Genomic DNA, 111,325 nt, shown 5'->3' with positions numbered 1-111,325 from the left:
TCCAGGCGTCCAGCAGGTGGCACTGCCAGCAGTGCTAGGAGCAACCAGCGGGTCCTTTGTGCAGCCCAGCTGACCTGGCTAAGGACCAGCTGGGCCCAGGCAGTCAAGACGGGCTGGGCAGGCTCCTTCCTGTTAGCTCCTGCTTTCAGAGTGCTGTGCCCTGTGGCTCCAATAGGCCAGAGGTTGTGGGGGGCAACTGTCCTTGCCTCCTCCTGCTCCCTGGGGCTGCCCAGGGTGAAGGTGACAGGTGGGGGGAGGCAGGTGGAGAATTGAGCCAGTGAGCTCATGGCAAAGGCGCCCAGCAGGGCGGGGGTGGGTGCCCTGGTCTATAAAGCCCCTGTGGCTCTTTGGCCAGCAGAATCGGGCTATGGACGGCACCATGGCGGGCCCCGAGGCAGTGCAGAGGGCCACGGCACTTATTGAGCAGCGGCTGGCGCAGGAGGAGGAGAATGAGGTACGGGCAAGGGTGTGGGTGCCTGAGGTAGTTCTGAGGGGATCCAGCTCTGCTTGACAAGGGAAGGAAGAGACTGGCTGCCACACCTGTGGTGCGAAGAACAAGTGTCCCTGGGGCTCCATTCCAGCCATAGGGTGCTCCTGGTGGAGAAGAGGGTTGCTGGCAGTGGGAAACTGAGGCATCAGCCCCAAGTATGGAGGGACAGCAGGGTGGGTGAGCTACTCCTGGCTCCTCGGAGACCCTGCTCACCCACCTGGGGCTTGAGACATGCCGGGATACACAGTAAGACAGCTAGGGAGCTGCCTGGGAATGTGGGAAAGTGGGTCCCTGAGATCCCCCAGTTTCTGTGTGGGAGCACAGCACAGGAGAAACTCAGTGTGGGGTCACTGAAGAAGAATAAAGACGGAGCAGAGGGAGGAAGGAAGGGATGCTGGGAAAGGAAGCATGGTTTCCTTGGGACTGCAGCCGCACTTGGGGAGGCCTTTGGAGCATGGGGCTCTGGGCAAGTGCATTTTCTCTGGAATAAAGAAATGGGAGAGGAGCATGCGAGCTTGTCCCACTCTTCATTTTATTTTAACTCATACTTGACCTAGAGTCTGCTCTGCCAAGGGCCCAGTGCCGTGAGGAATGACAGGATCAGTAAGCCAGCCCCTGCCTCCTTTTTACCAGCCTGCATTCAGTTTAGCCAGCACCTGCCAGGTGCACTGTCATCTGAGAAACGAAGCAGAGTGAGGGAATGGTGAAATGGAGGTGTTAATCAGAAGTGAGGAAGCACCCCGGGTGGGCGAGTCCTTCCAACAGTGGCCCTCGAGCACTTCTCTGTGGACAGGGTGACATCGGAGCTGGGCCTTTGAGAATGGTGAGTGGAGATCAGGATGGGGGAAGGTATTCCCGGCTGGGGAAAAGACAGGTGTTAAAAGTTTGGGTGCAGGGAAGCGTGGCTGTCAGGAGAAAGTCTGGTAGTAGGGGCCACGGCTGGGAAGGGAGGCAAGACGAAAACCAGAGAGGGCCATGTGAAAGATGCTTATTCTGTGGGCTGTGGGAGCCACTAAATGTTGTTGAGGGAGGGAAGGTGGTGCCATCTGACCTATTTTAGGAAGGCAGCTTTGATAGCCCTGAGAAGGAAGGACTTGTTGGAGGGGGAAAGACTGGCCCTAACAGGAATGGGAGGGGGAAGATAAGTCAGCTTTGAGGTAGACTCCATGCAAAAAAGAGAAGAGGACTGAATGGGTGAGAAGAGGGAAGCAGCCGGACTGCAGTGGGGGAAGAGACGACTCGGGGAGGGACGGCAGGCCTGTGGGGCAAGAGCTTGGACCGAGCCTGCTGAACCCTGGCCCGGGCATCCTATGTGTCCAGGAATGCCACTTCCCACTCCCCAGGGCATGTGCATCAGTGCTGGCCAGGTGAATCATGCCACTGTGACATTTTTGGAGTGCTGGACACAGAGACCTTCAGCAAGGGGACAAAGCAGTCCTCATCCATTCATGCATACAACAAATATAGCAGCAGGGCTCTCAGGACTCCGGGTGCCACAGAGCCAGCATTCCTGTTGAGTATATCCCGGGGCCAGGCACCATGCTAGGTATTGTACAGGCATTCTTCCACTCAATCTGCACACCATCTATCAAGTAAAGTGGAAGTTCTGTGGTGTTTCACCCTCTAGCGGCCAACGCAGTAAGCATGTACTGAGCACCTACTATATGCCAGTCCACAAAGACAAATATGAAGCTGGGAGCCATAGAGTCTGGGTAAGACGTGATGGGTATTAGAGTCCCCAGTTGTTCCCACCAGCCCCGAGCCCAGCACGGTCCTCAGCAGAAAGCCTCTGTCCAGCCTGTGCCTTCTTCTTGGGGTGGGAGGGGAAGGATGATCCTGGAGACTGGCCCAGGGAATGAGACTGTTGAGGAGCATTTATCAGGTCAGGTCATCCCTGAGGACTTTGGGGTGGGCAGAGCTGCTGGGCCCACCTGCAACCATCCATTCACCCATTCGTTTGTTCTCCAAACCTTGACTGAGCGCCTACCATGTGTTAGGCCCTGTCACAGGTGCCAGGGATCCCAAGATGATTCAAGTCCAAGCCCACCCTTTCCCTGCTCCATGAGGAGCCCAGCCAGGGTCCCACGTGCAGTAGTGGCTGCAGCCCTAGGTCATCTCTTGTCCCTGGAGAAGATGCAGTGTTTCGGGAGAGGCCAGCACTGGGGAGACTTTAAACCATATAAGCTCAACGTGGAGGGGAGAAGCCAGTGGACAACAGGACCGCCCAAATAAAGACCTGGGAAGTCATCCCTCAAAACAGCCCTTGAAGAGTACAACCCCGGAGCTCAGTGGGAAATGCCGAAAAGACAGCTGAGAGCTCTGTAAGGGCAGCCAGGCCTCCCCAGCTGCCCTCTTGATAAGCGCCCTCCAACCCGGCGAATGTTCTGGGCACACTGGGACCTCAGAGATGGGGCACCAGCTCTTCACAAAGGGTGGTTTCCTTTAGAAGACAGAGGAGGAAGTAGTCCAGGCAAGTCGGAGCTGCCCTTGGAGAGGAGGGTTGAAGGAGTTCCACCTGTAGTTGTACAGTGAGAAGAAGGTAGAAGAGTCCACCTCAGACTGGAAGCCAGGCACTTGGGGTGCCCATCTCTTAGGTTCCCCAAGAGCAACGGTTTTTTACACATTAGGATTTCACAGATTAGCGAAATATGAGGGGAAAAATTGGCACCTGACATTGACTTGCAAATTTTTATATTGCCAAGTAAGCCGTTTTAAAAAGTATCATCTCTTGTCACAGTTATTTCAGCAAGGTAAGTTTTTAAGGCCAAAAAAGTTTTTAAAATAATCTTGGTGCTTCAAAAAGTGAATATATGTAATTTCATGCAAACTCATTCCAGTAGCATTTAATTTTGTTTGGTTGGGGAGGCAGGGACATCAGTGGGCAGGTGTTTGAGCTGGAGTTGGGCTTGGGGTTGAGGTGGGGAACTGAAACTTGCCCCCTTTGGGGGGTGTCTCCAGGAGCCCTGGTCTGGCCAGGGGCCCTCCAGGACCAGTGAGGAGTAGGGTGGAGGAAGGGCTCTGAGGCTGCACAGGAGGAGGTCCTTGGAGTGGTTAGGGAGAGGCATCTGCCTCCCCAGGCTCTGCAGACAGACCCTGGAGCACACTCTCCTTGGCTTATCAGAAACTCCGGCAAGCCGCCCAGCAGAAGTTGCCCATGGACTTGCTGGTGCTGGAGGACGAGAAGCACCACGGGGCGGCTCCCAGCCTGGCCCTACAAAAGGTTAAGGTAAGTGGGAGAATCCAACGCCGGTGCTCAGGGGACAGGCCAGGCAGCTGTGGCCTTGCTCCACCGAGTTGGTCCTCGAAGCAGCAGCAGCTCAGCACCCGGAAGCACATTAGCAGTGCAGCATGTACGCTAACCCCCACCCTGGCCTGAGCCACCTGGATCTGGGTCTCATCTGCATCTCCTAGTCATGTGAGGAAGAGCTAGACTTAGATTCTTTCTCTCTAGAAAGTTCTCCCATCCACCCCCTCCAAGCTTAGCTCAGTGGGCCCCATGTCCCCACCGTGGGGGTTGATGGGCCATGCCCACGCAGGGCCAAGAGCGTGTGCGCAAGACGTCCCTAGACCTGCGGCGGGAAATCATCGACGTGGGTGGGATCCAGAACCTCATCGAGCTGCGGAAGAAACGGAAGCAGAAGAAGCGGGCTGCCCTGGCCGCCCAGGAGCCGCCTCCAGAGCCTGAGGAGATAGTAAGCGTCCTGGGAGGACACCTATGTGGGCAGGGGAGCCCTGGAGGGCCTGGATCCCCATGCAGCGGTCCTCCGTGATGGCACTTATGCCCTCCAGACTGGCCCTGTGGAGGAGGAGACATTCCTGAAAGCAGCGGTGGAAGGGAAAATGAAGGTCATTGAGATGTTCCTGGCCGAGGGGGGTTCCCCGGACACCTGCGATCAGGTGATGTCCTCGCTGACCCCTTCATGCATGCCGGCCTCCCCTTCAGAGTTGCCCCCACCCCGCCCACCGGTGCGCCTGTGTAAGAACAGGCGTGGAGTGTCCTTTGGGAGGGGTGTCCTCAGATTTGGAATGCCTCTTTCCTGCGCAGGAATTTGTCTGAACCCTTAAACCCTTTCAACATGAACCCCATCCAGAATTCCAAGGGTCACGTGATTTTTTTTAGGAAAGAGAGAGGAATGGAATCAAATAAAAGAGCCCAAGACCGGGAGTTTGGGGCTTGCATTCCATCTCTTGCACTTCCGAGCCACATGAGCTCTTAGGCCCATCACCTCCCTTGGCCTCAGTTTCCTCCTTTGTAAAACGGCCTGCCTCCCTCAGGGCGTATTTTGGAGATCAAATGACATAATAGTGCTTTGATAAGTGTTGAATGAGTGAAAAAACTATAAAGCACATGCTAGGACATGACAGTTTTGTGTTGTATGTATATCATAGTCCTTTAACATTTTTTAAATTTTGTTATGATAAAAATATATATAACATGGAGTATGCCATTTTGGCCATTTTAAGTGTACGATTCAGCAGTCTTGATTAGACTACATTTAGAATATTGTGCAACCATCAGCACTATTTTCAAAATGTTTCCATCACCCATCCTACTTTTTGTTGTTGTCGTTTCCTTGAACAGCCTCTTTCTCACTGTGCAGGGTGCTCTCCCGCACTCGTGAACTGGGGTTGAGCCAATTAACCGGCACCCCCTGCAGCCTGCATTACTATAGATTTAGACCACGTGTCCCTTCTATTTTTCAGACTCCAGAGTCTTAATATTCTTGTTCTATCTAAGTATCTCCGCCCTCTGGGCACTGTGTGAGGTACTGAGAGTACAAGAAAGGAAAAAACAAGGGTTAAAAGTAGCTGGGAGCCTGATGTTTCAAGAGACCAAAGCAGAAAGCTGTTGGGAAGGGAGGAAGTTCACTCTTTTCTTGAACCAGTAATCTGGGTGTACCTGCCCATCGGGGCCCTGGCTAGGCACTCGGGAAAGAGAGTCAAGTAAGATGCAGCCTGCCCTCAGACACTCTCTCACACTGAAGGGTTGTCTGGGCTCCTGGGTTGGCTCTTTCCTAGAGGTTTCAAGAAGTTGATAGCACTTGAGCTGCATCTTGAAGGAACAGCAAGAATTCATCAAGCACTCAAGGGAATGAGGGCCAGATGGGCATTCTGGGACACAGGGAGCAGCCTGTGCAAAGGCCTGGCTTGATGTACTTGAAGGCAGTGAGAAGGTTGGAGTCTCCAGGGCATAGAAGGAATCCAAGGGTGGCCTGGTTAGAGCATGAGGAGCTGGTAGAACACAGGAAAGGTGGAGACTCAGTGCAGGGTCCAGAATCAAGCTGGGGTAAAGCCTCAGCCTCAGTTTATGTGGGAGATGGGCTCAGGCCTGGGGCCAAAGGTCAGGCCTTGACAATTGCTATGGCAACAGTTCCGAAGGACTGCACTGCACAGAGCTTCCCTGGAGGGCCACATGGAAATCCTGGAGAAGCTTCTGGAGAGTGGAGCCACTGTGGACTTTCAGGATCGGGTGAGCAAGAGGGCAGGTATTGTATGGCAGGCTGGAGGTGGGCCTAAACTCCCTCTCTGTGTGACAGCCTGAGACACAGACAGGCTGCCTCAGGGGCCAGGCCCCACCTCTAGTGCATTGGATGGCCTTGGGCAGGCTCCGTCTCCTCCTCTGCCAATCCTGCTTGGACTAGATGGGCCCCAAGGGTTCTTATGTTCCACTTGATCCATTGGCCAGGCACTGAAGTGCCCCATCCCTTCCATGTACCCTTCTCCTAGATACTTCCCTCCCCTTTTGGATGGGGTCCTTTCTCCCAGGGCAGTTTCTTCCCCGAAGCTCTGCAACTAGGCTCTGTCCTTCCCTTCTAGCTGGACTGCACAGCCTTGCACTGGGCCTGCCGTGGGGGCCACTTGGAGGTGGTGAAACTCCTGCAAAGCCGAGGGGCAGACACCAATATGAGGGACAAGGTGGGGCAATATGCTTACAGATATTGGGGTAGCTGCAGGCGGGGAGTGGGAGGTAGAGGGCAGAAAAGCCAGGAAAGGCAGGAAGGCAGTGGATGAGCCTGGTTGCTGGACCATTTCCATCAACTATAGGCCCTTGGAAACCATTTGGGGATGGGAGCAGGAAGAGCAGCCAAGCGGGGAGAAGAAGAGATTCACTGTCCTCGGGGCTTTGGGGCCACCCAAAAGATGCAGGATTTGTTCGTCCATGCAATCCTTTATCATCCTTTTATCTGTCTATCCATTCATCCATCCATTCACTTACTTATTCATTCATCCATCTTTTATTTATTTGTTCCTTTGTATGTGACCTTGAGAGGTGACAGCCTCTGAGCCTCTGTTGCTCATCTGTAAAATGTCTTGCAGAGTTCTTGTGTAGATTAGGTGAAAAAAGGGAGGCAAATTAATTATTTGCCTGTTAAATTATTATTTAACATAAGGCTAATGTTTTATAAGCTTTGCCATGCCCATTGCATAGTCATCTTTTAATAAATGATATCTATTATAATTATTAAAAGCAGGGCAGATAGTGAGCAGTTGCTCATAGCTGGGTGAGAGGGGAATCATGGAAGGCTTCCCAGAGGAGGCAGCATGTAATGCTTCAGAGCTAGGCCATTGGATAGGATGGTGAAAATGGTAGTATTCCTTGCCCCTTCAGGAATCAGGACTTAGAAGTAGGATATGGGGAAGGGATAACTCTAGAATCAAGACAGCCTGCCTCCTGAAGGCACACAGTCCAGGCCCCTTCAGCCAGCATTTCCTGCTTCCTCCCTACCCAGCTACTGAGCACTCCCCTGCATGTGGCCGTTCGAACGGGGCATGTGGAGATCGTGGAGTACTTTCTGTCCCTGGGCCTGGACATCAATGCCAAAGACAGAGTGAGTGTCTGAGTGGTCCCTTGCCCATCCCCACCATAGGGGTTCAGGCAGCCTGAGGGCTCCCATGGGCACATGTGGGCCCCCATGTGCCCATGTGGGCCATGCTGAGTGTCACACTGGCTCCAGGAAGGGGACAGTGCTCTGCATGATGCTGTGAGGCTCAACCGCTACAAAATCATCAAACTGCTGCTCCTGCATGGGGCTGACATGATGGCCAAGAACCTGGTAAGTGCGTTCCTTTCCTGACTCAGACATCGGTGTGCACGGCACTCCCAGGCCCTGTGCCGGGCACTCAGAGGAAACAGAGAGCTGAGCAGGGCCCAGCCTGCCTGCCCTTGGAGCACTTTCACGGTGGAGAGTCTCTCTGGGACCCTGGGGTTTTCAGGCCCATCCAGCTTTTCAATCCTCTCTGTGATCGTCTATGTCCAGAGAGCAAGTGCAGAGAAACTGCCTGGAGGGAAGTTAGGGAACTTGCCAGAGGCCTCCAAATAGACCGAAGGGGTCCTGATGTCCAGCCCCAGGGAGGCCAAAATCATGGAGGGACAGAGCTGGAAGGAACCCAAGCGCCTAGTGGGCGTGTCCCCTAGTTCAAGCTCTTCTTTGGGATGCAGAGTAATCATGAAAAGAGAGGAGAATGGTGGGAGAGGGGTGGGCGGGGTCCCTCTAAATCAAGAAAGACTGAGGGAATACGGGCAAGTCAGGAAGCTGTGGGGAGGGTGTAAATGAGGACTTCTCCACCTTGACATTATTGGCATTTGGGGCAATTAATTCTTTGTTGTGGGGTCTGTCCTGTGCATTGAGGGATGTTTAAGCAGTGTCCCTGGCCTCTACTCAAGATGCCAGTAGTACCCATCCACCACCTACCCCCACTTCGACTCCCCACTTGTGATACCAAAAGGTCCTCAGACGTTGCCAATTGCTCCCTGTTGGGACCCGCTGGTATGGACGAGGGCACCTTCTGGTACAGCCTCTGAGCAGTGACCTGATCTCCTCTTGGTTCCCCCAGGCAGGAAAGACTCCCACGGACCTGGTGCAGCTGTGGCAAGCTGACACCCGGAATGCTCTGGTGCACCCTGAGCTGGGGTCAGAGCAGAACGGGCTGGAGGGTGCTGCTGAGAGTGGGCGGGAGACCCCCCAGCCTGTGCCAGACCAGTAAACAGTCCACAGTCCCTTGGCAGTAAACACTTGGCCCCAGACCTGAGCCATTCTTCTGGGGAAGACCCAGGAGCACCACAACCTACTGAAATAAAAAAAGTCATTTTGCAAGCCCAGGCTGGTGTAGCTCAGTGGTTTGAGCATGGGCCTGCCAACCACATGATTGCAGTTCCATTCCCAGTCAGGGCACATGCCTAGGTTGCAGGCCAGTTCCCAGCAGGGGACTCACGAGAGGCAACCATACATTGATATTTCTCTCCTTCTCTCCTTCCCTTCCCCTCTAAAGATAAATAAATAAAATCTTTTAAGAAAAGTCATTTTGCTGTGTGATATTTATTTCTTTTTGTGTCTGAAATAGTGAGGAATGCAAGAATGAGCTGGGGAGGAGGGGACTGGGAGCTCTTTGGCCGCTTGAGCCAGCCCTGCTGCATCTCTCCTCTTCCTTGCTTTGCCCTGTCACCCCTCTTCCCAAGTCCCAGCATGGATCAGCTTCGCTGTGCACTCATCCTGGTCCGCCCCCCACCTTGTGACTGCTGTCCTGTGGGGCTGCGTGTAGCCAGCACAGGCCTGTCACGTGGCAGCCTTGACAGGAGGAGCCTGGTTGGCAAGTGGGGAGGCCAAGGGACTGTGGATCACCCAGGCCTGCCACGCCTCCCACAGGCTCAACCAATTGGCTCCTCCAACCAACCACGGAACTGCCAAGAGGAACCTGGCAGGGCTCCTGGCTCTGGGGCTGGGAATTGTGGAAGGAGGGCCTAGGCCTCACTAGAGACACCCTTTAGTGTCAAGACCCCGGGAGCCAGCCCTCCGGCTGGTAGAGGAACGTGGGGTCGTGGCATTTCTCTAGCTGCTCTCCAGAGACAGGAAGACCCCCCTGGGACCTACAGGCCTAGCCTTTGACCCCGGGAACACCCAGCCCAGCCTGCCCCAGGGCTGATAAGTCAGGGGGCAGCAAATTTTTAACTAAACACATTGATCAGTAACAGAGGTGACAAGGAGTCCAAACAGCCTCCCACAAGGGCAGAGCCTAGCTGGACCCCAGGCCTCCTGTGGAGATGCTGGGCCCCCGAGTCTTGTCCTCTGTGAGGCAAGGGCTGAGCAGGGGCTTATCTAGGAATGTGAGGGGTCGAACTTCAGGGGAGGGGAGGAAAGTGGACATCGCAGGCATCTACCCCCCTGTGACCACTCCCTTCACTGCCACCTCGGAGGTGGACTATGGGAAACTGGAAGAGAATCTGCGCAAACTGGGCACCTTCCCCTTCAGAGGTAAGTGGGCCTGTCCACTGTGGGGCTAGGGGGAGATGTGAGGCCAGAGGAAGGCACACGGGCTCTGTGAAGCTGCTCAGGAATAGTGGACTACCCTGAGGTCATTTTACTGTGGAACAGGGACAGAGGGCACTCGTCTGAAGTCAGGCGATAGGTGGGAAGCTGGCCTGTGACCTTGACTAAACCTCTCCTGCCTCAGTTCTGTAGCCGTAAACTGCTAAAGCACCGTCTTAGCTCCCACCATTAGCATGGGGATCAGACCAGATAATGGGCATGAACGTCCTTGTCCAGCAGGCACCCCGTGCAGGTTCAGGGGCAGCCAGGGAGCCAGGTGGCAGCCCAGCCAGCAGGCTCATTTCCCTCAAAGCCTTGTGTACACTCTTCCGGGCAAAGCCTCCTTAGCTGAATTAATTCCTGTTCTGGTCCTCTGACTCACTTCCCCCTGCACGCTGGTCTTCCCTCGCTGAGGCCCCGGCCCAGGTCCCATCTGTGGCACTCAACACATAACACAGCCACAAGCACAATGAGTGAGAGCAGAAGAAGTGGGAAAGCCCTCCCACTTCTGCCCTGCCCACCCTCCCGTCCTGCCCTGCCCACCCTCATCTGTCACTCGGGAGAACTCCCTGAGGCAGTACTCTCAAGAGCTCCACTTCCCAGATGGGAAGATGAGGCTCAGAGTGACACAGTCACTCGACCGAAGTTACTTACTTCGGGCTGGGCTGGGCTTCGAATCCCAGTCTCACTGCACATCCATGTTGGTACTCCATGGCACTGGCTGCCAGAGTTCAGGTGATGTCTGCAGTGCCTGGGAAGCACCAGCTTTGGGAATGGAGGGGCTCCAACCGAGGCAGTGAGTAGAGCAGCTAAGAGTGTGGACTCTAGCCCAGCCGGGTGGCTCAGTTGGTTGGAATGTCATCCTGAACGCCAAATGGTTACAGATTCGATTCCTGGTCAGGACACATACCTATGTTGCGGGTTCAATTCCCCATTGGGGCTTGCACGGGAGGAAACCGATCAATGTTTCTCTCTTTCCCTTCCTTCCTTCCTTTCTCTCTAAAATCAATAAACATCCTCAGGTGAGGATTTTTTAAAAAGGGGACATGATGGGTTCTAGATTCAAATCACAGCTCTGCCACTGACTTAGCTGTGAGCTAGCCCCTCTAAACGTCAGCCCCCATGTCTGACACCTGGGAGTAGTGATGTCCATCTCATACGATAGTTGGGAGAAAAACCTGGGAGAATGCAAGTAAAAGCACACTGTGAATTGTAGAGTGATACATTGGAAGGTACTGATTCCAATAATAACAATTATTAGGATGACAGTACTATTGGGACTGTGGGCAAAGCTGTTTTGGGACAGCGGCTGCTGGCCTGACCGAGACCCCATTCACATCTCAGTGCTGAAGTGATACGATCCTTCCCTAAGGGACAATGAATGTCCTGTGGCCACCCCCACACTGAGCCGTGGCACCAACTGTTAAGTAAATTTCTGCTGGGGCTCAGGGCTTTGGGGCCTGAAGGTCCCAGCTGAGGCCTTGTTCTCTTGAAGTAAAGTGAGGAGCTCCTTGAATCTCTAAGAGGAGAAGAGATTCTGATTCACCTTCCAGGTTCGAGGACACCTTAGTGCAGGGGGGGAGGGTAGACTTTGCATCTGATCTATGCCTGATGCCCAGAGAATCCACAGAGACCCCCGGGTTCTCTGGACTCCCCCACCCCCCGCTCCCGCAACTCCTGCAGGGGGTACGGTGGTGCCCAGGGAACACAGGCAGCGGTAGACTTGGCAGGATGCTGGACTGTCTCCCATGCAACCCACGCAGGCGCCTGCTCCCACCTCATCTCTGAGTTGGGGTGCGGGGAGAGGCAGTGGGCTGGGTAGAAAGAGCCCAGTGTCTGGAGTTAGACAACTGGGAAAGAATTCTGGTTTCGCCAATTACAGCAACTTTGGAGAAATCACTAAACCCCTAATGAAGTTTCTTCATTTTAGGATGGGAATTGAGCCATAGGGTTCAATGCATTTCTCCCAAGGAGCTCAAGCCTGAGGCCCTGGCACAAAACACATGAAACCTCGGGTCCTATCACTGCTCCCAGGACACAGCCAGATGCCCGGGAAGGAAGCAGTGAGCCACCTTAGCTGCAAGATCTGTACGTCACTTCCCTGATCCTTGCCCCATGTTGCAGTTCAGCGCTCCTGGACCTAGGAGAGACCCATTTCCTTTCACATTGCCAAGGCCTCCAAAGTCGAAAGTCCTCCAAAGAGGGGAACCTGCCCTTGATGAATCAGTGAGCAGCTAGAGACTGTTAGGGAAGGCATTGCCCCTTTTTAAAAAAATTGTTAATTACAGTTGATTACAATATTATGCAGTGATTAGACATTTATATAACTTACAAAATGACCACCCCAATAAATCTAGTACCCATATAACACCCTATGTAGTTATTCAATATTATTGACTATTGTAGCTCTTTTTATCTTTTCATTGTTAATTCGAACTCATTATTTGAATAAAGAGTATTCTTTTAGATAACAGTTATAACCACAGACTAGCGGTGGAGCTGCTGTGAGGGGACATTTGGCCCTGAACTCACTCCCGCAAACAACCCCAGAGATGAACTCTGAGTTGTTATTTCCAGAGGAGGTCGCCGGACAAGCAAGCACAGCGCCACTCCGGCCGCCTGGGGAATAGATGTTCCCACAGAACCTTATGCTGGTGTCTTATTCCCTTAGTATGTGGACTAGACCATGGTTTCTTGTGATGGGATAGAATATTTTCATGTGTATTAAAGCCATTACTCTGTTAAGTAAAATGTTTTGTTTAAAATGTTACACTTTTTTACAAACCCCTTTTGGCATTATTTTCATTTTTAAAAATGTGTGAGATGTTTCTGGGTGGAAAATAGCATGGCCCAGGCCTGTTCCTCCCGCAGAGGCCCCAGGCACAACGTGGGATTATAGACCAGGCTGTCGGTTGTCTGTACGTATGGAGAGCCTGGCCAACAGGCCAACCCGCTCACAGCATCCCTGAGCCCATTTCCAGGGGTGGGCTGGGTGGTGGTGGTAAGTTCTGGGTTGCAGGTTCATCACTAGGGCAAGAGGTAGCAGCCCCATCCTGGAATGGCCCCAGAGATCTGGGGCCCGGTGACCTCTTTTTTCCTATCTGTTCTTCCTTCTCAGTCCCGCTGACCCCCGCCCACCCATTTGTGACCTCATGTTATTCCAGAATGAGCTCCTTTCTGGGCCCCTTTTTCTTCTGGATCTTGCTCCATAATGGGGTTGGGAGTTGACAGTGGGGATGGAATGCTGAGGTGGCAGATGTGGGTGCTGAGGGAAGGAAGAGAGAACTCAAAGACTGGAAGATAAGGAAGACTGAGTTGCAGAACCGGTCACGAGCAGAAGGTAGAAGGGACTCAGAGTTGGGGACAGCCGTCAGGGTGGGGGACAGACCCTGGACCCTCAGGCAATGCCTGCCAAACTGGACAAGAGGGATGCTGTGGCCTCACCCCACCCGGCCCCCCCACCAATGAACCTCATAATGGGTTTCATTGCTGAGGCGGGAGGGGCATCCTAGGAAGGGTGCAGCGGGGGGCCTGCCTTCCAGACACCCACAGGGAGCTTGCCCTTTCAAGCATGAAACATACCATCTGGGCTCCCCCACTCCCAGTGTGCTCTTAACTCTGCCTGCCTGGCGTAGGGTCCTGGAGAACTTCTTGGAGCTCATCCAGCAGCCATCATGCAAGGTGGTGCTGGGGACTGTCCTCTTACTCGGAGGGGGAGGCCTCATACTGTGGCTTCAGAGGAAGAAGAGAAGGAAGATAACTTCTGAGTCTGTACAAGACGAGCACCAGCCACAAAGCACACAAGGCCATAAAGCACAGAATGACAGCTGGATCAAGTCTCACTTTAGCCGCCTTTCCGAAGAGAAGCTGGCCACCGGCAGCAGTACCGCCCCTCCACAGCCTAACAGTGGCCACAGAGAGGCCAGCACCACGATGCTCGTGGAGACCGCCACCTTGAGGCAAGAAGCAGGCGCTGCTCGCCACCAGGGGCCCTTCCCTAACAAACAGAAGGTATTTGGATCCTCAGTGGTCAAAGAGACCCACAAGGAGTCCTCGTCCACAGATGAGGCTACATGGGCTGCCGTGGCTACTAGCACTAAGGAGATTGACGCCAAGGGACGGCAACTGGCCAACTCCATGATGCAGCGTGCCATGGTTTACCAGAATTCAGGCCACGTGGAACCCAAGGACATCAACCAGGAGGAACTGAAGGCCCTTGGGGAGGTGGAGATAAAACTGAAAAGCAATTTCCTCACCCAGCGGGAAACCACTGTAGCTGGTATGAACCACACACACACCTTCCATGGCCACAGTCACCATGGCCACCAGGATCATCCAAGCCACCCGAGCCACCAGAGCCACAGCCTCCCCAACCGCAGCCATCAGCCCTATCACCCCTTCGAAGCCACCTAACCATGGATGGAGCGGCCCCTTCCCCCAACAGGGTTGGTACACAACCACAGGCCTGTTTTCTCTCCCGTGGGACAACCTCTGTGGCCCAGAGTAAGATGATGCACCCTGATCCCTTCCCTCTTAGGCCCCTGCGGGGGTCCTGGGCCCCTCTGATTTCATGAGCGGGGTCTGCCACAGAGGACAGGCCCTCATAGAAGGAGAGCTGGGAAGAAGCGCAGCAACTGAAATAGACTCACAGGCCCCTGTACCCACCCACAGTGCTCACCCACTGAGAGAAGACAGATGAGGCAGATCCCAGGAGCAGCTGAGAGCCCTGCGCTGATGCCACAAGCCTGGAACTGAACCAATAAAGCCTGTACACCCTCACTCTGAGTCTGGGAGCTCTGTGGCCAGCCTCAGTGCTGGGCAAGGATATGGGGAGAGGGTTCCTTCTCCCTCAGACCTCTTGACATGGGCCTTGACCTGGGGCTTTTTCACTGGGCTGATTTGAGACACCATAAAGTGGCTTCTGCACTATCTCTAGAGGGCTTCACATTCACCAACCTGCTATTGTCAGGGAAAGAGGGAGCAGCTGGAAATGGGGGGAGGAAGTGAGATAGACTTCTAGAAGCAAGGGAGTAAGCGGGGTGGGCTCTAGGCCCTTGTCCTATGGGTGCCATCCTCTCTGGGTCTACGGCTTCTCCAGTCATGTGGCATCCCACCCTGCAGTGCCCTCTCTGCCCACCTGCTCCCTTGGGCCCCGGGGGTCCCTGTGGTGCGCCCCCCCCATTGCCCTTAGAGCTACAGTGCTCTATATTCTTTCCTTGTTAGCATGGCCAGGGCTGGGACTGTCGCTTCTGTTAGTACAACTAGCAGCCCTTCTTTTCGAGAGTCTGTGTGTGTGTCCTTGGTGGGTGCTACGTTCTCTGTTAACTGCTACAGCACAGATCCGTGAGAGAGACCCATTCATTCTCTCCCTATCGCAGACGAGGCTCCTGAGGCTCAGAGATGTAATCTGCCTGAGTTGGCTCAGACTGTCCATGGCGTCACTGGGGTCAGAGCCCTGCTTCGGCTGACCTGGAAGCTCAAACCCAGGCCCCTGCCCTGTTCTGACCCCAGTCCCTTGCTCACCGTCCCCAGATGGGTCCACCTCTCTCACGCTTCTTCCTGTCCTCTTCCCACATGTTCTGACACTTTCTGTGCTCCCTGACAAGCCTCCCGATTCCTATTCCAGGATCCCAAGAAGCCATTTCTGAGGCAATGGGTGACCCCCAGTGAGGCAGTTAAAGGGAGTCTCCCCCCCACCCTGAGAACTGAGAAAAGTCGGCGGCACAGCTTTGCCTAACCCCTAGTAAGCCCTTCACATAGAAATTTCTTCCCATTTCCATCGATTCCATAATAGATTTACCAGTGATTTCCAACCTGTGGGCCTCTAACTCCAGGGAGAAGGTGTGTAGAATCATTGCAAAGAATGGATAGATCTATCAACATCCTAAACATTGTCTGAGAGTTTTGGGACATATTAAATATTTGGGAATATTTAAATATATTTGACATTACTAATAAGTGACTTTATGTAAATGCTGATATATATTTGCATATTTAAAATACTTTATAATAAAAACTTAAATTGGAAAAAGTGGGATCAGTCACATGGGCAAATGTTGGAGGCTGCTTAATTAGACAAAAGGCAAGAGTGGGGAGTTTGGCTTCAAAGCTTACAACATATCTCTGGCCAGTGTGGCTCAGTTGGTTGGAGTGTTGTCCTATAACTAAAAGGTTGTGGGTTCGATTCCCAGTCCAGGCACATACCTGGGTTGTGGGGTTTTATCCCTGGTCCGAGCAAGGGCATGTGCTACCCCTCATCTCAGCACAGATTCCAGTCTGGGTGCATACAGGAGGCAAGCAGATCCCCTCTCTCCCATCAATGTTTCTCTCTCTCTCTCTCTCTCTCTCTCATTCTTTGCCTTTTTGTAGAAGGAGTGACAATGACGTCCTCAGGTGAGGATTAGAAAAAAACACTTATCACATAAAATTTAAGATTAGCTAATTGTGACTTTCAGAATCTTTACTTTTAAGCTCTGGCTGGTGTAGCTCAGTGCATTGAGCGTGGGCCTGTGATCCAGAGGATCAAGGTTCGATTCCCAGTCAGAGCACATGCCTGGGTTGTGGGCCAGGTCCCAGCAGGGGTGGATGGGGGGCAGCCATATGTTGATATTCTCTCCCTCTCTCCTTCCCTTTCCCTCTAAAGATAAATAAATAAAATCTTTAAAAAAATTTTTAGACAGCTTAACTATGAATGCATATTAAAATTTCATTTTAAGGAAAATGGCTACTAAGCAGCCAACTCAAAAATAGACTCCGATCAGGATATTTCTGTAAGAAAAGAGAATGGTTAAATCATTGTTGGACTAGCTACAAGGACAGTCAACAGCCACTAGACTCTTGCCTAAAAGTCAGCTGGGGAGGGGAGTGGCCGATTTCCCAGACCAAAGCTCAATTCTATTAAAGCTCCTCCAGAAATTGCTTCAGCATCTTGTCAGGAACGTTCATTTCTTCCCTGTGGGAGGTGGTTGTGAATCACATCACAAAGGAGCTCTGCCCCAGGCCAAGTGTGGGATGGCTCTTCTTTGACACAGCGTGTTGTCAGCACGCCCCTCAACTGACAGCGTAGGAAAATGTCATGGAGGAAGCCAAAGTGAGGGGGACACCATCCCTGACCTTGATGATTCCCGGTAAAGTAGGGCAGGTGCCACGTGAGGAGAGCAAGGTGCCGTGGGGAACACAGCAGGGGTGGGGGGCATGGAGGAAAGGCTCTGTGGCCCTCTCTTCCAGGCAGAAGAGAACAAACAGCAGGAGCAAAGGCGTAGAGGCAGGAAGGAGGCAGTATGTCTAGATGATCTTGCAGTCAATTTGGCTGCAGGGCAACATTTAGAGATAAACAAAAGGTAGGAGAAATAGCCATAAAGGGGACTACAGGGCCTAGAGTCCAGAAGGACTTAGGAGGCCATCCATTACATTTCCACTCTTGAGAAATTTTGCCTAACCCCATAGGTGGGGTGGAGGAGATTGAGGGGTTCCGGCACCTTTGTGAATTTTTGATTAGGCAACAGGGAAAGGTAAGGAACATGTAGTAGAAAAAGTTCAGAGGGGAGATGTCCAGGGGAGAGATCCCAGGAAGACTTCTCAGAGGAGGTGGCAATGATGATGGGCCAAGGGGACACAACAGTGAGAGAGCCTGTGACTCCTTTTGGCCACAGTAAATCTCTAGGTTGCTTGTGCATCCCCAGCCCCAGACACCTGCTCCTCTTCCCAGGCCACTCTGGCTGCCCAGAACAGTCAGCATAACCAAGGGAGAGAGGCTTTTTGTGTTATAGCTGGAGGGGCCTGAGAGGTCCAAGGGCGGCCTCCCCTCCCACACCCACCGTCCTCAGATCGCATGCTGCCGCCCTCCTGACTGAAGCTGGAGCGCTTTCTCCTGACTCTGGAATAATCACAGCTAACACCGAGTGCCAGGTTCTGTTCTAGGCGCTTTACAAACTCTCTGAGTTAAGCTTCACAACAACTCTTCGAACAGGGTGCTCACATTATCCCCATTTTTTGTTCAATGAAGCTGAGCTTTGGTCAAGCCAGTGGCCCAAGATCTCACAGCTGGTAAAGGGTCGCTCTACTGCCCTGGTCCACTCCTCACTTCCCTTGCTCCCACTGGGACTCCGGCCTGTTCCTCTTCTCTGGTCCCCTCTCTACAACAGCAGAGACACATGGGGCCTGAAACTGGACAGCCAAGTAGGAGAAAGCTCTTGGGGCAGCAGTTCCTAGATTTCAAAGGGCTTTCTTGTACATTTCCTTCTTTGTGCGTTTAGGGACAGCCCTCTAAGGTAGGATTGAAATGGTTTTTATTGTCGCCCTGTAGAAAAGGAAGTGGATGCCTTAGGTGGTGTGGCTCAGTAGAATGAGCGTCAGGCTGTGAACCAGTATGTTGCCGGGTTAATTCCAGTCAGAGCACAAGCCTGGGTTGCAGGCCCAGTCCCTAAATAAATAAAATTTTAAGAAAAGGAAATAGAGACTCAGAGGCGTGATTTCACTGGCTCAATAGCCAGGTGACTTGCGCCCAGTGCTTCCCTGCCACTCTCTCTCCCACTCTCTCTCCCCAGCCTGGCATTTCATCCCTCTTAGGAGACAGGCCTGGGCCAGACGCTCCCTTAAATGACACAAGGAAGAGGCCACTGGGAGTCTGGAGCGCAGGGCCTTCCTTCACCCCCAGTGTTAGACCCAGCTGTCCTGCTGTTGAAGTCCCACTGGTGGAGGGGCCTGGGGGCCTCTGGAGCTGACTGCCCAAAATGAAGGGATACTTGGGAGTGAGTGGCTGTAGCTGAAGAAGTGGCTGAAGCAAGGACTCACCTCAGACCCCTTCGAGGAGGGACAGCAGATACAGTTGCGGACGTGGGGGTGGGGGAAGATGTTCTTCCATTTGGATAAAGAGAGTAGCAAAAGCTTGATCTCTGTCTTTGAACTCTAAATTCGAGGGTGCTGGGCTGCCCTGGGGCCTTCTCCAGGGCTGGCAGCTCTACCAGTGGGGATGACCCACTGGGAAAGCCCTGGGGCCTTATGTAACAGGAGGAGGCTCCTGTCCTCGGCTGCCAGCCCAACACAGAGGAATTGGCCTGACACGGAGGAATTGCTCCTAGGGAGGCAGTCCAACAGAGGCCAAAAGCTATTTGCCTCAAGATGTTTCCTGCAATGTTAGCGAGACAAGAAAAGACAAAACAAAACCATGGAAAAAATGCAAAGTGTCCAGAGCTATCCTGGCAATCTACTCAGTGAATTCTAATGGCCTGTGAGCAGCACGGAAAAGCTTTGTGGAGTTACAGGGGCCCTACATCACACTGTGTCCCCTGGAGATGACTCAGGGGAATAGTCTCTTTCGGTCCCAGGGCCAGGAAACTCTGTGTTGCTCCAGGGCAGCTGCTTGCCTTTGTCTCGAGTCCTGCGTATCTGTCAGCTGACCACGTTTCCCTTTTAGCTTTGCTTGTTGGGAAGCTCCAAGTCCAATTCATGGCCATCGCTCACAACTGTGTGAGCGGGGCGTTTGAAATCAATATCGCTCCCAAATTTTTATTTTTTCCTCTAACACGCTTCTATTTGTTAATAATCTTGTTGTATTTAAGGCTGTATTTGCCAACTACTGAAGAAAAATATATTTGGGGGTAGAGAGGAGAAAGAAGAGGAAAGAGAAAAAAATTTTTAAAAGGAGGCAAATGGTTTTGCTAACAGTCCTTTCAGATTTAGCTGAACAGTGGCAATTCTGCTGGTCTCTTGTGGATATAAAAGCATCGACACCTTTAACTGGTAATGTTAGAAACCATTTCAGTGACAGATAGAAGATGAAAAAATAGAAGAATGAAATGTCACTTTTCACCCAGAAAATAGGCAAAAATTAGCGCGGACCATCCCCAATGTTGGCGAGCTGGGCACTGACAGACTCTTCTCTGTGCTGAGGGGATGTGAGCCGGCCGATCAGAGAGACGCGTGGCATGGGCAGGTGCGCACACACGTTCCACTTGGCAACTACGCACTTCAGTAAACTGTAGGGAAACTCTTGGGCCTGGGCACAGAAGACTTCACAGAAAATGTTTGTTTCAGCATTGCTAGGAAAAATAAGGAAACATTCTGCCCTGGCCACTGTAGCTCGGTTGGTTGGGTGTCGTCCCACAAACCAAAGAGTCACAGGTTTGATTCCCGATTGGGGTACATGCCTGGGTCGCAGGTTCGATCTCTACTCGGGCCACGTGTGGAAAGCAGCTGATTGATATTTCTCTCTCACATCAATGTTTCTCTCCTTCTCTTTTTTAACTTCCTTTCCCTTTCTCTAAAAATATTTTTTGAAGTATTTTAACTAACTAAATAAAACAAGCCCTGTCTGGGATGACTCAGTGGCTTGAATGTCAGCCTATGGATCGAGATGTCGCTGGTTCCATTCCCAGTCAGGGCACATGCCTGGGCTGTGGGCCAGGTCCCCAGTTGGGGGCATGTGAGAGGCAACCAATAAATATATCTCTTACATATCAATGTTTCTCTCCCTCTTTCTTCCTCCATCCCCCTCTCTCTAAAAATAAATAAATAAATAAAAACAAAAAACATTCTAAATGTTCTCAAGAGGAGAGTGAAAAGTAAATTGTGTTCTGAGCTCACAATAGAATATTATATAACAATGAAAAATGAATGACTCACAGTTGCCTGTCCTGCTGTGGACAAAGCTCGAAACCTAATGTCGGGAAAAATGGCATACTGCGGGAGATATATATGTTTGCTTTCATTTCTATAAAGTTTAAAGTGGCAAAACCCATTATGTCTTCTTTATGGGTTCAAATGTGTGTCTTAAGGGTATAAGGACATGAATGGGATTAATAACCCCCGAGTCAGGACAGCAAGAGGAAGAAGGAGAAGGGGACCAGGGGAGGGTTGCAATGGGTGCTGAATACAAACACGTGAATTCTGTTATTACCTCTTGGGGCCTGGCTAAAACTGATCATTAAAGCAAAGAAAAAAATGGTGTGAACACTGCTACTGCAGCACATTCTGGCTGCATCAGGACAAAGATGGGAAGGAAATGTGTGAAAAACTATGGTTTTCAGGAGGTAGGAACCCTGGTGAAGGTAACAGGAATGTCCCTGTTGTTCACAAGAGGATGGGAAGGTGACTCTTGGTGTGATGCAATCTCTCCTGCAGGCTTTGTGGTCCAGGGCTCCAATGGCGAATTCCCCTTCCTAACCAGCAATGAGCGCCTGGAGGTGGTTAGCCGTGTGCGCCAGGCCATGCCCAAGGACAAGCTTCTGCTAGCTGGCTCTGGCTGCGAGTGTGAGGCCATAATGCCCTGGGCCCTGGGGTGGCTGGGGATGGCTGGGGGTGGGAGGCCAGGCTGCTTGGCCCAGGGGCTGGGTCCAGTCTACTTATCTATCCCTTTTGCACCCCTTGCTTGCCCCAGGGTCCTAGCCCAGCCCTTTTTTCCTCCTCCTGTTCTCACCCTCCATGGCCTGAAAGGAAGACTCCCTCTTTCCTCCTACAGCTACTCAAGCCACAGTGGAGATGACCGTGAGCATGGCCCAGGTAGGGGCTGACGCCGCCATGGTGGTGACCCCTTGCTACTATCGTGGCCGCATGAACAGCGCTGCCCTCATTCACCACTACACCAAGGTGGGTGTGAGGGGTGGGCCGAGGGTTGAGGTCTGGGACCAAGTGGAGGCTGAGTGAGGGGGAGACTCCTCCTGAGAAGAGGAGGCCAAGAAGCTGGAAATGGAGTGGTGGGCCTGAGAAGGGGAGAAACGCCGCCAGGTACCAGCTGAGTGATGTTGGCTGACTCCCCTAACCATGCTGTTGCTGTTTCCTCCCTTCTCAAATGGGAGGAATAAAGGTACCTTTTTCATAGGGTTGTTGTTCGGACTAAATTCTACCAAATCATAAAGAACTTGGGACTATGTGCTTGGCACATAGAAAGCACTCGCTAGTTACTATCCATTATCACTTCGTACAGGCAAGGCACGGAGCACTTGACTTCTAGTCCAGCAGGTGGGCCTGGCCAGGGCTCCCTGGCCAGGGAGGGAGCCTGGGTGGCTGCCCTCTCCCCTCTTCTTTTTGTCCCCAAGGTCGCTGACCTCTCTCCAATTCCTGTGGTGCTATACACTGTCCCAGCCAACACAGGGCTGGACCTGCCTGTGGACACGGTGGTCACACTTTCCCAGCACCCAAATATCATCGGCATCAAGGACAGTGGCGGTGATGTGAGTGGCAATACTTCCTGGCTGAGGGACCACCCACTTCTCTTTTCTCTTTTCTTGCCAGCTTCAGGGCAGCTCTGGGACCTGCTTCAGTTTGGGTTCTCTCAGTCGGTGGTCTGGGCTTTCCTCCTCGGGACTTGGGAGAACCTCACGGGGGCCTGGGCTCTCATCCGCCCACACTGGCCCAGGCCCCACTTCACCAGGTTTGCTGTTACAGGTGTCCAGAATCGGGCTGATGGTTCACAAGACCAGGAGGCAGGATTTCCAAGTGTTGGCTGGATCTGCTGGCTTCCTGCTGGCCAGCTATGCCATGGGTAGGCCTCCCGCTGCTCCCACACTGTGAAGGGTGACCCAGATGCACCCAGACAGCTGGAAAAGACCATGAGGTCAAGGGCTGGGTCTGCAGAGGGCCTCTGTCAGCTTGCCTGCTCTGAAACCCCAGAAGTCCAGTGCACTGCTTGTCTGGACACTGGGAGCTTGTGAGTGACCTTGTTTTTGACCGAGAAGGGTAGCCATGTATAAACCCTGGCCTGTCATAGAGTTGCCTGCAATTTGCTCTAAGTTCCCAAGCTCCCTGCTTTGGTGACAAATTTAGTTCTTCTAATCTCACAGAGGCCTTGAAGTCCTCCTCTGTATTCCAGAGTCAATTTTCCTCTCTCTCTCTCTGGTTCCAGGCTAGAACGAATGCTCAGACCTGCAGGGCTGGGCCAGGGATCTTCAGCTGCCTGACCAGACTCTGTCCCAGTCCAAGGCACTAGGGATGTCAGCATTAGGCCAACTGCTCTTGTCCATTTGGGGTGAAGGTCCTTGGGTTCCGGTTGGGGGAAAGAGCATCTGCTCCTTTGGCCGACACAGATTTAGGTTACTTTTCCAAAGCTGCAGGGCCCCACCCTCTCTGGTCTGTGCATATCCCCCTCTGCCTATCACCGTTGCTAAAGTTACAGGGGAAGAAGGGGGCAATCAGTTATGCCTCATTCCTGAGAGTGGGGTAGATGGAAAAAGCACAGGTTCTGGGGGCTGGAGGAATCTGACTGGAACCTCAGCCCTGTCGTTTATTCATTGTGTATTGGTGGGCAAGGTACTCAACCTCTCCAGGCCTGAGTTCCTCCTACTCTGTAAAGCAGGAAATGTGTTGTGAGAGAGAGCGCTGGCCCTCTGTCTGCCACCGTGCTTGGCACGCAATAGGGATTTGATAAATGGCAGCTATATTAGCCCAATTCTAACCGCCTACTCTCTCCGGTTTTGAAGGCTCTCTGCTTAGGGTCACCCTAATTAGCCTTAGCATCACATTCACAGGCTGGCAGAAGTGGCAGGGCCCTCTGCCATCATAGCCAGCCCATATTCACTGCCAAGTGAGAACAAAGAGGATCAGGGGGTCTGTGACTTGTCCAAGTTCGTGCAGCCAATGGGAGGAAATTCCCGGTGTCCTGTGTCCAGTGCTTTCCATTCCCCTACTCCTGTTCCAGGCTGAATTCACATGGGGGGTGGGTAAGATTTCAGAACAAAGGCTTCCCATTCATTTCACCCCCTTCCAGGACTGGTGAGTCAGGGGCCTGGTGGAGGAGTGTGGAGGTATCAACTGCCAGGTGGAATTTGACTTTTGGGGGAGGAGGGGAATGCAGAGAAGCAACCCTCCTTGAGTTAGCCTTCAAGCTCTGCTCTCTGACCCTCATCCTGTGGGGTTCTGCTTCAAACACGCTGGCAGCGTTCCTCTCCATACCCTGTGGACTTGCAGAGTGGGCCGTACACATGGCCACCCAGTGGTACAGAAATCCACGTCCTAGCTCCCCAGAACAAAGAGGTCCCCGGGGCCAGAGCTTGTAATTCTCTGAGAGAAGAGGCTCTGGCTGATGTTCTGTATCTCACTCTGGGGCAGGAGGCATGGGGGGCGTGTGTGCCCTGGCCAATGTCCTGGGGGCTCAGGTGTGTCAGCTGGAGCGACTCTGCCTCACAGGACAATGGGAAGATGCCCAGAAGCTACAGCACCGCCTCCTCGAGCCAAACACTGCGGTGAGCTCCCTGCCAATGGCAGCAGAGGGCTGGGGGTGGGGATGTCCTCACTGGGGTGGGAGCCGGGGTGGGAGCCAGAGTGGCCCCAAGCGCCCCCACTCAGCCCCTTTCCTTCCAGGAAGTCTTTTCAGAGAACATCCCAGTGTGGGAACTCCTTGTGCCTCCCCAGAAAAATCTTGACTTCAGGTGAAGTTGAGCCCCAATTTAAGTGTGCGTTAGAATTCATCTGGGGAATCTGGTTAAAACTGTGATCCTTTAGGCCCAGGCATAGGCACTGAGACAAAGATGACGAGTGATTGTGACATAAGTCATCCTGAGCAATTGTGGCGTAAGTCATCCTGGGACCTTATATAGGGATGCACGACCTAGAGAAAGGGGCCTCTGCCTTTATGCCAGCTTTATAAGGGGCCAGATCCTTAAAAGCAAATGACAAAACAAACAAACAAACAAACAAACAAATCCAGCCAGAGTGATGGTGAGAATGATTGGAACGCTGGAGGTGTTTAGAGCCCAGCTTTCCCAGGAGAGTTCTGTCGTCAGATAATCCATTCTGTAGTCAGATCATATACCCCAAGCCTGTGCTGGGCAAGTCAGGAAGAGCTGAGGTAGAAAGCTGTCAAGTGCCAGGCAATGCTGTGCGGAGCCACACTGGAGTCTGAGCCCCCCCCCCCAAAAAGCGTGCCCCTAGAGACATGTTTTTCTGTATGTTTTAGATGAACACAGTACAGGCACAGCACGTGCACCCACTTCCCAGTCTCCCCCAGCAGCAACTACACCCTAGTCAGGATCCCAACACTGAGATGGTTGAGACACAGAGCACTTCCATCCGCACGGAGACCCTTCACGTCCCTCTTTACAGCCACACATGCTCACTTCCTGCTCCGCCCCCTTTTTAGCCTGTGGCAACCACAAATATGTTTACCAGTTTTAATTTTGTCAGTTCAAGGTTGTTATATAAATGAAATAATATAGTCTATAACCTTTTGAGATTGGCTTTTTTTCCCCACTCGGTATAATTTTCTGGAGATTCATCCACATGGTGCATGGGTCAGTAGGTGGTTCCTTTTTTTTTTTTTTTCGGTTCACATATATTTGTCTCCATTTTCCTCCACTGCTCTCCCCCCAGCCCCACCAACCCCACCTCCTACCTAGGTGGTTCCTTTTTATTGATGAGTAGTTATTTCATGGCGTGGCCGCACCACCACTTTTTTGGCCATTCCCCTGTTGAAGGACAGCCGGGTGTTTCCAGATTTGGCTATTCAGAGCTGCTAGGAACATGCACTTCCATGTTTCTCATTTTTCGGGAAAGGCATACAATTGCTGGGTCACGTGATGGTTGCATGTTTAGTGTTTTAAGAAACTGCTAAACTGTTTTCCAGAGTAGCTGGAAAATGTTTACATTTTCATTGGTGTAAATGTGTGAGTGATCCAATCTGCATCCAGCATTTGATCTTGTGACTGTCTTTTATTTCAGTCCTTCTGATAGGTGTGTGGTGATGTTTCATTGTGGTTTTCATTTGCATGTATCTTATAGCTAATGCTATTGAACTTGTTTTCATGTATATATTTGCCATCTGTATATGCTCTTAGATGAAATGTCATTTTATGCCACTTGCCCATTTTCTAATTGGATTATTTTTTTTTTCTGTTGAGCTTTGGAAGTTCATTGTATCTCTTAAATACTTAGGCCTGTGTTAAATATGCGGTTTGCAAATATTTTCTCCCAATCAGTAGCTTGTCGTTCTCTTAAATGTCTTTCGAAGAGCAAAAGTTTTCGATTTTGATGTCCAGTTTATCAATATTTTTTTATGTTTATGCTTTCAATGTTAAGTCTAAGAACTGTTTGCCTACCAGCAAATTGTGAAGATTGTCTTCATTTTTTCCTAAAAGCTTTATAATTTTATATTTTACAAATTTTTGAACTACCAGTATTTTGAGTTAATTTTTGTGTAAAATGGGAGACTTAGATCGAGGCTCTATTTTATTTTATTTTTTATTTATTTATTTTTGCCTACAGCACCCACTTGCCCCAGCAGCAGTTGTTGAAAGGGGGTCTTTCCTCTATGGAGTTACTTTCGTGCTTCTGTGGGAATCAGTTGGGTGCATTTGTGTGGGTCTATTTACAGGTCTGAGACTCTCTCCATTGATCTCCCCTCTGCCATACCCTGCAGTCTGATTACTGTAGAATATCATAAATCTTAAAATCAGGCAGACTGATTCTTCCGACTTCGTTTTTTCGACATTGTTTTAGGCAGTCGAATTCCCTTGTCTTTCCATATAAATTTTAGAATCATCTGGTCCACATCTACAAATATTCTTACTGGGATTCTAGTAGGAATTGGGTTAAACCTGTACCAATTTTGAGGCAATTGATTTGTTACCTGTGTTGTCTTTGAACTTGAATGTGATATGTCTCTCCATCTGTGTAGACTTCCTTTGATTTATTTCATCAGCATTTTGTAGTTTTGGGCCAACAAATCCTGTACAAGCTTTGAGAGATTTGCACCTAAGTGGCTGCATTTTTTAAATAATTATAAATGGTACTGTATTTTTAGTTCCACTGTTCATGAGGTCATGGTTGGTGTATAGAAACACCATTGATTTTTGCATGTTTATCTCATATCTTAGGACTCTGCTGAACTCACTTATTAGTCCGAGGAGTTTTTTGGTAGATTCCTTGGGGTTTTCTACAATCATCCTCTATAAATGGGGGTGGTGTATCTTCCAGTTCCTTTCTCACCTTACTGCACCGGCAAGGACTTCCTGCACAAGGTGGAGTGAGCGTGGTGACAGTGGACACCCTCACCTTGTTCCTGATCTTAAAGGAAAACTTCCCCCGCTATTCTAGTTTTCAGAGAGTTTTTTTAAAGTTGTTCATGGGAGTTGAATTTGGTTAAATGTTTTTCTGCATTGACTGATATATGATCATGTGATTTCCCCCCTTTTTAGCCTGTTAATATAGTGGGTGACATTAATAATTTTCAAATATTGAGCCAGAACCGCACCCCTGGAATAGACCCCCCCTTAGCCATGGTGTGTAACCTTTTTTATATATCGCTGAATTCCATTTGCTAATATTTTACTAAGGATTTTTCTGTCTCTATTCATGAGGGATACTGGTATGTAGTTTTCTTCTCTCTCTCTAGTACTACCTTTGTCTGATTTTGCTATCAGGATAAAAGTAGCTTCATTAATCAACTGGAAAGTATTCCCTCCTCTTCTGTTTTCTGGAAGAGGCTCTGTAGAATTGATATCAAATCTTTTTGTACACAGTTTTGGTAATTCTCCAGTGAAACCATCTAGGCCAGGAGATTGTTTTGGGGGGAGTTTTAACATTTTTTTCAGCTCTGCACTGAGCCTCCACTGATGCAAGCTGGGCTGGGGGTGGTGGTGGGAGTGCTTCCTCACTGCTCCCAAGTGGCCTCTACGGATGCCATGAGTGGGCCTGCGGGGTCTGGCCTCCCCAAGTGTGGGCTGTGGGCAAAGCTAGGACTCCTCCTCTAGGCCTTCCTCTGAGACTGTCCTTCAGGGACAGGGAGGAACACTCCCTTCAGCTGAGCTGTGAGACAGAAGATCTGGCTCCCCGTTCAGAGCCAGGCCTGGGTGATGGTGGGGACACAGAGATTTTGAGGGGTGGAGTGTGGCTGGGGTAGAGTGGTTGTTGTCTAAACGTTTTCCATCTTGCTAGGCTGCTCCTTTCCTTGGCTGGAGAGAATGGCCTTTTGTTGGGGCTTTTATTGTCTGTGCTCAGTGGCATTTCAGGGCTGCTGGCTCCTGCAGCTCCACGGCTGGGCCAGCTGTGCCCGCACTGCGCTGTTTCTTGCTCCTGAGGTCCCCACTCGGTCTTCTTTCTCCCTACTCTCCAATTCTTGTGATGCTTGTTTTTATATAATGTGCAAGGATTTTTAGTTGCATGTATTAAGAAGAACAGGGAAAAGTACATCTATTCCATCTTCTTGGAAGTAGAAGCTCTAGCTAGTTTCCTAAATGGTGATTTTTTTTCAACCCCTAGAACATTAAAAATATTGAAAAATTTAAAAGCGGGGTATATTAAAGCTCACACAAAACATTCTTTTAGTTTTAAATATTTTATCTACACCCAAAACATAATTTGTTATAATTTTACTTCCCTGGCTTGAGTGGAAACAAAGTTATAAAAACAATTGTTCCCCAAATCTACTTCTAGAAAAAAAAATAACCATGAAAAAATACACAGGTTGTGGGTTTGATCTCCAGGCAGAACACGCAAAAAAGAAGCAACCAATGAATGAGTAAGTAAGTGGAACAACAAATAGATGTTTCTCTCTCACTTTCCCCCCTTCTTCTGTCCCTCTAAAATCAATTTTAAAAAGTGCACAAGCCCTGGCTGGTGTGACTCAGTGGAGTGAGCACTGGCTTGTGAACTGAAAGGTCGCCAGTCCCATTCCTGGTCAGGGCACATTCCAGGTTGCAAAGCAGCTCCCGGGTTGGGGACATGCAAGAGGCAACCAATCCATGCTTCTCTCTCACGTCGATGTTCCTCTCCCTCTCTTTCTCCCTCCCTTCCCCTCTCTCTAAATAAATAAATAAATAAATAAATGAACGAAATCTTGTAAGTAAATGAAATCTTTTTTAAAAATGAAAGGTATACAGGAACATTACTGCCTTATTTTGTTTGCTTCAGGCTACAACATGGCAGGGCATGTTTCTGTTGGATCCTGTCTTTGTTCAAAACTTCGATACTTTGTTCATTACGGATATTTTTGCATTGATTTTGATTTTTTTAAAATTGCATTAACTGTTTACCTTGATGACTGTGTTTTCTGGCATCCCTACCCCTTAGATTTTGCATCTGAGACGAGAGTCCCAGACCGAGCGAGGCCCTGTTTTTCATTTGGGTAAACTGATGGGAAGGCTCCAGATCTCCTCACAGTTTATATTTCTACCTCAAAGGGGCAGACTAACTCAGATTTAGAGACAGGACAGCGGAGGAGGCAAGCATGAGCCCCCTGGACGTGAAGGTTCTTCTGGGACAGGGTGCTCTGCAAATAGGAAGTAAGAACTGCAGAAATGAGGACCTTACAGCTGGGTCCCACGGGGCACTGGCTGTACCACACCTACTGGCCAGTCCACGGAGGTGGGACCTCTGCTCTCCCACTCCCATCCACCTGCAAGAGAGAAGGTCCCAGAACCTGTATACCACTTTGACAGGAAAAGAAGCTTCCAGGACTTTTGGGGTCTGGTCTAGGAGTGGCATTTTTCTCATTCAATTCTTGTGACATGGGACAGGTGTTGCCATCACGTCATTTTATAGATGAAGCAGCTTGGGCTGCCCCTTGGGAAGAGAGGATGCTTGCTGCCACCCGACGCTCTGCATGCCATCCTGCCCCACCCTGTGCTCTGCCCCTCCTCTGCCAGCTCCGGGCACACACTCAGGAATCCCTGGGACGCCTTCCTGCTGCCTGGGCTGTAGGCTCAGCCACCCCAAGAGGGGCTTGATGTCACCTTATTTCCCAGCCCTGCTTGAACACAATGTCCTTCCTCGCCTTCCCACCCAGCCAGGCTCCTGCCCTGGCTATATTTAGGACTTTGCATATTCTTTACCACCAAAGCATCCAACCCTTTCTCAGTGTCTAAACAGGGGCGAATCAGAGATCTTCAGGCTGCTGTGGTGGAAGAAAGCTTTTCTCTAGGTCTTTCTTGTGTCCACGCTGTCCCCTAGGTCTTTTCCACCTTACTCAGGTTTTGGGTGAAATGCCTGGGTTATGAGAACATCATGGCTGGGTACGGCCAGGCCTGGGAAGACAAGGGGCTTGCTAAGGCCTACTGGCCTCCAGTGCTGAAGTTATTAGCCACTCTCTCATCAGGCTGCCAACATTTTTACCCCAAACAACCTTTCGTTTGTTTGTTTGTTTACCCTTCAGAAGCCCATACTTCTAAGGCTTTCCCTTTCCTCCGAATAAAACTATTATTAAGTAATGAGTACTTCCCTAGTTTTTAGGGACTCAAAGATTCATCTACTGCTTCTGATCAGCATGAAATAACCAGTTGCTGTGCTAAAAGAACAGACACTTGATGCATCATTTTCTGTAAAACTCTGAGTGTGATTTTAAGTCAACAGTAGCCTTAGGTCCTTCATGACAATGGAAAAGACTAGAGATTATGTTCAGCCCTCTAGTTTTTTAGGCAAGAGAACTTGCTCAGAGCTCCTAAGTTAATGATAAAAGATTACACAATGAAACTTCTGTGGACAAAGACGTGTTATTTTTCCCGTGAGAGCAGTTAGTGTTGGGCCAGGGAGGCCCCTGCACAGGCAGTGGCGGTCTGGCTGTGCCTGACTTCCATGGCCTGGGGTGCTGAGTCAGGTTCCAGGGAACCGGGCCGCAGATTGGTCACATTCCAGCACCCAGCCTATACGTTGCTTTCTCCCCTCCACGTAGGATGGATTTTTCTCCTAAAACCAAAGGAGGCATCTTCCTCTTAATTTGAGGTTTCAGCATTGTGTTCTCTACAGCCGGCCTGCCTTCCAGTCTCTAATCTGGACTCCCAGTCTACCCTGGGTGTCATAGACTTGGAGTTATTTCAATGAGGGAGAAGGGCAAGGACCCCAACTTTCTGAGAGTGACCCATGTCAGAGTCCTGGGTACCTCTGTGCAGGGGTTCCCCAGGCTCTTCTAACAGGCCCTGCTTTTCAGGTGACCCGGCGCTTCGGGATCCCGGGGCTGAAGAAAACCATGGACTGGTTTGGCTACTATGGAGGCCCCTGCCGGGCCCCGTTGCAGGAGCTGAGCCCTGATGAAGAGGAGGCGCTGCGCATGGATTTCACCAACAATGGCTGGCTCTGAGGGCAAGGATGGGCCAGGCAGGAGCCCATCCTCAGCCCGACTTGCATCTGCGCCCGAAAGGGAATGAGGGGACGTGGGCGTTGGAGGCTCCTCCCCTGCGGCAGTCCTCCATGTGCCGCAGACCAGGGGCCACGCACGCTCCTTCCCTATTCCCACGGCCCCTGGCTTCTCGAATTTGTGCCCTAAACTCTGGGTCTCCAGAGACCTCAGTCTGGGCAGGAGCGATTGTTTACTTGTCTCTCTACTGTGGATTCCCACGGCCCAAGACACATGAGCCAGGAGCCAGAGGGGAAGGGCAGGGGCAGCTGGGCACAGAAGGGCTGCGTGTTGGAAGGGAGGGCCACCTAGACTTGGGGGTGCAAACCTGACTCTGGCACAAGGCAGGGGGGGTGGCAGGGCCACTCAAAGGACCCAGTTCTCTTTCCAGGGGATGTGATCAGATAAATGTCACTTGTCTTTGAAAGGTACCCCCCACCCCCACCCCAAGACACACTGCAGCCACAGTGCCCTTTTCTAAATCCATTTTGATTCATTTCACATTCTTGTCTCTGACTTTGATCTCAACCGTCAAGTGCACAGACAAGCCAGAATTGGTAAATAATGACACCTAGTGGATAAATGTTACACTCTGGAAGACTGTTGCCATCAATCCAGGTCTGAAACATTAGGGAAGGGGGTTGGCCTGAGACAGGACCATCCTCTTGCCTATGGGCACTGTGCTTTTATTGTTAAAAATAATTATTTTGTTATTGCAATAAAGTTTAATAAGCTAAACTAGTGTGGCTGTGTAGAGATCAATACTTCACTGTTATGCAATTCTTAGGTTTCCTGTCCAGATGTCAAGAAAGCACCTACAAGCCATTTAGCAGTCTGGGTCAGCCTCTCCCCAGCTCTGAGAGAGGCCCGCACAACACTGAGCACACATGGGCATTAAACTGGTGACAGCCTTATTTAAGTTTAAATGGGAGAGGTAAAAATGTTCTATTGACAACTTAGAAACACGGCCGCTTTCTCCAAAATGTTTAAGCTTACTCAGTGATATCTGACCAGTAGCAGAAAACCTGAGATGAAATTTTTAAGGATCTCTCTGTTCTAAAGAAAGAAACGGATTTCTTGCTTAGGAAAAAGGCTAGGAGAGAATATAAAAAGTATTGATCTTCAGCTGAAGCTGGGCACCTAGCACCTAGACTTGTCTTCTAGGCAACTTCTAGAGGATCTGAGCTCAGAGGAGAATCAAGTTCAAGGACAGGCCAACAAGCTAGGGCGAGGAAGGCAGGCTAGCGCACTGGTCAAGTGCTCGGCCCCTGGGCTCACACAGGTGGCAATGAAGTTCTTGGATCTGCCCCTTAGTCTCTACAGGACGCACGCTACTGGGGAAACTCCTTAACTGCCATGAGCCTCGTCTGTGACACAGGGACAGTGACAGCACTGTCCTCCCAGGACGACAGAAGACCAGGCACATGACAGGGTTAGTGTGGCAGAGAAAGGGAAACCCAGGGGGGAGTGACTCGCCTAAGGTGACTCGGCAGGTGTGACGGGGCCTGGTCTCAGGACGTGGGTGCTCTCATGCACAGGGTCAGGGGGTAGAGGGGAAAGTGCTTTGGAATCAGGAAGACCTGGAAACAAATCCTGCCTGGCTCTGCCACCAGGCTGGGCGACCTGAGTCTGATCCTTTTTTAATTGAATATACTGGGGTGACACTGACTGGTTAAACCTGTTTTTTTTAAATGCTTCCTACCGTGCAGAGGTTGAGACTCAGATGATCAAATGTAGTAAAATGTACAGTGTCAGCTCCAAGCCCCCTCTATTATTAATTTTTTGAAACAGCAAATGGGTTAACAACCATGAGAACCCAGAGCAAGAAAGTCAGGAAAACTAAGTACGGGCAGTTCTGGTGATGTTTATTCCTCACAAACACTTGTTTCTACAGTACAATTCAGAGAATAAACAGAGGCACACGGCTATAATTCCCACCACAATCTGCTGTTGAGGAGACATTCAGTGTGAGGGTTAGGGGTTGGGGGCGGGGCGGGACTGGATCACAGGGTAACTGGCGGCCTCTGTGATGACCTGTGCAGGATCCTATCCGTCAAGGTCTGACCCCCAGGCCTGATGGCGAAGGCTCGTGGTGGAAGAGTTACAGTGACCCAAATGCAAGGAGCCAGACTTGTTCAGTTCACACGGTTTTAGGGCGGATCCAATTCTATCTACACTACCTGTCCACTGGGACAGAGCTGAGTCAGCCCCAAGGACTCAGTTCACCCCACGATGGGGCCTCAAGTGGCTCCGAGAGGCCTGCCTTTTGCCTTGGAATAAGTAATAACTTTAAAATACAATTTTAAAGATAACTGTTTGCATCGGTTTCTTGACTATCCCATAAAGAGATCCTGTCCTGTAAGCAATGAGAGGCACAATGGGGAGTATCTGCTAGAACTCAGGTAGGAAGACAGCCTGTAAAGTCGGGGAAGGGAAATGGCACTTTCACCTAATCCTCCACGGCGGGAACAGGCAGACACGAGCACCCATCTGGTCAAAGTGCAGCCTGGAGCCACGTCGCCCGTCAGCAACAAGAGAGGGAGTCACACACAGAAAAGCCCTGGTCTGGACTTCCACAGGCTGGCTGCACTATCTAAGCAGTCCCTGCCTTTTTCTTTATTTCTCCAGGACAGCCCAAAGCCCTGGCCCTAGTCTGGGGCTAGGATCACCTGCCCCAAACATCAGCAGAATGGAGAGATCCTGCATCACTTGGCAGAGAAGCAGAAGGCAGCGGCAGGTCTGCACTGGGTGACCCAGGGTGTTATCACGGGACACAGAATGCCAACACGTGAGACAAGGGAGAGAGAGACAGACCTGGCACCACGGCCGCTAGGCCTGGGCCCAAGTCCTCAGAACTTCTCTGTGGTCGCGTCCCTGACTAGTCCCTGACTGGCGGGTGAGGGGGCACGGCACGAGGCTTCTGCTCCAAGGTCATCCCAACTCCTCTCACATCGGGTTCATTTGTTCACCTCGAGTGAATAACAGCATCTGCTTTACCCAACCCTTGTCGCTGGTGCACGATGCCTGTCAGGCGGTGAGATTCCTGGCTGACTTGGAGGCGGTCTGGGCCCGCTGAACGACCCCAGAGCACTTCTCACGCCGCAGCAGCTTGTTGTTCTCAAAGAGACCTTCATTTCGGGGTATTCCATGGGACCCATCAGGGAAAGTCAGCAGGCCTTTGAGGGGTAGAGAGGAAATATGGGGGTGACGGTGGTATTAGTGACTCAGAAAGATCAGCTTGACAGTTAAAGGCGGAGGAAGAGAAAACCTCGCAGCCCTTGCTAGGAGTACTCTGTAAATTCAGGGACTAGGCAGGCGCAGGGCACGTCACTCTGGATAGCTGGACGTCCACAGAAGGATTAAAGCCAACAAGGTGTACTTCCACCCACACTGCGCTCGCCTAAGTCTCCCGTCCTGCTGGGCTGCAACTTACCAAAACCATCCACTCTGCCATTTTTAAATTCACCCTCAAAGGTCATGTTGTCATGTCGAACGAACACCCCGACGCCATTAAACTTGCCCTGGGCAAACTCCCCCTCATACCTGCAGAAACACAAGACATTAGCCCTCAGTGGGGTAATGAGCTGTTGTGGTTAACTGAGTCCAGCAGCTACCAATTCGTGTTATTTTCTATTGCCAAGGAGCGAAGCTGATGTCACTTACCGTATCTCAGAGCCCCACCACCCCACTCCCAACCAGCAGAGGTCAGAGAGCGTGTATGCTGTGAGGCCCTAACCTCAAGGAGATAACAGAGCAGCGGTGGAGTAGGTCACTCATCTCTTGCCACTTCAAATTTTATATTTATAAAATAACCAATAAAAAACTAATGCTTAACCCCTGCCTATTTTCAGAGGGCCTGGGACAAGCTCTGGTTTGAGCAGATATTTATCACAATCATTTTAAAATCAGAATCTCCTTAGTTTAAGGCTGAGAAAAGAATGCCCCAGTACCCACCTTGAGCCATCTGAGAAGGTCAGTACCCCGAAGCCATTGAAGAGGCCATTCTCAAAATGACCCAGGTAGGTGCCACCATCTGCAAATATCAGTTGACCAAAACCATGTCTTCGGCCTGAGCAAAGAGGAGGACAGGTTTCAGTTGGAATGGGGCAGCTTCGGGGTTCTCGATCACTGTCCGACACCCTTTGCCTTCCATCACCCCCCACAAAGGAAAGAAGAGAAGTGGTGACGTTGTCGGGGCGGAGAACTAATACCCAGAGTAACAGCCTGGCTCCTGCGACCTTCCCTCCTTAAGGCACAGCAGTCAGATTTGGAGCAGGTCTCCAGTATGAAGGATGAGACGGTACTTTAAAATAGCATGTAGTGCTTTTATTGTATGCCAGGCACCCTCGTAAGCACTTTATATTTATCATCGTATTTAATCCTCATGCCAGGCTTATTATGAGGAAAGCACAGTACTATTATTATTCCCACTTAACAGATGTGGAAACCAAGGCAAAATGAAGCTAAATAACCTACTCAAGATCTCAGAGCAATTAAGCGGTGGAGCAGGGAGGCAAACACAGCAGGCAGCCTGACCCTACAGCCCTCCGCCCTTAAACACACCGACACTCTGGGAAGAGTAAAAGCACACGTCTTAGCACCACGGAGCTCCTGTGCAAACCTACCAGCCTCACTGGGACGCTGGCTTGAGCTCTGTTACACGAGTAGAGCTAAGCTAACCCAGTGAACTGACCAGAAAACAGAGTGAGATGCAGGAGGGGCAGCAACGCTCTTCCAACAGAGCAGAGGCAGTTCTTTGGTGGACAGAGCGCCCCCAGCAGAGCCTCCGGAGGTCTCTCCTCTAAAGGTCATATTAAAGGGGACAGCAGGGGTTTGGGAGGCAGAAGAAAAGCCTGGAGATGTACAGAGGCAAGGTCCCCTCCCATTGCAGTTTCTCCTCTCAAGGCTCAGGAAATCTTCAGCTGCACATGCCTGGAAACAGCGTGAGGGTGTTCTTCATTGGCACAACTGTGGAGCAGAGTTGAGTTGAGCCAGGGGTAGTTCCTGGCTCGCTAGGACTGGACCCACGGAACTTTTAAGTAGCCAGACTGTTTCCAAATTGAACATCATTAAGCTAATTCCCGTACAGTCTCAGGCTCTGAAAAATGTTACTGTTCCGAAGAATAGATACTTCTAAATGTAATGAATTGCCACAGGAAATTCAAGGCAATGGATGTCACTTGCTTTTGAGTGTCTGGCTTAAGTTCTTAAGGCTCACTGGAATCAAGTCATTGCAATAAATTCTGCATTTCCTGATTTATGGACACTAAACTCATTTTACTCTGAGGCTACATTAACATTTAGAAAAACAACTCCCAAATACTATCACTTAAGGATAAAAGGGTTAAAACACATTTTAGAAGCAGAAAGATTTGCCCTGGCTGGTGTGGCTCAGTGGATTGAGTGCCAGCCTATGAACCAAAGGGTTGCTGGTTTGATTCCCCGTCAGGGTACATGCCTGGGTTGCGGGCCAAGTCAAGTTCCCAGTAAAGGGCACATGAGAGGCAACCACACATTGATGTTTCTCTCTCTCTTTTGCCCTCCCTTCCCCTCTCTAAAAATAAATAAATAAATCTAAAAAAAAAGAAGTAGAAAGATTTGACTTACTTCTGGAGGTTGGATTAACAATAGTATTTTTTAATTCCTTTACTTATAATCCTAAAGTTAAATAAAGGAAGGCACTATCAGATTAAATCTTGGAGTTAGACCTGAAGATGAATCAAGTTGGCTTATTTATCCTGAGGTATTTTGTCCTTCAGCCAAACGAAGTTTCGTCACTGGACACCCCCCGGGGTCCTCTCACCCTCCTTCCACTCGCCACGATATTCCTCCCCACTGGAGTAGGTGAAGGAACCTTTTGTCAGGGTCATGGCGACAGCTTACAGAAGGATGAAAACTGCAGGACACAAGCAGAGGAGAACCAGTGTCACGGGACGGCTGGAGGAAAGGCCTGCCAAGCAGCTCTGTAGATGCATTCTACAGGCATCCGGCTCAATTAAGCGCACGCTACCTCAAGTACATCTAACAAAAGTACCCACCTCTCCAACCATCACCACCACCACCTCTGCCCAGGCAGTCTTATCCTCCTACTCGTCTTTAACGTTTCAGCCAGTTCCAGTTTTCTATGACCTGAGATGGAAATTTAGGATTAACCTACAAACATTTGCTTGACACCTACTATATACTTAGTCACAGTGTAAAATGTGGTCTCTTTCCTCAGTGAGTTTATAATCTAGTTGGCACGACTCCCTCAGTGAGTTTATAATCTAGTTGGCACGACTAACGGTCAAGAGCCAAGCTGAATGGGCTGAAAACCAGCTGTGCTGGATGGGCTGAAACGAGGGCAACCCCAGACTGAGAACACGGGCACGAAGGCACAAAGGGCGGTGTGCATACGAGATGTGAAGCAGGAAGATAAGAAGCCGGGTCTTCCTGGAGCGGAAGGTGTATTTACAGAGTACTAGGAAAGAAATCTGTCTAGGTACACTCGGCCTAAATCTTAAGTTTGAAAAGAACTTCTCAGATTCAATCCGAACTCCCTCTTATCATAGACAAAGAGAAGCCCGGAAAGTGAAAAGCTGGTCAGTGGCCAAGCAGGAACTGGTGCCCGCCCCCCGGCCCCCGCCCGCTAGGTCTTTTTCCCCAGGTACTACGCCCTCTACTCTAGGTCAGGCGAGCATAAGAGACCTTTGACAGCTAAGCAGAAGAGTTTAGAGCTGATAAGGTGAGTAAAGAGAAAGCTTCAGGGGGGTGAAGGGGGTTGAACAGGGATGTAATATGATGAAAGCAAAGTTTAAGGAAAACGAAATTGGCAGCAGGAAGCAGAATGGGTTGGAGCAGCAAAAACCTACAGCCAGAGAAGCTTGCAAGGCAAGAGATGTGATAATTCAGCAGGCTGTGAAGATGAGCATAAACTATTCTCCTCCCATTCACGCTTTTGCACTGTTGTGGCACATCCTCCCATTAGGAGGCAGTTTATTAACTCCTCCACCCACTGTATCCGGGTTATATAAGTAATGGGGCATCAGCCAAGGTGATGTAGCAGAGGTTAGCAGAGCACTCGTACATTGGGCTGCCCTCCTGCTGCACATGGAGCTGTGCTGTGCCCATGTGCACGCGCCCAGGCCAGTCTGCCGGAGGATGAGAGGCCGCATGGCACAGCTGCCCCAGCGCAGCAGCTGCCCCACTCACCGCAGATGCCCTGGTGATACAGGCAAGACCAGAGGAGCTGCCCTTCTGGGCCCAGCCCCAAATCACTAGCCCAGAGACTCACAGACTAAAGAAATGGTGGCTGTTTTAAGCCACTGTGTTTTGGGGTGATGTATTAGCCAGCAAAAGCTAACTGATACTCCCAGATATGGGATCCTAAGACCTGAGCAGAGGGGTAGCAGGGTAAAGGACACAGAAGGGATGGCGATGGCAGGTACATCGCAGGAGGAAACAATCACCACTGTCACTCGGCAGTATTCGAAGACTGATGAGGTATGGCTTCAGATGAGCGGTAAAAAAATGTCTGTATTCAAGGATATACTATCAAAAGGGATTTAAGACACCCAAAACATCATTAAATATAAATAGAGATAAACAGAATCATTTGATATATTTAAAAAATGCAATCCCTATTTCCTTTTTTAAATCTCCTGGGTCTTTTTTACACCCCCTTGCTGCTTTTCCAGATCAAAATAATACGATGTTTTCTCAAGTGATTGTGACAATGCATAGTCCTAGGCCCACACTGAGACCTGCTGAATCAGATTCTGTACAGTCAGAGCCCGGGAACCTGCAGTGTTAACAAGCAAACCATTAGGTTCTTGTACACTTGTGGACTCCTACCCCAACAAATGGAAATGCTGTGTGTGAAGAGCTCTCTGACCTAGAAATCCCCATTGAAAAGTCCTGTCATTAATAATTAACCTGAATTCCAACAGGACAAGGGTACCACTTATTCAGAACTTGGAGGCTAAACCTGGAGGACAATTTTTTAAAAATCCCTGTGGGCCTTCTCCCATCAGCTAGCTTCCTTTTCCTTCACGTCCCAGAGAAGCCCAAACCACACACAATGTTAAGTCTTGTACTGATGTGTCCATTATGAAAATTAAGATGAGCTCAGAAAAAGTAGTTTAGACAGTACAAGAGAGATCTGGCATATTTTATACAAAAATGATGCTTTAGCCCTGGCTGGTGTGGCTCCGTGGATTGAGTGCTGACCTGCAAACCAAAGGGTTGCTGGTTCGATTCCTGGTCAAGGCACATGCCTGGGTTGTGGGACAGGTACCCAGTGGGGGTGCACAAGAGGCAACCACATATCGATATTTTTCTCCCTTTCTTTCTCCCTCCCTTTTCCCCTTCTAAAAATAAATAAAAAACAAACCAACAAACAAAAATGATGCTTTAGCCTGAGCTGGTATGGGTCAGTGGATGGAGTGCCAGCCTGTAAGCCAAAGGGTCACTGGTTCAATTCCCAGTCAGGGCACATGCCTGGGTTGCCAGTCAGGCCCCCAGTTGGGGGTGTACAAGAGGCAAGCACACATTGAAGTTTCTCTCCCTCTCTTCCCTAAAAATAAATAAAATCTTTAAAAAATGATGCTTTAAACATTCAATTAAAACAAGATACACATTGTTTTCTCTTTTGAAGTATCTTCATAACAGCAACTAATGTTTATTGACTACTTAGGGTACACCACAATTGTTTTTAAAATACATTATCTAATTTTATCTCACAGCTTGACAATGTGGGCATTATTATTACTTTCACTTTACAGATGAGGAAACTGAGTTGCAGAAAGGGTAAGTTAACTAAGGCCACCCAGCTAACAGGTGTAAGAATCAGAGCCCTGGCAGCTGGCTCTTGGGTCCACATTCTTCAACACTATCCTATCCTGTGCTGCCTCCTACCACAATACGGTGCTGCTGTGGACCTTGGTAGCACGGAGACCTGGGTTCAGAACCTGGCTCACTGTGTAACCTCGGGCAACTTATTTAAGTGTCTCTAAACTTATTCAGTCTATATAAACCTCCTCTATTTAAAGTGGAGATGATATACCTACTACACAGAGTTGGTATGTGGATTAAATGAAGTAACATACATGAAAGTACCTAGGACACAGTCTAGCCCTGTCCTTTCAATGTTGTTCTTTTCCTCTTCAAAGAGACACATCAACTCACACCCTTATTATAATGGACATTTCTCTAAAGTCTCAGTATAAAAATGCTACCCCCATAATTTGAATAGCATTAAAAAAAAAGCCAGCAATTTTGACTCATGAGGTCAATACTAAGAGGAAATATAAACTACAGTGCCACCCATTTGTTCTTTATCAATACCCTATGGGGTATTTTAATTTTGGCCTATGTCACCATAATTTTTGGTACAGATGCGGCATGCCCAGACATGGTCTGAGGTGAAACCAGCCTGGCCCAAGCGGAGCAGGGCCCAGTCTTCTAGGCCCTGGCTGTGTCTCAGAGCTCTAGTTTCATCCCAGCTATGAGGACAGATGAGTTCTGCAGCCATGAGGATGTTCAAGTTCTGAGACCCCTGCGGATTCACCCAAATACGGAGGAACATTCATTCCTACCTGTCCCCCCCCCCCCCATAATGAAGGCCAGCGCTGAGGAGGGGCTTCTAGAGACGTTTGGGAGTCCATCCCACAGATCCATCAGGGACTTTCCCACTTGTCTAGTTACTCAGAAACTTCATTCACGTCCAGGGTCTCTCGCATAACAGAAGGCAGCCTGGGGAAAGGATCATCTTTTGTCTTAAAGCCCCTCAAAAACCCCTGAGGCTGTTTTCTCAGAGAGGTGATGCCACCTCTATTCCATCCATGCTCCACAAGGTCTGCATCCAATTTCAGGTGCAATCCTCTTATCGTCAGCCAGGCATCAGACTGTGCAAATACAACATTAATGAGAGGAGGAGAAACCATTTTCCATCAAAACTGCCGGGGGAAATTCTTTCCAGTCTGGAGAGGCATTGTGAGAACAAGAGGTCATCTTCAGCTCCCCGGGGAACAAATTAAGCCAAGGTACTGAAATTCAGCTTATGGTACAAATCTGAACTATCTCCTTCCTTCAAAACAAGAAAGGACCTGAAAGGCTGTATCTTCCACTAAATCTTATGACTAAACAACCGTTCCCAAACATACACACACAATCCTGATTTGTACAGAAGGGCGTTTCCTCTCAGTGCCAGGCAGCAGTTCACTTGTCCTCACTCAGAACTTTGGAAGGAGTCACTGCAGTGCACTTTCAAGAGCCAGACTGACTACAGTGGGGCGCAGGGGGGGCAGCCTCTTGTTTACTTTTCTCAAGGCCACATGAAACTCCCAAATAGTGGCATCCCACCTTGTTTCAGAGGAAGAAGGTCCCTCAAAGAGAACATCAACTCTTGACCTAACCCTGCCACCATCCTCTGGCATTTGTTTTCAAAAGTACACACTGTACTACAAATTTCCATTCCTTTTTTTCATCCTAGGAAATATAGCAAACCCTGTTCAATAGTTGCTTGTCAAAATAAAGTCCATTCCTAAGAACACAGTCAGAAGTGCTTATGAAAGGCAATACACGTTAACTCTATGGGGCTAAGGCCATGGTTAAACATATTTCACTAGAAACTTTACTTATATCCAAATAATGAATATTGTCACTGCTTGGAACAGTATGAGGATTTTCATTTATGACGTCTGTAAATAGCTATGCCACGTAATACTCAGCTGCAGAGCCAATGACCCAGAAAAAAATTTCACCAGTTACCATGTCACTGTGACAAATCTAGTTTTATAAAGTATAGTCAGTGCTAATGAAGACTGAACACCCAATACTTAAAGAATGCAAATCAGTATTTTTATCAGTTACTCAAAAAATCTTTTTAAAGAGAATAGATGGCCTACGAGTGTAGATTTCAGCTGTACATATGAAATCTAGTCCAAAGTCAAGATAATTCATGCTTCTAAACAGATACCTCCGCTTTCCGTTCTCTTGTTGGATGGGTTGCAAAGAATCAATTCAAATTTTCACCTAAAAGGAAATAACTATTTTGTCCCTGTAAACTAATTCGTTACTGGTCTGCACAGCAGACTGTATCCTTGCTATGTTCCTTTTCATCTGACCCAGACATTTCCAAATAGAAGTCAGAGGCAGGGATAATTTTTGTTTCCATTCTGTTTGTCTTTTTAAATGTTAGAACTCAAACTTGTTAAAAAAGATTTATGCATTCATAGTAACTTGTGTCCAAAGGCAGAGAATTAAAAAAAAAAAAAACTAACAGGAAGAGAAATAAATTTTCAGGTCAGCAACCTCAATTACCCACATATACCTTCAATACTGCCCCTCTCCTAAGCTACCCTCCCCTAAGTATGACAGTCTTGTCAAAATTTCTTCAGTTATAAAGAAAGCAGTTCTGCCCTGGCTGATGTAGCTCAGTGAATTGAGCACAGGCTATAAACCAGAGTCACAGGTTTGATGCCCAGTCAGGGCACACGCCTGAGTTGGGGGCCAGGTCCCCAGCAGGGGCCAGGTGACAGTCAACCACACATTTATGTTTTCTCTCCCTCTCTTTCTCCCTCTCCTTCCCTCTCTCTAAAAATAAATAAATAAAGTCTTCTGGGGAAAAAAAAACAAAAAAAAGCAGTTCTTAGGCTTTTAGAATCCTAAAGAAAAGAAAATGAAGGCTTTGATGAACAAAGATGAAACCTAGAACAAAAATTCAAATGTTCTTTTTAAAGTGTTTTAAATGAGCGCAGGCCTGCGAACCACGATCCACGATCGCAGTTGGATTCCCAGTGAGGGTACATGCCTGGGTTGCAGGCGAGTTCCCGGTTCCCGGTTCCCGGCAGGGGATGCATGAGATGCAACCATACATTGATGTTTCTGTTTCTCTCTCTCTCTCTCTCTCCTTCCCTTCCCCTCTAAGATAAATAAATAAAATCTTAAAAAAAAAAATAAAGTGTTTTAAATGGGCTTGAAATAGTCTTTTTTTTTTTTTGGTAGGTCTCCCTTCCACTAGAAAAGTAAACGAATGTATCGCTACTAGTTAAAAGTCCTAGGAAGCCTGTGGGATAGTTAGATTGAAGAACCTAGGAAGAAAATCCTGACCCAAGTGAGAAGGTAAAAAAATAAAAATAAAAAGACGACTTGGCGGGTGATGGGGACTGCCAGGATACTCTTCTATTTCATGGTTAAGAAAAATGCATGGTCCGGGTTCAATACAGCCCAATTATTCCTGCTGATACCAAAGCAGTCTGGACATTCTAGACTACAAGGATACTACTACCATCAACTAACCGAGGCACCCCATTTCCCCAAACCTTGAGGTGTGAGACATTTCTTCACCATAGTAAGAGAGAGGCGGGCCCAGAGCAAACAAAGCCCTAGGTGGCAAAAGGCAACAATTCCTTGTAGATCTCCCCTTTCTCTCAGTCACCCGTTCTTGCCTTCCACGACTGTTCCTGCCCTCTATCCCAGGCCTGCTCCTCTGCCCGGGCGGGACTTTCTGCTCACACAGGTCTGCCTTCCCCACCCACCCAGCTCGCTAACCCGGGTGCCGCGGGCTCTCCCAGGCCTCAGCCCCCAGCGATGGCGATGAGAGACCCGAGTTTGGGACCCCAAGCAGCCACCCTCCCACCAGCGAGTTGGGCATGGAGCCACGGTCCCAAGCCCGTAATCTCGGGATGGGCTCCTCAGCCCTTTCCTCACTGGCCACACCCTTCCGGCCCCCCTTCCACGAGTACTACCAAACAACCTGGGCTCCGTCTTTTGGGATGACCGTCACGCCCTGGCGAGGGGTTCCAGCGCCCGGGACCTTAGATCCGTCGGGCTAGTCCAGGACACCTGCCTCTCCACCACCTCCACCAGTGCCGGCCCCACTCAACGCCGCCATCCTTAGCGGCGGCACTGGGCCCAATTCCCGCCGCCCATTGGTTGTAACCTAGGCAACCAGGAGCAACGCCATTTCCCATTGGCTCAGCCCGGGTTCAGCGCCATCTTTGTGCGGGGCTCAGTGTCTCGGGAGCTCCTGGCTGGATGTTAGATAGAGAAATGGGGTTGAACACCACCCCCCATCCTCCGCCGATCCCACCTTGGCAATCCTGATAGAGCACTCAGGCCTCCCCCAGCCCGCGGCAGCAAAGCCGAAACGTCAACCCCAAACGGAACAAAATGAAACATGCGTCAGACGCAACAGTGAAGCAGTGACCAACTCCAGCGGCTCCGATTCCGCTCCGATCTCCACAGCTGTACGTGGCCCGGCTGCGGAGTTTAAGGACTGAACCTTGAGGGACAGCTTTGTAAATTGTAGGGCGCTGGAGGAGGCACTTGCAGTTTTATTAGTGTCAACCCTGTGCTAGCACTGTGGTATCGATACAATTTTACATTCATTGTAGGAATGGCTTGTCGTTGTCATAACACAGATCCTTCGGTTTTAAAATGTGCCAAGACTGAAGCAAACCCTCTCAAATGCCACGCACATCAGTTTATCCGTATGTTTATTTACTGAACAATAGTAATGCAGCATGATGCTAGGGTTCTGCCAGCCTAGAAAGGACATGATCACTTCCCTCAGGGGACTTACTGCCTAAGTGTGAAGACGAAAAGATTTACGCATGTGGAAAAATCCAAGACTATATTTAATTATTAAGAGAAAGCAAACACATGAAGAAGCAAATTGCCTCTCTGAACTGGGATTTTTCTTCACCTGTAGGACAGAAAATTAGAATGATGATGGTGATAAAGGCTGCCCAGGACTTGAGAATACAATGTCAAATGCTCAGTACTGTGTCTGAGACATTGTAAGTGCTCAGTAAATGGCAGTTTTAAATAGTGTTTATAAGACTTGGATTCTGTGTTCAAATCCCATCTCTGCCACCAACTGTGTGTGGCTTCAAGCAAGCTATTAAGCTTTCTAGCCTGTAAAATGAGATTGAACTAACAGACCTGCGAGGTTCAGTCTGGCTCTAACACTCAATGTTAAACATGATAAACTGTGTGGTAATAACTAGAGATATAACTACAGTAGCTGAGAGAATAGTGCCAAGAAAATAGATTTTATTAGGTTTGAGAATATGTGTTAGAAAACATGGAGAAATAAGGTTAATACATTAACAAATTATGGGAAGACTTGGAGAACTAGAGGGAAGCTATGGTGTGCAAAATGTAGTTTCTTGGATAGGCAAATTCAGAGTCACAGAAATTATAATAGAGGTTACCAGGATCTAGAGGAAGAGGGAGTTATTTGTTAATGGGTACAGAGTTTTTGTTGGGATGATGAAAAAGTTTTGGGTAGAGATAGTGGTGATACATTCACAGCATTGTGCATGTATTTAATGTTACTGACTTGTACAGTTATGAATGGTTAAAATGATAAACACTATGTACATTTTACAACAATAAAAATGAAGTATCTTGATCAAAACAGTGACACAATGAAACTGGTGTTTTAATAAAGTGAATACGGCAGTCATACCCAGAGATAATCAGAGAGAAATTGGAAGAAGAAAAACAAACTCAGAAGCCGTTGTAATACCATAGCTAAGACACCCTGCAATGTGGCATCTGCAGATGGAAAGAAAGAGGGTAAATACAAAAAACACTTCATAGAGGTATTTTATAAGAAGCAATATAGTGTTACAAGCATGGAGCTAGTCTGCCTGGATTTTGATCCAGCTGTGCAACTTACCTTACTTCATGATGTCAGGCAAGTTACTTTACTCAGTTTCTGACATTATAGGAACTGTAATGCTGGTTATGTGACTTAAATCATGTAATACGCTGAAAATAATTATTATGCTCTTTGCAATAAAAGAAAAGTCAAGTTCTAAGAGGTGGATACAGAAACAAATTCTGAAGGTTTTGCATAGAGAAAACTCAGAATTCAGGGGAAAACTATAAATCCTGGAGCTCTCCTTGATCACAACTTGAAGCTCAGGAGCTAAATAAGATGAGTAATACAGGAGATCATCTCTGTGGCTATGGCCCCCAGCACATGAGAGGCAAGTATTACTTAATTATTTGATATTTGGGTAATAAAGGGAAACATATGTCTTGTAACTGAAAGGGGTAATTGAATCACCTGTATGGACCCTTGCTGAATGGTTCATTTGGTGAAATAAATGTTTAAGACATCCCCATAAATGTAGTTAAAGAATTCAGTACTTCTAGTTAGCTGTGGCAATAATTTGGTTTAATAGAGATATGTCAAAAGAGCTTAAAGAGAATTTGGAGTCTGTGGCTAGAAATAAATGATAAAGATTTATTCAAGGGTCTTAGAGTTTGCAAACCAGAAACACAACTAAGCAAAAACCCATTAAGTATTTTCCAAACAATTAAGAAAAGTTAAAAGTTCTTATATAGTGAAAAATGCATTCTTCAGAATAATCAATTTTGCATTCTTAACCCTACAATCAGCTCAAGGTAGTTAGTATTCAGTCAGATGTCAGGAGATATGGATGAGGATGCTAGCTGGTCTAGAAGATCGGTGCCAGGAGCCCTGGTCACATCTGTAGTCTGAATAATAGATGTCAGATCTATGCCACATAGTCTGGATACATAAGCCATTCAGGCATTCTTAGGAGGTCTGGTGTATGTCCAGGTATTGATACAAAATGAATTGTAGTATGTCCAGGCATTGAGGCAGGACTGGAAAGTCCAAAAGTTTAAGTTTCCAGGCTAGTTGAAACAAGACTGGAATAATTTCCTTATGCCTCAACTGACTTGATTTTTAGTAATTTAGCAGTTTGATTATGGTGACTCCATTTTATTTCCCTACCCTATTCTTCAGAATGATTATGAAATATTGGTTACTATGTAACATAGCCAGTCACCTCTTATGAAAACCCACACTCTCTCTTCTCGTTACTTTAATCACACACCAAAAAAAAAAAACCAACAACAAAAAAAACAAAACCCAAAACCAACATCAACGATAACCTCAGCAGTGATAAAGAAAATCAATCATTTGTTGATTGCTTTTTATGTATTAAGCACTATGCTAAATTCTTTACATACTTCTCATGATTGTTATTTAATCAATTAGGAATAATCATCTCTTTTAGGAAGAGATGATTATTCCCATTTTATAGATGAGAAAACTGAGGCTTAGAGAGTTAAGTAACTCATACAAAATAACTAATAAGCGTGAGACCAGGGTTCAAACTCCAGATTCAGATGTCTCTGATTCCCTCTTCTCTCCACTCTCCTGTAAGCCAGAGATTTAATTGAGTACATTCTTCAATACTTAGCTCATAGCACATGCCCCACTTAAGGCCTTTACTGACTCTCCAGCCTATCCTCTTGTTAAGAAGTTTTCAGCTCTGATTGCTGGCTCTTCTCCTCCCATTGCCTCAGAGACTTGTTTGTCTTCAGCTTGAGGGCAGGGACTCATTCTTCTCTTTACCACTAATAAAAATATACAGAGCATGAGATTTTAGTGATATAACAGTCAGACACTCTTACCTCAAACTTTTTTAGTCTGATGGGACCATATCTTTCCTCAGTTAACAAATAAACATTGAGCTTTGTGCCAGACTCTGTGTAAGCTGCACGAGGGCTGGGATTTTGAAAAAAACTTTTTATTTAGGTAGAGCAGGGATTTTTGTTTCTTTGCTTCACTGTCTCTCTAGCATCTAGAATATAGTAGGTGCTCAACAAATATTTAATGACCGAGTGCCAGATTGAATGAATTCAGATACAAAGATCAGATTTCTCCAGTCTTACAGCTGGTTCACAGTAGGTACTCAATTAGCGACTGAGTAGGTAGGCTTACTTTATTGAAAACTCCCAAATATTGCTCAGCAATTGAATGATAACAGCTGAGGGCGTGTCCGACTCGAGCTTGGCTCCTGAAGCATGCGCAATCCACACACACAAAAAGGGAAGAGCAAAAAAAAAAAAAAATGCGGAGGACGCGATTGCGTAGGCGCTGGTTCTGATTGGCTGCGGTTGGCGCGCGAGGGGTCGTTCCTACTCGTCGCCAAGTAAACAGGGAAGGTGGGGGCGGGGCCAAGAGGCACCGCGACCTGGTTGGCCAAGAGGGGGTTGGGGGGTGTTGCCGATTGGTCCCCTCACGGAGCTCAGCTGTGTGGAACGCGCCGGGTCCCGGAGCCGGCGGCCTGAGGAATGGACGAGACGAGCCCATTAGTGTCCCCGGAGCGGGGCCAACCCCCGGACTACACCTTTCCGTCCGGCTCAGGCGCTCACTTTCCGCAGGTACCTGGGGGCGCCGTACGAGTGGCGGCGGCGGCCGGCCCGGCCCTCTCTCCGCCTGGTTCGCCAGGCCACGACCGGGAGCGGCAGCCACTTCTGGATCGGGCCCGGGGTGCGGCGGCCCAGGGCCAGAACCAAACTGTGGCCGCTCAGGCCCAAGCCTTGGCCGCCCAGGCCGTGGCAGCTGCTCACGCCGCCCAGGCCCACCGCGAACGAAACGAGTTTCCCGAGGACCCGGAGTTCGAGGCGGTGGTGCGACAGGCCGAGGTGGCCATCGAGCGCTGCATCTTCCCTGAGCGCATCTACCAAGGCTCCAGCGGCAGCTACTTCGTCAAGGACCCTCAGGGGGTGAGAGCGGGGTAGGGATCGCGGCTGCCGACTGCGGTGAGGGCGGGCCTGGCCAGGGGAGTTTGGGGCTTCGCGCAGCCAGAGGGAGAAGGGGGTCCGAAAGAAAAGCTGCAAAAAGGAGCGACGTGATGGTGGGGAGCCCCCTTTCCAGGATTTTGGAGTGCCACGGAGGACTGGAGATGGAGATGCTCTGCGGAGTGAAGAAATAAATCAGAACCTGTTTGGTGGGGGAGGAAGGAGCGAAAAATTAAAAGAGGAAATTGACCAGATACAGGCGAGGGGCACAGCGGTTTGGTGAGGCAATCTGTTTCTGGACTGAGACGCACGGGGAGATGCTTTCTAGTAGGTTCTGTAGCTTTAAACCACAGACTTGAGCTTTGGTCCCATTTTTCTCTCTTTTCGGACCAGACCAGTGTTGTCGCTGTTAATTGAGAAGGACACACAGCAGGGACTCCTGAGGGTTCAGTTCCAGCCTTCTGTGCTGAGAGGATATCTCCTGCCACTTTTCCAGGTCTCTTATTGGCTGACGATGGTGATAGAGTGGCTGGAATCACCACTTTTCATCCAGGATTTTTTTCTTGGGGAAGTTACTCAAATCCCCTTTTATGGTTCCTCAAGCCTAGAATGGAGTTTTAGAATCACGGGACTGTCAGCTGCCGTTTCACTTTCATTTCTCTCCCAAGACCATCATATTGATGGTTTGGTTTTCAGCTAAGGCAGTGTTTGCTGACCTTTATTTTGTCCCTTGCATTTGATGAACGGCGGTTGGGATGGGATGGGGCATGGAGTGATTGATCAGGACAGCTGAGAGGTGACCTTTACCTTTTTTTGTTTTGTTTTTTTAACATGAGAAAAACAAATTTGATTTCCTAGGTTACAGGAGCCCCATAAACATGAGATCCAAGGCAGTCAGGCAGTTGAGGTTTATATGCCATCCTCAGCTAAGGGAGAGGGGTCCAGGGCTTCAAAGGGGAGGAGGGCGTTTCTTGGGGAAGTTAAGAGCAGCTATTTGATAATCAGATGTTTCACCTGTCCTGCATTAAGTCTTTCAGGTAAAAAAGTTCTCTCTGGTAATAGTTCATTTTCTGGGCCAGGCCTTCTACCTCAGTTCTTGTAGGCAGTAAGGGGGGGTGAAAGTTTTTCCTGCTAGGTCTTCATTGCCTTCAGCGCCAAACAGTCCACTTAACCTGCTCCACTTTTGACCCACCTTTGAAACTTCCCCCAGAAGTACAGCTCAAGAAGTTGAGTTGGTAGATTGCGCCATCTTATTGAACCTTATTGAACTATTCTCTTAGTCTTGAGAATAGGTCAGTTTAGTTAAAGTTGTTGCATTTCAGGAGGCAGTGTGCAGGTGGGCTCTCAAAGTTAGGCTTATTATTATACAGTAATTTATTTAATAAGAGGCAATTCTGTGGAAACAAAAGAAAATCAAAGGTTAATGATCAGAACAGACTATAGTCCCAGTTTCTGAGTTCTGAAGGCAGCCAGCTGAGATTTCAAATGTCCAGCTTGAAGCAGTTGGAGTGAGGGCAGGCAGTGGCAACATGATAGATGTTTCTGGTGATATTTGAATTGCCTACCTTTTTTTAAAGATTTTATTTATTTATTTTTAGAGAGAGGGGAAGGGAGAGAGAAAGCGAAGGAGAGAAAAATCCATTGGTTGCCTTTTGTACGAACTCACAACCCAGGCATGTACCCTGAGGGTGAGTCAAATCTGTGCCCCTTTGCTTTGTGGATGATGCCCACCAATCGAGCCGCATGGATTAGGACAGTGGTCTGCCTACCTCTGCTGTTTTGAGAACTTCAGAGGTGTCACTTGGGATATCAGAGGGTCAAAAAATACCAAGTCTTCTCTGCCAGGTGGGCCAGAATGGTTTAGTGCAGGGGTGTCCAGCCTGCAGCCCACAGGCCATATGCAGCCCAGGATGGCTGTGAATGAGGCCCAACACAAAATCCTGAATTTACTTAAAACATTATGAGATTTTTTTTCTTTTTTGTGATTACATGTCCCCGTGTATTTTTTTAAAGATTTTTTATTTATTTATCTTTAGAGAGGAAGGGAAGGACAGAAGGAGAGAAACATCAATGTATGGTTGCCTCTTGTGAGTCCCCTGCTGGGAACTGGCCTGCAACCCAGGCATGTGCCCTGACTGGGAATCAAACCTTGATTGTGTGGTTCGCAGGCCCGCGCTCAATCCACTGAGCTACACCGTCCAGGGCCCCGTGTATTTAATATGTTGCCCAAGATGACTATTCTTCCATTGTAGGCCCAGAGATGCCAAAAGTTTGGACACTTCTGATAAGTGAAAAAATGTATTACTGTTTTACTTATTAGAAAAATGGTGTTAAAGTTCTGTCAGATTTTCTCTGCATCTCGTGAATTTTTTTCAGTGGGTAATGTGCTATTTTGATAGGAGTGCTGAGTGGCAAGGATGGTAAGTCTTTAGAGAAAAAAGAAAAAGAACCAGAGAGCAATTTTGCCATCAACCCAGTTAACATTGACTGAGCTGGGGAAAGCTTTGAGAGTAAGAGGTCTTTACAAGTACCTCAAATAAAAGAGCAGTGAGTTCAATGGAAAGCTCAAGGGGGAGCACTTTGGAAAAAAAGAAAGCTGGGTGTCCTGAGATCTAAATGTTAGTCACATGCTTTCATTTTTTGATTGGGGAACTGGAATGACACAAAAGATATGAGTGATTTTTATTTTAGCTTGTTGACTGACTTTGCTAGGCACAGGAGCCGGAGGAAGGGTTTTGTTTTTCTCTTGTGACACTTCCAGCTCTGTTGGAAGTGTGTCAGACCTGCCGAGGAGTGATCAGGTGCTCCGACAGATCAGAGTAATGTGATCTCTCAGTTCTACCTAGCAGGTAAAGTACTACTGCCTCGGAATATAGGCCACAGAGAGTGACACACTTTGGGGATGTTTCTTGGTGATTTGCAGGATCCCAGTCTCTGTCATTTCCTGGCTACTGTCCTTTCTTAGAGGGGAGGCTAAAACATATATGACCAAACAAAACTTATTAATGTAACAGTCCTGCTCCCACTGGGGAGAACGTGGTTTAGAGCAGAGGCCCACTTTCTAAATACTGTGGTGTCACACTGGCCCACAGACTCACTGTAGTTGGTCTTGTCATCTTTGGCCCTGCTCCAAATGTGTTTATTTTACTTAATAAATACTTAGCACTTACTATGTGCCAGGTACTGGTTTAAATGCTTTACAACTAATAACTTACTTCTCATAATACCTGAGAAGTAGGTACTGTTATCATCCCCACAGATGATACCAAGGCATACAGTATGAGTAATTGGTTCAGTGTTTCACAGTAAGTGGGAGGCAGGTCCAGGCGAACAGACTTCAGAGGTCGTGCTCCTGAACAGTGTGATCTGCTGCCTCAGAGTTAGTCATCTGACTTTCTGGTGTTTCTTTTCAGTTACCATTTTGGTGAGAATTAAAGTTGACTGAGTGTGGCAGAAAATTTAAATTAATAATGACTCAAATAAAAGTACATTTAACTCTCACAGAAGTCTGTAGGCCACTCAGGGCTGGCACAGCATTTTACTTTATCAGGATGCAAACTCCTCCCATCTAGCTGATGAGCCATCCTTAGCCTGTGGCTTCCACTCGTGACCCAAGATGGCTACTCAGACTGCAGACATCTTACTTGCTCTTCTGGCCGTCAGAAAGAAAACAGGGAGCATCTGCCTGGTCCCTTCAGAATATTTCCTAGATGACGTCCCACGTTCATCGCTTATAGCCCACTGTCCAGAATTCAGCTGCAGGAGTGTTTGGGAACCGTAGTCTTCATTTTACCCAGCTAAACATGAGGGGTCCTGTGTCCAAGGAACGGGGGAATAGCAGTTTGTGTGACAGTTACATTTAGAAAAAGAGAGTCTGAAAATTTTTTGATGATAACAGTCCTGACACTGATTCTCATTTTAGGATGGTTTCTCCCTCAGGGCCGGCAGGCGGGGACCTGGAGCAGCAGTAAGGTGGAAAATGCTAGATCAGAAGTTGTGGTGGAGAGTACTCCTATTACCCTCCTCAGTTGCATCCTTGCACTTCAGGTCTCACACTCACCCACAAAATCATTTTTTGAGCATTTTCTGCTTTGTGAGTCTAGTAATAGTAGATATTCATATTGCCAAGAATCATATAATAGCATGTGATTCCCTAGTTTGTTGAGAAGATCAAATGAGATATACCTGAAAGCCCCTGGAATGGTTCCTGCTTAGTCAATCAGAGCATTTTGCTTTTAAGTTATATGCCCATTGACCTCTGGAGTCGGCTTTCTTGAATATATTAGCATTGAGACAGAAGTCATGATTTTGAGAAGATGCTTTCCTGACTACTGAGAATAGTAATAATTCATTAGATAACCCTCATTGGTATTTGCTTCAGAATTTTACATATACTACTCACATATTCTAGCAATTTGGCCTTACATTATCATTTTCAACCTTTTCTTTTTAAAGATTTTACTCACTTATCTTTAGAGGGGAAGGGAAAGATGGACGGGAATATCAATGTATGGTTGCCTCTCATGTGTCCTCTGCTGGGAATTGTCCTGCAACCCAGGCATGTGCCCTGACTGGGAATCGAACCACCATCTTTTTGTTTGTAGGCCCACGCTCAATCCACTGAGCTACACCAGCCAGGGCTCATTTTCAACCTTTTAAAATATTTTATTCACTAAGACTTTGTCATGATAACAATACAGTATATATTTTCATTTTTAAAATGTTAAAAATGTAACATTGGGCCCTGGTTGGCTTAGCTCAGTGGATCGAGCGCGGGCCTGCGAACCAGACGATCGCGGTTCGATTCCCAGTCAGGGCACATGCCTGGGTTGCAAACCGGTTCCTTGCAGGCCAACTCCCAGCAGGGGATGCGCAAAAGGCAACCATACATTGATGTTTCTCTCCCTCTCTCCTTCCCCTCTAAAAATAAATAAATAAATAAAATTTAAAAAAAAATGTAACATTGAATGTGCATCTTCTAGCTACCTGTGCCTTCCAAGAAATTCTGATGTCTGTACATTTGGTTGAGAACCACACTGATAGCCAAATAAAGAATAAGATCAGATAGAAGCATATTTTTACTAAAATGTTAAGAGGCAGTCAGCTTTGATTATAAATGAATATAATGTAATTTATATGTAGAACTACATATAAATGTAGTTCTTGAGATTTTTAGGTATCATCTACCAGGCCACAAGTTGTAACAGATGAGGCAGGTGGGGTCAAAGGCAGTGAGTATGAATATAGATACGGGCTAAATCTCTTCACTATACTCTATTTGGATCCCATCTTCTTTCAGGGTATCATGTATTTAGACTAACCCCTCCCTCTCTTTTGTAAGAGTTAATTTGTAAATAAGGCTTCTCTAAATTCATTCTAGTTTCCTTATGAGTATATAGTGGAGATTTCTAGAGGCTAAATGATGTGTGATATTGAAACATTTAATATTATGGAAGATGTGAGAATCCACTTGTCTTTTATAAGCCAGACATCAGAGAGATCTGCAAAAATATAAAACAATGCTGATCTTACCACAAATAATAAAAATTGTTTTCGAAAAATACTTTTTGAATAAAACATGTTCTTTATGTTGACATGTAGTGGGTTTATTTTTATTAAATTAATTCATAAAGGTGGGTTTTTTTTAGATTTTATTTATTTATTATTTTTAGAGGGGAAGGGAAGAAGAGAGGGAGAGAGAAATGTCAGTGTATGGTTGCCTCTCGTGGGTCTCCCACCGGGACCTGGCCTGCAACCCAGGCATGTGCCCCGACTGGGAATTGAACCGCGATCATGTGGTTCGCAGGCCCATGCTCAATCCACTGAGCCATACCAGCCAGGGCTCATAAAGGGTTTTAACATTTCAGTTTTAATTTCTTTTTTTTTATTTTCCAATTTTTTTTATTTAATTATTTTTCAAGTACAGTTTTCTGTCTATTACTCCCATCCCATCCCACCCCCCATCCTCCCCCCTCCCTTCCATTTCCACCCTTCTCAGTTGTTGTCCATGTATCCTTTATATAGGTTCCTCTAAATCCCTCCCTTATTTCCCCTGAAATTCCCTCTCCTCTCCCCTCTGGTCACTGTCAGCCTGTTCTCTATTTCAATGTCTTTGGTTATATTTTGCTTGCTTGTTTGTTTTGTTGTTTAGCTTCCTGTTAGAGGTGAGATCATATGGTATTTGTCCTTCAACACCTGGCTTATTTCACTCAGCATAATGCTTTCCAGTTCCATCCATGTTGTTGCAAAAGGTAGGAGCTCCTTCTTTCTTTCTGCAGCATAAAATTCCATTGTGTATATGTACCATAGTTTTTTGATCCATTCATTTACTGACGGGCACCTAGGTTGCTTCCAACTCTTGGCTATTGTAAATTGTGCTGCTATGAACATTGGGGTGCATAGGTTCTTTGGGATTGGTGTTTTAGGGTTCTTAGGATACAATCCCAGCAGTGGAATTGCTGGGTCAAAAGGCAAGTCCAATTTTAGTTTTCTGAGAAAATTCCATCCTGTTTTCCATAATGGTTGTACCAGTCTGCAATCCCACCAATAGTGGACCAGAGTCCCCTTTTCCTCACACCCTCTCCAACATTTGTTGTTTATTGCTTTGTTTATGATAGCCTTTCTCACCGGTGTAAAGTGGTATCTCATTGTAGTTTTAATTTGCATCTCTCTGATAGCTAGCGATATTGAGCATCTCTTCATGTGTCCCTGGATCCTCTGTATGTCCTCCTTGCAGAAGTGTCTGTTCAAGTCCTTTCCCCATTTTTTAATTGGGTTAGTTGTCTTCTTAGAGTGAAGTTTTAATTTCTACTACAGCAAATATAAATTTTACCCATATAAACAAAAGTTTTTGAGAGCCCTTCATGAGTTTTAAGAGTTTAAAGGGATCTTGAGGCCAAAAAGTTTGAAAACCGTCTACTTCATATTTACCGAACTTAAAAAAACTTATTAAAAGTTATTTCTGCACATTTCACTGCGTAATATGAGTGATGTGCTTGAAATGTCTTAGATTTTGGGCTCGTGGAGGAAAATGCCTCTTAGCATAGCATAGCACCCTAATACCCTCTTCCTTGTGGCTGGTGGGCAGATACAGGAGACCTCTGAAGGAAACCTGTAGACAGGATTGCAGGGTCCTCTTGCTTCCTTGTGCAGTTCCGTTTTTATCCCCAACGTCATGGATTGCTGCTACATAAGTTACTTGCATCTCACGCCCTTTGTTAGAAGGGGGTTAGTCAGTGGGTGTTAAGGAAAGGTGTTTTTAAAATATTAGTATCAAAGTGAAGCTTTCTTCTAAATGTAACCAAGGAATGGAAAGTATGTTACATGGTGAGAAAAATTAGGCAGTGCTCATTTTCTTAACCAAATATTGGTGGGTGTCTTTCCAATTTGAGTGGTTTTAGAGTTCGTTTTTTAAGATTAAGGAGAGTATTCTTGAGTATTCACTAACACAGTTGATTGTGTGAAGTGACCATTAGCTTTGGAGATCAGGCCAAGGTGGTTTTATGTATCCATCTAAGAAACCTGCAGAGTGCTCACACAGACTAGGTACTGAGCAAAAGTTAACAGAATTGAATTGGACTGAGGCCTATACTTAGTCCCGAAAGGCATTTGTCTCTTCTGTCTGAATGTCCTGTTCTTCCATCCTTCCCACCCTACCATTCTCTCATTTGTCCAGTCTAGACCTTATTGGTTTTTTTTTAATTTTTAAAAATATATTTTATTGATTATACCATTACAGTTGTTCTATTTCCCCCTCTTCATTCCCCTCCACACCCCTCCCCCACCATTCCCCCTTTAGTTTATGACCACGTGTCTCAAGTTCTTTAGATTCTATATTTCCCCTACTATTCTTGCCCCACCCATCTATTTTCTACCTACTGTCCATGCTATTTTCTGTACCTTCTTCCCCTTTCTCCTCTTCCCACTCCCCTGTTGCTAACCCTCCATGTGTTCTTCATTTCTATGGTCCCGCTCCTGATCTAGCTGTCCTCTTGGTTTGCTCTTGTTTTAGGTGTGGTTGTTCATAACTGTGAGTTTGCTGTCCTTTCACTGTTCATATGTTTTATCTTCTTTTTCTTTGATAAGTCCCTTTAACATTTCATATAATAAGGGCTTGGTGATGATTAACTCCTTGAATTTGACCTTATCTGAGAAGCACTTTATCTGCCCTTCCATTCTAAATGAAAGCTTTGCTGGATAGAGCAATCTTGGATGTAGGTCTTTGGATTTCAAGACTTGGAATACTTCCTTCCATCTCCTTCTTGCCTGTAGTCTCTTTTGAGAAATCCGCTGACAGTCTGATGGGCACTCCTTTGTAGTGACTGTCCCCTTATCTCTTGCTGCTTCTAGGATTCTCTCCTTCATTTTCATCTTGGCTAATGTAATTATGATGTGCCTTGGTGTGTTCCTTCTTGGGTCCAACTTCTTTGGGACTCTCTGAGCTTCCTGGATTTCCTGGCAGTCTATTTCCTTTGCCAGACTGGGGAAGTTCTCCTTTATTATTTGTTCAAATAAGTTTTCTGCTTGATGCTCTTCCTCTTCCCCTTCTGGTACCCCTATAATTTGGATGTTGGACTGTTTAAAGATGTCCTGGAGGTTCCTAAGCCTCTTCTCATTTTTTTGAATTCTTGTTTCTTCATTCTTTTCTGGTTGGATGTTGTGTTTCCTTCTGGTCCACTCCCTTGATCTGAGTCCCAGTTTCCTTTCCATCACTATTGGTTTCCTGTTCATTTCCCTTCATTTCAATTAGTTTAGCCTTCATATGTTCCTCTAATTTGTGACTATAATCAACCAGTTCTGTTAGCATCCTGATCACCAGTGTTTTGAACTGTGCATCTGAGAGGTTCGCTATTTCTTTTTCGCTTAGAGTTATGGGCTCTGGGGCTTTGAGTTCTTGAGCCATATTTTGGACTGTTCATGCCTGTTATGTTTGAGGAGCAGAGCCCTAGGTGTTCACTGGGGTGGGGCAACTCAGTCACTGGGTTGTGACGCTGTATGTGGGGGTGGGGTCAAAGGAAAGCAATGGCGCTCCCCTCTGCCACCTCCTGCCACTGGGGCTGGTGGTCCATCCCACTGCGCGTGAATGTGTGGCTGTGGTCAGCCTGCTGCCTTGCGCACTCACTGGGTTCACCCACTGGGGTCTGCGTGGTCCGTCTCACTGCTCACTCCTCTGCTGGTTTATTTGCGTGCGAATGTGTGACCGTGGTCAGCCTGCCCTGCACCCTCACTGGGTCCGTGCTGCTACCCCGGCTGCCTGGGTCGGGGCATCCTTCCTGCCCAACCCTGCTCTACTGCTGGCTTTGCCCCTCTTACCAGTCCCGGTTGAATGGTTCGTTGTTGGACTTCCGCATAATTTAATTTTTTGTTCTTTGGCTGCGTCTTTGTTTACTAAACCTTTGTTGTATTCAAACTTGGTTGTGGGAGAAGGCACAGTGTTTCCACCTACGCCTCCATCTTGGCGGAAGTCCTAGACCTTATTGTTTAATAAAACCCTTGTTGTTCTGAGATAACCATTATTACTAATGCTTTTAGAGTTGATGAAATGCTTTCTGATTCTCCTTCTGGTGGAAGGAAACTGAGAAGTTTGAAACGTTAGTCTGTAAATGATGCTTGGCTGCACTCTTGGTCTTCAGGTTCTGCTTTCTTTCAGTGGAAGTGTTTAAGCCTCAGCCCTGGCATTTTTCAGCCTCACTGGTGGTAGGAGTGTCTTGTTTTCCCTCTTGGGGACCAGCTTGCTGAACGCCACGTGGTGCCACATGGAACTGATTGTTGGGTTCTGGGACATGCCTCACATTCTCCTGTGGTTCACTGTCCAGATTCCGTAGAGTCCGTGGACTGATCAGGCATTGTCTGAGGGGTGAGCTAGTGTGCGATTCAGAGCCCAGGATTCCAGGGGAGCAAAGACAGAGGAAGATTGCTAACTTAGGCCTCTTGCTAGCTACTTGGAATAAGATTGTAATTCTGATTTACAATATAAATATATGCATTTGACTTTCTGACTTTCTCCAAGTGGATGAGTAACTTTGTTTACCCTTAAGACTAAATTGATTCTTTTGGAGAGAGAAAGAGAGTTTTGTCTTTTTCTAGCCCTGTCAATCCTTACCAGGCTTCTTGAAGGAACTAGCCTCATAATCAACCAAATATTGTTGGAGACGTGTGCGTGCCTAGCCAGTCCCTAATATGAATACTTAATGCAGACAGATGGCTGTATGTTTTCTGCTGTGACCTGCCATTCAGGAAGTGACACTTACAGGAAAATGTCTTATGACCCAGAGTAGCTTGAGTTGGTTGTGGGCTGAGGGGAGAGGGAGAGTCATATGAAGATGAATCACTTGGATAGCATATTTACTTCTCTTCCTTTGAAATGACCAGTTTGGGGACTGCAGGGAATGAGAAAAATGAAAAACAACCTCAGAGAGCTGACTGGTCTGGGGGAGTTTCTAGGTTGCAGGAGCATCCCGTATTTCCAAGCACCTTTGAGGATTAAATTGCTGTCTTCCAGATAAGTTGAATTTAATTTTTGTGGCCTCTCATGTCCTGGTCTCTTGCCTATCAGAATGACTTAAGAGAATCCCATTCTAACCAGGTAACAAATTCTTTTTTCTGCTGTGATTTTCTCTTCTGCTTTATTTTGTCATTTCTAAACTTTTTATTGTAAGGTTTCATAAACTTCCAGGGGGTGGGATAGTAAGGCTGATAGAGGAAATCAAAGGAATTTTCTTATCCTCATTCCATAATACTTTTTGAGTCTTTACAAATTCATGCGGAGCGATAGTATATTTGTATGTACCTTAGAAGTTGGGGTTTCATGGTATTTTAAAACTTGTACCGTAGCCCTGGCTGGTGTGGCTCAGTGGATTGAGTGGCGGCCTGTGAACTGAAAGATTGCTAGTTTGAGTCCCAGTCAGGGCACATGCCTGGGTTGTGGGCCAAGTCCCCAGCTGGGGGTGTATGAGAGGCAACCGATCCATGTATCTCTCGCACATCAATGTTTCTCTCCCTCTCCTCCTCCCTCCCTTCCCCTCTTTCTAAAAATACATAAATAAAATCTTTAAAAAATCTTTTCGTATCACATATACCGGACTTGGCACCTTCTTTGGCCACATCCCTTTTTATCAGCGGATCTCTTGGCTGCATACAGGAGCTGGTATGTTCTCCTTCTATACTGGGGAGACGCCAGTGTCTGACAGTAAGTACAGGTGGTCTGCCGTGCCCTCTTTCGGTATTCCTGCTGACCTGGTCTGTGAGCTACTTCAATCAGCTTGCCTTTAACACCTTTTCCTTTTGCCTGTGCAGAAGATCATCGCCGTCTTCAAACCCAAGAATGAAGAGCCATATGGGCACCTTAATCCTAAATGGACCAAGTGGCTGCAGAAGCTGTGCTGTCCCTGCTGCTTTGGCCGTGATTGCCTTGTCCTCAACCAGGGCTATCTCTCAGAGGCAGGGGCCAGCCTGGTGGACCAGAAACTGGAACTCAACATTGTACCACGTACAAAGGTCAGTGATCTGTCTCCAGGGGGTCTTACTGCCTGACCAGCGTTTTCCTGGGCCTAAGCCCTACATGTTATTGAGACCATTAGGTCCATTGAGGGCTCTTTATGGCCTGAGCTTAGGGTTCTCTGCCTTTTTTTTTTTTTTTTTTTTACAGGGGAGTGGTGTGGAGAGGTAGGTTTAGGTTCCTGATTGATCATCTGATGAAAGCTCTCCTGAGAAGGATACATATAAGATGCATACAATTTTAGGAAGTTTACCAACTTCCTTTGATGCATGTTTATGGGCTCCCTGTATCTTTGGATTCCAGATAATCCCAAACTGGTTAGAAACCTAGCTACTTCTGTGGCTCACTCTCTTAGATTTGCAAGCCATTCTAGGATTTAGATACAGTCTAGAATGGACTTACTGATGTCAGCTAAGCACTTACATAGGCACTTATGCATGCAGGACTAGAATGGACTGAGGGTTAGAGTAGAGATCTGGCCAGAACCCCTATAGCATAAGTGGCAAACACAAGGCCTGCAGGCTGAATCTGGCCTTCTACCTTGTTTTATCCAGCCCTGGCACTTTGTCTCTACCTGGCAGCGACACCGAGTTCTCGCTTAACTGTAAGGAGTAGTTACATTTATACAGCCCTAAAATTACATTCAGCCCTTTAAAGGCAACTGTAAGGCTGATGTGGCCCCCAGTGAAAGTGAGTTTGACACTCCTGCCCTATGGGGAACTAACATGGAATTCTCACTTTTCTTCATGCTATGGAAATCTGGTACTTGTCTAAACATAACAAAATTGGTGTCCCAGGAGGCAAGTTCACACTTAAAATGGATTTGCACATACATTATATGTGATATAGACTTAGTTGAGGTTCTAACGAAGGGTCTGGATCATACTCCTTTACCCCCCCAAAATGCTTAAATACAGAATTGATTGCATACCATATCAGGAAATGTATTGAGGCCAGGTTCAAAACCCCTGTAACTACAGGGTGTTCCATGAAACTTTCCAGGGATTATGAGGGGAAAGAATCTGCTAGTCAGCATATGACCACTTCAGGATGTCACCACCCATTGAGTATGTGGCTGTCCGAGGTTCAGTAACAACTTAAGGCGGAACTCTGATATGATGCCCTAAGGTTTTAGAGGTGTGTTTGTGGCACTGAGTCTTAACTCTCTTGGAGAATCCTAGGAAAGCTGTTGATCTTGTTCCCCCGCAAAGCACACTTATTTGCAATTACTGTTTTACATGTAGTTTTAGGAAATGCTTCGTAGACCAGTCGAAGTCTGTGCATTGACCTTGTAGGAACCATGCCTCTGGATTAAAAACTCCTGCTTGAGGTTTTCTTCACAGGTTTAGTTAGCTGGTTATACAAAGAAGACTGATCAGGAGACAGGACCTTCCCTTCAAACCTGTTTTGATGTTTTCCCAGGGTATTTTAGAAGAAAAGGTGTTTGTTGTGGGCATTTAACTGTGTCAGTTCCTTTGCCCCCAAACTCCAAACAATAAGCCAAGTAGTTTGTAAGTCTGTAGTAGTCAGGGAACATTTCCTGAAATATCCTTCTCCCATTCTCAGCACCTAGGAAAGTACTGTACCTACAGTAAGCATTCTGTAAGGACCAACTGAATCAGTGAGTGAGTATCAAACCATGAGAAACAATACCAGAGATTCTGCACCTTCAGGGCTAGGAGAGACTGATCGCAATTCTGGGTTTGTAGCCACCCCTTAACATCTAATTCACTTCCTGGCCTTGCGCAGCTCGCTCCGTCCCTTCGTGTGTTAGTCCTCTCTGTGTGCCTGTAATTAAGTAGGCACTCTGACCATCTTACAAAATAATTGATGCTCCTGTGATCTCCTGCCTAACTGGAAATTCTTCTACTACACACCTCCTAAAGTCCAGAGACTCTTTTAAATACTCCTTGCTCATTACTCTTTAATTTCCCTTCTTCACTAGGTAGATAGCACAGTGCCCCCAGCCCCTGTGCCTGCCTCCTTTGCCTGTACTTCTGGAGTGCAGTGCCTAAGAATCAGAGGGCTTAGGTTTGAATTCTGGCTCTGCGGCTTTTTAGTGGGTGACCCTTGGGGCAAGTTACTTAAGAGTTGCCCCCTACCACCTCCACTCAGTTTCCTCACTATAAAAATAGGGATATAAATAGTTCCTACGTTATAAGGTGGCTATTAAAATTAAGATAATCTATGTAAAACACATAGCCCAGTGCCTGGCACAATATAAACACTCCATACATCCTAGCCTGTGGTATTTTTATGACTATTTTAATCATCAGTGTCACTACCCCACACACAATCCCTTTCCCCCATCTCTGGCCTTCTCTCCCTATTAGAGAACCTTACTGAGGCCTGAGGAACTTTCGCATCAAAAAATCAGCAAAAATAAAAATACTTGCCTTTTATGAGAACAAGATGAAACAGAACTTTGCACTCTTGTAACGTGCAGCTGCTGGAGAACAGTCAGAGGAAGCCTCTCCCCGCCCTGTGGTAGGATTCTATCCAGTCGATTAGAGCATCTGTCACTAAGGAAACGGGGCTCACATTGCAGTGGAGCCTCAACTAGTAAGGCTCTGGTTCTCGCTCAGTAGTTGTCTCTGCCCTCTGTTCCTGTGTGGTTCCAGGTTATGGTAGTTCATTAGTCATCGGGGAAGGGGGCTGTTACAAAGAATGGCAGCAAATGAGTTTGATGTGGGAAAAGGTGGTTTGTGGCCTAAGAGAACCAGGGTTTCACCATGGAAACTGGTAAAATAGTCTTAAACAAGCCCTTTCCCCCTTTATTCCTGTGCTTAAGTGTCCCAATTTGTAAGGCTGAGAGTGCCATCCTTCAGTGCCTTGTACACACATTTTAGGTACACCTTCAATGCAGGATGGACACAATAAAGCAGGGAGGGAGGGAATTATTTTGCCCCTTTCTATCTCTGTTGTTCATGGGCAAAATAGTTATTTGTAATTAATTTTACAAGGTTTAGGAAAAGAAAATTTGCTTATAAATTCGATTTTATGTATTTATATGTGAAAATTCACTTGTTGCTGTCTCTGAAAGAAACTTGTAACTCATTCATTCATTCATTTAATATTTTTGAGCATGTGCCAGCTGCTGTGTTAGGTACTAGGAATGCTAATGTGAACAAAATGTTCTTTTCCTCCTTTAATTTCATTAGGGTTAAGAGGTAATTTAGATATACAAATGGATGCCCACAGGACAGTTTGATAAGTGTGACGGTAGTTGTACATATGAATTATGGGTTATATTGATGTCACCACAATTTAAGGATCAAGTATAACATTGACAGTCCACTCAAAATGTTTCTGAATAGGTAATGCATGTATTTAGTGCTAAAATCAGAAGGCACAGGAGTGTGAGCAGAGAAGAGTAATTCAGCCTCCCTCCCACCCTTGTCTTCCAGCCACTCAATTTCCTTCCCCAGAGGCAGCTGCTATTACTAATTTCTTGTGTAATATTTCACATATAGTCTACATAAGTATGCATATAAATAATAATTTACTAAAAATTAAAACCAGCTTTATTTTTTGAGTGTGAATACTTGTACATCATACAGTATTCAGAAGGAAATAAAAAGATGTAGAGTAAATTGCAGTTTGTGTTTATTTGGAGAGAAAATAGGCATTGGGCCGTCTTTTCCTACTAACCCAGGAGGTAGCTGTATTAGTCAGTGTAATTCATGGCAGCTGCTATAACAACCCCTGAGTCACAGTGGTTTAACATAACAGGAGTACTTTTTGTTTACATCATAGGTGCATGTCAGTTAGGCAGCTCTCTTAGATCCTGTGTCATTCCATGTATTGACAAGGGCTCTAGGGTCCTTCTGTGATGTGGGTCTGCCATCTCAGAGCCCTTCATTTCAGCTGCAAAGATTGGGGAATATGATACAGATCGTGGGAGATTTTAGGGACCAGGCCTGGAAGTGATGTACATTTATCACTTTGTCAGTATTCCATTGGCCCAGACTAGTTGTATACTCTGTCTTAGCTGCTAGGAAGGCTGAGAAATGTATGCTTTCTGTGCGTCCTGGAAGAGGTGAGCATCAAGCTATTGTGTACCATAGTGGGATAGTTCCTTATACTTGACTCTAACATAGTTATCTCTTCTCTCTCCACTGTATGTAGGTAGTACACATGGCCAGTGAGACCTTCAACTACAGTGCCATTGACCGAGTGAAGTCCAGGGGCAAGCGGCTTGCGCTAGAGAAAGTGCCAAAAGTTGGGCAGCGGTTTAACCGCATTGGGCTACCACCAAAGGTATAGACTACACTTATGTGACTTACTTTTTTTTTAAAGATTTTATTTATTTTTAGAGAGAGGGGAAGGGAGGGACAAAGAGGGAGAGAAGCATTGATATTGGTTGCCTCTTGCACGTGCCCCAACTAGGAACTGGGCCTGCAACCCAGGCGTGTGCCCTGCTGGGAGTGGAACTAGCAGCCTTTCACACAGGTCAGGGCTTATGTGACTTATTAAAAGTGATGATTTATAGTGGCCTAGTCATCCAAGTGGTGAAGCAGGGTGCCTATGGACTGGCGTATGGGCAGTCCCGAATAGCCTGCCCTGAGGCATCTTTCTTCCTCATTTCTGTCAAGGGCCCGAGACCCTAACTTTCTCACTTCTCTTGACCATTTGGATGGGCTTCTTGAATTTGGATGGGCGATCACCATCACAACCCTTTTCTCCTTGCAAGGGAGGTGAATTAAACATCTTGGAAATGTTTTCCCACTCTGATATAAAATCCACAAGGCCATAGTTGGTCCCTGGCTTACTCTTGGGATCTTTGAACTTGGGATACAGGGAAATAACTTTCTTCCTCTATCTTGGTTGCAGGTTGGTTCATTCCAGCTCTTTGTTGAAGGCTACAAAGATGCAGATTACTGGCTACGGCGTTTTGAAGCAGAACCTCTCCCTGAGAACACTAATCGGCAGCTACTGCTGCAGTTTGAGCGGTTGGTCGTGCTGGACTACATCATCCGCAACACTGGTGAGCGGCGGTGGCCGGTCTTCTCCCTGTGCCAGACTGACCAGTGAGGCACAGGGCAAGGCCTGGAGCCTTGCAGGGCTTGGTATCAGACGGCCTTATCAGGGTTTTATCAAGTCAGAAGGGTTATGCACATTTGGGGAGGGTCTCAGAACATGTTTTTCCAAGACAGGCTTTGCCCAGGTGCTTTACGTGCACTTATAGAAGTGGTGAGGCCTGGAGCTAATATTTACATTTTGTTTTGGCATCTTTCCTGGTCCCAGACAGAAGACACTTGGTCTTCCAAAGCAACATAAGGGTACTAAGAGTACTTTTATACTTGGTCCCTAGTCATTCTTATAACAGCAAGGCCTATCATAGGATCATTTTGCCTTTAAGTACCTCCTACAAGTGGATTCTTGTATTATTTGTCATTTTGTGACTAGCTTCTTTCATTTAGTGTAATGTCCTCCAGGTTCATTTATGTTGTAGCGTATATCAAAATTTCTTTCCTTTTTAAGGCTGAACAGTAGTCCATTGTATGTATGTGCCACAGTTTGCTTCTTCATCTGTCGATAGACACTTGGGTTGCTTCCCCATTTTAGTTATTAGGAATAGTGCTGCTGTGAACATGGTCGAACAAATAGCTCTTTTGAGACACTGCTTTCAATTCTTTTGAGTGTATACCAAGAAGTAGAATTGCAGGATCACGTGGTAATTCTATCCTTAATTTTTGAGGAATTGCCACAGCGTATTCCACAGTGGCTATACCGTTTTACATTCCCATCAGCACTGCAGAAGAATTCCAGTTTCTCCACATCCTTATCACCACTTGTTATTTTCTTGGGGTTTTTTTTTGATAGTAGCCATCCTAATGGGTGTGAAGTGGTATCTCGTTGTCGTTTTGGTTTGCATTTCCCTAATGTTTAGTTATGTTGAACATCTCTTCAAGTGCTTTTTGGCATTTATATATCTTTTTTGGAGAAATGTCTTTTCATGTTCTTTCCCTGTCTTTAAATCATGTTGCTTTATTGTTGAATTATAGGAGTTCTTTGTATATTTTGTATATCAATCCTGTATCAGATACATGTATCTGACTTGCAAATACTTCCTTCTGTTCTGAGGGTTGCTATCTTACTCTGTTGATAATATCTTGATGTGATTATTTTTATTTTCATGAAGTCCAGTTTATTTTTTTCTTTTCTTGTCTGTGCCTTTGGTATTATATCTAAGAAATCATTGCCAAATCCACTATCATAAAGCTTTTGCCCTATGTTTTCTTTTAAGAACCTTATAGTTTTAGGACTTAGATGTAGGTCATAGATCCATTTGAGTTAATTTTTGTACATGGTGTTAGGAAGGGTCCAGCCTCATTCTTTTGTATGTGGATATCCAGTTTTCCCAGCATCTTTGCTGAAAGTGCCTGTCTTTTCCCCATTGAACGGTCTTGCCACCTTTGTCAAAGATATTTGTTCAAAGGTTTATTTCCCGACTCTATACTATTGGTCTGTGTGTCTGTCTTTACAGTGTGTTCAGTACTATACTGTTTGGAAATCAGGAAGTATGAGTCCCCTAGCTTTGTTCTTTTTCTGGATTGTTTTGGCTATTCAAGGTCTCTGGAGATTCTATATAGATTTTAGGGTGGGTTTTTCTATTTCGGCAAACAAAATTGTTAAGGTTTTGCTAGAAATTGCATTCAGTCTGTAGATTGCTTTGGGTATTATTGACATCTTAACAATATTGTCTTCTAGTCTATTAACATGTGATATCTTTCCACTTATTTATGTCTTCTGTAATTTTTTTCAGCAACATGTTGTAGTTTTTATTGAACAGGTCTTTAACCTTCTTGGATAAGTTAATTCCTAAGTATGTCATTCTTCTAGATTCTATTACAAATTGAGGAGTTTTTCTTAATTTCCTTTTTTAGCTTGTTCTTTGTTAGTGTATAGAAATCCAGCTGGTTGTTTGGTTATCTTTGTATTCTGATGCATTGCTGAATTTATCAATTAGTTCTAACAGTTTTTGTGTGGAATCTTTAGGGTTTTCTACATACACAATTATATCACCTGCAAATGGAAATCATTTTACCTCTTCCTTTCTTACTTGGATGACTTTTATCTTTTTTTGGCATAATTGCTCTGGTCTTCCAGTAGTATGTTGAATGGAAGCTGTGTAAGTGGGCATCGGTGTCTTGTTCTAGATCTTAGGGGGAAGGCTTTGGTCTTTCACCATTGAGTATAATGTTTGCTAGGGGTTTTTCATATATGACTTTTATTATGTGGTAGGAGTTTCCTTCTGTTTCTGTTTTGTTGAGTGTTTTTATCATGAATGGATGTTGACTTTTGTCGAATGCTTTTTGAGATCATCAGTCTACTAATGTGATGTTTTGCTTTGATCCATTTTCCTAAGTTGAACCTTTCTTACTTCCCGGTAATGATACTGGTTGTAGTGTGTGATCTTTGCAATATGCTGCTGAATTCAGTTTGCTAGTATTTTGTTGAGGATTTTTGCATCAATATTCATAAGAGATAGTGGTCTATAGTTTTCTCCTTGTGTCTTTGTCCGAAGTAATGCTGATGTCAAAGTAATGCTGGCCTCCTAGAATGAATTATAGAGTGTTTCCTCTTCAATTTTTTGAAAAAGTTTGAGGAGGATTCGTGTTAGTTCTTTAAATGCTTGGTAGAATTCACCAATGAAACCATTGGGTCCAGTGTTATTATTTATTGAGAGATTTTTTATTACCGATTCAATTTCCTTACTAGTTAAAGGTCCACTCCGATTTTCTGTTTTCTCATGGCTTATGCTTGGTAGGTTTTGTGTTTCTAGGAGTCTGTTCATTTCGTCTAGGTTATTCCACTTGTTGGCATAAAGTGCTCACAGTAATCTCATCATTTTATTTTTATAGTTAATGTCCCCACTTTAATTTCTGATTTTAGTAATTTGAGCCTTCTTTTTCCCCCCTTACTCTTTATAGCTAAGGTTTGTCAGTTTTAGTTATCCACTGAAACAACTATTTTAATTTTAGAGATTTAATTCACTTATCTATAATGTCTGTATAGATACGATTGGATTTTCACCTACCATCTTATTTGCTTTCTGTATTTTATGCCTATCTTTTTTATTCTCGCTTTATCTTTTTATTCCCCTCTCTTTTCTTTTCAATTTTATAATTATTTCCTTTCTCTCCTCTTACTTTGGAAGTCATATACTCTTTGTCTTTTCTTTTGGTGGTTACCCAAAAGATTACCTTGTGAACACTAGATTTTCCAAATCTAATTTTAATTGGTATTTTTTACTATTTTCTTGGACAATGCAAAGATCTTAGAATTTCTTAGCTCCATTTACTCTTCTCCAGACTTTTATATTATTAATGTTATGTGTTTAAATTATATGTGTATATGTGTATACATATATAAGCACATTTATATATAAAACTGTAAGGTAATACTGTTTTCATTCATAATAGTTATGGAGACTTTTGAACATACACAAATAAGCAGAATAATGAACCAGTCATCCTACCTCTTAGCCTCTTCTCAAATCAGCAGGTGCTCCAAGGGAAATGAAGCCACAGGTGCTAGACTCCCTCTCTGGATTTTCTTTCTCCCACATCTTGACATTTTAACTCTTAGTCATCTTGTTAAAATCTCCAAAGCCCTTCAAGAGATTTAAAAATATTTCCATATTTTGTTGTTGATCTCAGTAGAATGATTGGTCCAAGTGTCCAGAATACCTTACCTACCATGAAAACAAAAATCACCTCAGGGTTTGTGGGGTTTTTCCCCTAACTTTGTAATTTTTGTATTTCTCTTTGCAGATCGTGGCAATGACAACTGGCTGATTAAATATGAATATCCAATGGATAGTTCTGGCTCTCGGGTAAGAGATTCATCTGTACCTTGAAGAAGGGGGTAGAGTGCAATATATGCATTCAGAAGAATTATTATAGCACATGTATTTAAAATTGATAGGTTAGTATTTGGTAGAGTTTTCCTCTTTTTTAAGAAATATGCTACTAAATGACGTTAATAGGAGTAGGATAAAGAGAAGTTCAAATGCGTTTGGGACATACTTTATGCCTTTCTTAGAGATTCACATTGCACAGTAGCATAGTAAAGGTCTGAAAAGTTGTACATTAAATGAACCCATTTAATTGTGATTGGCCCTGTGATTTCCAGACTTTTTTGACTATGGAGCACTTTTTTCACAATAGACCACAATTCCACGGAACATCAATTTAGAGAAAGCTGCTTCCTGCAGCTTTCTTTACTCTCTCACTCTTTGTATACTTCACCACACTTCTCCGTCCCTGCTCAGTCTGCACATCTAAAAAAATTAATGGGAAGGCTACCTGGAGAAGGTCAGGGGTTCGTTTTTCTTCCTCATGTTTTTTTTTTTTTCCTTCCAGCTTTACTGAGATACAGTAACAGAGCATTGTGTAAGTTTAAGGTGTACAATGTGATGATTTGATACAGGTACATATTGTGAAATGTGTACCACAGTAAGATTAATTAACACATCCTCATGGTGATTTTTACTTCCTTCTTTAATATCTTTCCCAAGTTTTGTGCACTAGAATTACCTGAAGTACTTACTAAAAATAGTACAAAGTCTTCGAGCCTTTTCCCCTATTATGTTGAGTAAAGCTCAGGATTCTGTGCTTTGACTGAGGTACCCCAGAGGATTCTGATGCAGGTGTCCGGCCCCATGTTCCCTGTTTCTCTGATGGCACCAGTGAACCTAAAGCATGGGCCCACGTAGACGGCCATGAGGGCGTCTGACATGAGCAGTCGCGGTGGGTGACCTGCCCCACTCTTTTTGCCCTCAGCTCTTGTCCTTTTCCTTTTTGAGTATCAGTGAGGCAGGGAAACAAACTGCCTCTTGCAAGAGCAGCCGGCTGTTATCTCCCATGGTTCTGTTATTCACTGGGAAAATGTGGTCACCTCCAGTGAAGTGGCATCTGAGTCAAGGTCCACACGAGATTTTGACCGATTAATAATGATTTGGGTTTTTTTGTTTGTTTGTTTTTGGTTTTGTATTTCATACCCTTAGGAATCTCATTGTCTTTCTCTAGCAGGAATGGCTTATAGTTATCTTTTGTTATTGTCATTTCCCTTCTTACCAATGACTGTGGCAAGTGCACCTTTTCTAAGATGAGAAAGGGACTCTGAGAACCTTGAACAAGCCAAGTCAGAGGTATCATAAATGTGCTAAGCTCAGGTAATAACGTAGAAACCAGATCAGAGGTTGAATAAGGATTGATGACTCAGGAGGATGAGAGGAGATAATTTACTACTGCTTTAAAGGGCCTCAGGCACTTGGGACCCTAAGTATTTAGTGTTTCATTTCCTGTTCCTTCAGGACACTGACTGGGTGGTGGTGAAGGAACCCGTTATCAAGGTGGCTGCCATTGACAATGGGCTGGCTTTCCCCCTGAAGCATCCTGACTCCTGGAGGGCATGTATGTGTTAAGACCACTTTGGTCTGGCTCTTCTCTTGCTAGGTCTGTTTTCTCAGCTGTTCAAGGTAGATGATAATACCTGTATCGTGAGGTTGGTCTAAGAATTCGTGGTATGAAATTACGCAGCTCGTGCACTTTAGTGCAGTGGCTGCCACGTGGCAACAATTTGATGATGTAAGCTAGTATTATAATTTTTACCTTATATCATTCCCATTAGAAGCATAGAGTTGAGTTTTCTCATCTCTGATTTGCATTTTTCCTATTCTTTCTGAGGACTATCTTTTAAAAATGTATTCTATTTGTGTTTAAATATAAGCTGTTATCAGTGTTCTGTCTTCCTTGTTGACATCCTGGAAGGCAGCTCCTGCCCCGTAATTACCGAGAATCATTTAGAAAGAGGAAGAGATACAGGTAGGGGATCACCAGTCCCTTTGCAGCACTAGTTTGTCTTTTAGATCCTACTGTATCTCAGTATCTCGGGGGCAAGTCCTGAACCCTTCTAGATAGGCTGGTGTCTTGAAAAGTCATGTGATCTCTGGGAAAGAGCCTGAGCTCTGGGGTTAGGCAGACCTGGGTTTGAATGCTAGTTCTGCCACTTGCTGTGTAACTTTTCTGCTGTCAAGGAAGAGGGGGAGGGCCTAGATGGGCAGGGATTTTTTTCAATTCCAGCTTTGCTTTTGACCTTCCCTCTTTTCAGATCCTTTTTACTGGGCCTGGTTGCCCCAGGCAAAAGTTCCATTCTCTCAGGAGATCAAAGATCTGATTCTTCCAAAGATATCGGACCCTAACTTCGTCAAGGACTTGGAGGAGGACCTGTATGAACTTTTCAAGGTTAGCCCTGGAAATGTCGGCTTTATAACCATATACAAGGAGGAATTCTTCAAGGTTTTCCTAATTGGTCCTAGTATAAGCCAAGAGGGCATGGCTAACACCCTTCTGGCACCCTTCTGACCTCTGTTAGCCAGTGAAGAGCGAGAATCCCACATGTGGACAGAAGGAGCTCGTTTGGACTGGTTTGAAGAAAATTGGCAGCTTCGATGGACACACTGTGTATATCCTGTGTGTCAGATGGCTGCAGTGAGTCTGCAGAGCTTTCGTTTTCCAGTGGCACACTGGAGCCTGGAGTTCTGTATTTAATAATGAGAGTCAGGACAAGGTACTACTTCTCAGTTTTCCTAACTGTTAAGCAGAGTTCTTGGGTAGGTAGTTCTTGGGTGATAGGTAACTTCACTGAGCCTTATAAGCCTTGTGTAGGTTTTCTTTATTAGCAGGTTTCTAAGTAGGGTAAGAAAATGGGTTCTTCTGAGGGATTCACGCAGATTCCATCTCTTTGTCTGCCCTTCCTTTGCAGAAAGATCCTGGTTTTGACAGGGGCCAGTTCCATAAGCAGATTGCTGTCATGCGGGGACAGGTAAGCCTGGAGTTATCCCTGGGGTCTCTCTGGGAGGGTTATGGATAAAGATTATTATATTCTTTCAGTCTATGTCATACATATTTGTGACTCTGCATTGACACATGAGAGGAAAGGTAGCCTTCCCCAGTCTCCCACCTCTTCCGGGGTATATGGTGGTTGGTGATGCACTTACTGTGTGCTTGCTTCTATGCTACTTGCTGGATACGTGACTGGTAAGTTTACCCAGGGGTCCCTTGTCTTCAGGTTGCTGCAGGCAGACCATATACCTTGCTGGTTAAGAGCTAGTCTCCAGAGTCAAACTGCTTTACCACTTACATGCTTTATGGACTTGGACAGGAGCCTCTGCTTCTTTGTTTAGAAAATGGGACAGTAATAATGCATTGCAGAGTTGGCCAGAGGGTTACATGAGATAATGCACATCAGATATTTAGTAAAAACAATGCCTGGCACATGCTAAGCACTCAGATACAGGTTTTGGTTTTATGTCATATTATTTCTACTCTTTCCACTTTGCCTTCAAAGAGAGCTAAGGAGACACCCAGGGCATTATTGATCTTCCAAAGTACAGTAAAGAATATGCTTGAAAGTTTGTTTAAAGACTCTGTAGGACACCGACATTCTGCCAATCATGCTGAGGTCTTAGAGTCGGAATGGCCTAACGGTTAAGGACTCGAACTGGTCAGAGTGCCTGAGTTTAAGTCCTGGCTCTGCCATTTACTAGCTGTGAAATCTTGCACAGGTTACTTAATTTCTTCTTTTACTGTCTTCATTTGTAATGTGGGATTGATAATAGCATCTACTTCACAGGTTTAGTATGTGATAAGGGATTTAAAACAGAGTAGTGCCTGGCATATTGAAATACTCAATATGTGCTAGCTATGTTGAACACCATAAAGTTCTGTGAGCATCCAGCTCCTCGCAGCATGTAGGTGGCCAGTATATTAGTCATATCCTTACTTGCTTACCAATCACGCACTGGAGGAAAATGAGCCTGTGCCCTGCAGAGATCTGACATACCGTAGGGAAAGGAGGCTACAACCTTCAACCTACATGAGTTGTAATCACAGTGAACTGAAAGGGAAGAGTGAAGAAGCCCCAGAGAAATGACTTGAGTGGTAGTTGTTACTCACTATAAAAGCTTCTAACCAGGAGTTAGAGAAAGAATTCAGCCTGGCTGGCACAGCTCAGTGGATTGAGCTTGGGCCTGTGAACCAAAGGGTCACCAGTTTGATTCCCATTGAGGGCACATGAGTGGGTTGCAGCCCAGGTCCCTAGTAGGGGACACAGGAGAGGCAACCACACATTGACATTTCTCTCCCTCTCTTTCTCCTTCTCTTCCACTCTATCTAAAAGGAAATAATTAAAATCTTTAAAAAATAAAAGATTTCAGGATGTGAGGGAAATCCTGTTTGTTTATTCATTTATTTTTAAAAGATTTTATTTATTTAGAGGGGGGAAGGTAGGGATGAAGAGAGGGAGAGAAACATCAATGTGTGGTTGCCTCTCTTGTGCCCCCTACTGGGGACCTGGCCCACAACCCAAGCATGTGCCCTAGACTGGGAATCGAACTGGTGACCTTTTGGTTCACAGGCCAGCACTTGATCTACTGAGTCACACCAGCCAGGGCTAGAAATCCTCTTTAAATAACACGTGCTCTAGAATTATGTGTCTGCTATAAATTCCTCTTCGGCTTTTAATTTGAAACATTTCAAACCTCCGTAATGTGATCCTCTTCTAGATTCACCATTGTTAGTTAGCCACACTTGCTTTATCTCATATCTATGTATAGATATGAGATATAGGTATTATGTATCAATATTACATACATATATATATATATATATATATATAATTTATCTCTCTCTATATAGATTTTTTTTGCCAAATCTTTTGAAAGCTATACACAATTGACATTTTTCCTTAAATGCTTTATCATACCTGAAGGGTACTCATAACTCAAAGACCAAAGGAAGCCCAGGAAGAACCAGCTAGGGCAAGTTTAAAATCCTCTGTCTCTTAAGTTGGGTGATCCTTTGCACAATTCACTCCAATTCCATTTGAAGCTCCTTTTAGTTCTCTACTCTGATCTCGTGCTCAAGGCGCTTTGAAGCAGTGTGGGATGCTGACAAGTGCAAAAACAAAAGTAAAAAAGGAATGGATTACTGGTAGGATCCACTTCTGACTTCTGACCTCTGTTCCAGGTGAATCTCTGCCTCATTATGGGTAGCATTTATAAGTCCAGGGTATTTGGCTTGAGGGCTGTGCGATTGTGATTTGAGGGTGCAGCCTAGCTTACCCTCCCATGTGTCTGTGGCCTGGGTGTGAAGGTCTTCAGCATCTAGTGGTTTAGAGAAGGCTTTCATAGGAAAACTTTAGCTTTTGTACTGTCCTACCAGAGAGCGTAAATGGTGGTGATTTTAATTTTGACAAGGGAGAGGAAATGCGTTCTCATGGGCTCATATCTGAAATAGCCATAAGATACAGACAAAAGTTGGTAGGGAACTAAATGCAATGTGGTGTCCTGGATGTGATCCTAGAACAAAAAGCACAGAACTGGAAAAGCTAATGAAATCTGAACTAAGTCTGGGCTTTGGTTAATAGTAATGTTCCAGCGTTAACCTCCTCGTTTCACTAAATATACCATGGTTATGTAAGATGTTAAAATAAGGAGAAAGTGTGGTCAGTCATATACAGGAATTTTTTGCACTATCATTGCAAATTTTATGTTGATATAAAATTATTCCAAAGTATAAATTCTATTTAAATAAGAAGATGATGAACAGACAGCATTAGAGGGAGAATCCACCTGAAATGTTGTCTTTTTAAGGTACACGGCCTCTATAGGAAAATCAAAATAAGGATAAACGGTAAAAAGCAAATAAAAATCACCTGTAATTCCTTGACCCACATATAATCACTGCCAACTACCAGACTTTTTATCTCTGCAGGTGGGTAGATAGAAAGGAGTTTAGAAAATAAAAGTGATTCATATTATGATACTGATTCCTTATCTCCTTTTTTGTTTTTGACTCAAATAATATTGTGATCCGTTTCCCATGCCAAAGAAATATCTATTTTAATTGTTTGTTTCTTATTTAATTATTAACTGATCCCACACGATTGGGCATTTATATCATTTTCACTTTATAAACAGTACTGTATTGTATTAGCTAAAACTGTCTTGTGCATGTTCACAATTGTTTGTATCTTAGTCCTAAAAATGGAATTGCTGAGTCAGAGGGCCTGGCCTGTTCATGTCTCAGTCTTCATTGTCCACTGGCCTTTCAGAAAGACGGTCCCACCACCCAGTCCTGCAGCCCTGTCTCTGAACTCTCCCCAACTCTGAGTCACCATCTTCTGTATCTTTACCGAACTGGAAGGGCAAAATATCAGATATTTGTTGTAATTTTTATTTTTAAAATGACTAGAGAGGTTTTTATTTTCTCTGTATTGCCCACATACATTCCTACTCTTATAAGTAACTATTTGTACAATTTTCTATTAGCATGTTTTTTTTTTTATTTTTCAAGGTGGGATACTTTATTTAGATTTTATTTATTTATTTTTAAAGAGAGGGGAGTGGAGAGAGAAAGAGAGGGAGAGAAACCTCCATCAGTTGCCTCTCGCATGCCCCCAAATGGGGACCTGGCCCACAACCCAGGCATATGCCCTGATTGGGAATCAAACCAGTGACCTTTTGGTTTGCAGGTTGGCACTCAGTCCATTGAGCCACACCAGCCAGGGCTGGTTTTGTTTTTTTTTTTAATGGATTTCTAGGAGCACTCTATCTGCCAGTCTCCCTTCAGAGGCAGACCTCAATGCCTTATAGGTCTTTCCTTAATTTATCTCGTTTTCCCACTGCAGATCCTAAATCTGACTCAGGCCTTGAAAGACAACAAGAGTCCCTTGCACCTGGTCCAGATGCCACCCGTGATTGTTGAGACGGCCCGTTCCCACCAGCGGTCTGCTAGCGAGTCCTACACACAGAGCTTTCAGAGTCGGAAGCCCTTCTTTTCATGGTGGTAGCCTAAGACGGGGGACAAGGGCGTGTCGTCTGAGACTTAGGCTGGGGGGGAAGCCTGGGGATCCGGTTGCAGGAAAAGCCAGAGAAGCCAGTAGAGAGCAATGCCCTTGAGAGCCCTCCCTCTCTGCTTACCACCCCCTCAGGACTTTCCCATGCCCAGGGAGAAGCACAGACAGAGGGGCAGTGAGTGCTGGTGGGCCCTCCTGGGTGCCAGGGAGGACTGGAGCTCTGTATAAGGGGTTCAGGTGTCTGGGACGGAGCATCTGCCTCCAGCGTGTCCGGAGGGCAGGCTGGGAAATTCCCTTTCCTCCCTGACATCTTGCTCTGTTGCAATTCCTCATTATATTCTGCATCAGAAACAAACAACAAAAATTAATTTAAATTATTAGCAAAACCCACGCAGAATCCCGGGTCCTTTCATCCATCATCAGAAACTTCAAATCCAGACCTAGATTAGCATGGATCCACATATTCAGGTGCCTCGCAGTTCCTCACTCCCGGGGGCCAAGGCAGCTGGGTGACCCTCAGTGCTGGGGCAGGCAGAAGCCACACCTGTCCTTCGAGATTTTGCCAAGTCCTCTCCTTCTCCCACCAGTGCAGTAGGCTGGCTGAAAACCTTCAGATGTGATTCCCACAGTGGGGGTACTTTTGCTCTAGACCTACTAGCAGTTCTGTGTATGATTCTATCAGTCAGCTCTTGCTCTCTGCCCTGCTAGGGACCCAAACACTCTAGTTCGGGCCTGTAGTTTGCCCGTCACTCAGGCAAAAGCAGGAGGGAGGACGTGGACTCCCCAGCATGTACAAGGGATTTGTGTAGCCTGAGTGTGTGCTGGGAGTTGTAATGGGTCTGTGGGCAAACTTACCCCAGCCTTGCTTCCTGAGTCCTTTGCCCTATCCACAAGGGATAAACTCTCCTGGTCCTTTCATTTGTTTGCTATTTTAGGTGTTTCTTTTCTCAACTCTGGACTTAGGGGTTCAGTTTGGGTTCTGGAGTGGGTCTCAGCTCATAAGAGGACAGGGTATTAGGTCCTCCAACTTCTTTTTAAGCTACCACTGCTGCTTGGTGGCGGTAACAGAACTTGTATTTTGCCTCCTAATTGGTAGCTGCCCTTTGCTCCCTGAATTCTTGTTCCAGGCCAGTTTTTCCAATGGCTTTTTAAGAATGGTGGGGCCCAAAGGAGAGAGGCCTTCAAGCTGTTCCCCAGCGCTGTTCAGCTCAGTGTGCTTCCTGCTTCCACATCTCCTTCCCTCAGCTATCCCCTTGCCACGTGTCCAAACCCTTTCTACACCAAAGCAAAGAGTGGCCTCACGAGGGACTAAAGAGGATGCCGTCTGTGGCTCAGGGGCAGCCCTATGCCACTGGACACTTCAAGTTTCTGGAACCCTGCGGATTGGTCAATCAGCCTTGGAAAGAACCTATCTTGAAGGTTTGAAAAACAACCAAAGAAAGGGAGCAAGGACTGTGGCTCTTTGCCCTCTGCTTGCCCGGCTCCCACCATCCAGGAGGCAAAGCAGAGATGTGCAGCCCCCTTGTCAGCTGGGCCAGGCTGCTCCTTCCATTCCAGCCCCCAGGAGCCAGCTTCTCCCGGGCTTCCATCCAGCTGGCAGGAAGAGTCTGTAAAAGCTGGATGCGTGTGCCCTGCGGACAAAGGCACAACTCCCCTGCTGGCCCCAGCCCTGATAGTCCCAGTCAGCCTACCTGGACACTAGCCTTGGGGACCACATTTTATGAGAACGCCTGCCCTCAGACCGCAGGAGCAGCAGGGCTTCCAGAGGCCAGAAGGGATCCAGGCGTGTTAAGCTCTCCATAGACATCTTGATACAGACTTGTGGTAAAGCTCCCTATCCGGGTGTCAGTGGAGGCTGAGGGGTCTGAAGAGGAGCCTGGTTGCTGCCCCCAGCCAAGCAGATCTGCACGTTGCCCTCATCCAGACCAGCTCTGTGAGAAGGCAGCTGGGTCCAATGACAGAGGGGGCTGGTCCCAGTCCTGGCAGGCACGAGAGTGGCGATGGTTGGGGGGATCCTTTCCTGGCCTCTGTTGTCTGTTCTCCTTGAAGCCTGTACTCAGGTTGCCTTGAATGTGGACTTGGGTAAAGCCAGGGACCCAGAGTGCTTCTGGTGGCACTCATGGGATGGCCCAGCCCTCTGCCAGCCATAGGCCCCGTCCCTCAGTGTCAGGGAGTAGAGGCTGGGCCGGGAGAGTCCTGCTGCCTCTGTATTGTTCTTCTAATGCACTGTAGAAATTGTATGTAATATATTTAAATCAATGCAAATGTATGAATAACAAATCTGATTCTGACCTTTTTTGTCTTTTTTTCTTCTGGTGGAAGGAAGACAAGGTAAAATACAATTTTAAGGACAGAGCATCTTGTGTTTCTGTGGGCTGGCTGAGACATGGCTCTTGAGTCTATTTTCCTCCAGTAGGGGGAATACAGATCCTTATTTCCAAAGTCCCAGTGCTCTGGAAACCAAAAATATTTTCATAACCGAGACTCTGAAATCTGAAACTGGCCTGAACTTACACTGAAGCTATTTATGACCATCATCATATTCCTTAGTGTGAATATTTGTTGCAGAAATATTGTTTTGTTATGAGATATTCTCCTACTAGGGATTATACAGTATTTACACTTATCCCTTCCAAACAGCTGAACAAAGTTCTGAATTCCCAAATCATCTAGCCCCAGGGATTTGGAATAAGGAATATGGACGGGCTTCTCTTCTTGACCAGAAGGTGGCCCTTCTCTGTGTGTGCTTGGCATACAAGGAACCCTGGCTCCTTTAACGTGAAGGATAATCAATAATAATAATACAGTGATGGATAATCCAGCAGGTAGTTGGTGGGAGGGGAGCTGAAGGCAAATGAGCACAGGGTATGCTTTTGTTGAGGCTCACCTCACCGGTTTTCGGGCTATGGCAACCGCAGATATGCAGGAGGTGCAAGGGTGACTGGTTCAGCTGTTGCCCCACTTCTGGCTGGCTGGTCGGTGGGTGAAGAAGCCAGCTGAGGAGCTGGTGCCCATTCATGGGACTGGGCTCACCACCCACTCCGCAGTTCTGGTGGTAATGGCCTTCCTCCTTCTAGAGCTGGCCAGGGGCCAAGAACCCTCTTCTCTCCTGTGGATCAGGACTGACCGCAGAGATGTGTCCCTCTCTCCATCCACCCACCTCTGAAAAAGGAGGTTTCCACACAGGGGCTCTACAGGATGGCGGGGAGAAAACGAAGGATGCCAGCCCTCTTTTCTTCCTGGGAACACACACATTTCCCTGCAATGTGCCCAATCCCGCACCCACCAGCTCCAGAGTACCCATTGTGGGGTCCTCCCCTTCTGTGACAGACTCACACAGTTCTTGATGCAAATGTTTTTATTTTGCCACTTAAACCAGTTTCCTTGTGTGACCTGACAGGGACAGGGGTACAGGACAGGTTGCTGGGCCACTGGTCGTAACAGCAGGAAGGTTAGTAGCAGGAGTGGTGAGATGCTTAGTTTGCGTGCCCGTCACTTGAGTCCAGCGGGAATGTCATGCAGTCCAAGTATAGTGTTAGATGGGAAAGGGTCAAGGCGAGAACGGTCGTTTCTCCTGGTGAGGAAAGGGTCCCACACAATGGAGAGCTCAGTGGACACCTCCAATCCTGTTCTGAATTGAGCAGGCCAGCAGCAGCGTGTGGGGCCATCTGCCTCAAGTCTCTTTTCCTCCTTCATCTTCCCGGGCCCTTTGGCAAAAGTCCCTATGATTCCTGGGGAAGTACTGCTGCTCCCAGCCTCTTCCCTGGATCAGTGTCTGATCTGATGGAGGTAGCTTGTGGGGCCTGGCTTCCTCCAGTTCCGACGGATCCTGGCACTTGTTCTCCTAGTGTTCGGGTACTGGTCGCTGGAAGCACTGCTCTGTGGGTCGGCCAATGGATTGTGGGGCTCTGGGATTCTGCAGGAAACAAGTGTATGATAGGCCGACGTCAACAGGAAGGACAGAATGGGGACTAAGGATTTTGATCATGCAAACTATTAAAACATTGGGGTAAAAGGAGACCAGGGCTCTGGTCTCATCTCTGCCCCCAGAGAGCTACATGAGAGGCAAAAGCTTTCAGATTTCTATGCAGAGTGGGACTAGATCAGGGTGAGCACCACTCAGCATTTTCCCAACTTCCTCTTCCTGTACTCATGGCAGCCATTAGTAAGTCATAAGAGGATCCTTACCAAGATATGTTAAGTAGGGATTACTGGCCAATTGGAACTAATACGAACCTGACGATCTCAGAAGGCTTGTTAAGGTCTAATTTTGACTGTGGGCCCCAGAGAAGGAATGACGCCAGCGTGTACCCGTAGTGCTTGGGTTAAGCCGTGTGGTTCAGCTTGATCACTTGGGAGGGGGGTCCCCTGTTCCTGGGCTGGCAGTGACCTAAGCAAAGAGGTGGCTGACTAGGGAAAGTTTAGGGTAAAGTTTCTCAGTTTTCACCTTTGATGCCTCTATAGTACTTTCCTGTGCTGTATTCTCTCTGATTACACAGCCAAGATTCTCACCAGGCTGACTATCGAATGTTACTTCCTCTTTAATAGGTAAATAGGAATTGTTTTCCCTTCCAAACACTAGTCCCTTCTACCTGTTAAGAATCACTGTGAAATGCGGTGGCACTGATAGGATCCTGGCACCCCTTCCACTTGCGTTCACGGGGTCAGGTAAGACTCCACTAGAACAGCAGCCTTTCAGGTGCCTCCATGTGGCAGGCGCTGGGTAGACCTTATGACAACCCCCCATGGTAGGCACTTCCCGGGGAGGCCGGGTCAGCAGGCCCAGGTCCTACAGCCAGGAACTGGTGGGACAGGCACCGTGAGTGTCCTCCCGCCCTCAGCCCTCCAGTCCCAGGGACCTACCTGAGCCGGCTGCAGTGGTGTAGCGAGTGGCCCAGGGGTTTCTGCCTTGGGGGCCTCTTCCTGCGCAGCCTCCTCAAAGCCTCCGCCATACGGGGGTCCCCTGCACACTCCCAGACGATCTGTGCCCGTTCCTCGGCCAGCTGGTCCCCGCTGCGCTGGAACAGGCCCTGAATCTGCAGCAGCTCAGCGTCCTGGAAGATGTTGGCTGACGCCTGCTTGCGGCCCCGGGCCTCAGTCGGGGCCTGCCAGGGGAGTGGCTCGCTCACCACCGAGGCTGGGGTGCCCATCCTGGGTGCTTTGGGGAAGGAAAGATGGATGGACATCATTAGCAGCCTTCCCAAACCTGGGGGTCCTGACTAATGCAAGGACTTCTGGTGTCACTGTTATCAGAGGAAAAGTGGAGCAAGTCCTGATTGAGATCAGTGGTTTCCTGGGGCACTGTGGGGAAACAATGTTGATGACAGCCACACTTTATGACAGAGTGCCTGTGTGTCTGACATGTGTTAAGGTCACAGAAACCTGGGAGGTAAGACTTGATTATCCCCACTTTACCGACGAAGTGTGACTGGTTCAGTGACTCTCCCACAAACCAAACCCTGTGTACGTGCAGGGCCAGGAGCACCCGGCCTGTCTGGCTCGAGTCCAGGCAGACCCCCGGACGCCCAGGTCTTAATGACACCAGCAGCAGGGCTGAAACGTGGCGTGTGCTTCGTGTGTGTCAGTGCCCCTGGAAGAGCCGTGTTCACCTCACACCATCAGAATGTGAGCACCGCAGCCCTGCGAGGTGCTTTCATCCTCACCTCACAGATGAGGAAACCGAGGAACAGAATCCAGGTTTCTGACACTAAGGCCCAGGCTCTACAGACAGAAATGAGGGGGGATTGGTGTGACACTGGCTAGCCGGGTTGGAATTTGGGGCTGCCTCAGCCACTGGCTGGTGACCACACTGCGTCCACTCCTGGGTAAGCACATTAGCTTCACAGGGTTGTTGTGAGGACTGAGTGAAGACACAGTGCTCAGGGTCCTACTCTTCTGCTTTTCCACCCATAAAATTGACAAGAGTCATCCTGCCTTCGAGCTTCAAGACCCTGGAGATGAACCAAGTCCACAAGGTGGGGCAAAGACAGGTTTACAGCTGTTTGTATGGGAAATAACTAGGCCAGGCACCCAGTCCAGGCTCTTTTAAAAGATTTGTTTTTAAATTTTATTTTTAGAGGGGAAGGGAGGGAGAAAGAGGGGGAGAAAAATATTAATTGCACCCCCCACAGGGGACCTGGCCCTCAGTTCAGGCATGGGCCCGGCCCTCAGTTCAGGCATATGCCCTCACTGGGAATCAAACTGGCGACCTTTTGGTTTGCAGGCTAGCGCTATGTCCACTGAGCCACTGTAGCCAGGGCTAGCCCACACTTTTAAACAACCTACTTGTCTCCAAAGCCAAGCAGCTCAAAGCACATTTCTGCTCATCTGTGAGGAGTGCTAATTCACAAAGGGAAAAACCCACCAGTAGCAGGGAAAGAACACAGAATATCCCACACTGGAGGCAAGGGTGGGGTGTGGAATTTATCTGAGTCTTTTCTCTACCGTCAGGGCTGTTCCCTGGATGACAGCTCCAATTTTGAACCTGTGGCAGCCTGAAGAGGAAGATCTCTAGCTTCCACAGGATAAATCTGGAATACAACCCAACCCAGGGCACAGAGCACTGGCTTATGAATTTGAGGCCTTGGGTTTGAGCACCAGTTCTGCCACTCAGTGACTGAGAGGCCTCAGGCACTTCACATGTTTCTGTGGGCCTGTTTTCCTCTTACATCCATAAGAAGAACAGGTAGATGCTGAAGGTCTCTGAAGGCCTGTGCCGGGGGTGAGTCAACAATTCCATGAGAAGGCTAGGTCTGAATGAAGACATGGTCTGCTTGTCTGCCAGGGCCTAGGAGCAACGTGTGTGGACAGGTCTGACTAATTAGGTGTCACAAGACACCCCAACCAGCAACTCCTCTTCTCAATCTCCCCCAAAGGCCAGACACTGCTGCTGTGGGCTGTGGGGTTAGGGTCTGGTAAAAGACAGAGAACTCACTGCTCTAAAGCACTCTAGTGACCTGGGCTGGCTATGTCCAAGTCCGGGACAGACTCCTGGGAGTCTGGGTGGTGGGAGAAGGGGTCATGTCCCTTCTCTCAAACTCAGTCGATCTCACCCGCCCCTCATGAGAATGGCAGCTGCCTCAGGGAGGAAATGGCTTGGAGCCTGACTTCCCAGATAGTCCCAGTTGCCTCTACCAGGGCTGCAAAGGCCCTGCAAGGCCCTACGTCCAGCCTCTCAGAGAGATATGTACTAGTAAGAAAGCACCTGGGAGAGTCTGAGCCTCCAGCTACACCCTCTATGAGCCTCAGGGTGGGGGGTGGCACCTCCAGATTTTGAGGCCCCTACTCTGGGTTCTGCCACCCACCCCAAGGTTTAGACAGCAGAGTTAGGATAATAAAAATCAGCAATATCAGGTAGGATTAGACTTTAAACTTGGGGAAAACTGAATCAGAACACTTTTATTATCAGAAGAAACTTCCTGTCTCTTCAACGTGTTCAGTAGTTACTTTCCTCCTTATTTCCTGGACAAGACTTGAATCCAGGGAAGTTGGTAAATACATTTTTTTAAGGTTTTGCATTTTACTTTACAAAATTTTTAATTGTTGTTCATGTACAGTTTTCTGTCTTTTACTCCCATCCCAGCCCACCCCCCCAGCCCTCCCCACCTCCCTCCCATTTCCACCCCCCTACTTTTTGTCCATGTGTCCTTCATACTTGTTCCTGTAAGTCAGTAAATACTTGAACAATGGTACTTTTTAAACTGGAAGATGAAACAACAGGGCTATTAAAAGATTACAAATGAATCTTCCATTTCAGAACTGACAAAAAAGATAAGTCCATAAGGGACTAAGGAAAGATTAATCACAAAATCAATTTGACACAAACTAGGTTAAAAATGAACCCCCCTAGTAAACGCCAAATGTTGAAAGTGACAAAGTTCAGCTTTGAAACAGGCAGTTAAGGAACTATATAACTCTCACAAAGAAATATATTTAAAAAGTGAGTCACCATGCAACAAATTTGCAATTTATAAATATGGTGCACAACTGAGCACTCTTTGTAATGCATGAAGCTCGGTTAAGACACCTATCTAGGCTCACTGTGCTCTCAGGGAGGTGTACGTAACCGTGAGAGGCAGAACATGCTTGTGTGAGCTATGCAGCAACTGGCTCCTCACTTGGTTCACCACCTTTAGATAACCCTGTTGGTGGTAATAAGCTGTAATCGGAGGCCAAGGGCCTCCTAGAAACAGAACTGGAGGCTCTGGCCCAAGGCCCAAATCAACACTTGTGGCCCTGGCCTGGTTCCCTGCACAGACATGCCACTGGACAGCAGCCAAAATCTGTGGATCCTCAAATGGGAAGCCCAGTGCAAAGGGATGCATGTTCCACCCCCACCGGAAGGGCCTAGCCTCAGCCAGGCATAGCTGAGAGAACTGGACATACGTTGGCCTCCAAATCTGTGTCCCAGGAGGTGGAGAAAGGAAATGGGCCCTTCCCCCAGACCAATTCTCAGATATGACCTGGAAAACAGTCCTACTAGATCCAGGCATATCTCTTTTCAACAGTTCAAAAACCCTGAATTCTGGCTGTGCCACTGATAAGGGGGTAATTTTGGCAAGCCCCGGTTTTCCCCTGCCTCAATTTGCTCATTGTCAGAATGGTGAGAACACATAACCCCTAAGGAGATAAGGGAGATAAAGTATACTGGAAGCATCCATCCCAGTATATTACTTTATGAAAGCATGGCGTAAGGGAAAGGCTGTTTAACCACCCATTTTTGTCATCACCACTATCATGACACTCCCTCAAAAGAGGCCTTCACTCTTGGGAGAAGATGATAAAGGGAGATGGAGTCCTTTGGGGACTTTAAAATCATTGCTGCCATTGAGGCACCTTGCTCCAAGTCAAAAACAGAGCAGCACCTTCAGACAGGTAATATATTTAATCCTTATGACACCCCTATGAGGAGGTACTATGCTATACCCATTTTACAGATAAAAAGCTAAGTTCAGGAAGGTAAAGTAACTTTCCCAAAGTCACACAGGTAGTAGGTGATAAGGCTAGGATATGAAAACCCAGGTAGTCTGACCCTAGCGTCTGGGTTCTCAGCCTGTGTTATTTTTGTTCCCGCCAGATGGCTGCAGAGGTCTTCAAAGGAAGGACCCAGGAGGCTCTGAAACCTCTGGGAGCCTGTTCTCTGCTTCTGCAGGTTTTGGAAGGTACAGGGATCAAAAGTCAGGTCTCCCCAGCACTCCATTTGCACTCCATGGCCCCGCGGGTAATTAGAGCGATTACTCACCACACTGAAGGGCTGCGCCGACAGACCTCAAATCGGGATGGGGCAAGATAAGATGCGCCTACCGCAAACCTTACCCCTACCCGGCCTTTCGAAAGGGCGGACCAGTTCTGGGCTTGCTTCTGCCGCGAAGGTGTTCACAAGGACCAAGCGGCGTTTACCGACAGGTCGAGAGCTTGGGAAGGGGTATCCTGGCCCGAGATCACAGGGCGAGATCTCCAGAACAGATCGGACCCCGGGACCCAGACGTGGTGCTCTGCACAGCAATGGGCCCTCGGCGGATCTGGGGGCTTGGGTCCCGGCGGCACCCCGGTTTTGATGACTTGCTCACCCGCCCGCTCTCAGCGCAGCAGGAGCTGGATCTAGGACCTACGTACCTGGCTATCGGAGGCCGGCCACCTCGGTCACAGCCGCGGCTCTCCGGAGAAAGCGCAGGAACAGCCAATCCTCAGCCGAGCCTTGATGTGAGCTCCAAAATGAGCCTTCCAAAATCGAACGCGGAGACTCCGCGGGCCAATCAGCAACTACAGAGAGCGAGGGGCGTGTTATGGCTCCTCCCTCTTCCCCTCCGCCGGCCTCGAAACCCGAGTACGAAGATTCCCGGGTCCAATCAGCGGTGGAACAGCGACGAGGGGCGTGTCCGTCCGGGTTCCTACCCAAGCCCTCGGCCGCCCCCGCTTCTCTCCTGGAGGCTCCCCGCCTTCATTGACGTCAGTCCCCAGGGTGAACGCGGTTTTGCTGGCGCGGGACTGGGGCGAGGCTGCATTCCGACCCTGGGGTGCGGCAGCGGTTGGTCCTGCAGCATACACGTGATGGGTGCCCCTTTCGTTGGGCCCGAGGCCTTGCAGCTTGCGGCCCTCCGCAAGAAGACCTGCAGCTGCTTAAAGTCACTTCCCAGAGCACACGTTCTGGCTTCAGCTTTGGGGGAGAGGGAGGCACAGTCAGTGCGGTGGTCAAATCTTGGGCTTCAAAGCCAGAATGTCTTGATTCAAATCTTGGATCAGCTGTGCTACCTTCAGCCAGTTACCTAAATGAGACAGTATTAAAAAGGTTTTTATTCATTTATTCGACGGTGGTCCACTAGGGACCCACCCTGTGAGAGCTTCTAGACTGGCAGTGAACAGGAAACACCTATAAGCCCTTCTCCTGGGAAAGTTTACAGCTTAGTGAGAGGCAGACATTAACAAGCCTAGGAACTTCTGGATTGGTGAACCCGTGGAGGTGCTGGGAGAGAGGTGTGCCTGAGAGGGTGCGGGAGCGCAGTGCCCTTTTCCCATGCCCTGTCCTACGCGTCTCTTCCACCGGGCTGTTCCTAGTTATATTATTTTATAATAAACTGGTGATCTAGTAAAAAAAAAGCCTTAAACATTTAGTTGTGATTACAATTGTGATAAACACTGTGGCTACAAGAGGGTAAAATGGAGGAACCTAGGCATTCTTTGGGAGCTCCTTGAAGGAAGAAGTAACATTTAAGCTGAGATATGAAGTTGGTCACGTGAAAAATGGGTGTGGGAAGAGTGTTTAAGAAAGAGAGAATAGGCCCTGGCCAATGTGGCCTGGTTGGAGCGTCATCCAGGAAACAAAAATGTCATGGGCTCCCCTTTGAGGCAGGTGACTAGGTTGCAGTCCTGGTTGGGGTGCATAGGAGAGGCAACCAATCCGTGTTTCTCTTCCTCTCTTCCTCTCTTTCACCCTCTCCAAAATCAATAAATGTGTCTTCAGGTGAGGATAGAAAAAGGAGAAAGGAAAGAAGGAAGGAAGGAAGGAAGGCAGGCAGGCAGGCAGGCAGGCAAAAAACCTGTGTTAAGGCCAGCAGGTACCCTGACAAAAGAGTTGAAATGAGGCCTAATGTAAGGCTAGCAAAGGAGAGTGGTGAAGAAGCAGAAGACAGAGGCAGACAGTGAAGAAGTTTCCATTTCTTCTTGTGACGATCTTCCAAGGAGAATAGAATTATATGTATTTATTTCATCGACATTTAATAGCACTTACTATGTGCAAGTAATGCCAGTCAGCACTTTACTGATATTTGTTATTTCATCACATTTGTGTTTTTAGAAGGTCACTTGGGCAAGAGCTTGGATCAGAGGCGGCAGGAGTGGTTGCAGGTTATCCAGTACGGGCCTTGATAAATACTTGATTACTGCCTCGGAGAATTAGGGCTTTTTTGTGCACTGGTTCTAAAATAGCCAGGGAGGGTGTCTGGGAATAGGCAGCTAGGTCTTCCTAACTCCTTTTCCACTACAGAGCTGAACTTCATAGTCATTTGATTTTTGTTCTGTAAAGTTTCTGAGGGGCAAAGAATAGGAGCCAACACACCAGGATTTGTGGATCCCTTCTCGCAAGGTAGAAGGGATGTTGGAGAGCTGTTCTTCCTTATCCTTGTTTCCAGTTCCTCTTTCTGCCCTACATGAAAACTACATCAGCATGTGCATTGCTGTAGTTCAAAGGGTTTGAACAGTGGCTTCTCTTTGCTTTTCCTGAAGCCCTGGGGAAAGATTGACAAGAACAAAGAAATTAGCAACGTTCTTCTCCAATAGAAAGTAGTGCTGAGAACCCTATCAGCCAACTGCTTGGCTAAGAAGAGGACTGTGCAGACTGGTTACCTGAGAGGCTGGGCTTCTGAGTCAGAGACTCTGTCTACCCCATTCTAAGCAACAGGAAGGCCAGCCTCTTGGCAAATCAGTGCTTGGGGAGCCTAGGAATTCTGACGCCATGAGCCCAGATGAGCATACCACATAGGAATTGGGAACCTGTGGCTTCTGGGTCATATGTGACTAAGCCTGGGTGGAGAATATGCGATGTCTCCAAACATTTTTGCAGGCATGTGACCATGTGCTTACTACACAATGGAACCATTTCTGTTGTTGCAGCTTTATGGTTCAGTATTTCTGAAGAGAATTTGGGGCACTTCCACAGTTGTGTGGGCCATGCAGGACATGCGGACTGGGGATCCATGCCCTAAGAGGGCCCTTTTTGGAGAAGGTCAACTCTGGGGATAGAACCCTGAAGTCATTCAAGCCAAGCCTTGGTTTTACTAGGAATCTGGTTAAGGTGAGGGGAATGAGAAACATTCCTTGGGCACAGTGTCTAAGAAGGCCCCCCAGAAAACTCAGTTATCAAGATCAATATTTTAAAGTAATATTTTTAAAAAATCAAAATTAATGCAAAACATCCACAATGAAAAAAATCAACATTTAAAATAAAGACAGGCTGTTTCTTGTTTTATGATCTTGCATCATTTTGCAATGGAAACAGTAATTTCTCATCAACCCACAGCTCCTGCACAGATCGCCCACCACTGAGTCCCTTGTCAATTAGCTTCACGAGGGCTGATGATAGTGTGGGAACAAATTGGGCAACACGAAACTTTATATACTGTCACATTGTTTTAGAGCTCTTCTCCTCTTTTTTCTATTTGGTTCAAAATATGGGGAATATTTTGGTAAGTACATATAGAGGCTCACATTTCTCATCTTGCTGCAAGCTATTGTGTTGCAAAATACAATAAGCAAGGTCCTAAGCAAGGTGCTGGTTTTTAGGGGAGGAGAGTCTAGGAAAGGGGTATTGCTGTTCACCTTTAAGCAAATTACTTAAACTCTCTGCCTCTCTATTGCCTCAACTGTAAAATGGGAATAATCATACCACTTCTCAGTGTTGCTGTGAGGATGAAGTGAGGTGCTAGAGGCACCATGCCTGCTTAACATACACCTTGCTACAGACTCCAAGCCAGCATTCCTTCCACTCCTTCCCTCTCTACCTGCAGAAGCTGTTCGAGTAGCTGGACAGTTAGTTGCAGATGGTCCCCCAGGGGGCCTGGGACTTGTTCCCTTGGGTTTCTTGTTGCTATCCCTCTACATCTAGGGAGAGAAGAGGGAACTTTCACACTGGGCTGAAAAGCAACAGTGTAGCTTAGTAGTCAGCTGTTTTTCTTGATAATGACAGTGGTTACTCTCAGCTTTTTTTTAAGTGCTCTTCTGCTTAGGACATTACACATAACGACTTGCTACGGCCCTCTTCTCTGAACTTAAGACCTGAACAGGCCAAAAATAGCAAAGTCCTACAGGCAAAGGGTACATTACTGAAGCACTAAAAGCAAACAAACAAAAATACCAATCATGGATGTAAAAGGTCAGTTTTGTATTAGTCAGTTTGGGCTGCCATAACAAAATACCACAGAGTGGTGGCTTAGCAACAGAAATGTGTTTCCTCACTGTTCTGGAGGCTGGGAAGGCCAAGATCAAGGTGCCAGTGCAGTCAGTTTCTGGTGAGAGTTCTCTTTCCGGCTTGCAGACGGCCACATGCTCACTGTGTCCCCACATGGTGGAGGAAGAGAGAGCTCTCTGGTGTCTCTTCATATAAGGACACGGACTCTACCAGATCAGGGCTCCGCCCTATGGATGCCCTCATTTAACCTTACTTTCTTCACCCAAATGTGGTCACATTGGAAGTTAGAGCTTCAACGGATGCATTTTGGGGGACAGAGTTCAGTTCTTAGCAAGTATGAACTCGTGGTGTTTCATACATACAGAAGGAGATATGGAGATAAATCTAGCTATACATGTATGTTTGTGTGTATAGATGTATACATGTATATGTATACATAGGAGCACACACAACACACACATTCTCCAGCTGTGTCTGCTGAGCGAGCCTGGAAGCAGTGACACTCCAGAAGGAATAAGCACATTTAGCATCTAAATATTGGTTGCTTGCTACCATTCTCCACAAAAGGAGCCACAGCTTCTTGGAAAAATAGTTGCCTGTACCGCTGGGGTTGAGGAAGTTCAAGGCAGTCCCGGAACATTCTGTGCTGGAGTGTAAGGAGGGACTCGAGATCGGGGGAAGCCCGTCAAGACCCCAGGAGTCGGTGTATAAGGGCTCCTGTTAGTCAGCTGCAGAGCATCAGATAAAATACGACAGTATATATTATAACCCAATGAGTAAAATAAGAATACATAAGTCCAGAGTAATATAAATAAATAGAGAAACAAATAAATGAAGGAAACAGGAGACAAGAAGGTCTTATAGTAGAATACCAACTAATAAATGTAGAAGAAATGAGGCCCTTAGAAAGCCACCAGTGACTACCAAAACAGCTTTGGGGCCATTAGAAAAACAGGAACTGTGGTAGTTTTGCATATTTTTTTCTCTGTTTGTTATGTATGCATGACATCTTTGTACATACTAAACTTTTTCTCTCTCTTCCCACTTTAGTTTTGTATGTAAGTTTTGGGAAGTTAGTGTTACAACTTGGTCTTTAGGTAACAGCACAGTGCATGGGACTGTGTCAAAATCTGAGAAGTATTTTTTATTTTTTAAAGATTTTATTTAGAGAGAGGGGAAAGGAGGGAGAAAGAGAGAGAGAGAGAGAGAAACACTCATATGTGAGTGTGAGAGAAACATTGATCTGTAACCTCTCACACGTCCCCACCTGGGGACCTGGCCCACAACACAGGCATGTGCCCTGACCAAGAATCAAATTGGCAACCTTTTGGTCCGTAGGCGGGCACTCAATCCACTGAGCTACACCAGCCAGGGCCTGAGAAGTATTTACTATAGACTGTTGGGACTGTGTATCTCCTCATTTTGGAGACGGGGTCAGAGCTTCTCCACTTGAGAGCAAGATCGCTGTACCTGATTGTGTGGCGATGTGGAGTTGTTTCCTTGCTGTAGGGAAGTCTAAATGTAGACAGGAGGTTGCACTTGGAAGTTGAGTCTCTGAAGGGTGGACTGTGCCATTATCTCTTTGACAACGGACCAGTCCTTTAAATATTTCTCCTTTTCCAGCTGGTGCTATGCTCAGCTTTGTCAGCAGATGGAGCTGGTAAGACACTATAGGTAGAAAGAGTTTCTTCCTTCGGTTGTGCTGTTCTCTCACCAGGCTACTTCAGCTTGCTTCTCCATGGCCCAGTCCTGGAGCACGGGCTCCTGCAGCGTGTCGATAGGTAAGGTATTTGCTCTCTCCAGGAATTAGCTAACCCTTTGAGGAGTAGTCCCTCTCTGGATCTGCAAGGTCCCAAGATATCAAAACATCATAAAATAAAACACATGATCCATAACACGGAAATTCAGAGCGCAGGGGGAGCGGCTTGTCTTTGCTCCACAGTGTCAGGACTTCAGCTGGAAGTCTTGAGCACTGAGGTTGACGGGCCAGCTGGGGGTTGGAGTCATGTGAAAGCTGATTTCCGATATGCCTGGTGCCTAGCTGGGGAAAATCTGAAGGCTAGAACTGCTGACTGGAATGCTTCAGTGGCTTCTCGATGTGGCCTCAGGGAAGCCAGATTTCTTCCATTGTGGCTCAAGGTGCAAGTGTGAACTCCAGAAGCTAGAGTGCCCCTTTTGACAGAACTTAGATGTTATATGGTATTGTTTCTGCCATTCTGTTAGTTACAATCAACTCACAACGTGCCCAGATTCAAGGAAAGGGGACATAGACTAGACCTCTTGATGGAAGAGGAGTCAAAGAATTTGTAGTCACTAAAAAAAAAATAATAAAACCCTCAAAGTGAAACTAGGGTTCAGCCCTGGCAGGTGTGGCTCAGTGGCTTGAGTCTTGGCCTGCGAATCAAAGAGTCTCTGGTTTGATTCCCAGTCAGGACACATGCATGGTTTGCAGGCCAGGTCCCCAGTGCGGGGCACGTGAGAGGCAACAACACATCGATGTTTCTCTCCCTCTCTTTCTCCCTTCCCCCCTCTCTAAGAATAAATAAATAAGATCTTTTTTTATTAAAGAAGGAAACTAGGATTCAAATCGCAATAGTTAGGTTCCAAACCCTACTTGATTCATTACGGTGCCATTATAAGAAACAGAAATCTGTTAAGTTAGCTCAGGTAAAGAAGTGGGGAGGGTGTTACTCTAAAGCAACAGTGAATTCAGAGAAATGAAGCCCAGCTAAAAACAGGGAGCACGTTCTAGGCAGCTCTCATCCTCTTTTGTCTCTCCATAATCAGCTGTGATGGTTAAATATTTTAAAAAATATTTTATTTATTTATCTTTAGAGGGAAGGAAAGGAGAGAGGGAGAGAATATCAATGTATGGTTGCCTCTCGTGAGTCCCCTGCTGGGAACTGGCCTGCAACCCAGGCATGTGCCCTGACTGGGAATTGAACCGCGATTGTGTGGTTTGCAGGCCCGTGCTCAATCCACTGAGCTACACCAGCCAGGGCTGTGATGGTTAAATTTTTTTTAATCCTCACTCAAGAACATTTTTTTTCATTGCCTTTTTTAGAGAGAAAGGGAGACATAGAAACATTGATATGAGAGAGACAGAGTGTGCATCCAGATGGGTGATCAAACCCGGGCATGTGCCCTGACTGGGAATCGAACCTACAGCCTTTCCATTATGGGACGATACTCCAACCAACTGAGCCATATAGGCCAGGGCTATGACAGTTAATTTTATAAGTCAACTTGACTTCGCCATGGGGTGCTGAAATGTATGGTTATACATTATTCTGGGTGTGTTTATGAGGGGGTTTTTGGATGAGAGTAATATCTGAATTGGTAGACCATGAAAGCAGATTGTCCTCCTTCATGTGGGTTGGCCTCATCCAATCAGTTGAAGACATAAATAGAACAAAAAGCTGACCTTCCCACCAGTAAGAGGAAACCCCTCCTGCCTGACTGAGCCTGGACATTGGTTTCTGTTATTGTTGCTGTTTTCCTGCCTTCAGACTCAAACTAAAACACTGAATCTTCTTACATCTTGAGCTTGCATCCTGCAGACTAGACTATGCCATCAGCTCTCCTGGGTCTCCAGCTTGCTGGCTGCAGATCTTGGGACTTGACGGCCTCCATAAACGCACGAGCCAATGCATCTCAGAGTAAACCTATTCTATCTATCTACTTACTTATTCTATTGCTCTGGAGAACCCAGAGTGTTTTATTTATTTATTTTTTAAAGATTTTATTTATTTATTTTTAGAGAGAGGGGAAAGGAGGGAGAAGGAGAGGGAGAGAAGCATCCGTTGGCTGCCTCTCGTATGTGCCCCAACCAGGGACAGATCCCACAACTCAGGCACATGCCCTGATGGGAATTGAACCAGTGACCTTTTGTTTTGCAGAATGATGATGCCCAACCAACTGAGCCACACTGGTCAGGATGGAGAATCCCGACTCTTGTGCAGGCCAGCTTCCTCTGCCTATTCAGAATTTCTTCTCCCCACAAATCTGCCAGTGCACGAGCTCCACTCAGGACCGACCACTCAGCCAAGCTCCAGAGGAAGGAATCGGACAGGCCCACTGTGGCTCTGCAGTGGAGCAGGGGTGGGGACAGGACCTTAAAGTATAAATACGCCATCTATATCTAGAGCTACCACTCCCACAGGGAACGCGGGTGGGGGAGAAGGTCACCAGGCAGAGGCAGGCCTTCCCAAGCGTTTCACCTGCACTGAAGATTCTCGTTGCTTCTCTTGACCCCCGAATGCCATGATGCTGGCTATTTCGGCATCTTTCTGATGGGTCAGGGCAAGGTCCTCTTAAGTCTCTAGCGACTTCTGTGAACTTCGGTCTCTTTGAACCATGGCAGCGGTGTTCTACTCTCCCTGTCCAGGTTGGGGAGGGCTTGTTTCTCAGCTGTAAAAAGAAAACCGGAGTTGGGGAAAGTCTCCGTGATTCAGCACGCCTTTAAGAGGCCCCACTGGTAATGGGAGGCTGGAAACCCAAGTGGTAGTGGAGGGGAGACCACATTTGCCTTTGCTGTGTGGTTTGAGCAGACGTCTTACAAAGAGTATATTGTGAGACTGGGCTTCTGAGGAGCATTCACTGTCAGAGCAGACTCAGGGACACTGAGACAGCGTTCTAGTGGTCTGGAGATCTAAATTTAGTTGCTGGCTTAATCCGTCTGAATCTCATTTTCCTCAACTGTCAGTGCAGGTAATGAATTGCCTACCTCACAAGGTTGTAGCGAGGGCCGAGAAGGGGATGCTGGTTAAACACCCTGCAGGGAACGTCATTAGATGGGAACCCTGGGCTCCGCCAGACCCCTGAGGTCCACTTCTGCTGCCTTAAAGCTCCAGCCGTGGTGGGGAGGATGAGCAGTAGAAACAGCGCACACGGTCAGGCTCTCCAGGCACAGGTCCTGAGGCCCGTAACAACCATGCCCACTGCGGTGGCCCTTCGCCCAGACCCTACCCGCTGACCAGCTCCACAAAATTGGGACCATTGTCTTTGTCACCACTAAGGTGCAGTCCTCTGATGTCTTGCCTCCTGGACCAAAGCCGAAGTGCCAGATACGTACAGTGATGAAAAGCCTGGATGTGGAAATCAAACATTTGAATTGCAGTCTCCAATAGCTGTGGGCCATTAGACAAGTCACAGAAGCTCCCTGTGTCTCAGTGTCCTCATCTGAAAGCAGTGGCGGTTTAGTAGCCCCTGTCTCTCACAAGGCCGCTGTGAAAAGTAAATGAAACAAGTGTGGAGAGTACTTAGCCTGGCACCAGGCACGTGGCGGTGCTCTGCAAATGTCGGTTATCCCTGTGGGGCTACTGCCCCTTTTACCCAAGGCTGACTGGCGGAGTGGTGTGGCTGAGTCCATCCAACCTGGCCCGGGCTGTCCATCCTCAGAGGGGAGGCCCCTCCTTCCCCCCGGGAATGTGGTCTGCTGGGCCTGCATGTCCCCACCAGAGGTCCCAGCGGGAGGGAACTTTGAGCACCTCATGGGCAGCCACTTGATGAGGTGGCCTAAGGGCCACCTGCCTTGGTCATCCACGATTACTTACTTAGTCTTAGGGACCCAACCAGCCTGCTGGGTGGCTTCACACCTGAAGATAAGCCGCAGGAGGTACCTGTGGCTCCTGGTCTGGTCCCTGTCAGCCTCTCCTGGGGAGCGAGGGCTGACCTTTACCAGGGTTGAGTGCCTTCACTTCTTGCCCAGGCCCATCATATGACCCCTGGCCTTTGCCAAAGGTTTTATGGCCCCAGCAAAGGCCAGGTATTCCTTGGGGACTGGATTAACAAAACTCAAGAGCAATCCAAAGTCTTACCCAACTCCACCCAGACACCCCAAGGGCCCCTATGTCCACAGCCTGGTGGGAGCCACCTTGGGAACTCCTTATCTCAGGAGTGGCAATGTTCTTCCTTGTTACAAGTTGCCTTCCCCTCTGGACATTGGAGTATCCAGCAAGCATCGCTGCTCCTTGTTCCCTCAAAAACCTAGGCCCTGCTTTCGCTCACACTGTTCCCTCTCCTTAGAACTCCTCTGAGGGCCTGGGGTTTACACTGTTTCCAAGCTGAAAAGCTAGCCTGCTATTGTTTCATGCATGCTGGCAGAGGGCACAGGATTGCTGAGCCAGAGAAGCAGGGTATCATTATTATATCTCCTTCCCTGTTCCCAAGTGTCATGGGAGAAACACAGAGGGGTCCAGGTGAGTGTTACACGTGCGGGGGGGGGGGCAGTCTGCAACATCACTGAGGAATGCTGAGCTTGGGAAACCCACCATTGTCCCCTTACCAAAACCACTTTTGTTTTTATTTATTTTTAAAATATTTTATTTTATTTTAAAAAGATTTTATTTATTTATTTTTAGACATAGGAGAAGGGAGGAACAGAGATAGAGAAACATCAATGTGTGGTTGTCTTTCACCACCACCACCCCCTCCCCCAACCAGAGACCTGGCCTACAACCCAGGCATGTGCCCTGACTGGGAATCAAACTGACAACCTTTTGGTTCACAGGTTGACACTCAATCCACAGAGTTACACCAGCCAGGCTTATTTTATTAAAAAATTACATTTATCTTTAGAGAGAGGGGAAAGGAGGGAGAAAGGGAGAGAAGCATCAGTGTGACAGAAACAGCAATTGGTTGCCTTTTGTACACACCCCAACCAAGGACTGGTACCAGGCATGTGCCCTGACTGTGAATCGAATCAGTAACCTTTTATTTTGTGGGGTGATGCTCAACCAACTGAGCCATGCTGGTCAGGGCAAAAAAATTATTTATTTTTAGAGCGAGGGTAAAGCAGTGAGAAAATAAGGGGGAGAAACACCAATATGAGAAAGTAACATCAATTGGTTGCCTCTCTTATGCACCCCAACAGGGGACCAAACCTGCAACCCAGGCATGTTCCCCGACTGGGAATTGAACTGGTGACTTTTCACTTTGTGAGCAATTCCCAACCAACTGAGCCACACCTGCCAGGGCCAAAACTACTTTTATAGTAAGCAGCAAGCAAGCCTGCTCTTTGGGACAAGGTGTTCCCTCACCACTCAAAGCTGTGGACTGCAAATACAACACTGAGAAGTTGCAGGGGAAGAGCAGCCATGGTTTTGCATGTTTGGTGTTCCCAGTGCTAATGTCTGGGGAAGACCACAATGCATGGAGGACCGCCTCACCCAGCAACACCTATCCCCCATCCCTGCTTGTCAAAATTCTATCCACCCTCAAATGACACTTCATCTTGCAGCTTTCCACAGCCCTCCTAACACACATACTTTCTCCTTCCCTTTCGTATTTTTGTTATCATTCTCATCTATTGCTCTTTGGTGTCCACAACTGTCCCTTCCCTATCAGCTGAGTGCAAACACTGAGGGCAGTTGGTTCTCTTCCTGCGTTCCACTGCCAGATTGTTTGCATCCAGCAGGTGCTTAGACTGTGTTTGCTGAGTTGGAGGAATCAAGATTTGGGGGCATGGTTACACTTTTGCAGTCTGCACCCGCCCCTTGGACTGTGTTCAGGATTCCAGAGGCTAGAAATATGTCCCAAAACCACTGTGTTGACTTCCTTGTAAGGAGTAGGACTTGGCTGGTGAGACTGAAGGCCTATGCCCACCAGGTGGCGCCCCACCCTCAATTTTGCAGATGCTTTTTTTTTTTTTTTTTTTAGAAGAGAGGATTCTTTCTCAATGTTTATTCGGTTTGGTTCTTCACTCACAGTGGTAGTTTGTCATCAGTCCAGCACCCAGATTAAGCCCCCATTTGCCTGCCCTAGCCCCAGACTTTCTCACGATTGGTACTCGGCCCTGGCTGTTGTGGCTCGGTGGGTTGCGTGAGGGGAGTTGTGAACCAGAAGGTCACCTCTTTTCGATCAGGGCACATGCCCCTTTGTGGGCCAGATCCCCAGTTGGGAGCGCCCAAGAAGCAACCACACATTGATATTTCTCTCCCTCTCTTTCTCCTTTCCCCCCTCTAAAAAGAAATAAATATTTTTAAAAATACAATAAAATATGCATTCAGAGCTTGTTCGGCACCTGTAGGTGGGGCTGTGTTGGCAGTGAGAGGCATTAGTCCTCTGAGAAGCCACGTACATTTTTCTCCCCCAAGGGGAGCCAGGGTGCTGGAAGCGGGAGCTGCTCAGCCAGGCCAGAGGTCATAAACTCGTCCCATGCCAGGAGATGAGGGATGAGTTCTGTAGGAGAGGGTTAGCCGGGGTTCTGATGCCCAGTCCCCCAGGGTAAGAGGGTCCTCTCAGGTCTATTGCTGTTTCTGCAGTCTCTCAGCCATCCACTCCACTGACTTTTACTGAGTCTCCTGTGCGCCAGGCACAGGCAAAGATGGAAAAGCATCTTTGGTTACAATGGTTACAAAAGCACCAGTGGTTATAACGTAGCCGTCTCAGAATTGCTGCCAAGTGGGGTCTAAGAATGAGTGGCATTCCAAGTTTATTTGGGAAACTTAAGACTTTGATAGGACTGACATTCTGGGTGGAATCACAGGTTAAGAAAGGAAGTGAACAATCAGGAAACTCTTTGGGCTGTAGCCAGACTGTGAAATATGCCTAGAGAAGAGATAGAGCCCGACCCTGTAGGGGAGGCTGTGCAATGAACAACCAGGTCTGTTTTAGATGCCACAGCCCAGAAAGGATGAATCAAAGGAGAGAGAAGAAAGACCAGCTGGGAAAACCAGTTTTGTGGTCTTAACCCCTGTGGGCTTCGTTTTCTTCCTCAGTAAAGGAGGAAGCGAATTGTATACATCACCTGGGTTGTTTGGACACTCAAATGAGAATATATGAAAAGCATAGTAATAACAACGGTGTAAGCAGTGGTCCCTGACTTTTTGGTAACAGGGACGGGTTTGGTAGAAGAGTTTTTCCACCGATGGGGGTGGGGAGGGTGGTTTCCCCGGACGATTCAAGTGCATTACATTCAAGTCCCCTCCTGCTGTGCACCGGTTCCTAACAGGCCCGAAAGGTACCAGTCCCCTGCCTGAGTTTGGAGACCCCTGTTGTAAAAAAATCACGAGGCCCCATTACAGGCTGTTTTGCTTAGTGGTTAAGGACATGCGCTTTGCTGTCTCTTGGACCTGGGTTTGTGTCCTGGCTGTGTTGGGTAGCATATTTTTAATCTAGGCAAGATTCCGTGTCAGGGAGGGTTGGAAAACAGTGATTGGACTCCGCTTTGTGGTGTGTGGGAGGGTCAGTGGGGCCCCTGATGGGCGATGGTCCCATTCTCTGACAGGGAGACTGAGGACTGAGAATGGGAGGGCTGAGACAAAGCCTGAAGCCAGCTTTCCACGGGATGCGTGTGCGGTGGACCCTGGCAGAACTCTCGGGATGACCAGGTGAGAACGCATGTCAGCACAAGGCCAGCACGGCTCTCCTCCAGCGCCTCGGTGGGCGCTAATAAGGGAGGAAAGAGGAAAACCCGGGCCAAGCCACAAACTGGAGGAACGCTCCAGAAGACAGTTCCCCTCTCCAAGGCTGGGCCGAAGCCGGGGAGGCAGGGTGGGCAAGGCGGCCCCAGATGTGGCAACCTTCACCCAGGCTGAGTGTAGCGGAAGGCCTGCGGTTGGCTGGGGTGTGCGGGCGCCTTCCGCCCTGGCCCGAGGAGTAAAGAATCCGAGCCGGGAGTCTGGCGCCGACGGGAAAGGGTGGCCCCAGGGTGGTGAGCGAGACTGAAACAGAGATGGCAGGAAGCCGGGAAGAGCGAGTGGGGGTGGAGACCGACAAGGGGAAGGGAAAGGGCGGGTAGGAGGGGTGGAGAGAGGGAGAAAGAGAGGAGGCCTGAGGGGAGGAGAGAGGGGAGGAAGGGTGGGAGCAGGAGAAAGAGCAGAGGACTAGGACGGAGCCAGGAGGCCGCGGCGGGCGCAGAAGGCACTTTGGCCCGGCCGCCCCCGCGAGCAAGGCGCAGCCATTCCGCTCCTCGGGGCGCCGCCGCCGCCGCCACCGCGCCCGGGGGCCATGCTCCCGCCACCCCCGCGCCAGCCGCCGCCCCAGGCGCGCGCGGCCCGCGGTGCGGTGCGCTTGCAGCGGGCCTTCTTGCGAGGCCCGCTGGGCGTGCTCCGGCTGTTGCAGCTGGTGGCCGGCGCCTCCTTCTGGATCACCATCGCCACCAGCAGGTACCAGGGTCCTGTGCACTTCGCGCTCTTCGTGTCGGTGCTCTTCTGGCTGTTGACCCTGGGCCTCTACTTTCTCACGCTGCTGGGCAAGCACGAGCTGGTGCCGGTGCTGGGCTCGCGCTGGCTCGTGGTCAACGTGGCTCACGATCTGCTGGCAGCTGCGCTCTATGGCGCCGCGACAGCCATCATGATCGACCAGACCCAGAAGCACAGCTACTGCAACCTCAAGGATTACCAGATGCCCTGCGCCTACCACGCCTTCCTGGCGGCCGCCGTCTGCGGCAGCCTCTGCCTGGGCCTCTACCTGCTCTCGGCGCTTTACGGCTGCTGCCGCCGCTGCCAGGGCGAGCAGGAGGTGGTGTGAGGACGCCCCGCTGCGGGGCGGGGGACCGTGGAGAGACCAGCGCCCCAGCCCTTCCTGCCGCCCCGCGCCTGAACGCTCTGGCGCCCTCCCTCGCTCTGCCTTCCCGCCGCCTCCCGCGCCCGGGCAACCCTGACACGCAGTTCCCGCCAGAGGGCAGCGCCACCGCCCCGAGTCCAGACTGCTGTGCGGGATGCGGCGTCTCCAGGAACCCGGGCAGGGCTACACCCGCAGGACGGACGCGCACTCAGACTGGCCCAAGACCTCGAGATTCCTCTTCCCCTTTCCTGCTAAGATCGAGACGTGGACAAGGGCCGCGTAGATCCGGGGGAGGCTCCCAAAGCGTTAGCAGTCTTCTGGCTGCGCCTCTGCCTCCTCCCTGCCGCCCCGCGGTGGGAAGGACACTCCCTTTCGACGGCCCCTCTTCCAGCCATGAGTGCTGTAAAAGACGAGCAGGCAGCCGCCAGTGAAGCTGGGGACAGGCCTCCACTGGTCCCGGAATGAGCTGGGTTTTAGTTTGGGATTTTGCGGGCAACCTGCGCAGCCCTTTCCTCCCCACCCCTGTGTATGTTGATGTCTTGAGGTAGGGCCTATCTCTCCAAAGGTGAGGATGGATGGCAAGGGCCTGTGGGCTCTATTCTGGCGTCTGTCTGCTCCACCTTTGTCCTTGAGGTTCACTGAGGCCAGGCCCAAACGCACACTAGCTTCCCAGCCTTCCTCTCACAGGCTTTTGCTCCATTTCCATCTCCCAGTAAGTTTTTTGCATTAGGGATCTCACCCGACGGCCAGGGAATGTTAGGGTGAGCCCCGTTCAATTTTACAGATGGAGCCCTAGAGCTTGCTCGGGAGAAAGGCCAGAATAACATAAGAGCCCCGTCCCCCAGCTCCCAGTCCGGCGCTGTTTACAGGAAAGCAGCGGCGTTCCCTGATATCCTGGCGCAGGAGTTACCCTCTAAACGAGGGTTTCCAGGCCAGATGGGTTTGCCAAAGGGGCTGCTCCCCCTTCTTGGAGAGTCACTAGCGGGTCAAAGGCTCTGGGAAGCCCTGCGGTAAACAAGACAGAGTAGTGTTCACTGCCTCTCGGCCTGGATCGGATTCTGCCACCTTAGGGTATCCTCAGTCCAGGCTCCCGCCTGGCGTCGTCCAAGGGGCCCCACCCATAGGCTACGGTCTGTTTGAAGATTCAGGGTGCTTGCTCTTTCCCTGGGACTTTCTCTAGCAGAGGGAGGGCCCATCCGGTGGGAAAACCGCTGCTGCGGACAGGCCAGCGCGAGGCCTGGGAACTGGTGGGTTCGAACGTTCCTTTACATCGTTTGGGAAACAAAGCCAAAGTTCTCCAGATGATTTCCCAGTTAAAAGGCACGTGTGTCACCTGTGAGAGATCCTGGCGCTGACCCTTGGTCACACTCGCCAACCACCGAAGAAAGCTCTCTGGAGCTGGGGTGAGCGGCCTGCCCAGCCGCTGCGAGGTATGACACTTCTTGGTTTTCTGGAGGGTCCTAGGCCTGTGAACAGAAGTGCCAAGCTCCGCCTTTTCAAAAAGTTAGAGGTTTTTGTCCGGAGAGCAAGTTGGTGGGGTGCCATTAATCACCACAATGTTTGAAGGGTTGTGATGGTTCAGCCTTTTTTGCGAAGTCCTTCAAAGGTCTGTTCTTTGAAAAAGAAACTCTCCCCTCTCTGGACTGGAAACTAGAATAGGGGAGGCTGGAATGTGTCTTCGTGAGCATGTTGTTAAGGCTTAGGTGGAGAGGTGTTCAATTTCTCTGCCATGGGTTTGAAGATGTGGGTGGGGTGGGGGCTCTTCTGCAGTGTCCACACTCACCACAGCACTGCCCTGGCCCTCTGTGCACCTGGCACTGCGCAGGGCACTTGGACCTGCGCATTTCATCCTCTCACCACCCCTGTGGAGGTGGGCTCTATTATTATGTCCTTATTCCGTCTGAGGAAAATGAGTCAAAGAGAGGTCGAGCAAAGTCTCCCAGCTGGTGAAGGGTGGAGCTGGGATTGGAACCCTGGCAGTGTGGCCTCTTCAGGACTGGGCTGTGCTAGACAGTACACAAGGGGAGGGCAAAAACTAATTTATTTATTAAAAATTGTGGAGTTTAAATTTCAGTCATCTTCTAAGTATTCTCTATGTGATGCAATGCACCTATGGAGTTCCCCCCCCCCCCCACTGCTCAAAGCAGTTTTTGAATTTGTCAATTTTGATCCCTTTTAGTGCTTCTGCCATTTTTTGTTTCAGCTCTTCCACATCGGCAAAATGTTTACCTTTAAGGACTTTTTTTCATCTGGGGAAATGGGAAACAAACAAAAAATGTCACTAGGGGTGAGATCTGGTGAATAGGGAGGGTGCGGCACAGGGGTCCTGCGGGTTTTGGTCAAACACTGCTGAACACTCAGCACAGTGTGGGCAGGTGCATTTATAAATCACCCATCATGAAATGGGCAAACGTGTTCAAAGAGTCTTCAAAAAAAATTCCCTGAAGCAGAATGCATCCTCTCACAACAACGCCAGCTGGCACACTGATACAGATGGGTTCCTAGAACATTCACCTAGTGGGGAAAGCCTGTACTACAAGGGGCCTGCCCTTCAGAATATAATTTTGGTTTTATTTAGGTCCTCCCTCATAGTAGCAGGGGGCCAATAATGTTAGATACTGTAAACATGGTTATTAAAACAATAATTTAAATAGTGGTAAGATATAAGTAAATTAATCATTTTTGAGGTACAGTTTAGTGGCACTAAGTATATCCACATTGTTGTATAGCCATCGCAACCATCCATCTCCAGAACTTTTCTTGCAAAACTGAACTTTGCACCCATTAAAACTGTGGTGGTCTTTGTTTGCTCTGCTCTGGTAAATCCCAGGACACTGAGCCCTGCAGTGTCTCAGTTAGGCTCATGTTGCTGCCGTACTCCTGGCAGGGCAGCCGGTCCCTCAGTGGCCACTGCTGTGCTAGCAGAGCCTGGGGATGGGTTTTGGTGGGACACCTGGTAGTGCCTCACCAACCCAGTGACTTTGGTTCTTCTGCTGCAGGTTTCCATGTTGCAGGTGCCGTGGAGATTCCCAGGACCCGCTTCCTTGGACGGACAGTACCACTCTGGCCGGTATCAGCGCCGGTTTTGCCATGGGGAGAGGGAAGGATCGCTTTCTCATCGACACCATCCAGTTGGCGAGCCAAGATGGGTGAAGATTTGTTTTGCCCCAACGTAAGAGAAACCCTGATTCTCTTTGTGCTGCGACTTGGACACAAGATTCCAAACAGCTGGAACTGAGCTGCGCACCTCTGTGCCCAAAATAGTGGGTTTTGGCCCCAGCTTTTGTCCCTTTTCTCTTTTGTTAGACGACATCTAAGCTGCACCCTCAGCTCAGACCCAGGCCTCTGAGGACGTCTTCTGAGGACGTCTTCTGAGCGCCCCCAGCCCGTGGTGCTTTGTCTGTGGTCAGGTGACCTTACTCAGGAGCAGATTTCTCCTTGGCTTTCTTGGTACCTTATTCACCCAGATGTGCCTGAGACATTCCAGTGCTTACTGGCTCTTCAAGATGTGCCTTCTGCTTGGCCGCCAGCTGCTTTTCCAGATGTGAGAAGGATATGTAAGATGGCCCTGCACCCATCCCCTCCTCCCCCTCAAGGCCCTGTGCCAAAGGAATGGCCACCTGACCTGACCCAGAACTTTTGGATACTGCAGGCAATTTCATTGGCCCGTCTCTCTGGACTGCAGGACTCAGTCTCGCCGAAGCCCACTGCTCCCAGCGCAGAGTCTGGGATCACTCGCAGACCCAGGAGAGGGTTTTTCCAGCATTCTACAAAGGCCAAAAGACATCGTGGGAGGGGTGATGGATGGTAGGGAGAGGGGACCAACGTGCCTCATTTAAGAGTTCAGTGGCGATTACTAACACGCTTTTCTGAATAAAGTTTGGTTTGTCTGACCTCTGTGAATGTGTCATCTCTCCTGACCACTGCAGGGAGCCTCCGTGCCAGGTCCCCCGGTCTCCCTCCATCTTCTCATTATGCCACACGGCTCTGTTGTCTGCCTCCCCGGCTTCCCCTTTGCTTCTGGGAGGGAAAGAAAAATGAGTTCACAGCCCTGACCGGTGTGGCTCAGTGGGTTGGGTGTCATTCTGCAAAATGAAAGGTCGCCTGTTTGATTCCCGGTCAAGGCACGTGCCTGGGTTGTGGGCCAGGTCCCCAGTGGAGGGTGTGGGAGAGGCAACTGATCAATGTTCTCTTGCATTGTTTCTCTCCCTCTCTTTCTCCCTTCCCCTCTCTCTAAAAACAAATAAATAAAATCTTTAAAAAAAAATGAGTTCACAGCTTTCCAGTGCATTTAGGGTAGGACACAGGAACCAGATGGGGGGAAAACCTGCTTGTGCCTGTCCCTAACTGAAGCCAGAGGGAATCCCAGGCACTCCCCAGCTTTCAATGGGCCCTCTGTTTGGGAAGCTCCATTGCCTGATGGTCAGACACAGAGTGACCGTGGTTATGGAGCCAGAAGGGCCCTGTTGTTCAACCCCGTCGTTTCACGGAAGGGAAGACCACTCCAGGGTGGAGTGGCAACGGGGGCAGAAGTGGGTCCTCTGGAGCCCAGGCTCTGGTTCCTTTGGCAGAGCGCTGTGCCTGCTCTGCTGTGGGCTCCTGGACACACCCCGCCAGTTTCCCCGCTGCTTCTAGCCACAACTTGCTGACGAAGGGCCTGGAAAAGGTGGGAGGGGAGTTAACAGATTTCCTGGCTGGCTCTTCCCTCCTGGGGCCTGGGCCTGAAGTCTGCAGCCAGGACGCAGGATCCTACCGACAGATCTTGAAACCCGCTTCGAACAGCTGCAGGCAAGGATTTGAGGCCGTGTGTGCTCCACACCCACTCTCCTCCCCGAACACGCACCACCCCCACCTCCCCCCCCCCCCCCGCCTTCATGCTTTGGATTTCCAGGGTGGAGGAAAATGCCGCCAGCTGCCAAACACCCTGCCCTCCTCCCTTTTCCTCTCTGCGTCTGTTCATGAATTTGACTCAACATGAAAAGCGGCCTCCCTTTGTACAGAGGCTAGCAAGTCCCCTGCTCTACTTCAGCTCAGTGAAATATTTTGCAGTTGGAAATGTGTTTCTATTTGCACTGCCTTGTATGGTCTTCTCAGCAGTCTCAGAGGTTGGCACTGACATTCCCATTCAATAGGGGAGGTGGAGCCCCCGAGAGGAGAAGGGCCTTATTCACGGCCACACAGGCAGTGGCAGGACGGGGCATGGAAGGTAGATGTTCTCTCACTACCCTCGGCTGCTGGTTGTGAAGCCCCGTGGCCCCCTGTGAAGTTCAGGTGGAATTCGGGTTTTCTCCCTGGAGACCAGGTGTTTGGGAATGGTCTAATCTGACATCTGTTCCATGCCGGGGGCACGTTGAAATGAGCTACTGCTCCCCGAGGACTTCCTTGAGCCCGTTCGAGTCTGGGGGATCCCAGTGGTCTGCTCATTTATGTCTGTCACTTTTCCTGCTTTTCCAGGGATGGGTGCGGGTGGTCGGGGCGAGAAAGGAGAGCCCTAACACTAGCATTTTCAGGGAGACGAGGAAAGAGCAGGGGTACGATAGAGAAAGGTCCAGTTAGCACTATGTTTTTATCACTGTGCTTGTTATAGCAGTTGTATGTGAAATAAATGCCAGTATGTATCCATTAAAATATAATAGCGATACATACTCATTAAAAAGTTAAACTGTTCAGAAGTGCACAAAGTCAAAAAGAGAAGGCGCATGATCATCCTAACTTCATGCTCTAGGGACAAACCGTTGTTAATTGTTAACTCTCCTTCCTTAATTTTTACAACTAGTTAAATGTACATGGACGTGCACACACATTTGTGTGTGCGCATTCAAGCCCTTCTACAACTTGCTCCTTACTTTGAAGGATAACATAGTTCTGACCCTGTCTATGTGCTAGATGAATGTAACAATGTAACTGACCCTTTCTAAATGTCCATAAGAATAGTGTGGGACTGCACGAATTTTGTGGCTTTTCTGGAACCTTCTAACGTTCTCACATTGGTTGACTTTGTTACTTCCTTGGCTCTTTCTACTCCCATGAGGCCAGGAGAAAGGGAGGGATCACTGGGTGGTTGTATCCACTTCATAGTCTTGGGGAGTAGAGTTAGTGGGGGCAGCTGGAAAGAGGGGAGGAGAGCCCGAGACTCTGGGGGCCCTGTGGGGCAAAGGAAAGGTATGCTGGGGGGGGGCAGAACCCAAGGAGAGCACCTGGGCACAGCCAGCAAGAGGGTATAAAGGACCACACCAACCTCATCAGCCTGTGGAAATTACAGTCGGGCTTCTAATCTCAAAGCCCCTGTTGTCCTCCGTGTTCCGTGATCCTTCCTTTGAACTGGGTGGCTTTTTGGAATCTTGCAGACACCAGGGCTGTGAGGTTCCTTCCCCAGCAGGGAGGGGAGGAGGAGAAAGCTCCCAGAGGCAGCCCCCACTGGCTTCACACCTGTCTCCCCCTCCGGTGGGATGCTGGTTCTCCTTCCTGCACCTCAGGAGGTGCTCTGACCTCCGGGTCGAACACTCTTCTGAATCAAGGTTGGGAAGAGGGGAGAAAGGGAAGTAACTTCATGAGTGTCTGCAGTGAGCCAAGAACGTGATGAATACTTTCGGTGGCATCTCTGATCATCCACAGAAGTCTCTGAAGTATTCAATACCCCCATTTAACTGAGGTGGCGATCCAGGCTTAGGCACTGGATCTGCCCAGGGCACTGGACTGTGGAAACAGGATTTAAACCCAGATCTCTGTTATTCTCTGTTTCTGAGGACTTCTCAGCAGACAAACTGTTTCCCCCAACCATCCAAAGGCTCCACCCAGACCTATGCTGGGCTTTGTAATAGTTATAGCTTGAGCTAAGGCAATAACAGAAGACCGTAGAGAAAGCCATTACAAATCTGAATTATGTCAGCTTCTTTCNTCAAGGTTGGGAAGAGGGGAGAAAGGGAAGTAACTTCATGAGTGTCTGCAGTGAGCCAAGAACGTGATGAATACTTTAGGTAGCATCTCTGACCGTCCACAGAAGTCTCTGAAGTATTCAATACCCCCTTTTAACTGAGGTGGCGATCCAGGCTCAGGCACTGGATCTGCCCAGGGCACTGGACTGTGGAAACAGGATTTAAACCCAGATCTCTGTTATTCTCTGTTTCTGAGGACTTCTCAGCAGACAAACTGTTTCCCCCAACCATCCAAAGGCTCCACCCAGACCTATGCTGGGCTTTGTAATAGTTATAGCTTGAGCTAAGGCAATAACAGAAGACCGTAGAGAAAGCCATTACAAATCTGAATTATGTCAGCTTCTTTCTTCCCGGTTTATAGTGAAATTGGACAGTTTCCTTTATGTTTCATCAGCCCGCTGTGCTGAGGTTACTCTCCTGGGCCCTGGAGACAGTCCCCTCTGTCTGCCTGGTGTTAGAAGGGTGTGTAGGACCACCCCTCCCCCTCAGCACTCCTCCTTCTCAAGGCTTGGTGCTATAGGTATGGCCATATGACCTGGCCTGAACTTTTGGGCACTGAACCTCTAGGCCTGTTGCAATCTTGCCCTGTACTCTGCTGTCTCCTTCTGTGCCCCCTGGGCAGATAGCATGACTGGCTCTAATCGTTAGGTGAGCTTAGCCTGCTGAGTAGGAGGTGAACCTAGTCTCTTACTTGCTGTCTGGCCTTGGGCAACTTACTGAAGCTCTTTGCATCTCAGCTTCTTCACATACTAAATGGGGACCACACTGTGTCTGCCGAAACGGTGTAAGGAGGTCCTGGGCCTAGAGCAGAGTGCCTGGTGATCAGTCCCTGCGGATCAGCTCTCAGCAGCACCGCCTGCTGGGAGCACTTCGGGAGACAACGTTTGTGAAGTGGGAGCCTGAGCCGTAGGAAGTGCTCACAATTGTTCGTTCCCTTCTCTTCCACTCTGGCCTGGCTCCGCCCCGCTCCCGCCGGGGGACCAGCAATCTCACCTCGGATGGATCCCTCTACTGTTCTCTCATGTGTCCGGATTTTAGCTTCCTTGAAAACGTGGCCTAGGAGTGTTGAAAGTTATTGTTACCTACCCGATGGTCGAAACTTTTTCTCTACAGAAGCCAAGGGCCTTCTTTACGCTCCTTTTTCTTCCCTTTTGCAGCCCCTGGGCAATGCCTCTGGGCTCCAGACAGCTCTGCCCCCTTTCAGCCTGGGGAACTTCTGTTCCCAGTTCCCTGGGCTGCCTGTCCATCCGTCCATCTGGTGAGGTGAACTGGCCAGAAGCTCTCAGGTGTCAGCAGTGGCACATTCGCAGTCTCCCCTCATTCTGTGTTCGCGGGGTGTTTTATGATTGCATTCAAATGAAAATGTGTTCAGGCATGAGGGGCCCTTACAGGAACAGCTGTGTGCTTGGCCTCTGAACTAGCCCTGGTGTATCTGGGCATTTCACAACATGTCTTTCCTCACTTCCCTGGCAGACTGTGTTGTCCGTATCAGCCTTCTCCCCCCGCTGTCCTAGGAACTAGTGATCCTGCTGGGTTTGCTTTTCCTTTTAAGTTAAATTAATGAACTATCTCAGTGATTGTAACGGAGCCTGCCAGAAGACCAAGGTGGTGGGGTCTTTTCGCAGTGACTGTGATGGTGATGATAATAATGACTAAATTGTTGATAATGACATTAATAGTAATCAAGATTACACAATGCCCCTACCTCCTGTATTTGCAGTTTGCAAAATATTTTTATATGTATTATTTATGTTGTCCTCATAGGAACAGATAACACAGTATATATAACATCTGCATTTCATGGATGAGTTTTGGAAAGGTGAAGTGGTTGCATAGATAGTCCTTATAAAAAACAAACAAACAGTTATTAGGGTACACTCGATGTATATTAAACTGCACAGAGTTTAAGTGCACACTTTGATGATCTGTGACCTATGTATGCACTTGTAAAACTGTCCCCACAGTTAGGATGGTGGACATGTCTATAATGCCCCAAGCTTCCTTGTGCCCCTTCGTAAATTCCCTCTTTGCCCCTTCTCACCTTCCCACCCCAGGCAGCCACCAATCTTTCTCTTGTGGCTGTAGAATAGTCTATATAAGTGGAATGTACTGCACGTGTTCCCCCACCCCCCACCCCCCGAAGGAAGGGGGTAGTGTCTGGCTTCTTTTCGCTTAATTATTTTGAGATCCATTCATGACATTGTGGTGACAATAGTGTATCCATTTTTATCACTGAGCATTATTCCACTGTATGCATGTACTATACTTTTTAAAAAGACTTTATTTACTTTTAGAGACAGAGGCACGAAGGAAAAAGAGAGGCAGAGAAACATCAATGTGCAAGAGAAACATGAATCAGTTGCCTCTCACTCCCTCCCCACCGGGCACCTGGCCCGCAACCCAGGCAGGTGACCTGACCGGGACTCAAACTGTCAACCCTTCAGTTCGCAGGCTGGCTCTCAGTCCACTACGCCACACCAGCCAGGGCAGACTGTAATTCGTTTATCCATTCACCATTGATGGACATTGTATTGTTTCAAGCTGTTGGTGTTTTGCAAACGAGCCTGCCATGGACGTTCATGTACAAGTCTCCGTGTGGACACGTGCCCTCACTTCTCCTGGGTAAATGCCTAGCATGGAGCGGCTGAGGCGTGCGGTAGCTGTGCCCTTTTCATTGTTTTTATTTTTGAAGATTTTATTTATTTATTTATCTTTAGAGGGGAAGGAGAGGGAGAGAAACATCAATGTATGGTTGCCTTTCGTGTGTCCCCTGCTGGGAGTTGGCCTGCAGGGAACCCACCTGCAACCCAGGCATGTGCCCTGACTGGGAATCGAACCGTGATCCTCTGGTTCGTAGGCCCGCGCTCAATCCACTGAGCTATACCAGCCAGGGCTCCTTTTCATTGTTTTTAAACTGACTGTGTTCCAGATGAAATTTCCTCGTGTGTGTGTATGCGCTCTTGCCCAGGATTCGTATCAGGGATGGTAATTCTGGACTCATAAAATTAACTGGAAGTTTTTCTATTTTGTCCTATTCTTTGGAATAGATTAATTATAAAATTTTATTAATGGATTTAATAAAAATGTGTTCCCCCCAAAAACTGGGCCTGATGCTTTTTAGGAAGTTTGTTGTTAATTCTTTCCATTTCTTTTCTTCAGGGGTCTATTTTTTTTTGATGGGTTACCTACTGCCCCTCCATTGGTGGCACATTTGTTCGAGTTTTATCTCCCATTGGTTCTCCCATCTAGTTCTCCAAATTAGAATGAGAACCTTTCTCAGAAAGAATTCCAGAATTCACCTCTATATTTCTATGAAAGGCATATAATAAATAGTCATTCAGTGGACTGAATGAAATTGATGTGTAGCTGCTGTAGCAGATACACCCCAACATTTCAGCAGCATAGTATAGGAAAAATCCATTTCCGTTCATATACAATCTACTTCTTCCTCGCCTAATTGTGCATTGGGTCAATTTCAGGTTAGTGGAAGGCTTTCCACTGTGTGATGTCTCAGGGACCCGGGCTTCTTCTACTCTGTAGTCCAGCCACCTCCTCTGCACTGAGCTGCCATTTTGGAGAAGGGTGAGAGGAGTAGATTTCTAATTTTTAATGCCTTGTTCTAGACATGACATCAGTTTCACCTCTGTCTTTTGGAGAGTCACATGACCTGATCTATAGGCAGTGGGTGGGGGGATTCTGGGCAATGTAGTTTTTGGCTGGGCATCTGCTACCCAGCCACATCTTTATACTGTGGAAGGGGAAACAGGACTTTTTGGTAGACAACTAACTCTCTTTTACAGGAGGCCACAAGGTTTTCATTGCCTTGCTCTGCATGACTTTTCTCTCTGCCCGATGTTTGATGAATGGTTGTTTTCATGGCTGCCAAGAGCTGTTGAGTAAGATTGTAACTGCAGGCATTCATTTCCTTGCTGTGTTTGTCGGACAACTTGGTGTCTCACAGCTGGGAAACTCATTACTCATAAGTACTTCTTTTCCAGGTACAAGAACATAGAGCTGTATTTACCGAACACTTTTCAAAGCAGAGGCAGTGAGCTATTTAATCCCCAAATATACTCAAACACGAAGTTTAAACACTAGAAAAAACCCAGATATTAAAAAGGATCTAAAAACACATGATAGTCAAGTATTTCTTTCAGTAATCATTTATTTTTAAACATTGAACATAATTCATGTAACATAAAATTTAACACAACATAGCAGAAACATTCTCAGGCTTAAAATGTACAATTCAATGGTTTTAGTGTATGCACCAAGCCGTGCAGCTATCACGACTGTGCAACCCCAGAAAATGTCCACCAACCCACAAAGAACGCCTGTACTGCTTAGCAGTCACTCTAATCCTCCCCCCTCCCCCGCAGACCCTGGCAGCCATTAATCTGCTTTCTGCCTCTGTGGATTTGCCCATTCTGGACCTTCGCTTCATGTAAATGGAGTCACGCAGTATGCAGCCTCTGTGTCTGCCTTCTTTCACACAGCACGGTGTTTCCAAAGTTCAGCCATGTTGTGGCATGCAGTATTCCAAAGCAACACTTGCTTTTGCTTTTTTATGGTGAATAATATTCCACTGAATAGATATATCACACTTTGTTTGTCCATCCTTCTCTTTTTAAAAAAATTCAATTGTGGCAAAACTTACCATCTCTGGACCCCTTTTTAAGCACACAGTTCATTGGTACTAAGTATGTTTACATTGTTGTGCAACC

General features: G+C 47.7%; 7 protein-coding genes across 13 annotated transcripts; 5 read left to right on the top strand and 2 right to left on the bottom strand.

The window, feature by feature from the left end:
* The first annotated feature begins 309 nt into the window (after positions 1-309).
* On the top strand, positions 310-8,584 carry ANKRD2 (ankyrin repeat domain 2). Its single transcript, XM_037050808.1, has 9 exons — positions 310-454; positions 3,612-3,716; positions 4,027-4,182; positions 4,280-4,387; positions 5,862-5,960; positions 6,308-6,406; positions 7,222-7,320; positions 7,447-7,545; positions 8,327-8,584. Exons 1-9 carry the CDS (start codon positions 368-370, stop codon positions 8,474-8,476), a joined length of 1,002 nt encoding a protein of 333 aa, XP_036906703.1. The 5' UTR covers positions 310-367; the 3' UTR covers positions 8,477-8,584.
* A 623-nt stretch (positions 8,585-9,207) lies between these two features.
* Positions 9,208-31,567, top strand: HOGA1 (4-hydroxy-2-oxoglutarate aldolase 1). Of its 4 annotated transcripts, none has more exons than XM_037050799.1 (7): positions 9,208-9,741; positions 20,917-21,045; positions 21,254-21,381; positions 21,831-21,965; positions 22,180-22,276; positions 23,839-23,972; positions 24,686-25,103. In XM_037050799.1, the coding sequence occupies exons 1-7, from the start codon at positions 9,531-9,533 to the stop codon at positions 24,866-24,868; spliced, it is 1,017 nt and encodes a 338-aa protein (XP_036906694.1). In that variant the 5' UTR covers positions 9,208-9,530; the 3' UTR covers positions 24,869-25,103. The 4 variants fall into 4 exon arrangements, with proteins under 4 accessions (XP_036906694.1, XP_036906697.1, XP_036906696.1 ...); XM_037050802.1 differs by lacking the exon at positions 24,686-25,103 and adding an exon at positions 28,905-30,640 and having other exon boundaries at positions 9,211-9,741; XM_037050801.1 differs by lacking the exon at positions 24,686-25,103 and adding an exon at positions 24,091-24,632 and having other exon boundaries at positions 9,211-9,741.
* Positions 13,279-15,109, top strand: CUNH10orf62 (chromosome unknown C10orf62 homolog; the record flags this gene model as incomplete). The annotated part of the gene is made up of 1 exon (XM_037050807.1): positions 13,279-15,109. A coding segment is annotated over one exon (930 nt), but the record flags the coding sequence as incomplete, so codon positions are not given.
* Positions 31,568-32,679: 1,112 nt separating the features above from the next.
* MORN4 (MORN repeat containing 4) lies at positions 32,680-43,721 on the bottom strand. Of its 3 annotated transcripts, XM_037050804.1 has the most exons (6): positions 43,569-43,721; positions 36,871-36,961; positions 36,636-36,728; positions 34,787-34,901; positions 34,266-34,375; positions 32,680-34,008 (listed from the first exon to the last, which is right to left on the bottom strand). In XM_037050804.1, exons 3-6 carry the CDS (start codon positions 36,700-36,702, stop codon positions 33,860-33,862), a joined length of 441 nt encoding a protein of 146 aa, XP_036906699.1. In that variant the 5' UTR covers positions 36,703-36,728; positions 36,871-36,961; positions 43,569-43,721; the 3' UTR covers positions 32,680-33,859. The 3 variants fall into 3 exon arrangements, with proteins under 3 accessions (XP_036906699.1, XP_036906700.1, XP_036906698.1); XM_037050805.1 differs by lacking the exon at positions 36,871-36,961 and having other exon boundaries at positions 43,561-43,721; XM_037050803.1 differs by lacking the exon at positions 36,871-36,961.
* Positions 43,722-47,875: 4,154 nt separating this feature from the next.
* PI4K2A (phosphatidylinositol 4-kinase type 2 alpha) lies at positions 47,876-78,040 on the top strand. Its single transcript, XM_037050796.1, has 9 exons — positions 47,876-48,373; positions 59,684-59,884; positions 64,014-64,145; positions 64,719-64,872; positions 68,666-68,727; positions 70,210-70,309; positions 71,007-71,140; positions 71,661-71,720; positions 75,588-78,040. Exons 1-9 carry the CDS (start codon positions 47,939-47,941, stop codon positions 75,747-75,749), a joined length of 1,440 nt encoding a protein of 479 aa, XP_036906691.1. The 5' UTR covers positions 47,876-47,938; the 3' UTR covers positions 75,750-78,040.
* A 1,055-nt stretch (positions 78,041-79,095) lies between these two features.
* On the bottom strand, positions 79,096-85,489 carry AVPI1 (arginine vasopressin induced 1). Of its 2 annotated transcripts, XM_037050798.1 has the most exons (4): positions 85,371-85,489; positions 84,997-85,249; positions 80,619-80,913; positions 79,096-79,671 (listed from the first exon to the last, which is right to left on the bottom strand). In XM_037050798.1, exons 3-4 carry the CDS (start codon positions 80,903-80,905, stop codon positions 79,524-79,526), a joined length of 435 nt encoding a protein of 144 aa, XP_036906693.1. In that variant the 5' UTR covers positions 80,906-80,913; positions 84,997-85,249; positions 85,371-85,489; the 3' UTR covers positions 79,096-79,523. The 2 variants fall into 2 exon arrangements, with proteins under 2 accessions (XP_036906693.1, XP_036906692.1); XM_037050797.1 differs by lacking the exon at positions 84,997-85,249 and having other exon boundaries at positions 85,371-85,488.
* Positions 85,490-98,931: 13,442 nt separating this feature from the next.
* MARVELD1 (MARVEL domain containing 1) lies at positions 98,932-103,559 on the top strand. The gene is made up of 2 exons (XM_037050795.1): positions 98,932-101,096; positions 102,666-103,559. The coding sequence occupies exon 1, from the start codon at positions 99,109-99,111 to the stop codon at positions 99,628-99,630; it is 522 nt and encodes a 173-aa protein (XP_036906690.1). The 5' UTR covers positions 98,932-99,108; the 3' UTR covers positions 99,631-101,096; positions 102,666-103,559.
* Positions 103,560-111,325: the final 7,766 nt, after the last annotated feature.

The sequence above is a fragment of the Sturnira hondurensis genome, unplaced genomic scaffold (genome assembly GCF_014824575.4).
Source record: "Sturnira hondurensis isolate 20B ecotype Veracruz unplaced genomic scaffold, ASM1482457v3 Scaffold0006849, whole genome shotgun sequence".
Taxonomy (NCBI): domain Eukaryota; kingdom Metazoa; phylum Chordata; class Mammalia; order Chiroptera; family Phyllostomidae; genus Sturnira; species Sturnira hondurensis.
This window is presented reverse-complemented; position numbering and strand designations above follow the sequence as displayed.

Excerpts from the sequence above, each read along its gene's own strand:
- PI4K2A (XM_037050796.1), top strand. The coding sequence starts at position 47,939 with ATGGACGAGACGAGCCCATTAGTGTCCCCGGAGCGGGGCCAACCCCCG. Across the intron at positions 68,728-70,209 it reads TGGATAGTTCTGGCTCTCGG|GACACTGACTGGGTGGTGGT; the intron begins GTAAGAGATTCA and ends CTGTTCCTTCAG. Across the intron at positions 71,721-75,587 it reads TTGCTGTCATGCGGGGACAG|ATCCTAAATCTGACTCAGGC; the intron begins GTAAGCCTGGAG and ends TTCCCACTGCAG.
- MORN4 (XM_037050805.1), bottom strand. The coding sequence starts at position 36,702 with ATGACCCTGACAAAAGGTTCCTTCACCTACTCCAGTGGGGAGGAATAT. Across the intron at positions 34,902-36,635 it reads TCGTGGCGAGTGGAAGGAGG|GCCGAAGACATGGTTTTGGT; the intron begins GTGAGAGGACCC and ends CTCTTTGCTCAG. Across the intron at positions 34,009-34,265 it reads TGGCAGAGTGGATGGTTTTG|GCCTGCTGACTTTCCCTGAT; the intron begins GTAAGTTGCAGC and ends TACCCCTCAAAG.
- HOGA1 (XM_037050799.1), top strand. The coding sequence starts at position 9,531 with ATGCTGGGCCCCCGAGTCTTGTCCTCTGTGAGGCAAGGGCTGAGCAGG. Across the intron at positions 22,277-23,838 it reads GCTGGCCAGCTATGCCATGG|GAGGCATGGGGGGCGTGTGT; the intron begins GTAGGCCTCCCG and ends ACTCTGGGGCAG. Across the intron at positions 23,973-24,685 it reads TCCTCGAGCCAAACACTGCG|ATGAACACAGTACAGGCACA; the intron begins GTGAGCTCCCTG and ends TGTATGTTTTAG.
- MARVELD1 (XM_037050795.1), top strand. The coding sequence starts at position 99,109 with ATGCTCCCGCCACCCCCGCGCCAGCCGCCGCCCCAGGCGCGCGCGGCC.
- ANKRD2 (XM_037050808.1), top strand. The coding sequence starts at position 368 with ATGGACGGCACCATGGCGGGCCCCGAGGCAGTGCAGAGGGCCACGGCA. Across the intron at positions 455-3,611 it reads CGCAGGAGGAGGAGAATGAG|AAACTCCGGCAAGCCGCCCA; the intron begins GTACGGGCAAGG and ends TTGGCTTATCAG. Across the intron at positions 6,407-7,221 it reads ACACCAATATGAGGGACAAG|CTACTGAGCACTCCCCTGCA; the intron begins GTGGGGCAATAT and ends CTCCCTACCCAG.
- AVPI1 (XM_037050798.1), bottom strand. The coding sequence starts at position 80,905 with ATGGGCACCCCAGCCTCGGTGGTGAGCGAGCCACTCCCCTGGCAGGCC. Across the intron at positions 79,672-80,618 it reads CACCACTGCAGCCGGCTCAG|AATCCCAGAGCCCCACAATC; the intron begins GTAGGTCCCTGG and ends TGTTTCCTGCAG.